The sequence below is a fragment of the Ovis canadensis genome, chromosome 2 (genome assembly GCF_042477335.2).
Source record: "Ovis canadensis isolate MfBH-ARS-UI-01 breed Bighorn chromosome 2, ARS-UI_OviCan_v2, whole genome shotgun sequence".
Classification (NCBI taxonomy): domain Eukaryota; kingdom Metazoa; phylum Chordata; class Mammalia; order Artiodactyla; family Bovidae; genus Ovis; species Ovis canadensis.
In genome coordinates this window covers 31,931,734-32,075,912 of record NC_091246.1, presented here as the reverse complement: position 1 = coordinate 32,075,912, position 144,179 = coordinate 31,931,734, and the positions used below count along the sequence as shown (strand labels likewise).

The window sequence follows — 144,179 nt, the reverse complement described above, 5'->3', positions numbered from 1 at the left end:
ATCTGCATATCTGAGGTTATTGATATTTCTCCTGATATTTCTCCACAATCTTGATTCCAGTTTGTGTTTCTTCCAGTTCAGCATTTCTCATGATGTACTCTGCATATACGTTAAATAAGCAGGGTGACAATATACAGCCTTGACGTACTCCTTTTCCTATTTGGAACTAGTCTGTTGTTCCATGTCCAGTTCTAACTATTGTTTCCTGACCTGCATACAGGTTTCTCAAGAGGCTGGTCAGGTAGTCTGGTATTCCCATCTCTCTCAGAATTTTCCACAGTTTATTGTGATCCACACAGTCAAAGGCTTTGGCATAGTCAATAAAGCAGAAATGGATGTTTTTCTGGAACTCTCTTACTTTTTCAATGATGTTGGCAATTTGATCTCTGGTTCCTCTGCCTTTTCTAAAACCAGCTTGAACATCAGGAAGTTCACGGTTGGTATACAAAATCAACGGTGGTGCCAGATGCCTCTCTAAAGTGAAGAAATAAATGTGCTTCAGGCCGGCAGAGCTTAGAAAAGGAAGCTAAGCTTTGGAGACTTTGCTTTTGTCCCGCACCCCTAGCCCCCATTAGTCACTCAGCAAACTGGACTCTGGTTGCCAGAGGGCATAAGGAAAATGAAGCATGAGCACTGAGGAAATGTGAGATAAGGAACCACAGCTCCCCAGGGCCAGGCTCTGGAATTTACCTGGTGTCATGTGAAAGGAGGAAAAGACAGGTGAGCCACACAGAAGGCATGCTGCCTGAAATGGGTTGGATCTCGTCCCACCCTCATCAGCTTCCAGGAGGGTGTTTTGCCTTGAACAGGCTAAACCTGAGAAAACTGTTATAATTTTATGTTCAAGCTACACCAAGCAAAGGACAGTGAGCACAAGGTCAGAGCTTAACTAATTCTTGTTGATTGATTTAATGAATTGGCTAACTGTTTAATCCTACAGGAAAAGCAATGTTAGAGTAGCTCAGAAAAGTAACTTATTTCATAAATGGCTTCATATGAATATCAACAGTCTATGATTATAAACAGGTTCTCATCCATAAAATTATAAGTGATAATAACTGTTGTTGTTTAGTCGCCAAGTCACGTCCAACTCTTTTGCAACCCCATGGACTGTAGCCCACCAGGCTCCTCTGTCCATGGGATTTCCTGGGCAAGAATATTGGACTGGGATGCCATTTCCTTCTCCAGGGGATCTTTCTAGCTCAGGCACTGAACCTGCGTCTCCTGTATCAGCAGGTGAATTCTTTATCACTGAGCCACCAGGGAAGCCCAAGTGATAATAAACCACTTTACAAATGGACAGTTGCCTAGATAATGTTTCTTAAGAGTAATTCTTGGCTCATTAAATTTAATCAACTTGGAGTGGGTTGTTATATTGGGGACAGCTGTTAAGTGGCCTCAGGGTTTTGAATACTACTATACAAGATTTGTTCATCCCCCTAGGATTTAAAACTTTCAGAGACAGGGTAAAGAATCATATCCTGTTCCCCAGTAAGTAAAAGAAATCTAGACAGATGCACACAAAAATATGTTCTCAGAGATACTACATTTTAAGTAGGAATCTACCAACTGCATTTTATCAAAGGCAAAGCAAAGGATTGATCACTTAGCTAAAATATGACTATTTTAATAATTGCTATTAAGTCACTTCAGTCATGTCCAACTCTGTGCTACCCCATAGACGGCAGCCCACCAGGCTCCTCTGTCCTTGGGATGCTCCAGGCAAGAATACTGGAGTGGGTTGCCATTTCCTTCTCCAGTTTTAATAATTAGCACTTATCTAAGTCCATCTAGTCAAGGTGTCATGTAGTCATGTATGGATGTGAGAGTTGGACTATAAAGAGGGCTGAGTGCAGAAGAATTGGTGCTTTTGAACTGTGGTGTTGGAGAAGACTCTTGAGAGTCCCTTGGACAGCAAGGAGATCCAACCAGTCCATCCTAAAGGAGATCAGTCCTGGGTGTTCATTGGAAGGTCTGATGTTGAAGGTGAAACTCCAGTACTTTGGCCACCTGATGCGAAGAGCTGACTCAATTTGAAAAGACCCTGATGCTGGATAAGATTGAAGGCGGGAGGAGAAGGGGATGACAGAGGATGAGATGGTTGGATGGCATCACCGACTCGATGGATATGAGTAGGCTCCGGGAGTTGGTGATGGACAGGGAGGCCTGGCATGCTGCAGCTCATGGAGTCGCAAAGAGTTGGACACGACTGAGTGACTGAACTGAACTGAAGTTATTTGGCAAATAAATGGCATAGAAGAGTAGAAATAAGAACAAATGGTTAATGCTTTTCTGTAATACATTACTTAACAGATTTTGTATAAATAGATGTTACAGTTTCTTGCTTAAATGACCTTCTCCCATATTTCTCTGGCACTTAGATATTTCTTAGCCTAATTTTAGATTTGGGGCACATTTGGAATTTTAAAAAGTCCAGGTTTCTCCAGGGCATTTATATCACATTCCAAGAAACAAAGGAGCTGCCACTCCTTGGAGGGCAGCCCCAGATATAGACAGTTATGCAGTGGTAGGGTTTTTCCACTCTGTGCCCCAAAGGCAAATGTAAAACCCATATATTAGATGATGTATTTAGATTTCTTAAATGAATGACTGTTGAACTCCATGGTATATTTTTTAAAAATTTTAACCTCCAGTCATTTCCAATACTTGATAACCACCTAAGACCTTTGGCCTCTGGCTGTGTCTGAGAGAAGAAAGCTTCTATTTCCTCAAAGATCTTAAAACTTTAAAAGAATTGATTTTTCTAAATTGTATGGGGTGTCCAGGACCATTCAATAGGGAAAGGATAGTCTTCAACAAATAATGCTAAGAAAGTCAGATATCCACATGCAAAAGAATGAAACTGGACCCTTAACTATATTATATGCAAAAGTTAACACAAAATGGATAAAGACCCAAACATAAGAACTAAAACTACAAAACTTTAGATGAAAACACAAGCAAAGAGCCTCATGATACTGGGCTTAGTAATAATTTTTTTGATATGATACCAAAAGAATATGCAACCAAAGAAAAAATAGATAAACTGGATTTCATCAAAATTTAAAACTTTGGTGTACCAAAAGACAGTACTGATTTTATGAAAAGGCAACTCACAGAATTTAAGAAAATATTTGCAAATCACAATCAGATTGGAACCTGTGCGATGCTGGTAAAATGATGTAGACACAATGGAAAACAGAGAAAAAAATTGAACATAGAATTACCATATCCGGCAAGTCCACTTGTGGGTAGATCCCCTAAAAAACTGAAAACAGAAACATGAGCATTTGTATGACAACATTGACAGTAGCGTCATTCAACATAGTCAAATCTGGAAATAACCCATATAGTCATCTGGGGATGCCTGGAGAAACAAAACATTTATCCAAGGGTATTTTAATCACCTTCAGAAAAAAGAGAAACTCTGACACACACTGCAACATGAATTTAGTACATCATGAGAAATGCTGGGCTGGAGGAAGCACAAGCTGGAATCAAGATTGCCGGGAGAAATATCAACAACCTCAGATATGCAGATGACACCACCCTTATGGCAGAACATGAAGAGGAACTAAAAAGCCTGCTGATGAAAGTGAAAGAGGAGAGTGGAAAAAGCTGGCTTAAAGCTCAACATTCAGAAAACGAAGATCATGGTATCTGGTCCCATCACTTCATGGGAAATAGATGGGGAAACAGGAGAAACAGTGTCAGATTTTATTTTGGGGGGCTCCAAAATCACTGCAGATGGTGATTACAGCCATGAAATTCAAAGACACTTACTCCTTGGAAGGAAAGTTATGACCAATCTCGATAGCATATTCAAAAGCAGAGGTATTACTTTGCCAGCAAAGGTCCATCTAGTCAAAGCTATGGTTTTTCCAGTGATCGTGTATGCATGTGATTGTTGGACTGTGAAGAAGGCTGAGCGCCGAAGAATTGATGCTTTTGAACTGCGGTATTGGAGAAGACTCGAGAGTCCCTTGGACTGCAAGGAGATTCAACCAGTCCAACCTAAAGGAGATCAGTCCTGGGTGTTCATTGGAAGGACTGATGCTGAAGCTGAAACTCCAATACTTTGGTCACCTCATGTAAAGAGTTGACTCAGTAGGAAAGACCCTAATGCTGGGAGGGATTGGGGGCAGGAGGAGAAGGGAACGACAGAGGATGAGATGGCTGGATGGCATCACCGACTCAATGGATATGAGTTTGAGTGAACTCCAGGAGATGGTGATGGACAGGGAGGCCTGGCGTGCTGCGATTCATGGAGTTGCAAACAGTCAGACACGAGTGAGTGACTGAACTGAACTGAACAACATGAATAAACCTTTAAGACATTATGTTAAGTGAAATAAGCCTAAGGTGACAAATATTACATGATTCCATAGTGGTTGCCACAGGCTTCTGGGGTGGGGGGCGGGCAGCGGGCAGGGAGAAATGCAGTATTATTTTTTCATGGTACCGTTTCTGTTTCAGAATACGAATATGTTCCAAAGATGGGTGATGGTTATGGTTGCACAACAATGTGAATGTACTTAATGCCACAGAACTGTACACTTAAATAAACATTTTTTATGTTATGTAGATATTAACGTAGTAAAATTACATGTCTGATTGTGCTTCTAAAATGCTTATCAACTTAATCTTAGGTACAAATTAGTTCAGAAATCCAGTGAATCATGGCTACATTTTAATTTAAATGATTCAAAATATGGGCAGAAGAAAAGTAATGTGGGACCAGACATGAGGTAACGATCATTTTTTTCTAAAAGGGATTTTCTAGAATGAATATGTTTTTATGTAGTAAAGGACAAACATGTACAATGTTTGACTTGTGTTTCCTAAGTTCTTAGTTATGTAAATTAGTATTTAACATATAAACCTATTTTCCTCCGTTTAAAACATTTTGCTGTCGTTTAAATCCTGACATTCAATATAAATTAAAGTAGAAATCACTGAAGTAAAAGTCACAATTCCTAAATCTCCAGAAAAGGACCTTTTCTTAAATCTTAAATTTCTTTCCTTAAATCTTTTTTTTTTTGTTCTCAAGACCTGTTTATTTTTTAATATAAATTTATTTATTTTAATTGGAGGCTAATTACTTTACAATATTGTATTGGTTTTGCCATACATCAACATGAATCCACCACGGGTGTACACCTGTTCCCCAACCTGAACCCCTTGCCACTCCCTCCCCATACCATCCCTCTAGGTCATCCCAGTGCACCAGCCCCAAGCATCCTGTATCATGCATCGAACCTGGACTGCTGATTCATTTCACATATGATATTAATGTATGTTTCAATGCCATTCTCCCATATCATCCCGCCCTTGCCCTCTCCCACAGAGTCCAAAAGACTGTTCTATACATCTGTGTCTCTTTTCCTATCTCGCATACAGGGTTATCATTACCATCTTTCTAAATTCCATATATATGCGTTAGTATACTGTATTGGTGTTTTTCTTTCTGGTTTACTTCACTCCATATAATAGGCTCCAGTTTCATCCACCTCATTAGAACTGATTCAAATGTATCCTTTTTAATGGCTGAGTAATACCCCATTGTGTATATGTACCACAGCTTTCTTATCCATTCCTCTGCCGATGGACACCTAGGTTGCTTCCACGTCCTGGCTATTATAAACAGTGCTTCGATGAACATTGGGGTACACGTGTCTCTTTCAATTCTGGTTTCCTTGGTGTGTATGCCCAGCAGTGGGATTGCTGGGTCATATGGCAGTTCTATTTCCAGTTTTTCATCTTTCCTTAAATCTTAAATTTCTAAATCTCGAGAAAAGGCCCTAGATACTAAGGAAGAAGAGCGGGAAAGTAAAAGCAGTTACTACCTGTCATTTTTCCTTTTTTCTTAATTAAACTAAAATTTTCTGTAAACAGCTCGTTTCTGTTGGTTTTGAGGGAAACTTGAGAGACAAGAAGAACCCCTAACTGGGGAAGACAGGAGAAGGGTATTACAAAATGCCACCTCTTCTCTGGAGGCCCTCCCAGCCCTTTGCCTTCCTGAGATTTTGGCAGTGACCAGAGCGCCACGTTCTCTGAGGAACTGCGATTCCGCTCCTCAAACCCAGTTTGTACCACCCTTAACCCTGGAGGTCGGCTTGAGAGCTTTGCATTCCTCCAGCCTGCCGCACCTTTGCTGTGGAATAAGCGGGAGCCCCTGGAGAAGGAAATGGCAATCCACTCCAGCACTCTTGCCTGGAAAATCCCATGGACAGAGGAGCCTGATAGGCTACAGTCCATGAGGTCGCAGAGAGTCGGACACGACTGAGAGACTTCACTTTCACTTTCCTGGACTCTGAGACAATTCTCAGTCCTCCCGAAGACTTTCACCAAGAACTCTAGGATTAGGACTTAAAATTTAAACAATACAAAACAAAACCCTAGGGAAGGAGGCATAGGGTTACGCTAAAAATCCACTTAGGACCCCTTGCAAGCCTCTTTTAGTGAACCACCGACCAAGCGCACGAATTCGATGTAATTGGTTGATCCGGGTCCCCAGGGAGGCGCCGGCCGCCCTCCTCAGTTCTGCCCAGTGGGCCCCCCCACCTCCCCCAGCTCGCCGCTGTGGGGTCCCCTGCGGCTGGCACCTGGACAATTTGGGACCAGCCTTGTCAAGCGCCGGGAGTCCCAGCACAGGGGCCCCGCCTATATGAGGCTCAGCCAATCGCGGGGCGTGCGAGCGGGGGGCGGGGCCTGCCGAGCGCAGTCCCGGAGCCTTAAATGGGAGGTCTTGGTGCCCACAACCCAACTTCAGACGCCCCGGGATCCGGAGCCGCCGGTTGCGCCTGTGCGGCAGCCCTCGCCACAGGTGAGCGCCACGGGCTGGGACATGGCGCGGCGGGGTCACTCCGGCTAGCAGCGCGACTGCACCCTTGAGGGTTGAGGGCTTGGGGAGGGGTTCCAGGAAGCGCCGGTCTGACAAGGCAGTATGACCCCCGCTAGCTGGACTGCAGAGCGTTTGTCGGCACCGCGTCTACACACTCTGTCAGCGGAGGGAGTTCGCTGGGCCCGCCCCTGAGCTGGGCCCGCCCTTGGGCTGGGCCCGCCTGCAGCGCCGGAGGGTGGCTCGTCCGGGCCGCTGTTTGAGTCCCAGAAGAGCCTCACCCTGTCCCGCGCGGAAACCACATCTATAGACTTCCCTTACTGTCCTTTTATAAATACTTGGGAATATAAATGTTTTTAGTCCACCATAATGGCTCAAAGAAAGATGGCCTTTTAGAAAGATTGGTTTAATCAGATACTCATTTCTTCTCCCTTCCTAGGTTTTTGAACATGAATCCTTCACTCCTTCTGACAGTCCTTTGCTTGGGAATAGCCTCAGCTGCTCCAAAATTTGACCACAGTTTAAATACACAATGGGAATTGTGGAAGGCAGTACACAGGAAACCATATGACTTGGTTGGTAACATCTGAAACTGAACATCTGAAACCCTGCAGAGAATGGTCCACGCTCTTGGGAGTTTATAGCAGATAGTAGTCTCTTGAGGCTGGCTCTTATGAGGGCAGTAACTTCATGGCACCCGTCACTGAGTACACTATGAGCATTTGCTCTGTCATGTGGGCGCTGGAGAACAGCTCCCAAGAGTATAGAGCCATCTCTGGCCATGGTCCCTCTTCCTCTTTATATACAAATCCACTTGGTGACGGTGTGTGCTGTCGCTTCAGTCATGTGCAACTCTGTGACCAGGCTCCTCTGTCCATGGGATTCTCCAGGCAAGAATACTGGAGTGGGTTGCCATACCCTCCTTCAGGGGATCGTCCCAACGCAGGGATTGAATCTGTGTTTCTTGCATCTCCTGCCTTGGCACAGGAGTTCTTTACCACTTAGCACCACCTAGTGAAGCCCTTGGTGAGTTGGTTTAAAATAGAAAAAAAGAATATAGGCTACCTGTTTGCTCTAGAATGAAGAAGGATGGAGAAAAGCAGTGTGGAAGAAGAATATGAAAATGATTGAGCTGCATAATCAAGAATACAGCCAAGGGAAACATAGCTTCAGCATGGCAATGAATGCCTTTGGTGACATGGTGAGTGTGGCATGAATTTTTTGTGCCTTCTCTCCTTAACACTTTAGCAAAATAACCTCTTCCTTTTCAACATTCTATTTCCTTTTCCTTGAAGACCAGTGAAGAATTCAGGCAGATGATGAATGGCTTTCAAAGGCAGGAGAACAAGAAGGGGAAAGTGTTCCATGAAACTATCTTTGCTTCGATTCCCCCATCCGTGGATTGGAGAGAGAAAGGCTATGTAACTCCTGTGAAGAATCAGGTATGATGGTATTCAGCAGATCTCTCTCCAAGAGTAAAGCCAAATAGGAGCTGCCATCCTTGCTATGATACACTGTGCAACAACATGCAATTCACTAGGTTTTAAAAGCATTTCCAAATATATGGGCTACTGTCAATGTCTTGCTATTTGTTTTGTAAATTATGCTTTTAAATTTTGTCTTCAGGGTAAATGTGGTTCTTGTTGGGCTTTTAGTACCACGGGTGCTCTTGAAGGACAGATGTTCCGAAAAACTGGCAAACTTGTTTCACTGAGTGAGCAGAACCTGGTGGACTGCTCTCAGCCTGAAGGCAATCGGGGTTGTCACGGTGGCCTCATGGATAATGCCTTCCAGTATGTTTTGGACGTTGGAGGCCTGGACTCAGAGGAATCTTATCCATACACTGGATTGGTAAGAGGAGCTCCTTGTTATCAAAGTTGAACACTTTAGGGGAAAACAGATATCATGTTTAGAATCCACATTTTAGACTGTAGAATCTTTATCTGCAGACTGTCAGAACTGTCATTAAAATAGATAGCCTTGCACAGTTCTCTGTTTAGCTACTTACCATGTGTTCATGCTGTTGCTTCAATCATATCCAACTCTGTGTGACCTTCTGGACTGTAGCCCACCAGACTCCTCTGTCCATGGAATTCTCAAGGCAAGATTACTGAAGAGGGTTGCCATGTCCTCCTCCAGAGGATCTTCCTGACCCAGGGATTGAGCCCGCATCTTTTACGTCACCTGTATTGGCAGTCAGGTTCTTTACTATTAGTGCCACTTGGGAAGCCCAGATACTTACCATAAAGCTGTTAATATTTCTATGGTATGTGGAAATATACATTTGTTGTTGTTGTTTAGTCACTCAGTCGTATCCGACTCTTTTGCAACCTTTTTTGGGCTCCAAAATCACTGCAGATGGTGACTGCAGCCATGAAATTAAAAGACGCTTACTCCTTGGAAAGAAAGTTATGACCAACCTAGATAGCATATGAAAAAGCAGAGACGTTACTTTGCCAACAAAGGTCCGTCTAGTCAAGGCTATGGTTTTTCCGGTGGTCATGTATGGATGTGAGAGTTGGACTGTGAAGAAAGCTGAGCGCCAAAGAATTGATGCTTTTGAACTGTGGTGTTGGAGAAGACTCTTGAGAGTGCCTTGGACTGAAAGGAGATCGAACCAGTCCATTCTAAAGAAGATCAGTCCTGGGTGTTCATCAGAAGGAATGATGCTAAAGCTGAAACTCCAATACTTTGGCCACCTCATGAGAAGAGTTGACTCGTTGGAAAAGACTTTGATGCTAGGAGGGATTGGGGGCAGGAGGAGAAGGGGACAACAGAGGATGAGATGGCTGGATGGCATCACCGACTCAATGGACATGAGTTTGGGTGAAATTTGAGAGTTGGTGACGGACAGGGAGGCCTAGCGTGCTGCGGTTCATGGGGTTGCAAAAAGTCGGACACGACTGAGTAACTGAACTGAACTGAACTGAACTGAGACTGTAGCCCGCCAGGCTCCTCTGTCTGTGGGATTTACTGGGCAAGATTACCACAGTGGGTTGCCATTTCCCCCTCTAGGGGATCTTCCCAACCCAGGGAGCAAACCCCTGTCTCCATGTCTCCTTCCTTGTAGGGATCAAACCCCCGTCTCCATGTCTCCTACCTTATAGGAGTAAAGGTGGATTATTTACTGCTGAGGCACCAGGGAAATATACATATCATTCTTTATAAGTACAAATTTCTCCTGAGTAAAGGTTTCTTATGGGCAGGTAGATTGAGAATGTCTGATTGAATAGACACAAGCTAATTTTTCCATTTCAAAACAGCCAATAGCATTTCATCTCCTGGGATGCTTTGTAACAAACTTGACTTGGAAATCATGAAGCTGCAGATTGTCTTGAACTTGTGTACCCCAGGAGGAGGATGGTATTAATCACGTCTCTTCCCCATGACCTTTAAAAGGTTGGCACCTGCAATTACAATCCCAAGAATTCTGCTGCTAATGAAACTGGTTTCGTGGACCTCCCTAAGCAGGAGAATGCTCTTATGAAGGCAGTGGCAACGTTGGGCCCCATCTCTGTTGCTGTAGATGCAAGCAATCCATCTTTCCAGTTCTATAAGTCAGGTAAGTATTTGTTTATGTTGAAATTTAGGCAGAAAAATTGGAAAATCACCATGACATACAGCAGAACTGACTCTGTGGTATGTAGAATTCAGTGTAAAATGTGAAGGTGTATAGATTTAATATAGTTGTTAATATTAGTATTTGTGCCTGATGTGTCCATTTGACATTACTTGAACCATGTCCCCATGATTTTAAGCACTTCATAAATATATCTGAACGGCTACTTAATTTGATTCATATAGCTTGATTTACTTTTTTCTAGTTGTATGTGCTCAGTTGTGTCCATAACTCTTTGCAACCCCATGGACTGTAGTCCACCAAGCTCCTCTGCCTGTAGAATTTTCCAGGCAAGAATGCTGGAGTGGGTTGCCATTTCCTACTCAAGGGGATCTTCACAAACCAGGGATCAAACCCACATCTCGTGAGTCTCCTGCATTGGCAGGCAGATTCTTTACCACTAGCACCACCTGGAAAGCCCTGTTTATGACTGTAGCCACCCAGAGTTTCAACTGTTAGACCTTCGAAATTTTCCAAAGAATTTTGCTACTGTAATTAAAACTAGAAAGAACGTCTTGGCTGAAGTAATTTTGTGTTGTGTGTTATTTCCCTAGGCTGAATGTCCTGGAAGTAAAATGATAAGATTTTAAGGAGTGTTCTTTTATGTCTCTTGGCATGTTGTTTACAAAAAAGAGTATGCCGTTTGCGTATCTGCTAGTGTTAGATAAGGGCCTGGATCCCTAGCCTAGAATGAAAAAAAAAAATCTTTTTTTTTCTTATTCATTTATTTTTACCTTTTTTTTTAAAATTTCACTTTATAATACTGTATTGGTTTTACCATACATTGACATGAATCTGCCACAGGGGTACATGAGTTCCCTATCCTGAACCCCCCTCCCACCTCCCTCCCATGATCTCGCTGGGTCATCCCAGTGCACCAGCCCCAAGCATCCTGTATCCTGTTTCGAACCTAGACTGGCGATTCATTTCTTACATGACGATTTGGGAGAATGGCATTAAAACATGTATAATATCATGTAAAATCTTGTTTTTAAATCTCATCTAGATTTATATCATTTAGCTGAACTTTGAGATGTCTCCTTACCCTGATTAATGGACTAGGTCACTTGGAGGTCTTCACCCCAACGTTGTATTTTATTTTCCCAGGCATTTATTATGAGCCAAAATGCAAGAGTGAATCTGTGGATCATGGTGTTCTGGTAGTTGGCTATGGCTTTGAAGGAGCAGACTCAGATGACAATAAATATTGGCTTGTCAAAAACAGGTATAAAATGCCCCAAATACTTATATTTGAGGTTGAAAAGGGGAGTCCTTTTTGGAATCAGCATTTGAATTCAGGTCCTCAAATCCTTAAGTACACTTCTGAAGTCTTATGCCACTTAGGATGATCACAGACATATTAATGTTTGATTATAACATTAAGATACTGTTTGAAGTTGCCTAAGGTATTGATGTAGTTTTGGTATCATGTCATTTCTAAATCCAAACATTTTTTAAATTCTAAAACACATCTGGCCCCAAGAGTTTCTTTTTAACACCTCTAATTTTATAGTTCTGTGAAAGGTTTGGGGATAGAAGTTATTTATACATTTAGAACTCAACCATGAACAAGAACAACTGCATTTCTTGCTTCTTTCTGAATCTGTCTTGACCTCTGATGCACTAAGTATTAATAAATATAAATGTGTTTGATTCTTTGTATAAAATGAAAACCTTCTCTTCTTTCAGCTGGGGTAAACATTGGGGCATAAATGGCTACATAAAGATGGCCAAAGACCAGAACAACCACTGTGGAATCGCCACCATGGCCAGTTATCCTACTGTCTAAACCTCAAAGGCTGGATTAAGAACAATATCCAAAGGAAGGATATTCTCTTAAAACTGAGCAGACTTTATTGTGTGGGAATGAAAGACTTGAATAATTGAAGATCCAAGTTGTGATCTGAATTCTGTGACCTTTTACACTGGTGAAAACTTACCACTTCTTTCACTACTGTTGTAAATATGTTTGTATGATCAACTTGCCCGATGAATTTTGAACTTTCATGTTTTAAAAGGATGTATACAGTTTTACCTTTTAAAATAAAACTTTATTTCAGAATAGAGGTGGCTTTTTTCTGTTTTTAATACATTTTTAGAGTAAAAAACATAATTGGGCTCTTAAGACATAACTAATTATTTTTGTTGTTGTTTAGTTGCTAAGTCATGTCTGACTCTTTTGTGACCCCATGGACTATAGCCCACAAGGCTCCTCTGTCCATGGAATTCCCCAGGCAAGAATACCAGAGTGGGTTGCCATTTCCTTTTCCAGGGGGATCTTCCAAACCCAGGGATCAAACCCACATCTTCTGCATTGCAGGTGGGTTCTTTACCTCTGAGCCACCAGGGAAGCCCCTAACTGAATGTGCCAGTGGTGTATTAGGAGAATGGCTGTGTGGCCTTCTGGTTCTTATAGTTATGAATATGCAGATCTTATGTTAGCTACCCATTGACTGTGTCTGACATCCCTTGAATAGAGCAAAATTTGACAGTCTAAAGGACAAGGGTAAGTCCTTTTGTACAAGAGTTGTTAAAAAATGAAGTCAAAACAAAGCTAGCTTGGATTCTCTTTTGAGTCTCCTAAATTACTGAATGTGCCTCGAACTCTGGCCAGTCGTGTTTCTCAACTGGCCAGAGCACTGCTGTGGCTCTCCTAGGCCTCTGCTTAGATCCCAGTCTGGAGTTTTCAGGGAGTGCTAACATGAAGTTAAAGGGTGGCTGCTTCAAAATCTGGCCCTTGTGTCCTTCCAGACTCCATACAGAGTGCAGGGCTCTGAGGGCAGAGAGGGTGGGAGGGGCAGACCCTGCGCAGGCCGTCATCACCATTGGACAGGGCATCAAACAAACAGCCTCCTGAGGGCTCAACCTCCCTTCCCCCTACCCCAACTCAGCGAGAGGGGAAGCAGCTGCCACCAGAGCCTATGTTGGTGAAGTTTTCCACTCAGCACAGAAGAAACATCAGTGGTGAACCCGAGGGCATCTGGCATCAGAATTAGGTCGAGAAGGGTGAGATTGCTGGGGTCACTGAACCAGGATTTGGTGGGGATGGCCTTGGCTAGCTTCTGTAAGCCCTGGGGAGTCATGCAGGATCATAGTGCTGGAGAAGCCACTGTGGGCCACAGAGAGTGTCCTGGAGGTAGTGGCCAGATTCCACAGTGCAGTGTTGTCTGTAGTATTTCCAGAGTGCTTCTGCTATTATCCAGTGCATCAGCCACAGTAGAGCCCCAAGTCTCCACGCTTGCTGTGGCCACCACCAGCTGGGACCACTGGCTCACCACTTCCAGGAAGGAAGCCACATGGGGCCTCTTAACTACAAAATCCCAAGGGGATGTTTGTCTATTGCCACCTCCAGAATGAAGTCAGGAGGTGTTCCAGGTGGACTGTGGGCCTCAGGACCCCATGAAAAGGGGAGTGAGTAACACCAGAATCTTCCCCTTCACCTGGCTTGACCAATTCCGGGATACATGACCGCCGGATCCCTGGTCTTGGGGGGGAACACGGTAATGGGACGGGGTAGGGGGGTTGCTGCTGAGGGGGCAGAGTCCCAAGTGGCCGAAGAGGATGCAGAGAGAGGCATGGAAGGGGTGGCTCAGAAAGCCACCCACGATGAGTCATCTTTCTTTTTCTTTTTTTGAAATTAGATTTTTATTGGCATTTTCAATATTGACTTCAACGAGTCATCTTTCTGATGATTTAGAAAGCCCAGTAGAACAGGGAGCTGGGGGACAGATGTGGGCAGCCCACTGGGGCCCACGTGGGCTGGGAGTGGTACCGACGGCTTTGCGGAGGTTGCCCACAGGGCCGAGACAAGTGGTGCTACAGTGGGGTCCTCTGAGACCAGAAGGGAAGGGATGAAGAATTGAGGAGCTAGGGAGAAGGGAGGGAAGGATAAGGAAGGGGGAGGGGCAGAGGAAGCAGGGGATGGCCTGCTGCGCAGGCGTGCTAGGGCACTGCCCTTGGGAAAGAAGGTAAATTGTTTTCATAAGGAAATAATTCACATTTTACAAAAGTGAACACACATGTATATGATTTCCAGTCGAGAAAAGGGCCTTAAAGGTCATGATCGTTTGGCCCGCGATGTTATAGGATATAACTCTGAAAATCAAAGTCCCAGAGCCTGTTTCTGGCGCAACTTGCTGGACTTCTAGTGAAGACAACATGGCTACTTTGCAAAAGACCCAAAGCATTGCCAAGAATGTTTGTCTTCACACTCATAAGCAATGAGGGACAAGCACCCACTTTTGAGAATGGGCTTCAAAAGTAGTCTGGTGGCCTCAGAGGTGGACAGTAGGTGAATATCAAAAGTGATTGAAGCCTAATTTACACCTAGGTCCCTAATTCCTGAATTTGATTTTAAAAAGAAAAACTCCCTATATTCTACAAGCTAAGGAAACACATAGTATTTACTGTCTTTGTGTTTAAAATTCTCCTATTCCTATTCAGGGAAATAAAAAGCAAATGGAAGCATTCAGTTAATAGAATGCTGTGAGGACATGAAATGGAGCACAATTAGGGTCTCAGCCCACAAAACTTCCAGCAGCCTCTGGTCAAATCCATCTGCACTTGACTGTGTGTTATGCTGGAGCCTCAATGTGGCCACATTTCCAACTTCCTGACCCAGAATGACAGATGCGTTTGGAGAAAATATTTGTGGGTTTTGAGATAGTACGACCCAGTGTAGCCACAGGAAAATTTGGGAGGCTCCCAATCTGAGCCCCTTCGACTGGTTGGGGCCAGATTGAGACACCAGAATTGTAGCATCCTCTGTGTCCTGGTGACACTGTGGATGAGACATTCCCAATCCTGAGGAGAAGATGGTGCTATTCAAGAGAGGTGGTTGAAACACCAGACGGGAGACAAACCTGACGTGGACCCAGAGGATCCAGTCAATGTTATTGTTGTTGTGTTGTTTAGAGACTAAGTCATGTCTGACTCTTTGCAACCCCCCTGGACTGTAGCCCACCAGGCTCTTCTGTTCATGGAATTCTCCAGACAAGAATACTGGAGTGGGTTGCCATTTCCTTCTCCAGGGGATCTTCCCAACCCCGGGGTCAAACCTGGGTCTCCTGCAATGCAGGCAGATTCTTTACCACTGAGCCACCAGGGATGCCTGAGTTGATCAATAATACAGGATAAAAGGGTGGGTGTCTGAGCATAGAATTCCCAGGTCAGAACCCTTAGAAAAGAGAAATGACATTTAGAGAAAGTGGGAAGTGATTAGATTAAGGTGCAGGAGATGGGATTTTAGGTTTTTAGGACACACACAGGTTTTTAGGACACAGGGGAACCAGTGGGGCATGCAGTGAAAAGACTATTCTGGTTATTCATTACTGTAAAAATAAACCATAAGCAAACATAGCAGTTTGGAAAAAAAAACCCTAAGTTTCCAATTTCCTGACTGAGCTTAACTACACTGTTTTCCATTGGAAGTCTTTCATGCATGTGGGAATCGCTAGCAGTTCTGACAGGCTGACATCCAAGCAGGCTCACTCATGTGGCTGTCCTAGATGCTGTTGTAGTCTGGGCATTCAGCCCTGGCTGCCAACCAGAGTACCTACATGGACCTCCCCATGACTTGAACTCCCATGGCATGAAGGCTGACTCGGAGAGGAACACCCTGAGAGAACAGGCCAGAATGCCTAACAAGAAACTGCAAGGCTGCTTTTGACCTGACCTTAGTCCCAAGTGCAACCTCTGCTGCTTCACTGTATTCAGAGCATGTTGCCCAGGTTCCAGGGGAAGGGGTTGATAGTGCACCTCCTGGTGGGGTAAGGCAAGGTCACTTAGTAGAAGAGCATGTGGGATGGAAGATGTGGTTGCAGCCATCTTTGGAAAATGCTATCTGCCACCTTCAATCTCTGAAAGTCCACTAGAAAGGACTCCTTAGTGTCTGTCACCTTGCTTCACTGTGACAGGCTAGTTCATACTGCTTTCATGTAATCTTGGAAGTACAACCCAAGACTCTAAGAAAATGCCTAGGTGCTGACATGAATGAAAATGTGAAGACCTCTCAGACATCAAAAAATTAAACAGATATTAGAATCTTCTGCAACATTCAAAGACATTTATATTTATTTAAACTCTGAAAAGTTTGAAACTATCTGTCATAAAAGGTTTTAAAAATAAGCCAATTGACATAAATCAAATAAAGCTGAAAATGAATTTTGATTTTAGACAAATGTTGCCATATCAGTGAACCAAGGATATTGCAGCCGTCAACCCCTCTAAAAGCTGCCACCAGCTGTGAACCTGAGGAGATTTGGGATGGAGAAAAACAGGATACCAGACCTAGATAATTAAGGTACAAATCAAAGAACTTGATCGCAGTGGATACAGATTCTGGCATCTCCCCAAACATAGAAAAGCACTAAAGTAATTAACTGACTTCCCTCATGGCTCAGAGGATCAAGAATCTGCCCACAATGCGGGAGACCTGGGTTCGATCCCCAGATTGGGAAGATCCCTTGAAGGCGGGGCATGGCAACACACTCTCGTATTCTTGCCTGGAGAATTCCTGTGGTCAGAGGAGCCTGGTGGGCTACAGTCGATGGGGTCTCAAAGAATGAGGTGCAACCAAGCGACTAAGCACACAAAGTAATAAACAGTTATCTTTTGATGCTGACTGTGTGTTAGTCACTCAGTCGTGTCTGACTCTTTTCAACCCCATGGATTATAGCCCCCTAGGCTCCTCTGTCCATAGAATTTTCCAGGCAAGGATACGGGAGTGGGTTGCCATTTCCTTCTCCAGGGGATCTTCCTGATCCAGGGATCAAACCTGGGTCTCCTACCTTGCAGGCAGTTGCTTTACTGTTTGAGCTACTAGGGAAGCTACCTGGGGTATTTTTTTATTTGTTTGTTTTGTTTTTTGCAAAAACTCCTATATATCCTGGCTCCTCCCTTACCTCTTCAGAACAGTTGGTCAGAGTTATCTGAGAGGCTGTCTCTCCTGCTTAAGTCTGTAAGTAAAGCATAATTCCCAACTTTTAGGTTGTGGTTTTTTTTTCTTCTTCAGTTGACACAATAATCTGGTCTGAAACATAAACTTACTATCAGAAGCTGAAAAGTCAACAGAGGATTCCTCCCTAGAGCCCTCAGCGGGGATGTAGTCCTGCAGACACTTTGGTTTGGAATTCTGGCCTCTGGGAGTGAGGGAGTGAATTCCTATGACTTTGAGCCATAGTGTGTCGGGTATGTCAGCCCCAGTGCAGCCCTGGCCTGCACAGCTCACCTGCGCTCTCCTCCGCAGCCCAGACAGCCCAAGAAGACTCACTGGCTCAGTGAGTCACTGACTCACCCATGATGAGTCAGACCTGCTGAACACAGAGGGATAACATCAAGAATCCCTCAGCTCATATCCCTCTCAGCCTTTCCTTGCAATTCTTCAAATGGTACCATCCACAAGGCAATAGTCGGCTAAGGAGAAGCTGAAGAAATCCTACATGACTTAGCAGTGGATTTAAAGATCAGCAAGTGGAAAAAAAAGCACAAGAAGTTTGGGTATCTTTTCCCTTCCTCACAAGTCCTCTCTCATCTAAACCAAACACTGGTCAGTGTTTCAAACCAGAGATAGTTGATACCTCATAGAAAGACATTCTCACACATTAAAATGCACTGAAAACTTTGGAAGCTTTGCTTCCTTCTCTTTGTATTTAACGTGAGAATTAAAGTTATTAACTTGAAAATTAATGTCTTCTTTACTCACTGGCACCACTTTTACTTGATGACATCAAATGTTTCCTTTTTTTCTCTGTGGGGGAGGAAAGATCATAAGAAAGATATAAAGGAAAAATGAGAGTTGATGCAATAAGACTTAATATTAACAATATAAATGCTGCTGAAAAAAGTAGTCATGACACAAAATGGCCTAACTCATGCTGGGGAATACTTTTATGGTCTTTTTTGACACTGAATTCCCTGTCTCTAGCAACAGGAGTTTTTCTCTGACTCCTGGGTTGACTTTTGTTTTCCTTTGGTAAGGGGTAGTCCTGGCCTGCGCTTAACTGGCCCACCACCCTCATTCTCCCTGGATGTCTTAGGAGCCTTTTGTCACATGACTTTTATCACAGTCTGTCATACTGTCCTGAGTATCATTCTAACTTCCAAGAAGAAGATAGCTTCCTGGAGATAAGCTGCATTTCCAACAAAAAACCCTTGTGTTTCTGAGAAACTCTTTTATTAAGGAACAGGCCAGAGAACATGGTCTCAGGTGGAGTTAACTATTCACCTGGTAAGAACCAGAACTTACCTTTTATCTACTCACTTTTCCATCTATCAAATGTGCACCAGTAAATCAAAACTACAGTGAGGTATCACCTCACACCGGTCAGAATGGTCATCATTAAAAGTCTACAAATAACAATTGCTAGAGAGGGTGTGGAAAAAAGGGAACCCTACTACACTGTTGGTGGGAATGAAATTTGGTACAACTACTATGAGAACAGTATGGAGGTTCCTCAAAAAACTAAAACTAGAGTTACCATATGATCCAAAATTCCCATTCCTAGGCATATATACAGACAAAAGTATAAGTGACTTGCTGTTGCTAAGTCACTTCAGTCATGTCCGACTCTGTGCAACCCCTTAGACGGCAGCCTACCACGCTCACCTGTCCCTAGGATTCTCCAGGCAAGAACACTAGAGTGTGTTGCCAGTTCCTTCTCCAATGCATGAAAGTGAAAAGTGGAAGTGAAGTCACTCAGTCGTGTCCGACCCTCGGCGACCCCATGGACTGCAGCCTTCCAAGCTCCTCCATCCATGTGATTTTCCAGGCAAGAGTACTGGATTGGGGTGTCATTGCCTTCTCTGAATTATGTCCTTACCCAGAACTAAAATTAAAATACCCCTGGTAGTACTGTTCTCCCCTCCCCTGATTTACTTTTCCCATAGCGTTTACCGCCATCACGCTATTACATTTTGTTAGTTTTGTTTACTGTGTCTCTTCCACACATCAGCATTTAGTCTATACAGAGATCCACACAGAGACAAGGGGTTCTGTTTTGTTCACCTCTCTGTCCTCAGCACTTGAAGACAAGACCTGGCACAGAGTAGGCACACAATATGATCTGCTATCTGGAAAAATGAATAACCAATGTACCCACATTATACGAATACATTCTCAGAGTTTCGAAAGTCTAGCAGCAAAGATAATGCAAAGGCCCCTTTTGAAACTATATCCCCTTAAATATTCCCCTTCCTCAGGGGAACAACCACAATTATTAATTCAGGGATATGAATAGTCCTTTTTCTTCGTCTTTACCCAAACACACATGGAATTTTGTTTTTCACTGTTTTTCTTTTTTCTTTTTTTTTTTTAAGATGTAAGTGTGTCTTGTCCATCATAAAATAAGCAAGCAAACCTCCTCTTAGCCCCAGGTTACTACTGCAGTTACTACATTATATTCTTCTTCCTGTTTCCAGCTAAAATCTCTTGAACAGCTTGTTTAAACTTGCTATACCCCACTTCCTCACCTTCTATTAACTTAGGTCTGTCCCTAAAGTCCTGACCCTCCAAAATGACCTCATTTACTCTAGTTACTACAGGTACCACCTGAAATTTCTGATGACTTTCAGTCCCTCTCCTGAGCTCGAAAACCCCCATGTACCCAACTGCCTATAAGATGTCCTAACCCAGCTGACCCACAGAAACTTCAAACTCCAATGTACAGAGCTGAATTTTCCCCAAAATAGGTCATCCGCAAGTGCTCCCTGGCTTTACAAATGGTACAAACATACATTTCATTCATTCCCTCCCTCTCCTTTTCTCTGACATACATAATCAACCTCTGATACCTCAACCTTCGTGCTGCTGCTGCTAAGTTGCTTCAGTCGTGTCTGACTCTGTGTGACCCCAGAGATGGCAGCCCACCAGGCTCCCCCATACCTGGGATTCTCCAGGCAAGAACACTGGATAGTCCTCAAACACCTATGCTTTCTCCATACTTACGGCTTTTTTGCTTATCACCATCAATTTTCGTGGAGATGATGACATTAACCTTCTTATGGTGGTGAACTAACAAAACTCTAGTTTGACTACTCTGAATCCATTTTCTATCGTATAAGTTGTTGTTGTTAGTTTGTGCAGTCATGTCTGATTCTTTACTACCAAATGGGCTGTAGCATGCCAGTCCTCCCTGTGCCTCACCATCTCTCAAAGTTTGCCCAAGTTCATGTCTATTGCATCAGTGATGCCATCCAGTCATCCCATCTCGTGATGCCCTCTTCTCCTTCTGCCCTCAATCTTTCCGAACATCAGGGAATTTTCCAATGAGTCAGCTGTTCACATCAGATGACCAAAATACTGGAGCTCCAGCTTCAGCATCAGTCCTTCCAATGAATATTCAGGGTTGATTTCCCTTAATATTGACTAGTTTGATCTCCTTGCTGTTCAAGCAACTCTCAGGAGTCTTCACCCCCACCACAGTTCAAAGGCATCAATTCTCTGGTGCTTTGCCTTCTTTACGATCCAGCTCTCAGAACCGTATGTGGCCACTGAGAAGACTATAGCCTTGACTATATGGACCTTTGTTAACAGAGTAATGTCTCTGCTTTTCAACACACTACCTAGGTTTGCCATTGCTTTCCTTCCAGGAAGCAATCATCTTCTGATTTCATGGCTACAGTCACTGTGCACAGTGATTTTAGAGCCCAAGAAGAGGAAATCTGTTGCTAATTCCACCTTCTCCTCCTCTATTTGCCATGAAATAATGGGACTGGATGACATGGTCTTAGTTTTTTTAATATTTAGTTTTAAGTCGGCTCTTTCACTCTCCTCCTTCACCCTCATCAAGAGGCTCTTTAATTCCTCTTCACTTTCTGTCGTTAGAGTGGTATAATCCACATATCTGAGGTTGTTGATGTTTTTCCCGCCTATCTTGATAGTATAAGTAATATTTACTAAAATGCATATTGATTATGTTCCTCCATTGCTGAAAACACATCAGCGGCTCCCCACTGCCCTCAGGACGAATTTCGAACTCCTTAACCAACTCAAAACACCCTGTATGAGTTAGGCCTTGCTTACCCCTGCAGCCTCACCTCTCACTCCCCTTCCTCACATTTTACTCCCAACTGAATTGCCAGCTGTGCCCCCAGGAAACCATACTCTACCAATTCTCAAATCTTTGTTCTCTCACCTGCTAATGCATATCCCTCTTACCTGCCTTCTCCATCCTTCCTAACTTTCCAGTTTCTGGCCTCACTTTCAAGCCTCAGTTTAAATGACATTTCCACTGGAAAACCTGCCTGAATCCTCACCTTTAGAATGGCAGCTCCTTTAAATGGCTCCAGAGCAAACATATGGTACTTTATCCCTAGAGCCCTCATCACAGTGAGTAGCAATTAAACACATGTCTCACCCACCAGGCCTGAGCTCTTTGAGGGCAGGGACTTTGTCTACTTCACAGTTAAATCGCTAGCATGGGTTCATGGTGTGCGTGTGTGTCTGTTTCCCCAATCAGTTGTGTTTCTCTGGAGAACCCTGACTGAAATACAGACCCACTTTATAAACCCACCCTCCCTCTCCCACTTTCCCTCCATATCTTTCTCATTTGTATTCACTTCCTTACCAAAAAAAAAAAAGTGATTAGCTTTCATTTCATGAAAGTGAAGCCAGAGAATAAGTTCAGTTCAGTTCAGTCACTCAGTCGTGTCTGACTCTTTGCGACCCCATGAATCGCAGCACGCCAGGCCTCCTTGTCCATCACCAAATCCTGGAGTTCACTCAGACTCACGACCATCCAGTCAGTGATACCACCCAGCCATCTCATCCTCTGTCGTCCCCTTCTCCTCCTGCCCCCAATCCCTCCCAGCATCAGAGTCTTTTCCAATGAGTCAACTCTTCACATGAGGTGGCCAAAGTACTGGAGTTTCAGCTTTAGCATCATTCCTTCCAAAGAAATCCCAGGGCTGATCTCCTTCAGAATGGACTGGTTGGATCTCCTTGCAGTCCAAAGGACTCTCAAGAGTCTTCTCCAACACCACAGTTCAAAAGCATCAATTCTTCGACACTCAGCCTTCTTCACAGTCCAACTCTCACATCCATACACAACCACTGGAAAACCATAGCCTTGACTAGATGGACTTAGTCGGCAAAGTAATGTCTCTGCTTTTGAATATACTGCCTATGTTGGTCATAACTTTTCTTCCAAGGAGTAAGCGTCTTTTAATTTCATGGCTGCAGTCACCATCTGTGGATTTTGGAGCCCAAAAAAATAAAGTCTGACACTGCTTCCACTATTTCCCCATCTATTTCCCATGAAGTGATAGGACCAGATGCCATGACCTTCGTTTTCTGAATGTTGAGCTTTAGGCCAACTTTGTCACTCTCCACTTTCACTTTCATCAAGAGGCTTTTTAGTTCCTCTTCACTTTCTGCCATAAGGGTGGTGTCATCTGCATATCTGAGGTGATTGTTATTTCTCCTGGCAATCTTGATTCCAGCTTGTGTTTCTTCCAGTCCAGCGTTTCTCATGATGTACTCTGCATAGAAGTTAAATAAGAAGAGTGACAATATACAGCCTTGATGTACTCCTTTTCCTATTTGGAACCAGTCTGTTGTTCCATGTCCAGTTCTAACTGGTGCTTCCTGACCTGCATACAGCTTTCTCAAGAGGCAAGTCAGGTGGTCTGGTATTCCCATCTCCTGAAGAATTTTCCACAGTTTCTTGTGATCCACACAGTCAAAGGCTTTGGCATAGTCAATAAAGCAGAAACAGATGTTTTTCTGGAACTCTCTTGCTTTTTCCATGATCCAGCGGATGTTGGCAATTTGATCTCTGGTTCCTCTGCCTTTTCTAAAACCAGCTTGAACATCTGGAAGTTCACGGTTCACATGTTGCTGAAGCCTGGCTTGGAGAATTTTGAGCATTACTTTACTAGCATGTGAGATGAGTACAACTGTGCGGTAGTTTGAGCATTCTTTGGCCTTGGCTTTCTTTGGAATTGGAATGAAAACTGACCTTTTCCAGTCCTGTGGTCACTGCTGAGTTTTCCAAATTTGCTGGTATATTGAGTGCAGCACTTTCACAGCATCATCTTTCAGGATTTGAAACAGCTCAACTGGAATTCCATCACCTCCACTAGCTTTGTTCGTAGTGATGCTTTCTAAGGCCCACTTGACTTCACATTCCAGGATGTCTGGCTCTAGGTTAGTGAAGAACATGTTAATTCTATTCTGGTTAAAAGGAAACAAAAGGCCAAAGGGTGCTAGCAGACATATTTTCGTTTTGCATTTATCTATTTTAATGTTAATAATGCCTTTGTATAAATCTATTTAATGCATTTATTTCCAGTGGGTTTGTAAGTCCCAACTTACGTAAACTACTACATAGCAAATCTGTTATCTCCCTGTAGGTGGACATTTAAATTGTTCTCATCCTGGGTATTTTGTTTATTTTATTGTTTGTTCATTTTTTCTGATCAACTAGGTATATGATCAACAAAGGCTAAGTATACTAGCAACTATAGTTTGGATTAAATCTACAAGAATCAAAATTCAACACATAGCTCAGATTTGCTAAATGGCGGAAGCAATTGTAATTCATTATTCCATATTAACCTAGAAAAAATAGAGCATGGATTTCTGTGAATAAGGTAAAAAAAAATTTATTCTCCTCCTTTTGCTATCACAAATAATACTTAATTTTTAAAAGACTAATATAGGCTTTTGTAAATATCAAAATGGGACAATTGGGACAGAGGGGCTTTCCAATTAAAAAGAAATTTCAGGGCTTTCTTGGTGGCTCAGTGTTAAAGAATCTGCCTTGCAATGCAGGAGACACGGATTTGATTCCTGATTTGGGAAGATTCCACCTGCTGCGGGGCCACTAAGCCTGTGCACTACAACTATTGAGCCTGTTGCTCTAGAGCCCAGGAACTGCAACTGTTGAGCCCATGAGCTACAACTACTGAAGCCTGAGTGCCCTAGCCTCTGTGTTCCACAACACAAGAAGCTACTGCAGTGAGAAGCCAGTGCACTGCAACGAAGAGTTGTGCCACCCCCAACCTCCGCTCACAACTAGAGACAGCCTGCACAACAACAAATACCCAGAACGGTCAAAAATAAAGTCAATAAACAAACATTAAAAAAAGAACTGTCAAATTGCCCTTCCAGAAGAATGTGCCCACTATCTGTTTCACCAGTGGGGTTAAGGGGATCATTTCCCAGCCTTGTTAGCAATAAATGTTTGCAGTCTTCATTGTTCCTTGTTAATCAAAATCACTGTAGATGGTGATTACAGCCATGAAATTAAAAGACGCTTGCTCCTTGGAAGGAAAGTTATGACCAACCTAGATAGCATATTAAAAAGCAGAGACATTACTTTGCCAACAAAGGTCCGTCTAGTCAAGGCTATGGTTTTTCCAGTAATCATGTATGGATGTGAGGTTGGACTACAAAGAAAGCTGAGTTCAGAAGAACTGATGCTTTTGAACTGTGGTGTTGGAAAAGACACTTTTTAAAAAATATAAATTTATTTATTTTAATTGGAGGCTAATTTCTGCTTTATTGACTATGCCAAAGCCTTTGACTGTGTGGATCACAATAAACTGAGGAAAATTCTGAGAGAGATGGAATACCAGACCACCTGACCTGCCTCTTGAGAAACCTGTATGCAGGTCAGGAAGCAACAGTTAGAACTGGACATGGAACAACAGACTGGTTCCAAATAGGAAAAAGAGTGTGTCAAGGCTGTATATTATCACCCTGCTTATTTAACTTCTATGCAGAGTACATCATGAGAAACGCTGGACTGGAAGAAACACAAGCTGGAATCAAGATCGCCGGGAGAAATATCAATAACTTGAGATATGCAGATGACACCACCCTTATGGCAGAAAGTGAAGAGGAACTAAAAGCCTCATGATGAAAGTGAAATTGGAGAGTGAAAAAGTTGGCTTAAAGCGCAACATTCAGAAAATGAAGATCACGGCATCCGGTCCCATCACTTCATGGCAAAGAGATGGGGAAACATTGGAAACAGGGTCGGACTTTATTTTTTGGGCTCCAAAATCACTGCAGATGGTGACTTCAGCCATGAAATTAAAAGACGTTTACTCTTGGAAGAAGAGTTATGACCAACCTAGATAGCATATTCAAAAGCAGAGACATTACTTTGCCGACTAAGGTCCATCTAGTCAAGGCTATGGTTTTTCCAGTTGTCATGTATGGATGCGAGAGTTGGACTGTGAATAAGGCTGAGGGCCGAAGAATTGATGCTTTTGAACTGTGGTGTTGGAGAAGACTTTTGAGAGTCCCTTGGACTGCAAGGAGATCCAACCAGTCTATTCTGAAGATCAGCCCTGGGATTTCTTTGGGAGGATGATGCTAAAGCTGAAACTCCAGTACTTTGGCCACCTCATGCAAAGAGTTGACTCATTGGAAAAGACTCTGATGCTGGGAGGGATTGAGGGCAGGAGGAGAAGGGGATGACAGAGGATGAGATGGCTGGATGGCATCACTGACTGGATGGTCGTGAGTCTGAGTGAACTCCGGAATTTGGTGATGGACAGGGAGGCCTGGCGTGCTGCGATTCATGGGGTCACAAAGAGTCAGACACGACTGAGCGACTGATCTGAACTGAGTGACTTTACAGTATTGTATTGGTTTTGCCATACATCAACATGAATCCACCACAGGTGTACACGTGTTCTCCATCCAGAATCCCCCTTTCACCTCCCTCCCCATACCATCGCTCTGGGTCATCCCAGTACACCAGCCCCGAGCACTCTGTATCATGCATTGAACCTGGACCAGCGATTCATTTGATATTTTACATATTTCAGTGCCATTCTCCCAAATCATCCCACCTTTGTCCTCTCCCACAGAGTCCAAAAGACTGTTCTATACATCTGGGTCTCTTTTGATGTCTCGCATACAGGGTTATCATTACCGTCTTTCTAAATTCCATATATATGCATTAGTATACTGTATTGGTGTTTTTCTTTCTGGTTTACTTCATTCTGTATAATAGGCTCCAGTTTCATCCACCTCATTAGAACTGATTCAAAAGTATTATTTTTAATGGCTGAGTAATACTCCATTGTGTATACGTACCACAGCTTTCTTATCCATTCATCTGCTGATGGATATCTACGTTGCTTCCATGTCCTGGATATTATAAACAGTGCTGCAATGAACATTGGGGTACACATGTCTCTTTCAATTCTGGTTTCCTCAGTGTGTATGCCCAGAAGTGGGATTGCTGGGTCATATGGCAGTTCTATTTCCAGTTTTCAAGGAATCTCCTCATTGTTCTTCATAGTGGCTGTACTAGTTTGCATTCCCCACAACAGTGTAAGAGTGTTCCCTTTTCTCCACGCTCTCTCCATCATTTATTGCTTGTAGACTTTTGGATAGCAGCCATTCTGACTAACGCGAAATGGTACCTCATTGTGGTTTTGATTTGCATTTCTCTGATAATGAGTGATGTTGAGCATCTTTTCATCTGTTTGTTAGCCATCTGTATGTCTTCTTTGGAGAAATGTCTGTTTAGTTCTTTGGCCCATTTTTGAATTGGGTCATTTATTTTTCTGGAGTTGAGCTGCAAGAGTTGTATATTTTTGAGATTAATTCTTTGTCAGCTGCTTCATTTGCTATTATTTTCTCCCATTCTGAAGGCTGTCTTTTCATCTTGCTTATAATTTCCTTTGTTGTGCAGAAGCTTTTAATTTTAATTAGGTCACATTTGTTTATTTTTGCTTTTATTTCCAATATTCTGGGAAGTGGGTCATAGAGGATCCTACTGTGATTTATGTTGGAGAGTGTTTTGCCTATGTTCTTCTCTAGGAGTTTAATAGTTTCTGGTCTTACATTTAGATCTTTAATCCATTTTGAGTTTATTTTTGTGTATGGTGTTAGAAGGTGTTCTAGTTTCATTCTTTTACAAGTGGTTGACCAGTTTTCCCAGCACCACTTGTTAAAGAGATTGTCTTTTCTCCATTGTATATTCTTGCCTCCTTTGTCAAAGAAAAGGTGTCCATAGGTGATTGGATTTATCTCTGGGCTTTCTATTTTGTTCCATTGATCTAAATTTCTGTGTTCATGCCAGTACCATACTATCTTGATGACTGTGGCTTTGTAGTATAGTCTGAAGTCAAGCAAGTTGATTCCTCCAGTTCCATTCTTCTTTCTCAGGATAGCTTTAACTATTCGAGGTTTTTTGTATTTCCATACATATTGTGAACTTATTTGTTCTAGCTCTGTGAAAAATACCATTGGTAACTTGATAGTGATTGCATTGAATCTATAGATTGCTTTGGGTAGTACACTCATTTTTACTATATTGATTCTTCTGATCCATGAACACGGTATATTTCTCCAACTATTAGTGTCCTGTTTCTTTCACTAGTGTTTTATAGTTTTCTAAATATAGGTCTTTTGTTTCTTTAGGTAGATATATTCCTAAGTATTTTAGTCTTTTTGTTGAAATTGTGAATGGAATTGTTTCCTTCTCTTTCTATTTTCTCATTATTAGTGTATAGGAATGCATGGTATTTCTGCGTGTTGATTTTATATCCTGCAACTTTACTATATTCATTGATTAGCTCTAGTAATTTTCTGGTGGAGTCTTTAGGGTTTTCTATGTAGAGGATCATATCATCTGCAAACAGTGAGAGTTTTACTTCTTCTTTCCAATTTGGATTCCTTTTATTTCTTTTTCTGCTCTGATTGCTGTGGCCAAAACTTCCAAAGCTATGTTGAATAGTAGTGGTGAGAGTGGGCACCCTTGTCTTGTTCCTGACTTTAGGGAAAATGCTTTCAATTTTTCACTGTTGAGGATAATGTTTGCTGTGGGTTTGTCATATATAGCTTTTATTATGTTGAGGTATGTTCCTTCTATTCCTGCTTTCTGGAGAGTTTTTATCATAAATGGATATTGAATTTTGTCAAAGGCTTTCTCTGCATCTATTGAGATAATCATATGCCTTTTATTTTTCAATTTGTTAATGTGATGTATTTCATTGATTGATTTGTGGATATTGAAGAATCCTTGCATCCCTGGGATAAAGCCCACTTGGTCATGATGTATGATCTTTTTAATGTTGTTGGATTCTGATTGCTAGAATTTTGTTAAAGATTTTTGCATCTATGTTCATCAGTGATATTGGCCTGTAGTTTTCTTTTTTTGTGGCATCTTTGTCAGGTTTTAGTATTAGAGTGATGGTGGCCTCATAGAATGAGTTTAGAAGTTTACCTTCCTCTGCAATTTTCTGGAAGTGTTTGAGTAGGATAGGTGTTAGCTCTTCTCTAAATTTTTGGTAGAATTCAGCTGTGAAGCCGTCTGGACCTGGGCTTTTGTTTGCTGGAAGATTTCTGATCACAGTTTCAATTTCTGTGCTTGTGATGAGTCTGTTAAGATTTTCTATTTCTTCCTGGCTCAGTTTTGGAAAGTTGTACTTTTCAAAGAATTTGTCCATTTCTTCCAAGTTCTCCATTTTATTGGCATATAATTGCTGACAGTTGTCTCTTATGATCCTTTGTAGTTCTGTGTTGTCTGTTGTGATTTCTTCATTTTCATTTCTGATTTTATTGACTTGATTTTTCTCCTTTTGTTTCTTGATGAGTCTGGCTAATGGTTTGTCAATTTTATTTATCTTCTCAAAGAACCAGCTTTTGACTTTGTTTTTTTTTTTTTTTTGCTATGATCTCTTTTGTTTCTTTTGCATTTATTTCTGCCGTAATTTTTAAGATTTCTTTCCTTCTACTAACCCTAAGGTTCTTCATTTCTTCCTTTTCTAGTTGCTTTCAGTGTAGAGTTAAGTTATTTATTTGACTTTTTTTCTTGTTTCTTGAGGTATGCCTGTATTGCTATAAACCTTCTCCTTAGCACTGCTTTTACAGTGTCCCACAGGTTTGGGTTGTTGTGTTTTCATTTTCATTCGTTTCTATGCATATTTTGATTTCTCTTTTGATTTCTTCTGTGATTTGTTGGTTATTCAGCAGCGTGTTGTTCAGCCTCCATATGTTGGGATTTTTAATAGTTTTTCTCCTGTAATTGACATCTAATCTTACTGCATTGTGGTCAGAAAAGATGCTTGGAATGATTTCAATTTTTTTGAATTTACCAAGCCTAGATTTATGGCCCAGGATGTGATCTATCCTGGAGAAGGTTCCATGTGCACTTGAGAAAAAGGTGAAATCCATTGTTTTGGGGTGAAATGTCCAATAGATATCAATTAGGTCTAACTGCTCTATTGTATCATTTAAAGTTTGTGTTTCTTTGTTAATTTTCTGTTTTGTTGATCTTTCCATTGGTGTGAGTGGGGTATTAAAGTCTCCCACTATTGTTGTGTTATTGTTAATTTCCCCTTTCATACTTGTTTTCATTTGTCTTACATATTGCGGTGCTCCTCTGTTGGGTGCATATATATTTATAATTGTTATATCTTCTTCTTGGGTTGATCCTTTGATCATTATGTAGTGTCCTTCTTTGTCTCTTTTCACAGCCTTTGTTTTAAAGTCTATTTTATGTGATATGAGTATTGCTACTCCTTCTTTCTTTGGGTGTCTATTTGCGTGGAATATCTTTTTCCAGACCTTCACTTTCAGTCTGTATGTGTCCCTTGTTTCAAGGTGGGTCTCTTGTAGACAACATATATAGGAGTCTTGTTTTCGTATCCATTCAGCCAGTCTTTGCCTTTTGGTTGGGGCATTCAACCCATTTACATTTAAGGTAATTGTTGATAAGTATGATCCCGTTGTTATTTACTTTATTGTTTTGGGTTCGAGTTTATACACCCTTTCTGTGTTTCCTGTCTGAAGAAGATCCTTTAGCATTTGTTGGAGAGCTGGTTTGGTGGTGCTGAATTTTCTTAGCTTTTGCTTGTCTGTAAAGCTGTTGATTTCTCCTTCATATTTGAATGAGATCCTTGCTGGGTACAGTAATCTGGGCTGTAGGTTATTTCCTTTCATCACTTTAAATATGTTCTGCCATTCCCCCCTGGCCTGAAGAGTTTTTATTGAAAGATCAGCTGTTATCCTTATGGAAATCCCCTTGTGTGTTACTTGTTGTTTTTCCCTTGTTGCTTTTAATATTTGTTCTTTGTATTTTATCTTTGTTAATTTGATTATGTGTCTTGGGGTGTTTTGCCTTGGGTCTATCCTGTTTGGGATTCTCTGGGTTTCTTGGACTTGGGTGATTATTTCCTTCCCCATTTTAGGGAAGTTTTCAACTATTATCTCAAGTATTTTCTCGTGGTCTTTCTTTTTGTCTTCTTCTTCTGGACTCCTATGATTTGAATCTTGGGGGCATTTAACATTGTCCCAGAGGTCTCTGAGATTGTCCTCATTTCTTTTAATTCATTTTTCTTTTTTCCCCTCTGATTCATTTATTTCTACCATTGTATCTCCTACCTCACTAATCCTGTCTTCTGCCTCCTTTATTCTATTTGTTCCCTCCAGAGTGTTTTTTATCTCATTTATTGCATTATTTGTTATATATTGACTCTTTTTTATTTCTTCTAAGTCCTTGTTAAACCTTTCTTGCATCTTCTCAATCCTTGTCTCTAGGCTATTTATCTGTGATTCCATTTTGATTTCAAGATTTTGGATCATTTTCACTATCATTATTCGGAATTCTTTATCAGGTAGATTCTCTATCTCTTCCTCTTTTGTTTGGTTTGGTGGGCATTTATCCTGTTCCTTTACCTGCTGGGTATTCCTCTGTCTCTTCATCTTGTTTATATTGCTGAGTGTGGGGTGTCCTTTCTGCATTCTGGCAGTTTGTGGAGTTCTCTTTTTGTGGAGGTTCCTCACTGTGGGTGGGGTTGTACAGGTGGCTTGTTAAGCTTTCCTGGTTAGGGAAGCTTGTGTCGGTGTTCTGGTGGGTGGAGCTGGATTTCTTCTCTCTGGAGTGCAATGAATTGTCCAGTAACGAGTTATGAGATGTAATGGGTTTGGAGTGACTTTGGGCAGCCTATGTATTGAAGCTCAGGACTGTGTTCCTGTGTTGCTGGAGAATTTGCGTGGTATGTCTTGCTGTGGAACTTGTTGGCCCTTGGGTGGTGCTTGGTTTCAGTGTAGGTTTGGAGGTATTTGATAAGCTCCTGTCGATTAATGTTCCCTGGAGTCAGGAGTTCTCTGGTGTCCTCTGGATTTGGACTTAAGCCTCCTGCTTCTGGTTTTCAGTCTTATTCTTACAGTAGCCACAAGACTTCTCCATCTATACAGCACTATTGATAAAACATCTAGGTTAAAGATGAAAAGTTTATCCACAGTGAGGGACACCCAGAGAGGTTCACAGAGTTACACGAAGAAGAGAAGAGGGAGGAGGGATAGAGGTGACCCGAATGAGATGAGGTGGAATCAAAAGAGGAGAGAGCAAGCTAGCCAGTAATCACTTCCTTATGTGTGCTCCACAGTCTGGACTGCTCAGAGATGTTCACAGAGTTATACAGAGAAGAGCAGAGGGAGGAAGGAGACAGAGGTGGCCAGGAGATAAAGGAGGAAATCAAAAGGAGAGAGACAGATCCAGCCAGCAATCATTTCCCTAAGTATTCTCCACTGTCTGGAACACACAAAGAGATTCACAGAGTTGGATAGAGAAAAGAAGGGGGAGGGAGGAGATAGAGGCGACCTGGTGGAGAAAATGGAGAGTCCAAAGGGGGAGAGAGCAGTCAAGCCAGTAATCTTGCTCTCAAGAAAAAGTGGGTACTGAAGATTGGGTTCTTTAAGGCACAAAATTGATAACAAATACCAAAAAGCAAAGATTAAAAATCTAGAGTAGAGTTGGATTTTCAAAATACAATATTAAAAGGAAAAAAGTCACAAAAATTATAGAATATATATATATATATGAAGTTTGCTTTAAAAAATAGGGTTGCTCTTTTTTTTGCAAAGTAATAGTAGGCTATAAAAATGAAAATTAAAGGAGTAATAGAGGACTTAAATTTTTTTAGTTAAAAAAATAATAAAGAATGATAGTAAAAATAGTAAAAATATATCTAGGACTTTCTCTGGTGTTGTTGTGAGCAGTGTGGGGTCAGTTCATTTTCGATAGTTCCTTGATCTGGCTTATATTTCTCAAGATCTATAGGCCCCTTCCTATGTAGTTGGTACCAACTACAGGGTTTTAATCTATTACACCTGTCACTTCCAAGGAGGTTCCCTCTGTTTTAGCTTCTTCTGTTTGCTGGTCTCTTCAGTGTCGAATTTCTGTCCTGACACAAGGGGGCGGTAGTGGACACTTTTTTACGCTCACTTGTTCAGTCGTGCTGTGGAGAGGGAGGGACACTGCAAACAAATAACACTGGCATGCGCTCACAGTGTCTCAGCCACACTGGGCCTGCCCCCACTCACGGTGCGTGTGCCCTCCCTACCCACACTGCTCAGGCTCTAGGTTGCTCCGCTGGGAACCATCCGAGGCCGGCCCAGGGCTGCATGCACTTTCCAGGTCTAAGCCACTCAGGTTCAGGCACTCGGGTAGTCCTCAGAGGTACAGACAATGTTGGGCCTGTGTTTTGTGCCCTTCCCAGGTCCGAGCAGCTCAGGTGACCAGGTGTTTGGTGAGCGCCGTCACTGCGACTTATCCCCTCCCCCATCCCTGCCGCTCGGTTTTCTGGGTGTACAACAGGCGCACCTTCTCAGGAGGATGTTGACCATCCAAAATCCCAAGAAGTCTTAGTTAGCAACGAAGCCTGCTTGCAGTTTGGTAGATAATGTCTCTCTGGGGCCGCAATTGCCCCCTTCGGGCTCTGGCTGCCTGTCACTGGAGGGGGATGGTCTGCGGCCAGCTAACTGTGTTCAGTCCTTTGTTCTGTGAGCGGCCCTGATGGTGTCTTAGGTTAGGGTTTTTTGCATGGTAGCTATCCCACAGTCTGGTTTGCTAGCTCAAGTTAGTTCCTTCAGATTGCCCTTGGGGCATTCAGGCCCATCCTTACTCTAAGCAATGCAGCCCATGCCTCCCTGCCCAGCCCGCACTTGCTAGTGGCGAATGCAGGCATCTGCGCTACTTCTCCGCTGGGGGAGTTACCATTGGGCACGTAATCTATGGGTTTTAATTATTTATTTTTCCTCCCAGTTATGTTGCCCTCTGTGGTTCCAAGGCTTGCCACAGACTCAGCAGTGAGAGTGTTTCCTGGAGTTTGGAAACTTCTTTCTCTTTTAAGACTCCCTTCCCAGGACGGATCTCCATCCCTACCTCTTTTGTCTCTCTTTTTGTCTTAAATTTTTTTCCTACTTCCTTTCGAAGACAATGGGCTGCTTTTCTGGCTACCTGATGTCCTCTGCCGGCATTCAGAAGTTGTTTTGTGGAATTTCCTCAGCGTTCAAATGTTCTTTTGATGAATTTGTGAGGGAGAAAGTGATTTCCCTGTTCTATTCCTTCACCATCTTAGGACTGCCCCTGGAGAAGACTCTTGAGAGTCCCTTGGACTGCAAGGAGATCCAACCAGTCCATCCTAAAGGAAATCAGTCCTGGGTGTTCATTGGAAGGACTGATGTTGAAGCTGAAACTCCAATACTTTGGCCACCTGATGCAGAGAGCTAACTCATTTGAAAAGACCCTGATGCTGGGAAAGACTAAAGGCAGGAGGAGAAGGGGATGACAGAGGATGAGATGGTTGGATGGCATCACCAACTCAATGGACATGGGTGGACTCTGGGAGTTAGTGATGGACGGGGAGGCCTGGCGTGCTGTGGTTCATGGGGTGGCAAAGAGTCGGACACGACTGAGCGACTGAACTGAACTGAACTGAATCTGACTTTATTTTACTTATATTTCCCTTTGAACTGTGGTGTTGGAGAAGACTCTTGAGAGTCCCTTGGACTGCAAGGAGAGCCAACCAGTCCATTCTGAAGGAGATCAGCCCTGGGATTTCTTTGGAAGGAATGATGCTAAAGCTGAAGCTCCAGTACTTTGGACACCTCATGCGAAGAGTTGACTCATTGGAAAAGACTCTGATGCTGGGAGGGATTGGGGGCAGGAGGAGAAGGGGACGACAGAGGACGAGATGGCTGGATGGCATCACTGACTCGATGGACATGAGTTTGGGTGAAATCCGAGAGTTGGTGATGGACAGGGAGGCCTGGCGTGCTGCAATTCATGGGGTCGCAAAGAGTCGGACAAGGCTGAGCGACTGAACTGAACTGAACTGAATCATCAGGGAGTCTAACCATCTTTTCACATGTGAATTGACTATTTGTGTTTTCTCTTCTGAAAATTGCAGTTTTTATTGTTAGTTTATTTCTCTCGGATAGCTTCTTTTTTCTCTCAATATGTATGATTCTTGGTGTTCATTTTTTGTTATATATTACAAGTATTTTCTCCTAAGCTATCAATTGTCTTTTTAAATTTGTGGTGTATTTTGATGTAATCACATCGGTCTTTCCTTTGTATCTTGGGCTTTGTGTCTTTTGGTCCTGTTTAAGGTCATAAATATATATGCTTTATCTTTTTGCAATGCCTTTACAGCTTTACTTTTTATGTTTAATTTTTGAATCCAGCTGCAACATGTTTGGGGATCCAGGTTTTGGGATTTTCCCCCCTCAAATTACTAGCTAATTATTCAAACACCAGTCATTTCTTTTCCCACTGATTTGAAACAGCATGTTTTCTTTTTATTTTTAAAGAACACCTATTAAAATGTCTTTTCTCCTTTTGATGTGTTAATGGGTCTGCTCCAAGAAGCTCATCTATACAAATCACAAAGGAAACCAGTGAATGGTCCCACTTTCCTCAAGTGAGGCCACACCTGGAGAGTGTATTTTGGAGGCTGCTGGAAAATGGAAAGAGCAACTGGACTTCTCCTGAATTGGATACAAGCATCTAAACTGTGAAGGTATTCAGGAGGGAATGAAAAACCAAGAGAAAAGCAATTCTCAGATCACTTAGGCCAGAAGGCACAACCTCTTTCTGATGGTCTTTCCAGACCCTGCTTATGAAAGCACTGGCCACCCAGGCACCATTGCACTGATACCCTCAAATCTTTGATATGTAGCCACCAAGAATTGAATGACAGTCCCATGCTCTTCACTAGATTCCTGTTTTTAGATTTGATGTGCAGCGACCAAGAGTCTCAGCTTAAAGAAGGATAGTGAATGGATCTTTCCCTGAGCACCTACCATATTCATCAGAGCAATACAAATCATGATTGAAGGTGCTATCACTCAGCTTTGCTTCCTAAAAAACTTTCCTCCTGTCTGTGAGGTCTTGAAACCATGTGTTATAAATGCACCATATCAATTTATTCCTAAGAAGTGAAGACTTCAGTTTGAATCTTGCAGATATAAATTTCAGATGAACTGTCTAATAAAGCATTAATAGCCCATTGCTTAGCATCAGATTTTTTCCTAGAGAAAGAAAATCTTTGTGTTTTGTAGGGAGAGATGAAAACTTTTTGATTATGCTTAAATTTTACTGCTTCTCTTACTGCTGCCAAGCAAAGGTGGACTGAGGAACATTGTTGAGTCCTGAATTATATCCAAATTGAAATCCACCTCTGTGTTATATGAACCACCTTGTCCAAAGCTAAAGTGAAGGAATGTTTCTTCCCATGGTTTCTCCAAGCCCCCACTTCCCCACCATTGCCTTTTGCCTTAATCTAATGCCTCACAGAGTCAGACACGACGGAAGCGACTTAGCAGCAGCAGCAATGCATTATTTAATGGGTTTTCTGATATTGAATCATTCTTGAAATTTGGAGTTAAGCCTGATTTTGTCCTGATGTATATCTTTGTTTTATATTTCTGGATATGTTCATGAATATTTCACTAGGCATTTTTGGCCTCCAGGTCTATATGCATATATAGCAACTCTTGGAAAAGTAAACAGATTTCTGATGCATATGCCACCCATCCCTATCATAACACAATTTGGACAAATGAAGTCATTAACCAGTGTACTAGGGTTAGGATCTAGAATAGATTAAAGTATTTCCCCAAAAAATTAAAAAGGAAAAGTCATAAGGCTGAGAAAACTAGGTATTAATTTTTAAATATTAACTCCACTTAGTATGTGACTTTGTCAACAGGTGACCACATTTTTCCATTCAAGTAGTTATTGGTCATCCAAATCATTGCTCCTAAAAATGGCTTGACTTTGACCTGATGTATCTTTGTTTGCTTGATCCAAAATTTTACAATTTAATAGCCATGAAATTTATAACTCAAAGCCTATCCACAATAAGACAAAAGCTTTTAAGAAATTAAGTCACCATTTAAATATCTATAATGGATATATTTATATGCATTAAATATATATATTTATAAGTATATATGAAATAACTATATAGTAAATATATGCATCTATTTTATAAGAAAGGAAATTAATCACTATAGGATTAAGACATTAGGTTCAAATTCTCAGCCAAGACAAATTCTTAACTGACCTCTGTACTTTTTGCCCACAAGGGATAGCTGCTGATAACTTGGGCTGATAAATAACAACACTATTTACCACTGTTCATGACAGAAGACAAATCACAGTTGTTCTTTTCATGTGCGGGTTTTATTTTCAGCCCTTTACACTGAGCACAAACTTGCCTCTGGTTTCTAGACCTGTCGTGAGCAGTGGGCTGCTGCTCTTCTGCACATGATTCAGTGGGTTTACCTTTTGTTTCTCATCACCAGCATTCACTCACTTATTCATCTAGGGTCCCTAACAAAGCACATACAAAGAGAAGAGGGCTTGTGGGTCAGACTCACTACCTGCCTGCCTGATTTTTCTGCACACAGGTGAGATATTCCTGTACATCTTCCGGGGACCCTAGAATGAGGGGGACTCGTTGGTGAATGGCTTCAGGCTTCACGTCCAGCACGGGTTGGGTGCCTGTGGTCGCCAGGCCTCCCGCCTGCTCGATGATGTAGGCCACAGGATTGCACTCATACAGGAGCCGGAGCTGAGGAGAAACAGAGTCAGGTGGACAAGTGTTCCAAGTTGCCAAGATCCTCAAACCATGCACCTGAAGCTCCAGGAGGAATTCCAACTGCTGAGCCTCTGTCTCATTAGTGCGAGTACATTTGCCCATCTCAGGGGAGCCGGCTGCCAGAGACCAACACTCTCCAGAAGGCTGGGTGCCCCAGCTGATGCTGATCACATATGTCTTTGGGGACACCTCCGGTCAATAGCTACCTGACCTTGGTGCTTATGAGAGACTTGGGAGTATCAGATCTTAGTGTTCATTCCTCACTAGTTCGTCAATGAGGTGAAGTGATTCTGGGTCCAGGTTAGCAGTCTCTACATGCCAGACCTTAAGGCCAATAGAGTCAAGCTTGGATGGGATCGGAGGGTCACCTAGAGAGTGCTGGGTGGTCTCTTCAGATAACCACAATGTCCAGGATGGGAGGGAGGAACAGCTCAAGTGTCAACTTGGCTGAAGAGTTTTCTGGTGTTTAGATGATCTTTTCTTTTGACCCCTTAGACTGAGTTGCCTAGTCTCTTGTTGCTTGCTCTCCCACAGCATCCTGTACTTCCCCTTTCATGATAATCCTGACTCTGAGGTTTGTTTAACATCTGCCTTCCTCCTTGGACGCCCTCCCTTGAGGGCAGGGGAGGCATCTCTTAAGGTTGGTGTTTGTGGCATCTTCATTCCTAGTACTGCCTGACATGTAGGACGTGTCCAAACAAGGCTACGGTGTATGCTGCACAAGGGCTCCCAGTGGAGGGCAGAAATGGGGGGAAATCAGTTGTACCATTTTTTGCCAAGCCGGGTACATGGATCCAATGCCTGTTCTGAGAAAGAAATGCCCTGCTAAAGGGCACTATGAGATGACTAGGTGTCAATCCTGTGTCCAGTTAGTATATGGTGAGTTGAATTGAAATGGGCTGATTGAATATCCTTTCTGGGTCTTTTTCTGTCATTATGTTTTGCCTTCTTCCTCATCCCCTGACCCACAGCAGACACACACACACACATCACATAGATTCAGGTGACGTTCTTGCTGCATGCTCTGACTCTATATCACACTATCCTCTCCTTCCTTCCCTCATAGGTATGAAATCTGTAACTTAAATGTCCTTTTCTGTAATCAGCTTTCAAAGTGATTGATCCAGCTCTACACAACCTCTTTCCATTCTTTTCTTCATAGTTACATCTTGTGATGATTTTTAAATTATTGTTATTTCAAAGAGAGGAACAAACTATTTCCAATCTGAATTGGAGAGCCAGGCACTGAGCAGAAAGTAAGTTAAAACTGTAGGGGGCATTTATTTCCATTTTGGGGAAACAGAATAGGATGCTTTTATTTGTACCATGTTAATTCAGATGCTATAAAAAAAATAGATAGATAGATAAGGACATGGATACTTACATCAAACTTACCTGGAACCAAGTTTTGTTCTGACCTTAAGATATTGTTGTAGTAAACTCATTTTAGAACAGTGTCCAGATCTTCATGGTGTCTTTACCTGCAGGCTATGTAATCTATTTTTTCCCCCACAATTAAAATCTATGTTGCTCTACAGAGACAATAGGAGGAGAAGCAGTCACACCCCACTACCCACCCACTCACGCAAACATGGTCACAGAGACCGTGAGAGCTAAAACATGGAGATCAGAACTCAGTGGTACCTAGAGCCTGTTATATAGACTGAAATAAATCAGAAAGAGAAAAACAAGTATCATATATTAGCACATATATATGGAACCTAGAAAACTGGTACTGATGACCCTATTTGCAGGGCAGGAATAGAGACGCAGACACAGAGGACAGACTTGTGGACACAGCAGGGGCAGGAGAGGGTGGGACGAATTGAGAGAGTAGCATTGAAACATATGTATTACCATATGTAAAATAGATAATGGTAAGTCTCTGTGTAACACAGAGAGCTCAAACCAGTGCTATGTTGGGATGGGATGGGGTGGAGAGTGGGAGGGAGGTTCAAGAGGGAAGGGATATATGTATACTTATGGCTGATTCACATTGTCATATGGCAGAAACCAACACAACACTGTAAAGCAATTATCCTCCAAATAAAATTTTAAAAAAGAAACCAATGGTACTTTGAATATGGTACTATGAATGTAGATCTATATATGCAGTTATATATTTTATGGAAATATTTTTGTAATTATATGTAGATATTTTCTGACTAATTTTAAATATCGTAATAATAGCTAGTAGTCTTAATGTTCTCCTTGTTAGAACTGAGTAGATGGCAAATGTGGTTCTACCTGAGAATTTCCACATCTTCTACTTGATCTCATGTAATACTCCTTAGCACTGTTCTGCTAAGATTTATCTGTCCAACAAGCTGATATACAAGAGCTAAACCATCACAGGAAGAGAAATGCCTGATACACCAACCTGCATGTTAAAATCTCTCTGGTTTCACGTGCTGTGTTAGACTTCTTATCATGGCTTTGAATCTGGCATTCCAATAATTCAGATCGGATCACCCACACTGAGAGATGCATATATGTGTGGCTAGTTGTTAGTGTGTCAGAGAATATGCAGACATTTATTTGAATTTGTCTCCTATACCTATGATTCTGTGACTGGCTAAAAATCAGACACCTTTCCATGGCAGGGTCTATTCAAGACAGACGCATTAGGATCATAGGATTCCCACTTGATAACACAGGTATTTTAGGTTTTGCTTCATAAAGTTGCAATGAGATCTTCCCAAAGCTACCTTTACAGGTAGTTCAAAAGTTCTTAGCCTGAACTTCTGGGAACTCTCTAGGAAATTCTTGGGTCATCCTCAGGTTATTGTGAACCCCCTGACAACATATGTAATGTGTATGTTCACATGTAATGAGTTTCATGTAAGTTTCAAAAGTTTCATTAAGTTCTCAAAAGGATCTATGATCCAAATCAGCTGGTAATGAAGCAAAAAGACACAGCATGTGGAAAGTGGGGGATGAACACAGCTGATTCACCGTGAATTGAGGAGTGTGAGAGCCGCAGAAGTGATGGCCAGTGACAATCACCAACAACTTCAGCCTCCTCCTCCTCCAGACCTTCTACCACAACCTTAGAACTCTATTAATGGGATATATACTTCGTTTCTCTTCCATCTGCCCACTCACAGACAGATGGTAGCCAAAAACAGGCATGATGAGAAAGAGAATTGTGACCGCCTTCCTGAGCAGATTCAGCCAGCGGACAGAGGAGAGTTACCTTGCCCTTCGGACTTTTCTGGTTCGCTGGGTACAGGAAGATTCCTCCATAGACAAGGGTGCGGTGCACATCAGCCACCATGGAGCCCACGTACCTGGCCCCATAGGGAGCACTGCCGTCCTGGAGGATGGAGAGGGGAGAGGCAAGATGCAGTGGGTTTAGCAAGCAGTCAGTATCTACTTCAGGTGACACATCCAGTGGATGTAAGCTCTACATTCCAGGTCCTCTTTCCTCTACCCACCAGCTTAGGAATTGAAATTATTATGTAGCTGACCATTAGGAGTTCCCAAACCTCAACTAGTAATTGGACTCATTAAATGTTGGACTACTTAAAGTGAGAGACAATATGTGTTCTAAGACAGAAGCTAATGAGGGGGGAAAAAAAAACACTGGAAAAAGAAGTATAGACAAACACTAACTGTTGGGCTCCTCTTTGAATCTCCTTGGCCCTCACAGTTCAGAGCACTTTTTAGCTTCTTGAAAACGAGATCCCCTTGAACCACGACAACTTTTGCACTTAGTGTAAGCAGCGTTTATCCACTGGTAAAATTATTTTAAATACCTTTAGAAATCATTCAAAGAAATAAAACAGCTTCTGTGTAAACGTCAATTTCATTAGTCTTATAACAAAAAGAAGATTTGCTCTGAAAGAAATAAGTCAAAGTTCATGATTTCCCTTACGTAGGGCATATCAGTAAGGCATGACTATCTCATGGAAGGCTCCTTCGGGCAGGTTTGCTTTTTCCTCATTCAGTGACCCATGCGAGATTTCTGTGTCTAATCTAATAATTTTCTGACAGTACAAGGAAACGCCAAAAATTTTTAGAGCAAATATCCAATGCTTTGTGTGGCATCAGCCACTATAAAGTGTATTGATTTTATAGGCATTTATAAGCCAGATATCTCCATCAGTGTGTGACATCCTTGTGGAAAAGACTGTCTGCTTGATCTTGGCATCATACCCTGAGTTCAGCCTGGTGTGGGGCAAAAAGTAGCTGCTGGGGAAATACTTTCTGAAGTGCATACACATGCAATATCTTGAAAGCACTATTCAAGTTGTATGTTAAAAATTACATGGGAGATTTTGCCTCCTCCATTTTATTTACATAATGATATTAAGCATACAAAACACCTTCAGATGCCAATTAAGAGATTTCTCAATAGGTAAAAGAATGCAGGTCTGAATTTGGGATGAAGAAAATGAGTATCTTGAGCTACTTGAGTAGCTCAGAGGGTAAATGAGTAGCTTGAGCTAACTTGAGTAGGTCAGAGGGTAAAGAGTCTGCCTGCAATTCAGGAGACCCAGATTCGATCCCTGGGTTGGAAAGATCCCCTGGAGAAGGAAATGGAAACTCACTTCAGTATTCTCGCCTGGAGAATCCCCATAGACAGCAGAACCTGGTTGGCTACAGTCCACGGGGTCGCAAAGAGTTGGACACAACTGAGTGACTTCACTTTCACTTTTTGAGGAATATTTAGAAAATAGAGTTGGTAACATCCAGTAAATGATTAGTCATGAGCATAAGAAAGAGGTAATCCTCTGGATTCCCCAAACTTTGTTGGGAATGAATATGATGGTAGAGGCAGTATAGGTCCAGAGAAGAAAATCAGAAAGTAGTAAACTTGGAAAATGGTGTGTGTGTGTCGGGGGGAGGTGTGTGTGTTTGTTTGTGTATGTGTAGAGTGGTGGGGGGTGGGGAATAGGAGGGTCAGAGTTGGATATGTGGAGTTCTAGGTGTCTGGAGGAGCAGGCAGATCTGAATCTTATGAGAAGAGACTAGATGAGATCACCCTGGGGGGACAAGTGTGAGCCGAAAGGTTTTTTGGGAATAGAGTACTATATGTACCAGGACAGAAGTGTAGGCAGAGCTATGGGAACTAATAAAAGAAGAAGATGGTTAGGCAGATGGATGGAAAACCAGACACAAGGCTAAAGAAGACAAGTTTCACGAAGGACAGGGTTGCTGTTGTTGTTTAGCCACCAAATTGTGTCCGACTCTTTTGCAATCCCATGGACTGTAGTCCGCCAGGCTCCTCTGTCCATGGGATTTCCCAGGCAAGAATACTGGAGTGGGTTGCCATTTCTTTCTCTTAGGGATCTTCCAGACTCAGGGATTGAATCTGTTTCTCCCACATTAACAGATGAATTCTTTACCACTGAGCCACCAGAGAAGCTGGAAAGGAAGAGTAAACAACCCTAAATGCCATGAGAGGTCAAGTAACATAAGGTGGAAACATGATGCTGGATTATGTAAAAGAGGATTACAAAGGGTTGATATTAGAACCAAGAGGGTTAAAGAGGGAATGAAAGGAAAGAAAAACTTTCAAAAAATGAAAACTTTCTTCCCACTTCTGGGTATTTATCCAAAAGAATTGGAAACAGAATCTCAAAGAGATATCTGCATATCCATGTTCATCGAGGCATTATTCACAATAGCCAAGAAGTGGAAGCAACCTAAGTGTCCATTGACAGATGGATGGATAAGGAAAATGTGGTATATACACACAGTAGGATATTATTTGGACTTTGAAAAAAAAAATCTTGTCACTTGCTCAACTGATATCAAGCAGGGCCCTTTAGGGCTCCTGGGCACAAAGACTTTCTGTGTCCCCCATTTCTTTGATTATAGAAAGCAGCCTTCGTTCAGCCTTCATGACCGTCCCTGAGTTACAAAGGGCAGATTCAAGCAGTTGTTAATCAGAAAAGGGAGGGGATGGACGATCAAGGAGAAACAGTCAAGAGCAGCCTTGGGACAAGGTCCTGTTTTCCCCATTAAAGGATATGCACAACAATATCTTTGAACTATTTTGCAGATTCTGAAACCCCCACAGGTGAAAGAAGATAACAATTAACGATGGTATGCCACCCACAAGCACGTAGACCCCAGACCAGCTGGACCTGAAGGTTGATGATGCTGACTCCAACTTAGCCCACTACCAACCCCTCAGAAGAATGTCCACAAGCTGATCACGTCCTCTTTGGACAATTACTACAAAACTTCTCACTATCTTTTCCAAGAGGGGACACATGATTTTGACGGTATGAGCCTGCTGTGTCCCCCTTTGCTGGAAAGGCAATAACACTATTCTTTTCTACTTCATGCCAAATTCTGTCTCCAAGGTTCAATTCAGCACCAGTGTACAGAGAAGCTGAGCTTTCAGCATCACAACATGGATGAAATTTGAGGACATTGTGCCAAGTGAAATAAGCCAGTCAAAAAAATGACATATACAACATTATTTAACTTATATGAGGTATCTAAAGTAGTCAAATATATAGAAACACAAAGTGGGGGGGTGGGGAGCGGTGGGGCAGCTATAGCTCATGAGGTTGCAAAGAGTCAGACATAACTGAGCAACTAACACACAGAGAGAGAAATAAAAAGTTGCAGAACAGAGAATAACATTTGTCTTGTTGGAGTTTTATAGGAACATCACATCCTGACCTACCTGGGCAACTGCAAGAACAAAGGATCCTGACACCAAAAGTTTGCAACAAACAACCACATCCTCTCCCTTTTTAGTATAAAAGAGGCCTGAATTCTAACTCAGGCAAGATGGTGAAGAACCTAAGCCACCCCATTTTGTTAAAAAAGACTCCATTTTAGAGTTCTGAGGAAAGAGTCTTTGGAAATCCCCCTGACCTCACCCCACCACCTGCGAGCCAATCAGATCCCAGATCAGGATCTCCTGACTTTACGTTCAGGACTTATGACCTGCCCGGGAAATTCAAATTAAGCCTGGGAAATGGGAATCAATCAGAACCCGTTGCCAGCCCAGGAAATGAAAACCAATCAGAACCCAACACCTAACCCTTCCACAGAAGGTAACCAATTAGACGTCTCCCAAACCGGAAACTCCCGTTTTTTAAATTTTTTGTGCGAGAATACCCTATATAAGCAATGTAACCCAGAGTTCGGGGCTCCTCTCCTTAGCCGCTGTATCGGTGACAATGGGAGCCCCAGCTTGAGCTTGGTAATAAAAACTCTCTTGCTTTTGCATCGGATACTGGCTCCCTGGTGGTCATTGGGAGATTTCGTGACTTGGGCATAACATTCGGGGACTCGTCCGGGATCTCCCATCGGCCCCGCAGGGAAACTGATCCGGAGAGTTATCTGCAGCCGGTAAGCTCTTCTCTATCTCTTTGTTTCTGATAAGGCCTATTTTCTGAAGCCGGTATATGACTCAGGCGGACACGCTGGCAGGTCACCGGTGCAGGTCGTTGGGAGACGTCCCCGGCCCCTTCAGAGGGGACGGAGTACCCCTGTTCTCCATAGACGATAGCGGGTCGCTCCCGCTGAACGGCCAGAGGCTGTCGTCTTACTTTCAGTTTTGCCTCCAGAATCCCAGAGGTCTGTATCTTCTGTCTCTCTGTCTGTCTGTGTGGCTATCTGTACTGTCTGTGTTAATTTACCAATATCTGACTGATCTAGGAACAACGGGGCAAAGTCAATCTAGCCCTACCCCTCTATCCCTGATCACTGACCGTTTTAAGGAGGTCAAGATGCGTGCACATGACCTTAGTGTGGAAATTAAGAAAGATAAATTAATCACGTTTTGCAGTGCGGAATGGCCAACCTTCCACGTGGGATGGCCCCCAGAGGGCACCTTTGACTTGGAAACCGTGCACCGAGTCCGAGACATCATCTTTCGACCGCGGAGCGGACACCCTGACCAAGTTCCCTATGTCATAGTGTGGGAAGATCTCATATTGCGCCCCCCTCCATGGGTACAACATTTCTTGCCTCAACAGGGATTCTCCACTGCACAGGTGCTGGTGACACTTATAGGAAAGAATCTGAAAGATCCCAAGGAACCTGAACCAATGGCGCCGCTGTACCCCATTTTACAAGGGGGAACAGAGAAAGAACTTCTCTTGCCACCCCCTTACCAACCCCTCGAGCCACCGCAGGCCCCTGCTATCCCTCCACCTAAGGCTGATGCAGCAGAAGGGGGGCTCACACAAAATACTCACCATAGGCGAGCCATGTCTCCAGCAGGGCCGGTAGACTCAACTGTTGCCCTCCCTTTACGAGTGGCCAGTCCCCCTGACGAGGAAGGGAACCAACCTCATCAATACTGGCCCTTCTCTACCAGTGACTTATATAACTGGAGATCATAGAATGCTAAGTTCTCAGATAACCCTAGAGATCTAACTAATCTAGAAACTGTGCTTTTTACTCATCAACCCACCTGGAACTGTCAACAGCTGCTCCAGATTCTCTTCACTACGGAAGAGAGAGAGAGTATACAGAATGAGGCCCGTAAATGGGTCCCAGGGGCAAATGGAGAACCCACCACTAATATAGATGAAATTAACACCTCTTTTCCTTTATCGCGACCTGACTGGGATTACGATACGGCACAAGGTAAGGAGAGGCTCTGGGTCTACCGCCAGACTCTACTGGGGGGCTCAAGGCAGCTGCACAGAAACCCACTAACCTAGCTAGAGTAGGAGATGTTCAACAAGGCCCCACTGAGAGTCCAGCTGCTTATCTGGAAAGGCTGATGGAGGCCTTTAGACAATACACCCCCATGGACCCAGAAGCAGAAGGCACTCAGGCTGCTTTGATAATGCATTTTGTCAACCAGGCGGCTCCAGATATCAGCAAAAAGTTACAAAAACTAGAACGCCTGGGTAAAAAGAGTATCTAGGATTTAATAACAGTGGCAGAAAGGGTCTACAATACTCGAGAGACCCCCGAGGAAAAACAAGCTAAGGCAGCAGACAGCCAGACCTGCAATATGGCGCGCATCCTGCTAGCGGCAACAGTTCCTGATTCAGGAGAAAGGGAACGCCAGCTTCACCACCTAGTGGCTGAAGGTAAGAGCCGCCCCCGTACGCGACCAGCATTAGGAAAGAACCAATGCGACGAAAAACAAGGAGTAGCAAAAGGGGTGCTGATGCAACATTTGGGACCTTGGAAACGGCCAGTGGCCTACTTGTCTAAACTCCTAGACCCTGTAGCATCCAGACCCTGTAGGCTGGCCCCCATGCCTCCGCATGACTGCGGCAGTGGCCCTAATGGTCAAAGATGCAGACAAACTGACACTAGGGCAGGAGTTACGTATTACCGCCCCCCATGCCATTGAGGGCATACTGAAACAACCCCCAGATAGATGGATCAGCAACGCTCGGCTGACCCACTACCAGGGACTGCTGCTAAACCCCTCCAGGATCATCTTTCTACCGCCTACTGCTCTCAATCCAGCTACGTTGTTTCCTAACCCAGACTTGGAAGCCCTGATCCATGACTGCAGCGACATACTAGCCCGGGTGCATGGGACGCGAGAGGACTTGCAAGATCGCCCTCTGGCGGATGCTGAGGTCACCTGGTATACGGGTGGGAACAGTTTCACTGGAGATGGACTCAGGTACGCAGGGGCAGCCATAATCATGGAAACCCAAATCGTGTGGGTGGAAGCACTACCTCCGGGTACTTCGGCGCAAAGGGCTGAACTAATCGCTCTAACCAAAGCCCTTCAGTTGGGAAAGGACAAAAAACTTAACATCATTACTGATAGCCGATATGCCTTTGCTATTGCCCATATACACGGGGCCATCTACAGAGAAAGGGGACTCCTCACAGCCGAGAGTAAGACGATTAAAAACAAAGAAGAAATAAAAGCTCTCCTCTCAGTTTTATGGCTTCCTAAAAAACTAGCCATAATACACTGCCCGGGGCACCAGAAGCCAGGCACCCTGATCTCAAGGGGAAACAACTTGGCGGACAGGGCAGCCAGGGATGCAGCCCAGAATATCATGATAGAGGCCACGCTTCAGCTGCCTGACCCTGGGAGCCCTATTCTGCCAGCTTTGCCCAATTACTCAACAAGAGACTTAGACTGGATAAAAAGCCTGCCTATGGCCCAACAGCTGGCCGGGTGGTGGAGAGCAGCAGACAGCTCTCTAATCCTCCCAGAAGAACTAGGAAAACAAGTATTACTAAAAATGCATCGTGCCACTCACCTGGGAACCCACAAGATGCAAGACCTGATTAGACATGCCAAAATTACCATGAAAGATGTCAGGACGACAATATAAGACATGGTATCAAACTGCAAAGCTCATGAACGCTGCCCCTCATCCGGCCAACCAAGGAATTAGAGAACGGGGACAAGACCGGAGCTTACTGGGAGGTGGACTTCACTGAGGTAAAACCGGGTAAATATGGATAAAAATACCTGTTGGTGTTCATAGATACCTTCTCAGGGTGGGTAGAAGTGTTCCCCAGCAAGAGAGAAATAGCACAGGTGGTGGCCAAAAAGCTGATTGAAGACATCTTGCCACGGTTCGGGTTTCTGGCACAGGTGGGGTCAGATAATGGGCCAGCCTTCTTGTCTCAGGTAAGCCAGGGGGTAGCCCAGGCTTTAGGGACTAGATGGAAGCGGCACTGTGCCTATAGGCCCCAGAGCTCAGGACAAGTAGAAAGGATGAATAGGACGCTTAAAGAGACATTAACAAAACTAGTTGCTGAGACTGGCAGGAACTGGGTGGCTCTCCTCCCTTTTGCCCTGTACCGGGTGCAGAACTCACCCTACCGACTGGGACTCACCCCTTTTGAAATCATGTATGGGATACCTCCCCCAATAATCCCTAACCTAAAGGCAGAAGTGTTAAAAGAAATAGATGATCAGAAGTTGCTTTTTTGTCTCCGGTCCTTACAATATAACCTGGAAACTATGAAATGGAGAGACATACGACGTGCTGAACCAGTCGACTGCCACGCACCCCATAAATACATGGTGGCCCGACTTATACTTCCACCTAAAAGAATTGATGGAGACCTCCTGGGCACGTGCTTATCTGTGAAAAGTGGGTTTCTATGCATGTCCGGGGCACAAAAAGGACCAGATAAAGACTTGTGGCGGCATGCAGAGTCGTCACTGTAAGGCATGGGAATGTGTGACTTCAAATGATGGCTGTTGGAAATGGAGTGTGGCCAGGCCATCGGACCTGGTCACAATGACTTTTGTAAATCCTATCACCTCATACATGTGGAACAAGCGATTTACTGATAGTTGCCCTGACTGTGACCTCGTCAAGGTCTCCTTCACTTCTGAAGGACAGAGGGACATAAGATGGACATCAGGACTCGTCTGGGGTATACAGGGCCTCTGATTATCTTACTTTTGCCACTCACCTTCGGGCCGTGTTTATTGAACAAGTTAATGACCTTCATCAAGAGCCGCATCAATACGGCTCAGCTTATGGTGCTCAGGTCCCAATATACGGCCGTACCAACGGCCCCTTTAGTGGAAGAAAACATAGAGCTGGTCACAGACCCATGATTGGGTCTGTCCTGGGACCTTGAGAAGGGGGGAATGAAGAACCTAAGAAATGGGAATCAATGAGAACCCGTCGCCAGCCCAGGAAATGAAAACCAATCAGAACCCAACACCTAACCCTTCCACAGAAGGTAACCAATTAGACGTCTCCCAACCCGGAAACTCCCGTTTTTCAAATTTTTCACGCGAGAATACCCTATATAAGCAATTTAACCCAGAGTTCGGGGCTCCTCTCCTTAGCTGCTGCATCGGTAACGGTGGGAGCCCCAACTTGAGCTTGGTAATAAAAACTCTCTTGCTTTTGCATCAGATACCGGCTCCCTGGTGGTCATTGGGAGATTTCACGACTTGGGCATAACAATGGCTCTTTGGGACACTAGTCCACCATCTTCTTGGTCTGCTGACTTTCCTAATAAAGTCCTTATTCCTTGCCCTAACAACTAGTCTCTTGATTTATTGGCTTGTCATGTGGCAAGCAGTAAGAGCTTGCACTCCTTAACATTACTTGGCTGTTCTGGGCCTCAGTTCCTTTATTTGTAAAATGAGGGTTGTGGTATTCATACTTATCTTGTAATCTGTTGGAGAATTAAATGAGTTAGTACATGATAAGCACTTGGAACAGACACAGGACACACAGCTAGAAGAGTGCAGTCAGGGATAGGAGAAACTGCCACTGGCAAGAGACAGAAATAGCAAAGGAGGACTGCTCTTTCCACAATGGTGGATGGTATGGAAAAGTGCTGGTCCGCTTCCCATCTCCTTGGGGTGCAGCATGTGGAAGCAGAGCAGCCAGAACATAAAGACCCTGCCAGAAAGCAATGGCCTCCGGAAGAATGAGGAGTGGGAGGGACGCTGCCTGCACACCCTGGAAATGGGCTTCCCGGGGCAAAACTATAGGACAGCAAGGACACTTCTTTTCAAAACAGAATAGTCTATTTTCTCCCCTTTTTTTAAGTGTAAGAGCAAACACTTCTTATTTAAACACTTATTATTTAAAATAAGGGAGAAGGAATCACAACATATTACGCATTTTTAAAAGCTGACTCTTACTATACTAAACATAAAATCCAGAAAAAGAATATAGCATTTTTATTAATTAACTACTTGATATGCTTTTTCCCTTTCAATTTTCTTGGTTGCATACTCTTTGATTGCCTCTGCAAATGACAATGGTTTTTGTAATAATTTCTAGAAAGAGTTACAATGATCTCTTTTCAATGACATATTGCACATATTCATACATCAGAGAAAGTCAAGAACTCTATAATATCAACTTCTAGAAACCACTATTAACAAGACGGCACATTATGAAGACATTTTATGCATACATACATCTTATATATACATATGTGTGTGCGGAAATACATTCACATGTATTTAATGGTGTCATCCATTTCGTTGACTGCCTATCTTGTGGACATGTCTCACTACCAATATATAAAGAAGGACTTAAAATTCTAATGGATGAATAGCTGTGTGGCACAACACTTCACCTGAATATTGTGAATGGCCCAACCAACCCTTCCTGTTGGATACTTCAGTTGTTCCTTCGTTGTTGTTATAAAACAATGCTGCAGTGACATATCCTTGTTGATTTATCTCTGTTTCTATTTGATCAGTTGATTTTTTAGGATCAGTTTCTGGGGGAAATTAAGGATTAACTGAGTCAAAAGATATGAATATTTAATATTGGAAATCATACTGTCAGATTGCCCCACTCAGAAAGGTTGGGGGGTGAGGGAGGACATTTAAGTTTCCTTTAACATTTTATAAGAGTACTTATTTTCCCACACCACTGAGCACTATTCATCTGTTGAATCTGTGCGAATCTCAACTGTGGAAATGATGTTGTATTTTAATTTGCCTTTCTTTTTTATTAGCATCTCCCATGCCTTGCATGATCGTGCCCTTTGTCTGGTTTTCTGCTTGGGTGTTCATCCTTGTATTTGGGTCCTCATGCAGTCAGACTCTTCACCTGTTGTTGGTTATACATGGGATGACTCCTTTGTTTCTCAGTTTGAAACTTCTCCTTCGAAGGGATTTATGGCTTTGTGTGTGTGTGTGTGCCTAAGAGTTTGGTTTTCCAGTGGTGAAATAAGTATCTTCCTTTATCGGTTTTGGAAGAGGTACCTTTTACCTTAGAATAGGAACCACTGTGAAATTATCGCCAAGACTGGGAACTTGTAAATAAATAATTTTGACTTTATCAACCTCACAATCCATATCCTATCACTTCTGCCCTTAAGATACCTGATGGGTTTGTGTGTGATGACAAAGGAGAGATACCAGAAACTGCGCTTCAAAGATTTTTGCTTCAAGAACAAACAAGACAGAAAGAAGAAAACTTTCTAAAGCTTCAGTCTGAGGCAGCAGAGGTAGGTCCAGCACCCTGCTAACCAAGTGCTCTGGACTCCATGGAATTCTGAGCACTTTTCTGCCTAGAGTTTGTGAAGGGCTTCCAGGGACAGCCAGGCTGGCACCTCACACCACTGTCCTTCCAGTCACTTCCAGTGTGGGTCAGACTTCACACTCTTGACCTGGAAACACTGTGACTCCCTCCCACACTTGTCTTAATAGGGCTTTTTGTATGGCAGACATACTTATTGGCTTGTTTGGGCTGTCTTAATAGCCACATGAAGTCCAGGACTCAGAGTTCACCCTTAGAGCTGAAGACCTTTCTAAAACTTGGAGTAAACACCAGGTCCTGATTTTAAACCATGTGAAAGGGACCTTCACTTAAATATAACCGAGTGACCAGAATCTACACACATGGTAGCTCGGCAAAAAATGAGATGCTCTGGCCTGAAACTCTGGATTTTGAAAAATTGGTCTCTGCCTTCTTCATAGATAATTTCTCCTGGATAAACTAACCTAGAGAGTAATACCTTTAGTAGGTAAATCTTAGCTATGAAAGAAAGATATTGATTGCTAATGAAGAAAGTCAGAGTCTGCCATGCTCACATTGGTCAAAGCCACAAACAGGGGCAACAACCTCTTTCAGCCAGCCCCCCACAGCCATTTCCCAAACAGGAACCCGCTGAGACAGTATTCTCCCTGCTTCTGTTTCAGGCTTTCTTCACTCACCTCAGGAAACTTCTTTTTCTGCACATATTCTGTGGTGGCAGCATCAAAATACTTGGCATAGCCCTCGTTGAGGCTGTAAATCTTTCCTTTCTTTTTAATCTTGACATCTTTTTCCACCAAGACAAATTCACCAAGAGCCTAGAAAGATGAAGGGAAATTCCAGGAAGAAGAGAGATATCAAGAAACAGAAGTCAGTAGCACACACTCCAATAACCAGAGAATAACTGAGGCGGGCCTGCTGAAAGGACCCAGGGGATAGCAAGGTCCTCCTGCAGCCTGTCCAGTGATGTTTTTATGAGACTTACAAATAACAGGGACAATGCGGAGCCTGCACAGGTAGAACAAGCTGTAATATAACAAAAAATAAAATAATTCAAAGGAATAAGAAGGAAAGTTTCCCTTGTAACTCTCATTTGTAAAGAACCTAGCGTGTTTATCCCCTCAAGTTCTCATCCCCAGTTAATCCCTAATGTTTTCAGGAAGATTTGGGCCATCAACAATGAGAGGAAGAAGTTACACAGATGGGATTTGTCATGAAAGTGGGGATGTAATTAGACCACTAATTTGTGGTCCAGTTATTTTATCTTAATGACTCAATCTTGGAAGCCATTCAAATTTCCTTGCATCCCTAGAGACTTCCCTGGTGGTCCAGTGGTTAAGACTCCATGTTTACAATTCAGGGGGCGTTGGTTTGATCCCTGGTGGGGATCCTGAAAGCTGCAGGTCACAGCGAAAAAAAAAAAAGGAACAAAAAAGAGCAGAGTTCCTTGTACCCCAAGTATTCTTATACAGGGTAAAGAGGAAATCCCTTTAATCAGAAACTGTATTCACTTGGCATGAAGAATCATTGATAAAATTTATTTTAATCCTCAGAATTACTTATAAAAGTGCCCAGTCTCCCTATAGCCACCTCATCCCTTTCTTCAGGGCATCCCTCAAGAATCTCTTTACCTGAGTGCTGGTGGTCTCATCTCTAGGGCTGCAATTAGCTAGCTGCAAATTCACTTTGAAAGGCTCAACGTCTCACTAAGTCATTAGGAAGGAAATCAAGACCTGGAAATCTAATCAGTTCTGATTAAACTTTGAAGGCTGAGAAAGGAAAAATCCCCCAAGATGACAGCTCACAGCTAGATGATTCTTAATGAACATTGACAACACTCCAACAAAGAGACAAGGCTATGCTGACCATGTCTGAAATAAAACAATGACAAGGATATTAAACTGTAAAAATAACCAAACATGCTTCTTTTCTGTGAAATGTGAGTACTGACTGCTTTTTTACCAATGAATCATCACCCTCACTTTAACTTTCCCGCCTCCCAGATAAAAACTGAGATACAAAATCATTCATTGTACCCACATCTAGACAATACCCAATCCAGAATTGACCCTCTCTTTCTCAAACCTTCCTTAGAATCATCAAGCAAAAACCCATGTTCTATATATAATAAGACCATGCCAACTTCCTCTCTCATCTGAATGAGACAGTTGAATGGCATCACCAACTTGATGGACATGAATTTGAGCAAGCTCTCGGAGTTGGTGATGGACAGGGGGCTTGGCATGCTACAGTCCATGGGATTGCAGAGTTGGACAAGACTGAGCAACTGAACTGAACTGAACCCCCTCTCAGCATGAGGCCTCAGGGTTCTTCTAGAATGCCTTCTCCCAAGCTTAGTAAACCCAGCTTCTTAGGGAAGTTCTCAACAGTCTCTGGATCATGAACTTTAATAACCTGCTCTAGACATTTGTTGCTTTAGAGTAGCCCAGTGTGGAGTTCCACTTTTTAAAAGCACCTGAACTTCCTTTGAATAATTAACTCTTCCTATTGGATGCCAGTCTAGAAAGACTCTAAGCTGGACCTCCCCTAGCCCAAGGTCAAATACTTGACTTAGCTTGGCAACATAATTACTCCTTCCTGGCATTTGAAACCTGAGAGAGAGACACAGCATCATGGGTGGTGTCCAGACCAGGGGCTGTGCTGTGGGACTGGTCCTGTGAATCCTCTCTCCTAGACCTGCCCATTGCTAACCTGGGGCCTCAGCTTTTCTGTTAATGCAATAACACCCTTTACTTAGTTATCCAAGATCCTTGACTCTTTCAGTTCAGTCACTCAGTCGTGTCTGATGCTTTGAAACCCCATGGACTGCAGCATGCCAGGTTTCCCTGTCCATCACCATCTCCTGGAGCCTGCTTAAACTCATGTCCATTGAGTCAGTGATGTCATCCAACCATCTCATCCTTTATCATCCCTTTTTCATCCTGCCATCAGTCTTTCTCAGCATCAGGGTCTTTTCTAATGAGTTGGCTCTTTGCATTAGACGGCCAAAGTATTGGAGCTTCAGCTTCATCATCAGTCCTTCTAATGAATATTCAGGGTTGATTTCCTTCAGGATTGACTATTTGATCTCCTTGCTGTCCAAGGGACTCTCAAGGGTATTCTCCAGCACCATGAAGATCAAGACAGATACACAACTGTTGTCTAAATAATGTCTTCACTTGTTTATCCACCCCAGGGCTGGGAATGTGGACACTCAGGCCCCTGGCGAGGTGTTCTCTATTGTGGGGTAAAGATGGTTGTGGAGCCTTACTCCAACCTGGAAAATACATACCTTTGTTCTGACTGGGATCACTAGCACCCACTGTGTATACAAATGTCCTTCCACAACTTGGACAAGAGGGCACCTGATGATCAGGCACCATATCCCTGCCATTTCGAAATTATATCTGTCATATGTAAACAAATACCTCTCATTGTGGCTTAGACCACAGTTGAGTGTTTGGTTAAGTGAGGTAGTCCCTCTGTACCTGAACAAAATCTGTGCTCTGACAAAATCAAATTACCAGCCCTGTACACTCGCAGATTAGGGAGGCCCTGGTTGCCCCACCAAGGAACTTTGTCCTGTGAGGCTCTGCCTGAGTAATGTGCAGGCCACCCTCCATGGTTTTCTACCTGTAACAAGTGCCATATGCTGCTTCAACCTCTCAGGTCCTAAGCTTCATACATAGGGTCCTTGTTCAAGTGTCCTTTGTGGGTTTTCAGGCTAATAAAGAAAGCTCAGCAGAGAGCATGTGACAATTGATATAGGAGGGAAGTGGACAGAGTACAGTCTTTAAAAGAATGACATAATACAAGGACACAAAATAAACTGACTAGACTCAAACAGGTCCAAGATGGCAGACAGAGTCAACTTTCACTAGACTTTGAGCCTCAGTGCACATTAGCAAACTAAATGATACACCCGCAGGCACCATGACCAGAGCTGCATGCATTCGTATGCATCAGCATGTAAACTCCTGACAGATAATTTCTGTTTGACCAGTGCATTATCTCCCTCCACTGCCTAGAATGGTATCTGAGGGCTCACTGGATGCTCAATCAGTTCAGTTGCTCAGTCGTGTCTGACTCATTGCCACCCCATGGACTGCAGCACACCAGGCCTCCCTGTCTATAGACAACTCCCGGAGTCCACTCAAACTCATGTCCATTGATTCGGTGATGCCATCCAACCATCTCACCCTCTGTCGTCCCCTTCTCCTCTTGCTTTCAATCTTTCCCAGCATCAGGGTCTTTTCAAATGAGTCAGCTCTTCGCATCAGGTGGCCAGAGTATTGGAGTTTCAGCTTCAACATCAGTCCTTCCAATGAACACTCAGGACTGATCTCCTTTAGGATGGACTGGTTGGATCTCCTTGCAGTCCAAGGGACTCTCAAGAGTCTTCTCCAACACCACAGTTCAAAAGCATCAATTCTTCAGCACTCAGCTTTCTTTATAGTCCAACTCTCACATCCATACGTGACTACTGGAAAAACCATAGCCTTGACTAGACAGACATTTGTTGGCAAAGTACTGTCTCTGCTTTTTAATACACTGTCTAGGTTGATCATAACTTTTCTTCCAAGGAGTAAGCATCTTTTCATTTAATGGCTGCAGTTAGCATCTGCAATGATTTTGGAGCCCCCCAAAATAAAGTCAGCCACTGCTTCCACTGTTTCCCCATCTGTTTGCCATGAAGTGATGGGACCAGATGCCAAAATCTTCGTTTTCTGAATGTTGAGTTTTAAGCCAACTTTTTCACTCTCCTCTTTCACTTTCATCAAGAGGCTCTTTAGTTCTTCTTCGCTTTCTGCCATAAGGGTGATGTCATCTTCATATCTGAAGTTCTATTGATATTTCTCCTGGCAATCTTGATTCTGGCTTGTGCTTCATCAAGCCGAGCATTTCTCATGCTTTATTCTGCATAAAAGTTAAATAAGCAGGGCAAACTAAGCAGCCTTTTGATAAAAGCAAAAGAGGAGAGTGAAAAAGTTGGCTTAAAACTCCACATTCATAAAACTAAGATCATGGCATCCAGTCCCATCACTTTATGGCAAATAGATGGGGAAACAATGGAAACAGTGGGAGATTTTATTTTGGGGGCTCCAAAATCACTGCAGATGGTGACTGCAGCCATGAAATTAAAAGATGCTTGCTCACTGGAAGAAAAGCTATGACCAACCTAGACAGCATATTTAAAACAGAGACATTACTTTGCCACCAAAGGTCGATCTAAAGCTATAGTTTTTCCAGTAGTCACAAATGGATGTGAGAGTTGGAATATAAAGAAAGCTGAGCACAGAAGAATTGATGCTTTTGAACTGTGGTGTTGGAGAAGACTCTTGAGAGTCCCTTGGACTGCAAAGAGATCCAACCAGCCCATCCTAAAGGAGATCAGTCCTGAATATTCATTGGAAGGACTGATGCTGAAGCCGTACTCCAATACTCTGGCCACCTGCTGTGAAGAACTGACTCACTGGAAAACACCCTGACGCTGGGAAAGATTGAAGGCAAGAGGAGAAGGGGACGACAGAGGATGAGATGGTTGGATGGCATCACCAACTTGATGGACATGAGTTTGAGAAAGTTCCAGGAGTTGTTGATGGACAGGGAAGCCTGACGTGCTGCAGTCCATGGGGTCGCAAAGTCAGACACGACTGAGCGACTGAACTGAACTGTACTGAATTGTTCATTCTAGAGGCCCCCCCAAATCACTAATTCTCAGAATAGATACCTTGCTTCTATGAAATGATGGATTAGCTTGATCATAGTATTACAAAAAAGTTTCATAGTTAGCAAGTAAAAGTATGTGTAGTAAATTTATTGTTTATTGTTTTTAATATTTTCCATTGACATGAAAAATTTTAAGAACAGTTGATCCCCTGAACATTTTTAATGTATATTTGCCATGAAGGCTCAATCTTTGTTTTTGAACTCTGTGTCTGTATCCAATTATTTCTTCCAATCAGCACTGTTACATTTTTCATCTACCCAGAGGTGGTGCTTCTTCTTCTTCTGCTACTGCTATTTTATCATTGTGGAAAGTGTGGAGAATAACACAGTATTTGATAAAACAGCTTTCTACCAGTGACTCATCCTTTTGGGAAAAACATGTATATTAGGGGACATCGTCCAAACTGGTGTCCAATAGGGTACCAGTAGTCCAATAGTCACGTGTAGTTATTTAAATTAATTAAAATGAAATAAAATGTAAAAACCCAGTTTCTCAGTCACACTAACTCACTGCAAATGTTCAATGGTCACAGAAGGCTAGTGGCCACCATACCAGACAGCATAGATTACAGAACATAACCATTATCACAGAAAATTCTATTGGATGGTGCTACTGTAAAGAATCCATGTTTGGGACTTCCTTGGTGGTTCAGAGGTTAAGATTCTACACTTCCGATGCAGGGTCACCAACTGGATCCCTGGTCAGGGAACTAAGACCTTGCATGTTGCACAAAGTGGCCAAAAAACAAACAAACAAAAAGAATCTGTTTCTGTCTGTAAATTGGCAGCATTGGGATTCTTAAGTCATTGTATTTCCACAAACCACAGAAGCTGAATATATTTTTTTGATAATAAATTCCTTACAAACAGGGCCTGAGTGATACATTTGACCATGTAGAACCCCTCAAATACCCTCCCATGAACAGAGATCTTAATGTTTTTAGATGATGCTGTTGGTCCCCCAAACTAGACTCCCTGACCCCCAAAGCAAGTATTAGGAATAACCAGTAAATTATCCCAGGGGACAGAATTAAAGCACAAAGGCTCATACTTCATCACTAGGTACCTACTGGGTCAAGCATGAAGAGGTCCACTCCTTGCCCTGTGGAAAGAGCCACCAGGGTTGCACTTCCATAGAGTGCATAGCCAGCAGCCACAATGTTGCGACCTGGCTGCAGGGCGTCCTTTTCAGAAGGCTCATCCTCTGAGGTCTGCAAAAGAAAAAGAGAAACATTACTGTCTCTGGATAGAGCCCTTTGCCAGAGGCAGCATCACCAGCTCAATGGACATGAGTTTGAGCAAGCTCTGGGGATTGGTGACGGACAGGGGCGCTTGGTGTGCTGCAGTCCATGGGACTGCAAAGTCAGACACTACTGAGCACCTGAACTGAACTGAACTGCACTTCAGATCTACTTGAATCATGGAAGAAAGTGCAGTTATCAGGTTTTCAAGCTGCAGTAAAGGTAGCTGGAGGAAACAAGTTGCCATGTTAATGACTAGGTCTAGCTGAGCCATTGCAAAGGACATTCTTGGACTTCTCCATTTCCTGAACATAGTTGTCTCCATCCTGCCAAGAACAGCATGCCAAGGTGTTAAAATCACAACCTCTCTTAAAAATCATAAGCCATGCTCTATAATGATTAAAATGACCAAGGTCATTGAGCTCTGATTTTGTGCAATATCTCATTCTACATACACAACAGCACTCTGAGATAGGTATCTTTATGGTCTCCATCATCCAGATGAAAAACTCAGGGCCTGCGTGATTGGATAATTCACCCAACATCAAGCGGAGCGGGAATCAACCCAGGCTGTTGCCTCTTCAAGGCCCTGCCCCTGCCTGTTCCCACCCCCAGGGCCCAAGTCTACCAATCTGGACATTTTCTTGATGAAGCCTCTTGTGTTAGCTAACAGTGTGCATGGAAGTGGGAATTCAGTGAGACAGGATGAGGCAGGCATCCAAGGAAGAAGCAGTAAAGGTTCTTGATGGAAGGGGAGAGCCGCGTGGATTTCACAACCTGCTTTTCCAAGGATCTCTTGAAGGGCTTGTCCTTCCCTATCTTTTTATGCTCAAAAAAACAAGGAATCAAATCTTATGAATTTGGAAAAAAGGAGAGTGAACTTCTTGCCCCCACTGTAAGGAGCTGATTGGATGGGGGAAGGAGAGGCAGGAACATGGCCACTGGGGTTGCTCAGTTCTTTTTCCACCATTGTCTAAGATTCTGACTACACTGCACACACTTTGGAAGCAGTGGGGGAGAGGGGAATGTTTGCAGGAACACTGGGGCTCTGGTTCTACACCTTAACATCATTATGGATGGCAAATGTGAGAGGAGCTTTGAAGGAAAAGTGAATGGGCACATCTGAATGAACTGTTTTCAGAGCAACAGATCCAACTAGCTTCAGCTTCACACACTGAGCAAATAAGTATGACATATGTGACAAATTGAAGCTCCAATCTTGCTTCCCAAAGATCACCATACCCAAAGACCGCGGTGCTTCCTATGCAAGGATCAAATCAAAAATTGTTGGCCTTACTCTTTTTGTCATTCGATTTTCTCCCATCTGTTTACTAGAGTAACTACCACAGATATTCAGCTAGAGGCTGTGTTCTCTCTAGACACCAGTGAGTTTTGGCTAAAATGTTAGGGGAAACACTGACTGAAACCACCCACACTGGTCAGGCACAATAGTAACCACTTGCATGAGTTATTTAAGCCAGGAAGTCCTAAAGGAACACGGAACTAACCAGCCACCACCAACTGGAAGAGTTGGGAAAAGGTCAAAAGGAGATACCACATGTCCTATCAACCTCTCAAAATCTTCCTTGCTGGAATCCCTCTTGGCTGAGCAATGTGTGCACCAGTAGGCCAAAGTCAGAATGATTGGCCAGAGATGACCAGGAAATTAATCCCATCCCCATAAAACCCAAGACTGAGGCTGGGAGCCATGTGGCAGAGCAGCCCTGGGTTCCTTCTCCCTCTTGCTCATAACCGGGGCATCCCTTCCCAATAAAGTCTCTTGCTCTGTCAGCATGTGTGTCTCCTTGGACAATTCACTTCTGAGTGTTAGACAAGAACCCACTCTTGAGCCCCAAAGGGATCTCCCTTCCTGCAACAAAAAGACAGGTCCAGAAATACTACATAGAGATTTCTTCAGGAGCAGAAAATTCCAGAGAACTGGAAACTGATGGAGGTGAAAGATAACACATTTAAAGTTAGAAAGACAGACTTGGTGATTATGTTCATAGGAAAGAGAATGACAGTGAGCTTGAATATTACACACACATTGGAAATATGTCCATTATGATAATTAACTCCTGAAAAAAAAAAAAATTGGTGGTGGGGGTGGTGGGGGAGGGGCCATGCCATGTGGCTTGTAGGATCTTAGTTCCCCAACCAGGGATTTTAACCTGGGCCCCCAGGAGTGAAATCATGGAGCCCTAACTACTGAACCATCAGGAAGTTTCTTAAAAAAAAATTTAAGGTAAAAAAATAGGTTGTAATTATATGAGATTTTATATCTTTCAAAGTACTGTCAGGGAGAAAGAAATTTTCCTCTACCCTTTTAAGTTCTTCAGGCTTTTCTAAGCATTATATTGATATGAGAAAAATTAACAGGGAAAAAAAAGGTTTAGTAATATGTAGACATGGGAGAGACCCAGGAAAACTGTAACTCGCCAAAATGTCTAAAGCCCTCATCATCAGTTAAAGACCAAAGAGGATGTTGGAGGTAGTGGCTTGGGACTTCAGAGGTGAGGAAGGCACACGGAGATGGAATAGCAAATGTTTGGTAAACAAATGTTCCCTGGACCCTGCGGAGACAATCGGATACAGAGTGCAATTCTAACAAACAGATTCTGCTAAGTTCCTCCCAGTCTACAAGCCTAGTTTCAAACTATAATATTGATGGTAATAGCTCCCTTCCAGAAACAAGATCTTACTATCCACATTGTTTTAGGCAACTGGGGTGTAGATTAAAGGTTCTTCCTGAGTCTTTCAGGCCTTAAAAATAATCAGTCTAAATGAATTTTCATGCCATGGAGACAATTTCTGGGGTGGAAAATTTTGCTTCCCTACGACACAGCACTTTCTCATTATGTTTTATGAAACAATGAAGAGGTTCTATAAAATTTTTTTGAAAGAGAATTTTTGTTTTTCAGGGAGAATTTTTCTCTTCTTCTGAAAGAGAAGAGATGGAGGTCAGAAAGATACACAGCATCTTGAAACCAGACAGTGATAAAGCTGGGGCTTGACCTAAGTCTCTTGTTGGGAAGCCAGTGTTCTTTTCAACAGCACTTGGAATATGGGACCAAGTTTGCTGTCTGCTAATATAATCACAATGACTTTTCTTTTTTTGGCCATGCTGTGCAGCTTCTGAGATCTTAGTTCCCCTCTCAGGGATTGAACCCCCACACTTAGCAGTGAAAGCACAGAGTCCTAACCACTGGATGATCAGGGATTCCCTTAAGGCCTTTATTTTTACACCAAATTTTATCCTTCTTTTTAAAGATGCCACATTCCTTTTAATATTTTTATTATTTTCATATTTTCTCAGGACTACAAGAACTACTAATTTAAAAATTAAAACAGTATATTCCCTTTAATATTTTTCCTTACTTTCACAATCTTGCATTCTTTCTAACCCTTTTTTTTCTTGCAGCTAGATACATTTTCATCCAACTTGCACATGTACTCTATAAATTCGCTTTATTTCCAGATTCCCAGGCCACATACAGATTCTGAGAACCAGGATCTAGAGAAATGATTCTCAATGTGGCCAAGCAGCAGCATTATCACCTGGGATCTTGGAAATGCAAATTCTTGAACTTCACCTCAGGCCTACAGAAACAGAAACCCTGGGCCGCCAGAATCAACCTGTGACACTAAAGTGTGGGAGCTACTGCTGTACAGCATGATCTCTTAAGAACTTTCAGCAAAGTGGAAGTCAAAGGCAGAACTGGATTTTTTATTAAAATCTTTAGTTTTCCCCATTGAAGTTTATGAAATATCTACATTTTAGTCATCAGAAGGATTACATTTTCTGTGTATGAAACCAGAGTTCTGTTTTCTGATTTCTCCCAAACTAGAGCCTATTCTTTCTCAGAGCTGTGATCCTGCAGCCTCTGCTTGGCATCACACCTTGTCCTTGGTTCTCTAGACTCTGCACTGGGGCTTGAAAAGAACCACCCCTCCCCCTTTGGCTTCTCTGGCTTTGAATTACAAATAGACCTCACTGGCCTTCAGTTCAGTTCAGTCTCTTAGTCGTGTCCAACTCTTTGTGACACCATGGACTGCAGCATACCAGGCCTCCCTGTCCATCAACAACTCCCAGAGCTTGCTTAAACTCATGTCCCTGGGTCGGTGGTGCCATCCAACCATCTCATCCTCTGTCGTCCCCTTCTCCTTCTGCCCTCAATCTTTCCCAGCTTCAGGGTCTTTTCAAATGAGTCAGTTCTTCACATCAGGTGGCCAAAGTATTAGAGTACAGCTTCAGCATCAGTCCTTCCAATGAATATTCAGAACTGATCTCCTTTGGGATGGAGTGGTTGGATCTCCCTGCAGTCCAAGGGACTCTCAAGAGTGTTCTCCAACACCACAGTTCAAAAGCATCAATTCTTCTGTGCTCAGCTTTCTTTATATTCCAACTCTCACATCCATACATGACTACTGGAAAAACCATAGCTTTGACTAGATGGACATTTATTGGCAAAGTAATGTCTCTGCTTTTTAATATGCTGTCTAGGTTGCTCATAGTTTTTCTTGCAATGAACAAGCATCTTTTAATTTCATGGCTGTAGTCAGCATCTGCAATGATTTTGGAGCCCCCCCAAATAAAATCTCTCACTGTTTCCATTGTTTCCCCATCTATTTGCCCTAAAGTGATGGGACTGGATGCCATGATCTTAGTTTTCTGAATGTGGAGTTTTAAGCCAACTTTTTCACTCTCCTCTTTCATTTTCATCAAGAGGCTCTTTAGTTCACTGGCCTTAGAAAAATTTAAACAATACTTTCTAGACCCAAGGCTTCCCTCCAGCTATTGCCCCATCTCTGTTTTCATCTAGGTTCTGGAATGGAAAACATCTGTCTACACTGGTTATCTCCCGTCTCCTGTCCTCACTGCAGGCTGCCACTAAATTGGGCATACATTTTCCAGTCTTCCTCTTACTCTGCCTCTTGGCAGCATTGGATCCGGTGACTGCTATCTCATTCATGAGATGTGTCTTTCCTGAGCTTCTGCCCACTTCCCTCTTTTCTGAATTTCTTTCTAAGACTCTCCATATGCCTCTCATTTGCTTTTGCCAACTCCCATTCTTTTGACCTTTTAAATGTCAGTGCTCCTCCTGGTTCTTCCCCGCACTCAGAATATCCAGCCAGAACATCTAAAGAACTTTCTTCATTGCCACCTTGTGGAATGTGGTGACTCCAACTGGCCCACTCTATGCTCCATAAATCTGTTTGGGGCTACAGCATTCTGGTGAATATCCACATAGAAGTTATTGGGTGACCATCTTTCCTCCATCACTGGCTAGAGAACAAGAGGAAACTGGGAAGGTGAGATGAGAGACTTCAAGGGAAAAAACTCTCCTGGCCTGACCTTCTCTGGTCCAGTCCCTCTCTGAAGCTTTGGGGTTTCCTGACTCATCCCTGACATTTATAACAGAATCCTAACTAATAAAGCTCTTTTCTCTTTATATTCTACACACTTCTTGGCCATTTCACCTGCAGCCAAAATTCTAAGCCCCACACAGATGCTGCCTCCCAGACCTACAGCTCCATCTCCTCTGAGAGCCCAGCCTTGGGCTCTGCCATCCAGACATTCCTGCCCAGGTATTCCATAGATGCTTCAATCTTAACATGTCTGAGATGGACTTCTCTGCCCCTTCTCACCCACTCCTCCCCAAATTCCTGATCTTCTCCTACTGCTGCCCATCTTGACAAATGGTTCCTGGAGCAACTTGAGTGTCACCCTCCCCACCATCTCCTGACCATCCTCCTCGCCCTCATCTATGGCCTTTCAATCATTCAGTCCAGTCAGTCCTGCTAGCTGTCTCCGCAGGACCATGCCTTCCTCTCTATCCACCCCCACCACTACTTGGTCTGAACAAACCATTACCTTCTGCCTGGTCTCCTGACTTCATCCTCACCCTGCCCTCACCTATGGCCCTTCTCTTCTAGAAACATTTCACTGACTTCCCACTGCCTTGGTGTCCCATATTCCTAACTCCTTTTACCAGGTCTTCCAAGACCTGGCCCCTGCTGGCTGACCAGCTTTGTCAAACACCATCCTCTGCCCCTCTAAACCCAGGCCCTGTGCTACAGCAACACCAAGCTTATTTTCTCTTCTTGGACACTCCATCCTGCATGTGAACTCCGGGACTCTGCCTGTGCATTCGTTTCTAGTCAGAATGGCTCTCTCCTTTCTCCCATACCCTTTGCCTGAGGAACTCATAGTCAGCCTTCAAGTTTCAGGTAAAGCATCAGCTTCCCCATGGAAGGCTTCCCGGACTTCAACATTTGGTCTTCTGGGTACTCAACGCTTCTCCTCTGACACTCCCAACATAACTCATTAGCATGATTGTTGTCTGGCTTCCTAAATAGACTGTTAGCTCCATGCTGGCAGCTTGACTGTCTTGTTTACGTCTGCTTTCCTACCTCCTAGTGCAATCTGGCCCATGGTAGTTGCATTCAGTTCATACACACATGCTGCTGCTAAGTCGCTTCAGTCGTGTCTGACTCTTCGTGACCCCATGGACTGCAGCCTACCAGGCTCCTCTGCCCATGGGATTTTCCAGGCAAGAGTACTGGAGTGGGATGCCATTGCCTTCTCCATCATACACACATATACACACACATACATATGCAAATTTATTCACACTCATATATACTTTTTCACCAGTATTCTGAATAGTCTATTGTATGGACACCCCAAATTTAATCAATCTCTGTCACTTAAAGTTTAGGTTTTTCCTAAATTTAAAAAACATTTTTGGACTCCCTGGTGATCCAGTGGTTAAGAGTCTGCCTGCCAATCCTGGGGACACAGGTTGCACAGGAAGATTCCACATGTCACCAGGCAAATAAAACCATACATCACAACTACTGAGCCCACATTTTAGAGCCGGCAAGCCACAGCTACTGAAGCCTGCGTACCCTAAACCCCGTGCGCTGCAATGCGAGAAGCCACAACAACAAGAAGCCTGCACACTGCAACTAGAGAGTAGCTCCCTCTTGCAGCAAATAGACAAAGCCTTCACACAACAATAAAGACCCAGCTCAACCAAACATAAAATAAAATTTTTAAAAATTTCTTTTAAGTTTTTACTTAAAAATAATTATATATCCACAGGAAGTTGCACAGGTAATACAGAGAGATCTTGTGTACCTTTCACCCAATTTCCCCAAATAGTTACATTTTATATATTTTATGATAGTACAATACTAAAACCAGGACCTGACATTGGTATTAAGTGCATGTATAGCTCTACAGCATTTTAACATGAGTAGATTATGTACACACCACCACATAAAGATACAGCACTTAATTTGCATTTTCCTAATGACTTGTGATGTTGGATGTTTTTCATGTGCTTATTTGCCAAAAAACTTATCTTACCTGTTCTGTGACATGTCTCTTCATATTCCATGTTCTAAGTGAATCAGAACACAAAAAATGTTTGGCATTTTTACAGTTGAGTTTTGAAAGTTCTTTTATATTCTAGGTATGAGTCCTTTGTCAGGTATGTGGTTTACAAATATTCTCTATAGTTTTTGTACTCATCCCCTTAACAGAGCTCTTTGCAGAGCAAAAGTTTTTAATTTTAATGAAATCCAACTATTATTTTTTAAAATTTTACGGATCATAATTTTGGAATTAGGTCTAAGAACTTAAGCCCTAATTCCTAGAGATTTTTATCTTATGTTTTACTATAATTTTTTTTAAATTTTACATTTAGGGAGTTCCCTGGTGGCTCAGTGGTTAGGATTCCAGGCTTTCACTGTAACAGCCCAGGTTCAATCTCTGGTCAGGAAACTAAGATTACACAAGTTGTGTGGTGGGGCAAAAAAAAAAAACAATTAAAGATAAAATTTTAGGACTTCCCTGGTGGTGTAAATGCAAATCTGCCTGTCAATGCAGAGGACACCAGTTCGATCCCTGTTCCAAAAAGATCCCACATGCCTTGGAAGAACTAAGCCCATGTGCCACAACCACTGGGCCCGTGTTCCACAGCTCAGTGCTGCAACTACTGAGCCTACTCATCTAGACACCCACTCTGCACAACAAGAGAAGCCACTACTTCGTAAATAAATTCATTTGTACTCTTTTTTTTTTAATGTGTGTGTTAGTCACTCAGTCATGTCTGAATCATTGCGACCCAACAGGTGGTAGCCTGCCAGGCTCCTCTGTCCATGGGATTTCCCAGGCAAGAATACTGGAGTGGATAGCCATTTCCTTCTCCAAGGCAAATTCCTGACCCAGCGATTGAACCCAGGTCTCCTGAATTGCAGGCAGATTCTTTACCATCTGAGCCACCAGGGAAGCCCACTCTTTTTTTTTTTTTTTTTGTAAATTCCACATATAAGCAGAAATAGAGTTACAGACATGAAAAATAAACTTATGGTTTGTTGTTAGTGGTGGTCAGTCACTAAGTAGTATCCCACTCTTTGAGACTCTATGGCCTGCAGCATGCCAGGCCCCTCCATCCTGCTCTATCTCCCTGAGTTTGCTTATATTCATGTCCATTGAGTCTGTGATGTTTTCTAACCATCTCATCCCTTGCCACCCTCTTCTCCTTTTGCCTTCAATCTTTCTCAATCATCAGGGTCTTTTCTAATGAGTCTGCTCTTACTATCAGGTGGCCAAAGTATTGGAGCTTCAGCTTCAACATTAGTCCTCCCAATGAATATTCAGGGTTGATTTCCTTTAGAATTGACTGATTTGATCTCCTTGTAGTCCAAGGAACTCTCAAGAGTCTCTTTCAGCACCTCGATGCAAAAGCATCAATTATTCAGCACTCAACATCTTCAGGGGCCAACTCTCACATCCATACATGACTACTGGAAAAATCATAGCCTTGACTATATGGACCTTTGTTGGCAAAGTGATGTCTGTGCTTTTTAATACACTGTGTAGGTTTGTCATAGCTTTCCTTCCAAGGAGCAAGTGTCTTTTAATTTCATGGCTGTAGTCATCATCCTCAATGATTTTGGAGCCCAAGAAAATAACATCTGCCACTGCTTCCACTTTTCCCCCTTCTACTTGCATGAAGTGATGGTATTGAATGCCAAGATCTTAGTTTTTTGAATGTTGATTTTCAAGCCAGCTTTTTCATTCTCTTCTTTCACCTTTATCAAGAGGCTCTTTATTTTCTCTTCACTTTCTTCAATGAATGATATCATCTGAATATCTGAGGTTGTTGCTGTTTCTCCTGGCAATCTTGATTCCAGCTTGTGATTCATCCAGCCTGGCATTTTGCATGATGTACTCTGCATATAAGTTAAATAAGCAGGGTGACAATATACAGCCTTGTCATACTCCTTTCCCGATTTGGAAACAGTCAGTTGTTTCACTTCCAGTTCTAACTGTTACTTTTTTTACCCACATACAGGTTTTTCAGGAGACAGATAAGTTGGTCTGGTACTTCTATCTCTTAAAGAATTTCCCACAGTTTATTGTGATTCATACAGTCAAAAGCTTCAGCATAGTCAATGAAGCAGAAGTAACATTTTTCTAGTACTCCATTGCTTTCTCCATGATCCAAAAAGTGTTGGCAATTTCACCTCTAATTACTCTGCCTTTTCTAAATCCAACTTGTACATGTGGAAGTTCTTGGTTCACATACTGTTGAAGCCTAGCTTGAAGGATTTTGAGTGTTATCTTGCTAGCATGTCAAATGAGTGTGATTGTATGGTAGTTTGAACATTTTTTGCCATTATCCTTCTTTGGAATTGAAATGAAAACTGACCAGCAGTCCTGTGGCAACTGCTGAGTCTTCCAAATTTGCTGATATATTGAGTGCAGTAGTTTAATAGCATCATCATTTAGGGTTTTAAATAGCTCAGCTGGAATTCTATCACCTCTACTAGGTTTGTTCATAGTAATGCTTCCTTAGGCCCACTTGACTTCACGCTCCAGGATGTCTGGCTCTAGGTGGGTGACCACACTACTGTGGTTATCTGAGTCATTAAGGCCTTTTTTATATAGTTCTATGTACTCTGGCCAACTCTTCTTAATCTCTTCTGCTTCTGTTAGCTCCTTATCTTTTCTGTGCTTTATCATGCCTATCCTTGCATGAAATGTTTTCTTGATATCTCCAGGTTTTTTTTAAGAAATTTCTAGTTTTTCCCATTCTATCAATTTCCTCCTTCTCTTTGTATTGTTCATTTAAGAAGGCCTTTTTATCTCTCTTGCTTTCTATGAACTTCGAATTCAGTTGGGTATATCTTTCTCTTTCTCCCTTGCCTTTTGCTTCTCTCCTTTCCTCAGTTACAGCTGCCTCAGACAACCACTTCACCTTGTTGCTTTTTTTTTTTCCTTTGGGATGGTTTTGGTCACAGCCTCGTATACAGTGTTACGAATCTCCATCCATAGTTCTTCAGGCACTCTGTCTACCAGATCTAATACCTTTAATCTGTTGGTCACCTCCACTGTATAATCATAAGGGATCAGATTTAGGTCATACCTGAATGGCAGACAGGTTCCAAATCAGAAAAGTAGTGCATCAATGCTGTATATTGTCACCCTGCTTATTTAAATTATATGCAGAGTACATCATGAGAAATGCTGGACTGGATGAAGCACAAGCTGGAATCAAGATTGCCAGGAGAAATATCAATAACCTCAGATATGCAGATGACACCACCCTTATGGCAGAAAGTAAAGAAGGACTAAAGAGTCTCTTGATGACAGTGAAAGAAGAGAGTGAACAAGTTGGCTTAAAGCTCAACATTCAGAAAACTAAGATCATGGCATCCAGTCCCATCATTTCATGGGAAATAGATGGGGAAACAGTGGAAACAGTGGCAGAGTTTATTGATTGGGGCTCCAAAATCACTGCAGATGGTGACTGCAGCCATGAAATTAAAAGATGCTTGCTCATTGCAAGAAAAACTATGACCAACCTAGACAGCATATCAAAAAGCAGAGACATTACTTTGCCAATAAATGTCCATCTAGTCAAAGCTATGGTTTTTCCAGTAGTCATGTATGGATGTGAGAGTTGGAATATAAAGAAAGCTGAGCACAGAAGAATTGATGCTTTTGAACTATGGTGTTGTAGAAGACTCTTGAGAGTCCCTTGAACTGCAAGAGGATTCAACCAGTCCATCCTAAAGGAGATCAGTTCAATTCAGTTCATTTCAACCACTTGTCGTGTCCGACTCCCTGCGACCCCATGAAACACAGAACGCCAGGCCTCTGTGTCCATCTCCAACTCCCAGAGTTTACTCAGACTCATGTACATTAAGTCGGTGATGCCATCTAACCACCTTATCCTCTGTCGTCCTCTTCTCCTCCTGCCTTCCATCTTTCCCAACATCAGAGTGTTTTCCAATGAATCAGCTCTTCGCATCAGGTGGCCAAAATATTGGAGTTTCAGGTTGAACATCAGTCCTTCCAATGAACACCCAGGACTGATTTCCTTTAGGAGGAATCTCCTTAGAGTCCAAGGGACTCTCAAGAGTCTTCTCCAAAAGCACAGTTCAAAAGTATCAATTCTTCAGCACTCAGCTGTCTTTATAGTCCAACTCTCACATCCATACATGAGTAATGGAAAAATCATAGCCTTGATTAGATGGACTTTTGTTGACAAAGTAATGTCTTTGCTTTTTAATATGCTGTCTAGGTTGGTCAAAACTTTCCTTCCAAAGGGCAAGCATCTTTTAATTTCATGGCTACATTCATCATCTGCAGTGATTTTGTAGCCTCCAAAAATAAAGTCTGACAGTGTTTCCACTGTTTCCCCATCTATTTCCCATGAAGTGGTGGGACCGGATGCCATGATCTTCATTTTCTGAATGTTGAGTTTTAGCCAACTTGTTCACTCTCCACTTTCACAGTCATCAAGAGGCTTTTTAGTTCTTCTTCACTTTCTGCCATAAGGGTGGTGTCATCTGCATATCTGAGGTGATTGATATTTCTCCCGGCAATCTTGATTCCAGCTTGTGCTTCCTCCAGCCCAGAGTTTCTCATGATGTACTCTGCATATAAGTTAAATAAGCAGGGTGACAATATACAGCCTTGACGTACTCCTTTTCCTATTTGGAAGCAGTCTGTTGTTCCATGTCCAGTTCTAACTGGTGCTTCCTGACCTGCATACAGCTTTCTCAAGAGGCAGGTCAGGTGGTCTAGTATTCCCATCTCTTTCAGAATTTTCCACAGTTTATTGTGACCCACACAAAGACTTTGGCATAGTCAATATAGCAGAAATGGATGTTTTTCTGGAACTCTCTTGCTTATTCCATGATCCAGCAGATTTTGACAATTTGATCTCTGGTTCCTCTGCCTTTTCTAAAACCAGCTTGAACATCTGGAAGTACACGCTTCATGTATTGCTGAAGCCTGGCTTGGAGAATTTTGAGCATTACTTTATGAGCATGTAAGATGAGTGCAATTGTGTGGTAGTTTGAGCATTCTTTGGCCTTGGCTTTCTTTGGGATTGGAATGAAAACTGACCTTTTCCAGTCCTGTGGCCATTGCTGAGTTTTCCAAATTTGCTGGCATATTGAGTGCAGCACTTTCACAGCATCATCTTTTAGCATGTGAAATAGCTCAACTGGAATTCCATCACCTCAACTAGCTTTGTTTGTGGTGATACTTCCTAAGGCCCACTTGACTTCATTTTTTTAATCTGTTTTATTTATTCATTTATTTATTTTACTTTACAATATTGTATTGGTTTTGCCATACACTGACATGGATCCACCATGGGTGTACATGTGTTCCCCATCCTGAACCCCTCTCCCACCTCCATCCCCATCTCATCCCTCTGGGTCATCCAGTGCACCAGCCCCGAGCACCCTGTATCATGCATTGAACATGGACTGACGATTTGTTTCACATGTTATAATTTACATGTTTCAATGCCATTCTCCCAAATCATCCCACTCTCTCCCTCTCCCACAGAGTCCAAAAGACTGTTCTATACATCTGTGTCTCTTTTCCTGTCTCACATACAGGGTTATCGTTACCATCTTCCTAAATTCCATATATATGCATTAATATACTGTATTGGTGTTTTTATTTCTGGCTTACTTCACTATGTATAATAAGCTCCAGTTTCATCCACCTCATTAGAACTGATCCAAATGTATCCTTTTTAATGGCTGAGTAATACTCCATTGTGTATATGTACCACAGCTTTCTTATCCATTCATCTGCTGATGGACATCTAGGTTGCCTCCATGTCCTGGCTATTATAAACAGTGCTGTGATGAACATTCTCTTTCAATGTGTGTCTCTTTCAATTCTGGTTTCCTTGGTGTGTATGCCCAGCAGGGCGATTGCTGGGTCATATGGCAGTTCTATTTCCAGTTTTTAAAGGAATCTCCACACTGTTCTTCATAGTGGCTGTACTAGTTTGCATTCCCCACAACAGTGAAAGAGGGTTCTCTTTTCTCCACACCCTCTCCAGCATTTATTGCTTGTAGACTTTTGGATACCAGTCATTCTGACTGGTGTGAAATGGTACCTCACTGTGGTTTTGATTTGCATTTCTCTGATAATGAGTGATGCTGAGCATCTTTTCATGTGTTTGTTAGCCATCTGTATGTCTTCTTTGGAGAAATGTCTGTTTAGTTCTTTGGCCCATTATTTGATTGGGTTGTTTATATTTCTGGAAATGAGCCACAAGAGTTGCTTGCATATTTTTGAGGTTAACTCTTTGTCCATTGCTTCATTTGCTATTATTTTTTCCAATTCTGAAAGCTGTCTTTTCACCTTGCTTATAATTTCCTTTGTTGTGCAGAAGATTTTAATTTTAATTAGGTCGCATTTGTTTATTTTTGCTTTTATTTCCAATATTCTAGGAGATAGGTCATAGAGGTTCCTGCCGTGATTTATGTCAGAGAGTGTTTTGCCTATATTTTCCTCTAGGAGTTTTATAGTTTCTGGTCTTAAGTTTAGATCTTTAATCCATTTTGAGTTTATTTTTGTGTATGGTGTTAAAAGTGTTCTAGTTTTATTCTTTTACAAGTGGTTGACCAGTTTTCCCAGCACCACTTGTTAAAGAGATTGTCTTTTCTCCATTGTATATTCTTGCCTCCTTTGTCAAAGATAAGGTGTCCATAGGTGTGTGGATTTATCTCTGGGCTTTCTATTTTGTTCCATTGATCTATATTTCTGTCTTTGTGCCAGTACCATACTGTCTTGATGACAGTGGCTTTGTAGTATAGTCTGAAGTCAAGCAGGTTGATTCCTCCAGTTCCATTCTTTTTCAAGATTGCTTTGGCTATTCGAGGTTTTTGTATTTCCATACAAATTGTGAAATTATTTGTTCTAGCTCTGTGAAAAATACCATTGGTAGCTTAATGGGGATTGCATTGAATCTATAGATTGCTTTGGGTAGTACACTCATTTTCACTATATTGATTCTTCTGATCGATGAACACGGTATATTTCTCCAACTATTAGCGTCCTCTTTGATTTCTTTTACCAGTGTTTTATAGTTTTCTATACATAGGTCTTTTGTTTCTTTAGGTAGATATATATCTATGTATTTTATTCTTTTCATTGCAATGGTGAATGGAATTGTTTCCGTAATTTCTCTTTCTGTTTCCTCATTGTTAGTGTATAGGAATGCAAGGGATTTCTGCATGTTGATTTTATATCCTGCAACTTTACTATATTCATTGATTAGCTCTAGTAATTTTCTGGTGGAGTCTTTAGCGTTTCCTATGTAGAGGATCACGTCATCTGCAAACAGTGAGAGTTTTACTTCTTCTTTTCCAATCTGGATTCCTTTTATTTCTTTTCCTTCTCTGATTGTTGTGGCCAAAACTTCCAAAACTATGTTGAATAGTAGTGGTGAGAGTGGGCACCCTTATCTTGTTCCTGACTTTAGGGGAATTGTTTTCAATTTTTCACCATTAATGATAATGTTTCCTGTGGGTTTGTCATATATAGCTTTTATTATGTTGAGGAATGTTCCTTCTATTCCTGCTTTCTGGAGAGTTTTTATCACAAATGGATGTTGAATTTTGTCAAAGGCTTTCTCTGCATCTATTGAGATAATCATATGGTTTTTATCTTTCCATTTGTTAATGTGATGTATTACATTGATTGATTTGCAGATATTGAAGAATCCTTGCATCCCTGGGATAAAGCCCACTTGGTCATGATGTATGATCTTTTTAATATGATGTTGGATTCTGTTTGCTAGAATTTTGTTAAGGATTTTTGCATCTATGTTCATCAGTGATATTGGCCTGATCAGTTTTCTTTTTTTGTGGCATCTTTGTCAGGTTTTGGTATTAGGGTGATGGTGGCCTCATAGAATGAGTTTGGAAGTTTACCTTCCTCCACAATTTTCTGGAAGAGTTTGAGTAGGATAGGTGTTAGGTCTTCTATAAATTTTTGGTAGAATTCAGCTGTGAAGCTGTCTGGTCCTGGGCTTTTGTTTGTTGGAAGATTTCTGATTATAGTTTCAATTTCCATACTTGTGATGGGTCTGTTAAGATTTTCTATTTCTTCCTAGTTCAGTTTTGGAAAGTTGTACTTTTCTAAGAATTTTTCCATTTCTTCCTGCCCATTTTATTTGCATATAGTTGCTGATAATAATCTCTTATGATCCTTTGTATTTCTGTGTTGTCTGTTGTGATATCTCCATTTTCATTTCTAATTTTGTTGATTTGATTTTTCTCCCTTTGTTTCTTGATGAATCTGGCTAATGGTTTGTCAATTTTATTTGTCTTCTCAAAGAACCAGCTTTTGGCTTTGTTGATTTTTGCTATGGTCTCTTTTGTTTCTTTTGCATTTATTTCTGCCCCAATTTTTAAGATTTCTTTTCTTCTACTAACCCTGGGGTTCTTCATTTCTTCCTTTTCTAGTTGCTTTAGGTGTAGATTTAGGTTATTTATTTGACTTTTTTCTTGTTTCTTGAGGTAAGCCTGTGTTGCTATGAACCTTCCCCTTAGCACTGCTTTTACAGTGTCCCACAGGTTTTGGGTTGCTGTGTTTTTATTTGTCATTCATTTCTATGCATATTTTAATTGTTTTAAATTTCTTCTGTGATTTGTTGGTTATTCAGAAGCATGTTTTCACCCTCCACATGTTGTAATTTTAAATAATTTTTCTCCTGTAATTGACATCTAATCTTACTGTATTGTGGTCAGAAAAGATGCTTGGAATGATTTCAATTTTTTTTTTTTTTGGAAATTTACTAAGCCTAGATTTATGGCCCAGGATGTGATCTATCCTGGAGAAGGTTCTGTGTGCACTTGAGAAAAAGGTGAAATTCATTGTTTTGGGGTGAAATGTCCTATAGATATCAATTAGGTCTAACTGCTCTATTGTATCATTTAAAGTTTGTGTTTCCTTGTTAATTTCCTGTTTAGTTGATCTATCCATAGGTGTGAGTGGGATATTAAAGTCTCCCACTATTATTGTTAATTTCCCCTTTCATACTTGTTAGCATTTGTCTTACATATTGCGGTGCTCCTATGTTGGGTGCATATATATTTATAATTGTTAAATCTTTTTCTTGGGTTGGTCCTTTGATCATTATCTAGTGTCCTTCTTTGTCTCTTTTCACAGCCTTTGTTTTAAAGTCTGTTTTATCTGATATGAGTATTGCTACTCCTGCTTTCTTTTGGTCTCTATTTGTGTGGAATATATTTTTCCAGCCCCTCACTTTCAGTCTGTATGTGTCCCTTGTTTCAAGCTGGGTCTCTTGTAAACAACATATATAGGGGTCTTGTTTTTGTATCCATTCAGCCAGTCTTTGTCTTTTGGTTGGGGCATTCAACCCATTTACATTTAAGGTAACTATTAATAAGTATGATCCCATTGCTATTTACTTTATTGTTTTGGGTTTGAGCTTATACACCCTTTCTGTGTTTCCTGTCTGAAGAAGATCCTTTAGCATTTGTTGGAGAGCTGGTTTGGTGGTGATGAATTCTCTCAGCTTTTGCTTGTCTGTAAAGCTTTTGATTACTCCTTCATATTTGAATGAGATCCTTGCTGGGTACAGTAATCTGGGCTGTAGGTTATTTTCTTTCATCACTTTAAATATGTCCTGCCATTCCCTCCTGGCCTGAACAGTTTCTATTGAAAGATCAGCTGTTATCCTTATGGAAATCCCCTTGTGTGTTATTTGTTGTTTTTCCCTTGCTGCTTTTAATGTTTGTTCTTTGTGTTTGATCTTTGTTAATTTGATTAATATGTGTCCTGGGGTGTTTCACCTTGGGTTTATCCTGTTTGGGATTCTCTGGGTTTCTTGAACTTGGATGATTATTTCCTTCCCCATTTTAGGGACGTTTTCAACTATTATCTCCTCAAGTATTATCTCATAGTCTTTCTGTCTTCTTCTTCTGGGACTCCTATGATTCCAATGTTGGGACATTTAACATTGTCCCAGAGGTCTCTGAGATTTTCCTCATTTCTTTTAATTCTTTTTTCTTTTTTCCTCTCTGTTTCATTTATTTCTACCATTCTATCTTCTACCTCACTTATCCTATCTTCTGCCTGTTATTCTACTGTTGGTTCCCTCCTGAGTATTTTTTATCTCATTATTGCATTATTCATTATATATTGACTCTTTTTTATTTCTTCTAAGTCCTTGTTAAACCTTCCTTGCATCTTCTCAATCCTTGTCTCCAGGCTATTTATCTGTAACTCCAATTTGTTTTCAAGGCTTTGGGTCATTTTCAGTATCATTATTCAGAATTCTTTATCAGGTAGGTTCTTTATCTCTTCCTCTTTTGTTTGGTTTGGTGGGCATTTATCCTGTTCCTTTACCCGACTTGACTTCACATTCCAGGATGTCTGACTCTAGATGAGTGATCACACCATTATCTAGGTTGTGAAGATCTTTTTTGTATAGTTCTTCTGTGTATTCTTGCCACGTCTTCTTAATATCTTCTGCTTCTGTTAGGTCCATACCATTTCTGTCCTTTATTGAGCCCATCTTTGCATGAAATGTTCCCTTGGTATCTCTAATTTTCTTGAAGAGATCTCTAGTTTTTCTCATTCTACTTCCTCCATTTCTTTGCATTGATCACTGAGGAAGCCTTTCTTATCTCTCCTTGCTATTCTTTGGAAATCAGTCAGTCCTGAATATTCATTGGAAGGACTGATGCTGATGCTGAAGCTGAAATTCCAAAACTTTGGCCACCTGATGTGAAGAACTGAGTAATTTGAAAGATGAGAAAGATGGAGGTGGGAGGAGAAGGGGATGACAGAGGATGAGATGGACATGAGTTTGAGTAAGCTCTGGGAGTTGGTGATAGACAGGGAGGCCTGGCGTGCTGCAGTCCCTGAGGTTGCAAAGAGTTGGACTTGACTGAGTGACTGAACTGAACTGAACTGAACTGAATGGCCTAGGGGTTTCCGCTACTTTTTTCAATTTAAGCCTGAATTTTGCAATAAGGAGCTCATGGTCTGAGCTACAGTCAGCTCCAGGTCTTGTCTTCACTGACTGTATAGAGCTTCTCCATCTTTGGCTGCAAAGAACATAATCTGATTTCAATATTGACCATCTGGTGATCTCCATGTGTAGAGTCCTCTCTTATTTTGTTGTAAGAGGGTATGTGCTCTGACCATTGCTTTCTCTTGACAACACCCTGTTAGCCTTTGCCTTGTTTCATTTTGTACTCCAAGACCAAACCTGCCTGTTATTCCAGGCATTTCTTGACTTCCTACTTTTGCATTCCTTATTTTTACAATCCCCTATGATGAAAAGGACATCTTTTTTTGGTGCTAGTTCTCAAATGTGTTGTAGGTCTTCATAGAACTGGTCAACTTCAGCTTCTTCACCATCAGTGGTTGGGGCATAGACTTAGATTACTGTCATGCTGAATGGTTCACCTTGAAAATGAACTAAGATCATTCTGCCATTTTTGAGGTTGCTCCAAAGTATTGCATTTCAGACACTTTTGTTGACTATGAGGGCTACTCCATTTCTTCTAATGGATTCTTACTCACAGTAGTAAATACAATGATTACCTGAATTAAATTCACCCATTCCCATCCATTTTAGTTCACTAATTCCTAACATGTAATGTTCACTAACATCTACTAAGAAGCAGATGTTCAGTCTTGCCATCTCCTCCTTGATCAGCGGCTTCATTCTTTCTGAACCTGTTAGTAATTGCCCTTCATTCTTCCCCAGTATCATATTAGACATCTTCCAACCTGAGGGGGAGGCTCATCTTTTAGTGTCATATGTTTTTATCTTTTTGTACTGTTCACAGAGTTCTCCTGGCAAAAATACTGGAGAGTGTTGCCATTGCCTCCTCCAGTGGACCACATTTTGTCACAACTCTTCACTATGACTCATCTGTCCTGAGTGGCCCTGCACAGTATGGCTCATAACTTCACAGAGTTATGCAAGCCCATTCGCCATGACAAGGCTGGTACCAGTGACAAGAGCATTCACTTCAATTTAATCTGATAAAAATAAGATAGTGCTGTTTTTTCAACTTGGTCAACTTGATGGGTGAAAAAAAAAGATACTTGCTTAAGTTTCCATTTTGTATAATTAATAAAGTAAAATTTTATATATTAATTGACCATTTTGTTTCTTATTTTGTAAGTTGCCTGTTTCACATCATTGGTTACTTTTCTATCTAGATAGTCATCTTCTTATTGTTGATTTTGGGCTTCCCAGGTGGCGCTAGTGGTAAAGAACCTGCCTGCCAATGCTGGAGACATAAGAGACTTGGGTTCAATCCCTGGGTCAAGAAGATCCCTGAAGGAGGGCTTAGCAACCTCCAATATTCTTGCCTGGAGAATCCCACGGACAGAGGAGCCTAGTGGGCTACAGTCCATAGGGTAGCACAGTCGGACATGACTGAAGCAACTTAGCATGCAGGCAATGTTGATTTATTTTTTACATATGAAACATATAAATGCCTTATATGTTGCAAACATTTTCCTCAATTGTCACCTGCCTGTTGATTTTATTTACAGTGTCTTTTCTTTTGCAGTTTTTTTTTTTTTTTTTGGTAATTAGATCTCTGAAGAGACCGGCTCTCTCACTAGAGCATTAAGCAACACTGTCCCCCTTCTTTAGCAATACAATCAGAGAAAACCTGTGGTTATTTGGACTAGTCTTCAGAGTCTGTGTTTTACTTAAATTTTAAGACAAAATCTCTGTGTTCAAAAATCACCAAAACCCATATGTGAATAGCCCATATTATATATAATAATATTCTTCTCTTTTTCATTTCAGACTTCATTTTTTTAGAACAGTTTTAGAATCACAGAAAAATTGTGGGAAAGAAATAGAGATTTCCAACATATCTGCTGCCTGCACACATGCACAGCCTCCTTCATTATTCCTTTTCATTTTTAAATCAGTTGGTCTTAAGACATTATTAAGACCATCATAAAAAAAGGAAAAGGCAAAAAACGTTTGCAGATTATACCTAGAATAAGGGATGAATATCCAGAATTTATAAAGAATTCACACAACTTAATGGCAAAAAATACAAACAATCTGACCAAATAGACATTTTTCCAAAGAACACATACAAAGGGCCAACAGGTACATGAAAAGGTGTCCAACACCACTAACCATCAGGAAAAGGCAGATCAAAACCACAATGAGAGATCACCTCACACCTGCCAGAAGGACTAAATAAGAGAGATGAGAGAAGACACATGTTGGTGAGGATGTGGAGAAAACGGAACCCTTGTGAACTGCCCGTGGGAATGTAAACTGGTACAACCACTATGGAAACCAGTGTGGTGGTTCTTCAGAAAATTAAAAATAGAACTATATATAATTTCCAGGAATTATACTTTTGGGTATATACATGAAGGAAATGAAACCACTATTTCAAGTATACATACATACATATATAAAATTCAGCCATGAAAAAGAAGGAAATCCTGCAATTTGAATGAACTTTGACAGTGTTATGCTAAATGAAATAAGTCAGAGAAAGATAAGTACTGTATGATCTCATTTACATGTGGACTCAAAAAAAAAAAAAGCCAACTCATAGAACAGATTGGTGGTTGCCAGAATCAGGGGATGGAGGTAGGTGAAGAGAGTGAAGGTGGTCAAAGGTACAAACATCCAGTTATAAAACAAATAAGTCCTTGGGATGTAATAGATGGCATGGTGACTACAGTTAATACCACACTGTGTATTTGAAAGCTGCTATGGGGTTTCAAAGCATCTGCCTGCAATACGGGAGACCCAGGTTCAATCCCTGGGTTGGGAAGATCTCCTGGAGAAGGAAAAGGCAACCCACTCCAGTATTCCTGCCTGGAGAATCCCAATGACTGAGGAGCCTGGTAGGCTACAGTCCATGGGGTCGCAAAGAGTCAGACACAACTGAGCAACTTCACTTCACTTCTTCACTTCACTTCATGGGGTTTCCCTGGTGACTCAGATGATAAAGAATCTGCCTGCAATGCGGTTCGATTCCTGGGTCGGGAAGATCTCCTGGAGAAGGGGATAGCAACCCTCTCCAGTATTCTTGCCTGGAGAACTCCATGGACAGAGGAGCCTGGTGGGCTATGGTCTATGGGGTGGCAAAGAGTCAGACATGACTGAGCAACTAACGTGAGAGTAGATCTTAAAAGTTCTCATCACAAGAACAAAAACTGTAACTATTGAGAGGATGGATATTAACTATTTCATTGAATTTTGCAAACAACTTCAATGAGCCTGGAAGCGAGCTCTTCTCAATAGGAGACCAAGCCAGCTAACACCCAGATTTTGACCTTATCAGATAGAGCTCAGCCATGCTGTCAGACTTCTGACCCAAGAACTGGGACACAATAAATGGGTGTTGTTTTAAACTTCTAAATGCATGTGAATTGTTACAGCAGCAACAGAAAATGAATGCAATAAGATTTGAGATACATAAAGAAGGAACACAGGCGCCTTCAGATGTCACTTGGAACCTAACTCCATGTCTGACATTTGTATCGCATCCAGATTTTCAAAACAAGTTCCCATGTATCCTCTCACCCTACCTTCCCATGAACACTGAGAAGAAGGCTGAGGGAAAATACCAACTCGGGTCTTCAATGAGGATCCTGAGGCAGAGGGAGGTTCATAGCTTGCCTGCCGTGGTATATCTGGTTAGTGGGAAGACAAAGGCTAGAACTCCAGACTCGTGGCTCTGAGTCCAGGAACCTTCCTGAAACCATCAGAGGAAGGAGGTGTTAAAGAGCAGACTGTTTGCTTACCTTTCTGTAGATGGCAAATATGGTTCCAATGGAAGCCAGGCAGTCGATGTTGGAAGATCCATCCAGCGGGTCAAAGCAGACCACGTATTTCCCCTACGTGCACAGAAGGCAGAACACCTGATCAACGCAGGTCAATACTGTAAGTCAACACTCTGTACCAGTCAACACACTCTGTGTAAGTGGCTGAGTCTGGCAGGTAACACCCCATCAGAAGCAACTTAGAGCAAAGGGATATCCTTATCAAAATTTACAATTACTTAAGGAATGCAGAGCATATCCACATATATTAATTGTGCAGTTCAGAACTCACTTGCCCATAAACAGATTACCTGATGCCCACACAGGGTGAAGGAGGTCCCACCTATCCCCAAATATCTTTGCTCCCACCTACTCTGGCTTCATCCTCCCCTCCTACCTGGGAACTTGGAATTGCTGAAGGTGTGAGAGGAACTGGTCTGAACTGGGCACCATGCTGGAAGGAGTTGGAGAAGCTGAAGATAAACTTGGGCAAGTTCTACCTAAGTCCATAGTAACGTTGTTATTGAATTATTGATACATCGTGCTTCTCCCCAGACAGGCTTTCTTCATTTGGGCACATTTTTATCAAAAGAAAACTTCAGAACAAGGTCCCAGGGCCTCTGGGCCTCTCTTATTAAGATAGCAGCTGTATGTAAGTAAATCAAGAGAATAAAATTATTCCTTTGGGTTTTGCCGCATTTGCCTTTCCTTTCTGACTTGAAGATCAGAAGACCAGGTGGGGTCCTGAGATACCAAGCCCCTCATGTCCACCCACGCTGCTGTCACAGACAAGTCAGTGGAAAGAAGTCACCAGATACATTTTACTGACCTCCTAGGTACAAGGTTCTATGAGAGCCTTAATGATGGGGACTGGGGTCTCCTGGCTCATTAAATACTGCTAGTACAACATCAAGTAAAATGGGAGTCATTTCTCCCACTGCTTAGCTACTTTTCCCCTGACTTTCCAATGAGTAGTGCCCTAGATTAATTTGGCTTTTCTTTCTTTCCTTCCTTCTTTCTCAATAGGAGATGGGGGTAGGGGAGTGGAATCCATAAACTTGGAAATCTCTCATTCTCCCTGTAGATAATCCAAATCAGCTCATTCATGCATGCATGCATTCAGCAGTTATTTGTTCAACATCAAGCACACACTGGAGAATGTTCAGGAGCTGGTGTGACAGTTGAGAATAATAGATGTGACTTAGCCTGAATTACGTGAGACAACAAGTACAAAGGACTTTTGCACAATCCCCAGTATACAGTAAGTGTTTAACAAATTTGGCTTTACTTTTTCCATCCTTTCAGCTAATCATAAAGTAATGGCACCTTGTCCCCAAGATCCAGTGTATAAAACAAGAGCCAACAGTGCTGGCATTTATGTGGTATTACTGTATCGCAACTGAACATGGGTTGAATTTTTGGCCGCGAATTTTTTAAAAAATAAACTGTGGAACCATCCTGAATATAGACCCTCCCCAGGCATGCCATGAGCTAAACAAGTTTACCATTGTATTAAGGCAAAAGCAACAATCTTTACAATTTCATTTCTGTTTTAGTCTAACAGGTTGTCAGGCATGAGGAAATCTCTGCTAAAACCAAACCCCCTTGGGGAAGGGGCGAGGATTGTGGGGATGAGAAGAGTAAAAGACCAAAAATATCTTTCTTCCCAGAAACTCTACTTTTTATTGGACCTGATTTTCAAGCTCCAAAACATTGGGACTTGTTACGAGTACATTAGGTGAAAACCCAAGATGAACCCTGTCCACTGATAAGTTTGGGTAAAGCACTCTGATTTATTTCCTGAATGAATCACTTCCTTATTATGGAGTCTCTTTGACTAAACAGCATAAAACTTCAAAGTAAAGAAATATGCAAACCGTGGTTTCTGGAAAACAAAAATTAAGCAATAGAGGAAAATCCCAGAAACTAAAATAAAGCAAGGCAATCAAAGATTCTTCCCAGTTCAGCTGCGACCTCCACTGGTGAATAGAAGAACCTCAGCCCGGCTGCCACACGTACCCTCTTCTCCTTGGCGGTGATAATGGCTTCTTTATTCTCTTCCGACACCAGGACACAGGTGCTGTAGGAAGACTGGAGCATGTTGATCACCAGGGCATTGGATAACACGTCCAGCTTCTTCACCTCATCCCCCGTCACGTTCACGCTTCCCGCGATTCCGTACCTAAGATGGCAAAAAGCTGGAGGAAATCAGGAAGGGAGCCCAGACTCCAGCGAAGATGCCAGGACGCCAAGGCACCTCCCCTGCATCCCTTTTCCCTTCAGGGCTCCAGGGTCTCCAGAGTATAAATACGACCGAGTGCGTCCTGTCTCACAGCGCTGGTTCTTACCCTGGCTTGGGGCCACTGTTGCAAGTTCCTAGTCATCCCAGTAACACTACAGAATTCAGTCTTGCTAATGTACAACTCTGCCCCACCTCCGCCTCCCCTGGGGCCCTGAAAGACGGAGGGGGAGTTCATAAAGTCAGACACATCGCCATAATTAAAAACTTTAGAAAGTAAAGGACTGTGGATTTCCAGCCTTGGAATTTCTAGTATTTGTTGATTATCCTCAAATAGTGGCCTGTTGGGCTGAATTAAAAACTGTTCTGCTGTAGCCTGGCATTACTTGAATAAAGAAGGAAATTAGGGATAAAATTTAATTTGGTTCTTTATTACCATTACCAAGCAATATAAGAAAGAATACCAGTGTAAAAATTGTATTTGGGTGCTTTAGGTTATAGAGGATTGCTATCTAAAGTCTCCGGCTCCCGTCCTCGTGGGTAGGAACCTTCTAAAAAGCCAGTCAGACCACCCCCATCTCTCTCAGAGTCCCCAGGTCCCCCATACTTGGCTTCAGACCCCATCAAGGAAGCCCTGGCCCCACACTTGGCCTCGCCACTTAGCCTTTCACCCTCAGCCTCTGGAACCCTGTGTGGGCACACACCTGCCTCCCATGGACTCCTGGTTCACTGTCCCCTGGCTTCATGCTCGTCTCTCCATGAGCCACATGGCTATCACTCCCCTCCAGACTTCCACATTCCAACAGCCGCAAAGGTCCTGAGGCCACCAGCACCCTGCAAGCTGCTTCCCTCCTTCCCACCTTCAGTCATGGGGTGTCCCCCCACCCCATGGGAGTGCTTTCTGCCCACCAACAGCTTAGCCCTCCTAACATCTTCCAGAAGCTTCCCTGGTCCCACCACATACCAGACACAGCTCTGTCAGCCCTTCCACAGCAACTCACAGTCTGTTCATGGGAATGTCCTCCCTGCTGGACTGTCTGCTCACTGAAGGCAAGAGCTGTGCCTCACTGTGCCTGTTTCCACAGTGCTCAGAGGCTCAGAATACCTTCACTGAATTACAAAGAATGGATGGCAGGAAAGTAATTCCTTCCTCTCCTTTTTGTTAACATCATTTATTTATTGAAGGATTCTTCAAGTGTTTCTGACAAGTAGCCAGGGTTGAGAGTCACTGATTTACCCTAAACTGGGAGACAACTCATTTCCCATCCCTTCCCCTGACTGACAACATCTCCCCTCACCCCAACAGGTGTCCCGCATCACTTGATGTCTGATGTGATGAGATCTGCCTTGGAAAATGATGCTGGTAGACTGACCTCAAAGACTGTACCTTCTACTTCAAAATAAAAGCAAACAAGCACACAGCAATGACAAAACTAGATTGTTCTGCATCAGCGTTTACAGAGTTCACAAACCCTGTGAACTCAGTTTTCTTGTTTAATGCAGGGGAGCCGGGGGCCTGTGGGTGGTGGGGAAGAGAAACAGGCTCTCTGTTCAGTGTTTTGCAAACACCTCTCCCCAACACCACACTAACCCTGCCCTTACCCTACCTCTCAGCCCACCCTGTGCACCCTTCTTACAGGAACTGGGCATGTTGCTCTGTCTCCCTCTCTCTCCACAATCCCTCCATCAACACCTCTACTTTCAGAAAGAATGGAAGCTCATTTACAAGAGATCTAATTGCCTGACAACTGCTCCAAGTTAGATCATGGACAGGAAAATGCTTTATAACCCATAGACAGTATCTTCTTACAGCTTTTACTAACATTAAGATTTTACTGACAAATTTTAAATGAATTGTTCTGCATTTTGACATTAGGAAGCTGTGGAAAGGATTCTGGGGACAGCATTCCCAGAATGCTAGTGTTCCCTTCTTCCTACAGCAGGAAGCAGAGAAAAAAGAAGAAAAATATGAGCCTCTGATCAGTTTTGCATTTATGGAGCATGTGCCTAGAAATATCTTCCCAAAAAGAGGAACCCCCCTAAATGAGAAAGAGACAGAAATATCTGAACTAGCAGAACACATGGTCTCTGTCAAACTGAAGAATCCTGCCTCTGCCCTCTGATGAAGTGTGAAATTCTGACATTTTGTTTCCACAGGCTGCGCCTGCCACCTAGTGGTCAGTTTTCAACATCAACCTGTCAGCCCGCAAATTTCCCCAGGTTTGGACCTGAGTTTGAGCAATCTCTGGGAGTTGGTGATGGACAGGGAAGTCTGGTGTGCTGCAGTCCATGGGGTCACAAAGAGCCGGATATGACTGAGCGACTGAACTGACCTGGACATGGAACCCAACGACCTCAGATATGCAGGTGATAACACTCTAATGGCAGAAAGGGAAACGGAACTAAAGAGCCTCTTGGTGAGGATGAAAGAGGAGAATGAAAAAGCTGGCTTGAAGCTCAACATTCAAAAAACTAAGATCATGGCATCCTGTCCCATCACTTCATGGCAAATAGTTGAGGAAAAAAGTGGAAACCGTGGCAGATTTTATTTTCCAGAATCACTGCAGACAGTGACTGCAGCCACAAAATCAAAAGACACTTGCTCCCTGGAAGAAAAGCTATGACAAATCTAGACAGCATATTCAAAAGCAGAGACATCACTTTGCCAACCAAGGTGCATATATTCAAAGCTATGGTTTTTCCAGTAGCTATGTATGGATGTGAGAGTTGGACTATAAAGAAAGCTGAGTGCTGAAGAATTGATGCTTGTGAACTGTGGTGTTGGAGAAGACTCTTGAGAGTCCCTTGGACAGAAGGGAGATCAAACCAGTCAATTCTTAAGGAAATCAACACTGAATATTCATTGGAAGGGCCAATGCTGAAGCTGAAGCCTCAATACTTTGGCCATCTGATGTGAAAAGCCAACTTGTTGGAAAAGACCTTGATGCTGGGAAAGATTGAGGGTAGGGGGAGAAGGGGATGACAGAGGATAAGATGGTCAGATGGCATCATCAGCTCAAGGGACAAGACTTTGCACAAACTTCAGGAGATGCTGAAGGACAGGGAAGCCTCACATGCTGCAGTCCATGGAGTCTAAGAGTCGGACACGACAGCAACTGAACAACAAATAATGAACATTTACTGAGCATTTATTATGGGGCTGGCAACATCAAAATCATCATCACATGGGCTTACTAAGCCTTACAACAGCCCCACAATTTAGTTAGAGGCTATTAGTATCCAAGTCATTTTACATTTTTACAGTCCCTAGCGAGAGTGGGTCATTGACTATAATCAGATGGCATGAAAAACCAAGTCAGAGGAATACCTGAATCATCCAGTCCCTAAGTCCATTTCCTCTGGACACTGCATGACCACGAAGTCAGAGTTCTGCAGCAATTAGCCACAAACTCTGCCCTGCCCAGCCCCCTGCACAGGGGAGCCCATTCAGGTGAGTAACACTCAGCAGCCAGCCTGGGGAACTGCTCTACACACAGCCCCGCTCACCATCAGGCTGGAGCAGAACAGAGGCAAGTGGCTGTGACTCGCATTCACGAAGGTCCTTAAAGGTGGAGTTGGCCATTAGTGCCAAGTGAGGTGCTAAGACAGTTAAAGCAATACACAGAGAGAAGGGAAGCCAGTCACAATCTCCTCTGACTTGGAGCTCATCACTGGGTTACTGGGTCACGAAACCTTACACTAATAAAAATAAATTCTGTGATTATCACATTGTTTTTGGTGTTAAAAGTGCTAAGTTGTTCAGAATAAACATTTTTTACTTTTTTTTTTGGTCCCTTGGCTGTCAGGATCTTAGTTCCCTGACCAGGGATCAAACCCATGCACCCTGCAATGGAACCACAGAGTCTTAATCACTGAGCCAGCAGGGAATGCCCAAGAATAAATATTTTAAATTATTGGATTTGGTTATTTCTTCATTTTGGAATAATAATAATAATGAATGATGGGGTCTCTTCATCTGAGAGGACCTCCATTGGAATTGCTACCTGGAAAGTGGAAACCCAAAGACTGATCCTTTTCACCACAGACTGGAACCGGACCCTTGGCTGTGAGGATCAGCAGCACAGCCTGAACTTGGCCTCCTGGGCTTGGGTGAAGCACCAAGAGAGCAAAGTGGAAGAAGGCCCTTCATTCCCAGCTCCCAGGCCAGCACCTCCCAGCGTCCTACATACCAAGTAGACAGAAGCTTGAGTCACAGGGAAGAAATAACAACTGGTTTTAAAAGCAAAACACTTCTTTCAACAATGAACATGAAATGGACGACGGGCTTCAAGATTTGGTAAATGAGAGAAAAAAAGATTCAGTAAATGATTTCTAGCTCCTGACAACTAGGGGCAAAGGTCGTGACAATAAAACCACTCCTATCTGCCCAGGGCGTCAGGAGTCGTCTCAAGTCTCCCGCCGGTCGCTTTGTGCCAGTGAGAATGCAAATAAGAGTCCCTTTGTCAGAGGTGGGCTTCTTTGTTGGCTCAGAGGGTGAAGAACCTGCCTGCAGTGCAGCATACCCAGGTTCAATCCCTGGGTCGGGAAGATCTCCTGGTGCAGAAAATGGCAACCCACTCCAGTATTCTTGCCTAGAAAATTCTGTGGTGGGCTGGTGGGCTACAGTCCATGGAGTTGCAAAGAGTCAGACACAACCAAGCAACTAACAGATTTCAGATTTAACTCAGGATATGTTTTCATGGAACAAGCCCCTGAGCTTGTCATTAGAATACACAGCGACTAGAAAAATGATGCTTTTTTTCTCCATAGCATGTCTCCAAGAATTTTGTGCCTTTCCTGAGACAAGTCAAAAGCCTCCTTATCAAAGCACACCTGGCAGAAACTTGAAAGGCCATTTCCCTGCAGGGTTGTGTGCGGGTTAATACTTTTGACCCAGTTTCCGGCCCAGACTCCTGCAGCTCTGCCCACCCCCACCAGACCGGGGTCGCAACATGTCGTCGGGGATATCACTCACAGGTTGGCCAGGCCCGCCTTACGCACAGCTGAGGAGATAGCTTTGATGGCCGTCAGCATGGAGTTGAGCAGCTGCGTGAGCTCCCCGGTGCCTTTGGCCTGACGTCCCTTTTCCATAACATAGCGGGTCAGGGTGAGCATGTCCGTTTCGAAGGGACTTCTGTCCCCCATGGCGGCAGGTAATTTTTCAGATTCTTTTCTCACTACAGAAGAAAGCCTTATCTCTAAGGGCTGATCAGTGGCTCCGCAGTATCAGAGCTGATTAGAAATCTGTACCTTGGTGCCAGGACCTTTAAGGGAAAGTGCCTCAGACCACGTGGTTGAGATAACTGGGCGAGCCCTCAAGGAAACCTTTCTGGCTGGCTGACCTGAAGGCTGCCAAGGCACCAGAAGTCAGCTGTAAATAGAACTTGGAACACAGACCTGCTTTTTCTTGATGAACTTTTTTACTTTAAAGACCCTAAGAAGCAATCATTTGGTAACAGGTAGAGACAAGAAATCCAGCCACTAGAAAAATGATTCATAAAACTCTTATTCAAAGACTCAAAAGTATTCTTCACATGTACTTCCTGCAGGGTTTCATTCCTTAATGGGGCAGGAGTCAGACTGGCAGATAACTTATCTGGGGTATAGGTCACATAACAAAATATTGGCAACCCAGTTAGCCAGGCTTCTTTCATATGTTTGAAAAGGATGCTTTTTAATTCCAAAAAGGTCTATATGACTGAATGGATATTTATAGTTGATATTCAAATCTGGAAGAAAAAAAAAATCCCAGCACAGTGCCTAACACCAGAGTCACTTTATTAATTTTTTAGTTTTTCAGTTTCTCTACATTTGTATTTTCAAAACAAAATTCATACTTGCTTATTGAAAAGGAAACACTATCGAAATGGCCCATCCTCTAAACCACCCCATAGAAATAAATAGCTGCGTTAGAGCTGGTGGGGTCTGTATTGGTAATGGGCTTCCTTGTGGCTCAGACAGTAAAAAAAATCTGCCTGCAATGCAGGAGACCTGGGTTCAACCCTGGACTGGGAAGATCCCCTGGAGGAGGGCATGGTAACCCACTCCAGTATTCTGGCCTGGAGAATCCCCATGGACAGAGGAGCCCGGGCAGCTACAGCCCATGGGGTCGCAAAGAGTCAGACATGACTGAGCAACTACGCACACACAGTATTAGTAATACGCACCTCAGGCAGGGGTGTGGGTGGGGGCTGCACAGAGTGGTCCAAGCACTTTCTCCAGGAGCAGAGAAACCTGGCTCCAGGTTCCAGGCTAACCTTCTGCTAGCTGTACAGTTTGGAAAAGCTCCTGAAGCCTCAGTTTCCTCACTTATAAGTGGTGAAAACAATAAAACATCAACGTTTACGGAGTGATTGTGAGGGTTAAAGTGATAAGGTATGCTTGTCACACAGTAGGTGCTCAATACTGGTTAATTACTATTACCTTTCCAATTTTTTGAATTCTGTATAACTATTAGGTATACATATACAATTTCATTTTACAAAATAGGACAATATGCACATTGCTGGGCAATTTGATTTTTTCCTTTGACAGTTACTTCAATTGGAATGTGTTTAGCTGCAAGTAATAGTAAATATAGAGTGATTTAAATATGTGGGAAGTCTCACATATTTTTCCCATATTTTCTCTGAGGCAGCAGCTGGCATTCATATAGCTGGTCAAAAGTTCCATTAGGAACCTCTCTGTCTCCTCTCTAATCCTTGGCCAGCGGGCTTTTGCCTCCATGCCACATCTCATCAGCACAAAACAGCAACTGCAGCTCCAAACATCTAGCTCACGCTGAAGATTCAGAGAGGAGTAGGCAGCTTCAACCACATTAGTTCTCTTTTATTAGGAAATAAATAAGTAATTCCCCGGAAACATCCATTACCACCCCTCATCACTGTCCCAAGTAACGTTCCACTTATGTAGCATTGGCCAGATGGGTGATGCTTTGCTGCAAGAGTTGGACACTGGTATTGAATCAACCAGTCTCAAGTGTCTACCACAGCAAAACCTCTTTGTGTCAATACATAGAGACATACTGCATTCCCATGTGTGGACAGTTAGATTTTTTTTTAATGTTTGTTCTTCCAACAGTGCTGTACCAAGCTGCCTAACCTTTGTGCCAGGGCTTGTTTGAGGGCTTCAGTAGGATACAGCTGTAGAAGATGAACTGCTGTGTCACAGCATTTTAATTTTGACATCACCAGGATCTAAATGTCTTTAAGAACATAAGAAAACTATCTTTTTCTTCCCCAAGAGTTTCTGGGAATTGTGAGGACTGTAGAATGGAACTTTCTTTGGTCCTCATGTATCATGTTACCATCAATAAGTAATTCAGTTTTGTCCTTCGCACGGGAGATCAATCATAATTCTTCAGACATAATTATAGAAAGGGCAGTGGCTGGATATTAGGCTATCTGGGTCAGTAACTGGCTGTAACTGAAGAGACTGGCCTGGTTCCTTGGTTTCCAGGTTTTCTTTGAAGTTGAACGTGGTCATCTGATTAGGAGGGATTCCCCCACGGTGGTACAAAACAATGCCACTCAGAGTGGACTGTCACATCTCTTCTAGAGAAATGAATGTGTACGTTCACGCCAAAACCCATTCATAAATAGTTATGACAGCTCTATTTATAATTGTCAGAAACTGCTAACACCCAAATGCTCCTCAGTGGTGGTAAAGAAACTGTGGTATTAATAGATGCACAAAATAGAACAATATTCAGCAATGAAAAGGAATAAACTATTGGTACAAACTGCACGTGGCACTGGGATGAATCACAGAGACCTTATGCGGGTGAAGGAAGCTAAGCTTAAATGACTATATGCTGTATGATTCCATTTATATGATATTTTCAAAAAAAAAAACTATATTCAGAGACCAACTTCATTGTTGCCAGGGTAGTTGGTGTGGGCAAGGAGGATGGAACAGGGAATTCTTTGCTGATGGAACTGTTTTGTATCCTGATTGATTATGGTGATGGCAACTTGAAACTATACATGTGTCGAAATTCATAAAACTATTCATTTAAAAAACATCATTTTATTGTAAAGTGAAACTCTGTGCCAATTAAACAATAATTCTCTCTTCCCCCTCAATCCCTAGCCCCTGGCAGCCAGCATTCTACTTTCGGTCTCTACAGATTTGATTATTCTAGGTACGTCATATAAGTGGAGTCATATAATATTTCTCATTTTGTGGCTGAGTCATATAATATTTCTCATTTTGTGGCTGGGTTATTTCACTCAGCATCATATTTTCAAGGTTCATCCATGTTGTAGCATGTGTCTGAAACTTCTTTTTTAAGGCTGAATGATATTCCACTGGTGGATATATCACATTTTGTTTACCCATTAATCCATTGAGAGCGGGTTTGATTGTTTCCACCTTTTCCTATGAATAATGCTATCATGACCATAGTAGGACAAATACATGTTCAAGTCCCTGCTTTCAGTTTTTTGAGGGTACATACTCAGAAGTAGAATTGCTGGGTCATATGGTAACTCTCTGTTTAACTTCTTGAAGAATCGCTGTACTATTTTCCGTAGAAGCTGCACCATTTTACTTTCCCGCCAGCAGTGCACAAGAGTTCCAGTGTGTAGACATCTTTGCCAAGAATTTTTTTCAAAAATTTATTTATTTGTTTTTATTTTTGGCTGTGCTGGGTCTTTGTTGCTGCAAGCAGGCTTCCTCTGGTTGTGGTGAGTGGGGACTACTCTCCAATTGCAATGTGCAGGCTTCTTATTGCAACGGCTTCTCTTGTTGCAGAGCATGGGCTCTACAGCACGTGGGCTTTAGTAGTCTTGGTGCACAGGCTTTGTTGCCCTATGGCATGTGAAATCTTCCCAGACCAGGGATTGAACCTGTGTCTCCTGCATTAGCAGATGGATTCTTAACCACTGGACCACCAGGGATGTCCATTGTGTTTGTTTATTTTTAATAGCCATCCTCATGGGTATGAAATGGTATCTTATTGTGTCTTTGTCTGGCATTTCCCTGATGATTGGTGATGCTCAGCATCTTTTCATGTACTTATTAGCCTTTGTAGTTTCCTTTTATTGTGTTTTCTGAAAGTATTTGTTCACAAGAGATTAGAAATGAAAGTAACAGACTAGTGCTTTATCACAGGCACCCAGGGTTGATAATTTGAGGATAGGAGGGAGAGTATTGGTTGGTGTCACCTCTAAGCAGTCAACCACTCCTTTATAAAAGGATTCAAGGCAGGGGCTGCCAACTTCCAGCCTGAGCTAGGCTGCAGCAGCAGTCCCACCCCCTTTGCAGCTGCATTTAAATGTCAGAAGTTTGAGTTACCCAGTGGTCTAAGATTGCAGCTGATGACCTTTCAGCAAATGCCAAAGTTCTTTCAGGGCACATGACAGGGTGGAAACATATTAGGAGCTATGGTGAAAGCCCGGAGGAAGGGAGAAGAGCATGCAGATCACATGTATTTCAGTGCTAAGGATACACTGGTGACCACAAAGCTATCTCTGGCCTTGCTCTGCTTAGTGAAAAATGCTCACAGACCTAAGTCTAATAAAGACAAGCAGATCCTTCTAATAGAAGGGAGGATCTCATTTCTGGCTCAGGGCCCTCCACCCAAAAGCAGGGATCCAGAATGTGACTTTAGACTATCAACTGAGGGACTATTCTTTGTTAGCAAAACTCTGCTAAGATGCTCTAAGTATACACTCTCATGTAATCCCAACATAGTTTCTTATCTTACTTTGTTTTTGAAGTTTTCAATCAGAGAAGATCTTATTATATCAAAACAGGTGCTTAATTGCTCAGTCCTGTCTGACTCTTTGCAACCTCATGGACTATACCAGGATCCTTCATCCATGGAATTTTTCAGGCAATAATATGAGAGTGGATTGCCATTTCCTGCTGGAGGGAATCTTCCTGACCCAGGGATTGAACCCCTATCCCATGCATCTCTTGCATTTGCAGGTGGATTCTTTACCACTATGTGGCCTGGGAAGGCCTATCACAATGCCATCAGGTAAACTGGAAAAAAAAATGTAATGCAAAAAATTATGCAATTATGGCAAAATATGTCAGAATATCTACACACTTGTCCCCATAGGACTATCAGTTCAGTTCAGTTCAGTTGCTCAGTCATGTCCAGCTCTTTGCGACCCCATGAATCGCAGCACGCCAGGCCTCCCTGTCCATCACCAGCTCCCGGAGTTCACTCAGACTTATGTCCATCGAGTCAGTGATGCCATCCAGCCATCTCATCCTCTGTTGTCCCCTTCTCCTCCTGCCCCAAATCCCTCCCAGCATCAAAGTCTTTTCCAATGAGTCAACTCTTCCCATGAGTTGGCCAAAGTACTGGAGTTTCAGCTTTAGCATCATTCCTTCCAAAGAACACCCAGGGCTGATCTCCTTCAGAATGGACTGGTTGGATCTCCTTGCAGTCCAAGGGACTCTCAAGAGTCTTCTCCAATACCACAGTTCAAAAGCATCAATTCTTCAGTGCTCAGCCTTCTTCACAGTCCAAGTCTCACATCCATACATGACTACTGGAAAAACCATAGCCTTGACTAGATGGACCTTAGTCGGCAAAGTAATGTCTCTGCTTTTGAATATGCTATCTAGGTAGGTCATAACTTTTCTTCCAAGGAGTAAGCATCTTTGAATTTCACGGCTGCAGTCATCATATGCAGTGATTTTGGAGCCCAAAAAAGTAAAGCCTGACACTGTTTCCACTGTTTCCCCATCTGTTTGCCACAAAGTGATGAGACTGGATGCCATGATCTTCATTTTCTGAATGTTGAGCTTTAAGCCAACGTTTTCACTCTCCTCTTTTACTTTCATCAAGAGGCTTTTTAGTTCCTCTTCACTTTCTGCCATAAGGGTGGTGTCATCTGCATATCTGAGGTTATTGATATTTCTCCCGGCAATCTTGATTCCAGCTTCTGTTTCTTCCAGCCCAGCGTTTCTCATGATGTACTCTGCATAGAAGTTAAATAAGCACAGTGACAATATACAACCTTGACGTACTTCTTTTCCTATTTGGAACCAGTTTGTTGTTCCATGTCCAGTTCTAACTGTTGCTTCCTGACATGCATACAGATTTCTCAGGAGGCAGGTCAGGTGGTCTGGTATGCCCATCTCTCTCAGAATCTTCCACAGTTTATTGTGACCCACACAATCAAAGGCTTTGGACTAGTCAATGAAGCAGAAATAGATGTTTTTCTGGAACTCTTTCACTTTTTCCATGATCCAGGGGATGTTGGCAATTTGATCTCTGGTTCCTCTGTCTTTTCTAAAACCAGCTTGAACATCTGGAAATTCACAGTTCATGTATTGCTGAAGTCTGGCTTGGAGAATTTTGAGGATTACTTTACTAGCGTGTGAGATGAGTGCAATTGTGCAGTAGTTTCAGCATTCTTTGGCATTGCCTTTCTTTGGGACTGGAATGAAAACTGACCTTTTCCAGTCCTGTGGCCACTGCTGAGTTTTCCAAATTTGCTGGCATATTGAGTGCAGCACTTTCACAGCATCATCTTTCAGGATTTGAAATAGCTCAACTGGAATGCCATCACCTCCACTAGCTTTGTTCATAGTGATGCTTTCTAAGGCCCACTTGACTTCACATTCCATGATGTCTGACTCTAGATGAGTGATCACACCATCATGATTATCCGGGTCGTGGAGATCTTTTTTGCACAGTTCTTCTGTGTATTCTTGCCACCTCTTCTTAATATCTTCTGCTTCTGTTAGGTCCATACCATTTCTGTCCTTTATCGAGCCCATCTTTGCATGAAATGTTCCCTTGGTGTCTCTAATTTTCTTGAAGAGATCTCTAGTCTTTCCCATTCTGTTATCTTCCTCTATTTCTTTGCATTAATTGCTGAAGAAGACGTTCTTATCTCTTCTTGCTATTCTTTGGAACTCTGCATTCAGATGCTTATATCTTTCCTTTTCTCCTTTGGTTTTCACTTCTCTACTTTTTCAGCTATTTGTAAGGCCTCCCCAGACAGCCATTTTGCTTTTTTGCATTTCTTTTCCCTGGGGTGGTCTTGATCCCTGTCTCCTGTACAATGTCACGAACCTCATTCCATAGTTCATCAGGCACTCTATCTATCAGATCTAGGCCCCTAAATCTATTTCTCACTTCCACTGTATAATCATAAAGGATTTGCTTTAGGTCAAACAAGAGATGGCAATAGTGAATGTCAACATTCTAGGAATTAGCGAACTAAAATGGACTGGAATGGGTGTATTTAACTCAGATGACCATTATATCTACTACTGTGGGACGGAATCCCTCAGAAGAAATGGAGTAGCCATCATGGTCAACAAAAGAGTCCAAAATGCAGTACTTGGATGCAATCTCAAAAATGACAGAATGATCTCTGTTCGTTTCCAAGGCAAACCATTCAGTATCATGGTAATCCAAGTCTATGCCCCAACCAGTAACGCTGAGGAACCTGAAGTTGAACAGTTCTATGAAGACATACAAGACCTTTTAGAACGAACACCCAAAAAAGATGTCCTTTTCATTATAGGGGACTGGATTGCAAAAGTAGGAAGTCAAGAAACACCTGGAGTAACAGGCAAATTTGGCCTTGGAATGCGGAATGAAGCAGGGCAAAGACTAGCAGAGTTTTGTTAAGAAAATGCACTGGTCATAGCAAACACCCTCTTCCAACAACACAAGAGAAGGCTCTACACATGGACATCACCAGATGGTCAATGGTGAAATCAGATTGATTATATTCTTTGCAGCCAAAGATGGAGAAGCTCTATACAGTCAACAAAAACAAGACCAGGAGCTGACTGTGGCTCAGATCATGAACTCCTTATTACCAAATTCAGACTCAAATTGAAGAAAGTAGGGAAAACTGCTAGACCATTCAGGTATGACCTAAATCAAATCCATAGGACCATAGTACTTACTATATACCTGCTGCTGCTTCTGCTAAGTCACTTCAGTCATGTCTGGCTCTATGCAACCCCATAGACAACAGCCCACCAGGCTCCTCCGTCCCTGGGATTCTCCAGGCAAGAACACTGGAGCGGGTTGCCATTTCTCTCTCCAATGCATGAAAGTGAAAAGTGAAAGTGAAGTTGCTCAGTCGTGTCCGACTCTTAGCGACCCCAGGGACTGCAGCCTACCAAGCTCCTCCATCCATGGGATTTTCCAGGCAAGAGTACTGGAGTGGATGGCCATTGCCTTCTCCAACTATATACCTGAGCACTGACCATTGGACACTGTGCTAAACCTCTTCACATAGGGATTGTTTCTTTGTGAGACCACATCTTCCTTTTTTCATGCCTCGATTGGCTTGATGCTTAAGCATCAGCTTTGTAGGTTAACAGAAAACAAAGATAAAAAGTAAAGAAAACAATTTCTACTTTACTATAACATAGTAATACCAAGTCTAGCTTTCAATGTATAAAAATATGAAGCAAGTGCTGTATACATTCTTCAAATGCAAAAATGAAGTTAAAGTGGGACTGGCATATATTGGACCCATATTTTCTTTTCTTTTTAAAAATTTTTACTTATATATCTGCATCAGGTCTCAGTTGCAGTTTGCAGATTTTTCTAGTTGCAGCACACCGGCTTTACAGCGTGTGTGAATTCCCTGGCCAGGGATCCAACCAGAGTCCCCTGCATTGGAAGGCAGATTCTTAACCACTGACATGCATGTATGCTAAGTCGCTTCAGTCATTTCCAACTCTTTGTGACCCTGTAGACTGTAGCCCTCTGTCCATGGGATTCTTCAGGCCAGAATACGGAGTGGCTTGCCATGCCCTTCTCCAGGGGATCCTCCCAACACAGGGATGGAATCCCCATCTCTTGCATCTCCTGCACTGGCAAGTGGATTCTTTGCCTCTGGCACCACCTGGGAAGCCCCCTTAACCACTGGAACACCAGAGAAATCCCTGAACTTATATGTTAATTATTTGGTACCCACTACACCATTTACCTATATTCTCATGATACTATGCTTTTTAAAAAAAATTTTTAAGGCTTTACATTTTAGGGTAGTTTAGGTTGACAGCAAAATTGAGAGGAGGTACTGAGATTCCTCATTTCCCAATGTAACCACACATGCACAGTCTCCCCTGTTATCAACATCACTCACCAGAATGGTATGGTACTTTGTTCACTTTTTTTTTTTTTTACAAAGAATGAACCTACATTAGCACAGCATTATCACTCAAAGACCATAATCTACCTTAAGGTTGTTGTTGTTGTTGTATATTCTGTGAGTCTGAACAAATGTATAATGACATACATCTATTATTATAATATATGTGGTATAATATGTGATATATATCACACAGAATAGTTTCACTGCCCTAAAAACCCTATGTGCTCTGCCTTTCATCTCTCCTTGCCACCTTATCCCTGGCAACCACCGATATTCTTATTGCCTCCATAGTTTTGCTTTCTCCAGAATGTCAAATAATTAGAAGCATACAGAAGATAGCCTTTTCAGATTGGCTGCTTTCATTTGGAAATAGATATTTAAGATTCCTTCATGTCTTTTCATTGCTTGATAGCTCATTTCTTTTAACAATGAATAATATCCTATTGTCTAGATATACCACAGTTTAGTTATTCACTCACCTACCAAAGGACATCCTGGTTGCTATTGCCTGCTCATCTTTATCAAAGATCAGTTGACTGTATTTATGGGGGTCTATTTCTGGTCTCTCTGTTCTATTCCATGGTCTATTCTTTTGCTAATACCACATTGTCTTAATTACTATAGTTTTACCTTAAGTCTTCAAGTCAGGTAGCATCAGTCCTCCAGCTTTTTCTTCTCATTCAATATTGTGTCTCTCCATATAAATTTTAGAATCAATTTGACAATATTTATAAAATAACTTGACTGGAATTGCATTGAATGTATAGAACAAGTTGGAAACACGTGACATCTTGATAATGTTGAGGCTTTCTATCCATTGATTTAGTTCTTTGATATTATTCATCAGAGTTTTAAGATTTTGTTTGTTAGACTTACACCATTTCATTTTTCAAGGTGTCAATGTCAATAGAAATATTTCTAATTTAAAATTCTACCTGTTCATTATTGGTATGTAGGAAAATGATTTACCTTTGTATAATATCCTTGAAGCCTGCAACCTTGCTATAATTGTTTAATAGTCCCAAGAGGGTTTTCTGTGTGTGTGTGTGTGTGTGTATCAATTCTTTTGGATTTTCTACATAGACTACAATGCCATCTGTGAACAAAAGCACTTTTCTATCTTCCTTCCCAATCTGTGTATCTTTTAGTTTATTTTCTTGCCATATTGCATTAGCAAGAAATTCCAGTATGACATTGAATAAGAGAGATGAGAGGGAACATCCTTGCCTTGTACCTGATCTTAACAGGAATGCTTTGAGCTTCTCATCATTAAATATAATATTATCTGTAGGGTTTCTGTAGATAATCTCTATCAATTGAGAAAATTCCCTTCTATCCCTGGTTTACTGAGAATTTCTATCTTAAATGGGTTTTGTCAAATGCTTTTTGTGCATCTATTGATATGATTATGTGATTTTTCTTTCTTAGTCTGTTATGTGATTTTCATTACTTAATTTTCAAATGTTGAGCCAGTCCGCTGTACCTGTGTAAGTCCCACTTGGTCATGGTATATAATTGTTTTTACAATTTTTTTTTAATTTTTACAATTTTTTTAATTTGATTTGCCAATATTCTGTTAAGAATTTTTGCATCAGGGAGGTCCTAAGATGGCAGAGGAATAGGACAAGGAGACCACTTTCTCCCCCACAAATTCATTGAAAGATCATTTGAACACTGAGCAAATTCCACAAAACAACTTCTGAATTCTGGCAGAGGAAATCAGGCACCCAGAAAGGCAGCTCATTGTCTTTGAAAGGAGTTAGGACAAAATATAAAAGATAAAAAGAGAGACAAAAGAGTTAGGGATGGAGACCCATCCCAGGAAGGGAGTCTTACAAGAGGAGAAGTTTCCAAACAACAGGAAACCCTCTCACTGGCAGGTCTGTGGGGAGTTTTGAAATCTCAGAGGGCAACATAACTGGGAGGAAAAATAAATAAATAAATAAAACCCACCAATTATGTGCCTAATGGCAACTCCCAGCACAGAAGTAGCCCAGACGCTCGCATCCACCACCAGCAAGCAGGAGCTGAACAGGGAGGCATGGGCTGCATTGCTTAGGGTAAGGACCAGGCCTGAATGTCCTGAGGGCAATCTGAGGGAGCTAAAGTGACATAGCAACCCAAACTATGGGATAGCCAGAGAGGGAGAGAGAAAAAAGAGAGAGAGAGAGAGAGAGAACTATTCCCGCAAAAAGCCCTAACCTAAGACACTGCCAGCCACTCACAGAACAAAGGACTGAGCGAATACCAGAGGAGAGCTAGCCAGCTGCGGACCCGCCCATCCCCCCGCAGGAGGCAGGGAGGCAGGCGGGCGGCAGCCAGAGCTGGAAAGGGGCAATCTCAGCCCCAGAAATGGCATCCTCTACCAAACTGCGAGCAGGCTCCTAGCTGCTAACCAAGACTTCGTGGGATTCTGGACAGTTGACGTCTGCCAGGAGGGTTGCAGCCAGAGATCAGCTGCCCACAAGAGACACACAGCACACCTGAGGCAGCGCGACTGCTGCGCACCCAGGAAGTCAAGCGGCTGGGACTGGGGAGGAAATAAGACGCACTGTACCTGGGAAGAGTGCGCTCACCAAGTACCTGGTTGCCTGGGCTGCTCAGACCTGGGAAGGGCACAAAACGCAGGCCCAACCGAGTCTGCGCCTTTGTGGAATACCCGAGAACCTGAACCTGAGTGGCTTAGACCTGGAAAGTGCACACAACCCAGGGCCTGTTTTAGACAGTTCCCCTGCAGAGCAACCTGGAGCCTGAGCAGTGTAGACTAGGAAAGCACACATGCCATGAGCAGGGGTAAACCCAGTGTGGCCGAGACACTGTGAGCACTCCCCACATACGCCAATGATACTTGTTTGCAATGTTCCTCCCTCCCCACAACACGACTGAACAAGTGAGCCTAAACAAGTGACCACCTTCGTCCACTTGTGTCAGGGCAGAAATCAGACACTGAAGAGACCTGCAAACAGAAGAAGCCAAAATAAACAGAGGGAACCGCTTTGGAAGTGACAGGTGCAACAGATTAAACTCCTGTAGTTAGCACCAACTACACTGGAAGGGGCCTACAGATCTTGAGAAGTATAAGCTGGAACAAGGAACTATCTGAAACTGAACTGACCCCATACTGCCCACAACAGCTCCAGAGAAATTCCTAGATATATTTTTACTATTATTATTTTTTTAATTTAAAAATTTTTAATTCCTCTATTACTCCTTTAATTTTCATTTTTATAACCTACTATTACCTTGCAAAAAAAATCCTATTTTTAAAGCAAACTTCATATATATTTTTTATAATTTTTGTGATTTTGTTTTGTTTTTTTAATATTGTATTTTTGAGAGTCTACCCTCTACTCTAGATTTTTAATCTTTGCTTTTTTGTATTTGTTATCACTTTTGTACCTTTAAGATCCAATCTTCAGTACCCATTTTTACATAGGAGTGTGATTACTCTTTCCCCCTTTTGACTCTCCTTTTTCTCCCCCAGGTAACCTCTATCTCCGCCCTCTCCCTTCTCTTCTCTACCCAACTCTGAATCTCTTAGTGTGTCCTGGGCTGTGGAGAACACTTAGGGAATTGATTACTGTCTAGATCTGTCTCTCCTTTTGACTCCCCCTTTTCTCCTCCTGATCACCTCTATCTCCTCCCTCCCTCTTCTCTTCCCTATATAACTCTGTGAATGTCTCTGAGTGTTTCAGATTGTGGAGAGCACATAGGGAGTTGATTACTGGCTAGACTGCTCTCTCCCCTTTTGATTCCCCCTCTTCTCCTTCTGGTCACATCTATCTCCCTCCTCTCTCTTCTCTTTTCCATGTAACTCTGTGAACCTCTCTGGCTGTCCCTCACTGTGGAGAATCTTTTCACCATTAACCTAGATGTTTTATCATCAGTCCTGTACGGATGGAGAAGTCTTGAGGCTACTGTAAGAGTAAGACTGAAAACCAGAGGCAGGAGGCTTAAGTCCAAAACCTGAGAACACCAGAGAACTCCTGACTGCAGGGAACATTTATTGATAAGAGCTCATCCAAAAGCCTCCTTACCTACACTGAAACCAAGCACCACCCAAGAGCCAACAAGTTCCAGAGCAAGACATACCATGCAAATTCTCTAGCAACACAGGAAAATAGCTCTGAGCTTCAATATACAGGCTGCCCAAAGTCACACCAAACCCATAGACATCTCAAAACTCACTACTGGACACTTCATTGCACTCCAGAGAGAAGATATCCAGCTCCACCCACCAGAACACTGATATAAGCTTCCCTAACCAGGAAACCTTGACAAGCCACTCATCCAGCTCCACTTACAGGGAGGAACCTCCACAAAGAAGAGGAAACACAAACTTCCAGAATACAGAAAGGCCATCCCAAACACAGCAATTTAAACAAGATGAAAAGGCAAAGAAATACTCAGCAGGTAAAGGAACATGATAAATGCCCACCAAACCAAACAAAAGAGGAGGAGATAGGGAATCTACCTGGAAAATAAAAGGGAGTTACAGATAAATAGCCTGGAGAAAAGATTGGGAACATGCAAGAAATGTTTAACAAGGACCTAGAAGAAATTTTAAAAGACTTAATCAATAATGAATAATGCAATAAATGAGATCAAAAACACTCTGGGGGGAAACAACAGTAGAATAAAGGAGACAGAAGATATGATAACTGAAGTAGAAGATAGAATGGTAGAAATAAATGAAGCAGAGAGGAAAAAAGAATTAAAAGAAATGAGGACAACCTCAGAGACCTCTGGGACAATGTTAAATGCCCCAAGATTCGAATCATAGGAGTCCCAGAAGAAGACAAAAAGAAAGGCCATGAGAAAATACAAGAGGAGATAATAGTTGAAAACGTCCCTAAAATGGGGAAGGAAATAGTCACCCAACGCCAAAACTCAAAGAATCCCAAACAGGATAAGCCCAAGGTGAAACACCCAGAGACACATATTAATCAAATTAACAAAGATCAAACACAAAGAACAAATATTAAAAGCAGCAATAGAAAAACAACAAATAACACACCAGGGGATTCCCATAAGGATAACAGCTGATCTTTCAATAGAAACTCTTCAGGCCAGAAGGGAATAGCAGGACATACTTAAAGTGATGAAAGAGAAAAATCTACAACCCAGATTACTGTACCCAGCAAGGATCTCATTCAAATATGAAGGAGAAATCAAAAGTTTTACAGATAAGAAAAAGCTGAGAGAATTCAGCACCACCAAAGCACCTATTCAACAAATGCTAAAGGATCTTCTCTAGAAAGAAAAAACAGAAAGGGTGTATAAACTTGAACCCCAAACAACAAAATAAATGGCAATGGGATCATACTTATCAATAATAACCTTAAATGTAAATGGGTTGAATGCCCCGACCAAAAGACAAAGACTGGCTGAATGGATACAAAAACAAGACCACTATATATGCTGTCTACAAAAGACCTGCCTCAAAACAAAGGACACATACAGACTGAAAGTGAAGGGCTGGAAAAAGATATTTCATGCAAATGGAGACCAAAAGAAAGCAGGAGTAGCAATACTCATATCAGATAAAATAGACTTTAAAATAAAGGCTGTGAAAAGAGACAAAGAAGGACACTACATAATGATCAAAGGATCAATCCAAGAAGAAGACATAACAATGGTAAATATATATGCACCCATCATAGGAGCACCGCAATATATAAGGCAAATGAAAACAAGTATGAAAGGGGAAATTAACAATAACACAATAATAGTGGGAGACTTTAATACCCCACTCACACCAATGGATAGAACTAAACAGAAAATTAACAAGGAAACACAAACTATAAATGATACAATAGAGCAGTTAGACCTAATTGATATCTATAGGACATTTCACCCCAAAACAATAAATTTCACTTTTTTCTCAAGTGCACACAGAACCTTCTCCAGGATAGATCACATCCTGGGCCATAAATCTAGCCTTGGTAAATTCAAAAATATTTGAAATCATTCCAAGCATCTTTTCTGACCACAATGCAGTAAGATTAGGTGTCAATTACAGGAAAAAAAACTATTAAAAATTCCAGCATATGGAGGGTAAACAACACGCTGCTGAATAACCAACAAATCACAGAAGAAATCCAAAAAGAAATCAAAATATGCATAGAAATGAATGAAAATGAAAACACAATAACCCAAAACCTATGGGACACTGTAAAAGCAGTGCTAAGGGGAAGGTTCATAGCAATACAGGCTTACTTCAAGAAACAAGAAAAAGGTCAAATAAATAACCTAACTCTACCCATGAAGCAACTAGAAAAGGAAGAAATGAAGAACCCCAGGGGTCAGTAGAAGGAAAAAAATCTTAAAAATTGGGGCAGAAATAAATGTAAAAGAAACAAAAGAGACCATAGTAAAAATCAACAATTCTAAAGGCTGGTTCTTTAAGATGATAAATAAAATTGACAAACCATTAGCCAGACTCATCAAGAAACAAAGGGAGAAAATTCAAATCAACAAAACTAGAAATGAAAATGGAGAAATCACAACAGACAACACAGAAATACAAGGGATCATAAGAGGCTACTATCAGCAACTATATGCCAATAAAATGGACAACTTGGAAGAAATGGATAAATTCTTAGAAAAATACAACTTTCCAAAACTGAACCAGGAAGAAATAGAAAATCTTAACAGAACCATCACAAGCACAGAAATCAAAACTGTAATCAGAAATCTTCCAGCAAACAAAAGCCCAGGCCCAGACAGCTTCACAGCTGAATTCAACCAAAAATTTAGAGAAGAGCTAACACCTATCCTACTGAAATTCTTCCAGAAAATTGCAGAGGAAGGTAAACTTCCAAACTCATTCTATGAGGCCACCATCACCCTAATACCAAAACCAGACAAAGATTCCACAAAAAAAGAAAACTACAGGCCAATATCACTGATGAACATAGATGCAAAAATCCTTAACAAATTCTAGCAAACAGAATCGAACAATATTAAAAAGATCATACATCCAGTGGGCTTTATCCCAGGGATGCAAGGATTCTTTAATATCTGCAAATCAATCAATGTAATAGACCACATTAACAAATTGAAAGATAGAAACCATATGATTATCTCAATAGATGCAGAGAAAGCCTTTGACAAAATTCAACATCCATTTACGATTAAAAAAAAAAAAACCCACCAGAAAGCAGGAATAAATGGAACATACCTCAACAAAATAAAAGCTATATATGACAAACCCACAGCAAACATTATCCTCGATGGTGAAAAATTGAAAGCATTTCCCTTAAAGTCAGGAGCAAGAAAAGGGTGCCCACTTTCACCACTACTATTCAACATAGTTTTGGAAGTTTTAGTCACAACAATCAGAAAAGAAAAATAAATAAAAGGAATCCAACTTGGAAAAGAAGTAAAACTCTCACTGTTTTCAGATGACATGATCCTCTACATAGAAAATGCTAAAGACCCCACCAGAAAATTACTAGAGCTAATCAATTAATATAGGAAAGTTGCAGGATACAAAATTAACACAGAGAAATCCTTTGCATTCCTATACACTAACAATGAGAAAATAGAAAGAGAAATAAAGGAAACAATTCTATTCACCATTGCAATGAAAAAAATAAAATACTTAGGAATATATCTACCTATATATAGAAAACCTAGACCTATATATAGAAAACTATAAATCACTGTTGAAAGAAATCAAAGAGGACACAAATAGATGGAGAAATATACCATGTTCATGGATCAGAAGAATCAATATAATGAAAATGAGTATAATACTCAAAGCAATCTATAGATTCAATGCAATCCCTATCAAGTTACCAATGGTATTTTTCACAAAACTAGAACAAATAATTTCATAATTTGTATGGAAATACAAAAACCTAGAGTAGCCAAAGCAATCTTGAGAAAGAAGAATGGAACTGGAGGAATCAACCTGCCTGATTTCAGGCTATACTACAAAGCTACAGTCATCAAGACAGTATGGTACTGGCATAAAGACAGAAATATAGATCAGTGGAACAAAATAGAAAGCCCAGAGATATATCCACACACCTATGGAGGATACCTTATCTTTGACAAAGGAGGCAAGAATATACAATGGAGAAAAGACAATCTCTTTAACAAGTGGTGCTAGGAAAACTGGTCAACCACTTCTAAAAGAATGAAACTAGAACACTTTCTAACACCATACACAAAAATAAACTCAAAATGGTTTAAAGATCTAAATGTAAGACAGAAACTATAAAACTCCTAGAGGAAAACATAGGCAAAACACTCTCCAACATAAATCATAGCAGGATCCTCTATGACTCACCTCCCAGAATATTGGAAATAAAAGCAAAAATAAACAACTGGGACCTAATTAAACTTAAAAGCTTTGGCACAAAGAAGGAAAATATAAGCAAGGTGAAAAGACAGCCTTCAGAATGGGAGAAAATAATAGCAAATGAAGCAACAGACAAAGAATTAAACTCAAAAATATACAAGCAACACATGCAGCTCAATTCCAGAAAAATAAATGACCTAATCAAAAAATGGGCCAAAGAACTAAACAAACTAAAGAACTAAAGAAAGACTAAAGAACTAAACAGACTAAACATTTCTCCAAAGAAGACATACAGATGGCTAACAAACACATGAAAGGATGATCAACATCACTCATTATCAGAGAAATGCAAATCAGGAACACAATGAGATACCATCTCTCACCAGCCAGAATGGCTGCTATCCAAATATCTCAGATCAGTTCAGTTCAGTCACTCAGTCGTGTCTGACTCTATGCGACCCCATAAACTGCAGCATACCAGGCCTTCCTGTCCATGACCAACTCCCAGAGTTCACTCAAACTCACGTCCATTGAGTCGGTGATGGCATCCAGCCATCTCATCCTCTGTCGTCTCCTTTTCCTCCTGCCCCCAATCCCTCCCAGCATCAGAATTTTTTTCCAATGAGTCAACTCTTCGCATGAGGTGGTCAAAGTACTGGAGTTTCAGCTTTAGTATCATTCCTTCCAAAGAACACCCAGGACTGATCTCCTTCAGGATAGACTGGTTGGATCTCCTTGCAGTCCAAGGGACTCTCAACAGTCTTCTAAAACACCACAGTTCAACAGCATCAATTCTTCAGCACTCAGCTTTCTTCACAGTCCAACTCTAACATCCATACATGACCACTGGAAAAACCATAGCCTTGACTAGATGGACCTTTGTTGGCAAAGTAATGTCTTTGTTTTTCAATATGCTATCTAGGTTGGTCATACCTTTCTTTTCAAGGAGTAGGCATCTTTTAATTTCATGGCAGCAGTCACCATCTGCAGTGATTTTGGAGCCCAGAAAAATATAGTCTGACACTGTTTCCCCATCTATTTCCCATGAAGTGATGGGACCAGATGTCATGATCTTCGTTTTCTGAATGTTGAGCTTTAAGCCAACTTTTTCACTCTCCTCTTTCACTTTCATCAAGAGGCTTTTCAGTTCCTCTTCACTTTCTGCCATAAGGCTGGTGTCATCTGCATATCTGAGGTGATTGATATTTTTCCCAGCAATCTTGATTCCAGCTTGTGCTTCTTCCAGCCCAGCATTTCTCATGATGGACTTTACATAGAAGTTAAATAAGCAGGGTGACAATATACAGCCTTGACATACTCCTTTTCCCATTTGGAGCCAGTCTGTTGTTCCATGTCCAGTTCTAACTGTTGCTTCCTGACATGCATATAGGTTTCTCAAGAGACAGGTCAGGTGGTCTGGTATTTCCATCTCCTGAAGAATTTTCCACAGTTTATTGTGATCCACACAGTCAAAGGCTTTGGCATAGTCAATAAAGCAGAAATAGATGTTTTTCTGGAACTCTATTGCTTTTTCCATGATCCAGGGGATGTTGGCAATTTGACCTCTGGTTCCTCTGCCTTTTCTAAAACCAGCTTGAACATCTGGAAGTTCACAGTTCATGTGTTGCTGAAGCCTGGCTTGGAGAATTTTGAGCATTACTTTACTAGCATGTGAGATGAGTGCAGTTGTGTGGCAGTTTGAGCATTCTTTGGCATTGCCTTTCTTTGGGATTGGAATGAAAACTGACCTTTTCCAGTCCTGTGGCCACTGCTGAGTTTTCCAAATTTGCTGGTATATTGAGTGCAGCACTTTCACAGCATCAGCTTTCAGGATTTGAAACAGCTCCACTGGAATTCCATCACCTCCACTAGCTTTATTCGTAGTGGTGCTTTCTAAAGCCCACTTGACTTCACATTCCAGCATGTCTGGCTCTAGATGAGTGATCACACCATCATGATTATCCGGGTCATGAAGATCTTTTTTGTACAGTTTTTCTGTGTATTCTTGCCACCTCTTCTTAATATCTTCTGCTTCTGTTAGGTCCATAACATTTCTGTCCTTTATGTAGGAATCAGCAAACTAAAATGGACTGGAATGGGTGAATTTAACTCAGATGACCATTATATCTACTACTGTGGGACGGAATCCCTCAGAAGAAATGGAGTAGTCATCATGGTCAACAAAAGAGTCCAAAATGCAGTACTTGGATGCAATCTCAAAAATGACAGAATGATCTCTGTTCGCCTCCAAGGCAAACCATTCAATATCACAGTTATCCAAGTCTATGCCCCAACCAGTAACGCTGAAAAAGCTGAAGTTGAACGGTTTTATGAAGACATACAAGATCTTTTAGAACTAACACACAAAAAAGATGTCCCTTTTCATTATAGGGGACTGGAATGCAAAAGTAGAAAGTCAAGAAACACCTGGAGTAACAGGCAAATTTGGCCTTGGAATACAGGATGAAGCAGGGCAAAGGCTAATAGAGCTTTGCAAGAGAATGCACTGGTCAAAGCAAACACCCTCTTCTAACAACATAAGAGAAGACTCTACACATGGACATCACCAGGTGGTCAACACTGAAATCAGATTGATTATATTCTTTGCAGCCAAAAATGGAGAATCTCTATACAGTCAGCGAAAACAAGACTGGGAGCTGACTGTGGCTCAGATCATGAGTTCCTCATTGCCAAATTCAGACTTAAATTGAAGAAAGTAGGGAAAAACATTAGACCATTCATGTATGACCTAAATCAAATCCCTTATGATTATACAGTGAAGGGAGAAGTAGATTTAAGGGACTAGATCTGATAGATAGTGTGCCTGATGAACTATGGAATGAGGTTCATAACATTGTACAGAGGACAGGGATCAAGACCATCCCCATGGAAAAGAAATGCAAAAAAGCAAAATGTCTGTCTGGGGAGGCCTTACAAATAGCTGTGAAAAGAAGAGAAGTGAAAAGCAAAGGAGAAAAGAAAAGATATAAGCATCTGAATGCAGAGTTCCAAAGAATAGCAAGAAGAGATAAGAAAGCCTTCCTCGGTGATCAATGCAAAGAAATAGAGGAAAACAACAGAACGGGAAAGACTAGAGATCTCTTCAACTAGTACAGCCACTATAGAGAACACTGTGGAGATTCCTTAAAAAACTGGAAATAGAACTGCCTTATGACCCAGCAATCCCACTGCTGGGCATACACATCGAGGAAACCAGAATTGAAAGAAACACGTGTACCCCAATGTTCATCACAGCACTGTTTATAGTAGCCAGGACATGGAAGCAACCTAGATGTCCATCAGCAGATGAATGGATAAGAAAGCTGTGGTACATATACACAATGGAGTATTACTCAGCCATTAAAAAGAATACATTTGAATCAGTTCTAATGGAGTGGATGAAACTGGAGCCTATTATACAGAGTGAAGTAAGCCAGAAAGAAAAACACCAATACAGTATACTAACACATATATATGGAATTTAGAAAGATGGTAACAATAACCCTGTATGTGAGACAGCAAAAGAGACACAGATGTATAGAACAGTCTTTTGGACTCTGTGGGAGAGGGAGAGAGTGGGATGATTTGGGAGAATGGCATCGAAACATGTATACTATCCTATAAGAAACGAATCGCCAGTCTAGGTTCGATGCAGGATACAGGATGCTTGGGGCTGGTGCACTGGGATGACCCAGAGAGATGGTATGGAGAGGGAGGTGGGAGGAGGGTTCAGGATTGGGAACACATGTACACCTGTGGTGGATTCATGTTGATGTTTGGCAAAACCAATACAGTATTGTAAAGTAAAATTAAAAAAATATAAAATAAAAATAAATAAATAAACAGAAACATATCAATATGCTTTAAACTAAAAAAAGAAAAAAGAAAATTAGATACCAAGGGGACATTTCATGCAAAGATGGGCTCAATAAAGGACAGAAATTCAAAAGTCTACAAACTATAAATGCTGGAGAGAGTATGGAGAAAAGGGAACCCTCTTACACTGTTTGTGGGAATGCAAACTAGTACAGCCACTATGGAGAACAGTGTGGAGATCCCTTAAAAAACTGGAAATAGAATTGCCACGTGATCTAGCAATCCCACTGTTGGGCATATACACTGAGGAAACCAGAATTGAAAGAGACACGTGTACCCCAATGTTCATCATGGCACTGTTTATAATAGCCAGGATGTGCAAGCAACCTAGATGTCCATTGGCAGACAGATGGCTAAGAAAGCTGTGGTACATATACACAATGGAATAATACTCGGCCATTAAAAAGAATACATTTGAATCAGTTCTAATTTGGTGGATTAAATCGGAGCCTATTATACAGAGTGAAGTCAGAAAGAGAGACACCAATACAGTATACTAACACATATATATGGAATTTAGAAAGATGGTAATGATAACCCTATATGCAGGACAACAAAAAAGACACAGATGTATAGAAGAGTCTTTTGGACTCTGTGGGAGAAGGCGAGGGTGGGATGATTTGAGAGAATAGCATTGAAACATGTATATTATATTTGAAACAGATCGCCAGTCCAGGTTTGATGCACGAGACAGGGTGCTCAATGCTGGCACACTGGGATGACCTGGAGGAATGGAATGGGGAGGGAGGTGGGAGGGGGGTTCATTATGGGGAACACATGTACACCAATGGCTGATTCATGTCAATGTATGGCAAAAACCACTACAGCATTGTAATTAGCCTCCAATTAAAATAAATTTTTAAAAATTAAAAATTAAAAAAAATTAAAAATGAGAATGCTGCAAATATAAAAATAAAAAGAATTTTTGCATCTTTGTTTACAGGAGGTATGGGTATATAGTTTTCTTTTCTTGTAATGTTTTTGCCTGATTTTAGTACTAGAGGAATGTTGTCCTCATTGAATGAGTTAGGAAGCATTTCCTCATCTTCTATTCTCTGAAAGAGATTGCAAAGACTTGGTATTATTTTTTCCTTAAATTTTTGGTAGAATTCACTAGTAAACTTTACATGCCTCCTGAGAAATCTGTATGTAGGTCAAGAAGCAACAGTTAGAACTGGACATGGAACAACAGACTTGTTTCAAATTGGGAAAAGGGTATGTCAAAACTGTATATTGTCATCTTGCTTATTTAACTTCTATGCGGAGTACATCATGCGAAATGCTGGACTGGATGAAGCACCAGATGGAATTAGGATTGCAGAGAGAAATATCAATAACCTCTGGTACGCAGATGACACCATCCTTATGGCAGAAAGCGAAGAAGAACTAAAGAGCCTTTTGATGAAAGTGAAAGAGGACAGTGAAAAAGCTGGCTTAAAATTCAACATTCAAAAAACTAAGATGATGGCATCTGGTCCCATCACTCATGGCAAATAGATATGGAAACAGTGGCAGACTTTTTTTCTTGGGCTCCAAAATCACTGCAGATGGTGACCACAGCCATGAAATGAAAAGACGTTTGCTCTTGGAAGAAAAGTTATGACCAACCTAGGCAGCATATTAAAAAGCAGAGACGTTATTTTGCCAACAAAGGTCAATCTAGTCAAAGCTATGGTTTTTTGAGTAATCATGTACGGATGTGAGAGTTGGACTATAAAGAAAGCTGAGCACCAAAGAATTGCTTTTAAACTGTGGTGTTGGAGAAGACTCTTGAGAGTCCCTTGGACTACAAGGAGATCCAACCAGTCAATCCTAAAGGAAATCAGTCCTGAATATCCATTGGAAGGACTGATGCTGAAGCTGAAACTCCAATACTTTGGCCACCTGATGCGAAGAACTGACTCATGGGAAAAGACACTGTTCTGACAGAACAGTGGCTCAGGCACTCAGACTTTTGTCCTGTCGTTGTCATACTGTCATTGAAACACATGACGTTTAATGCATGGAAGTAAAAGAGTGGATGAAAAATTATTCATTGGGTTTTCAAAATAGAATTAATATGCATTATTTCCACCTACATTCCATTGGCAAAATCTTAATAAATGTGGAGCTTAAGAAAGTCCAGATATTTCTTAACATGTGGTATAACATGCTATAATCTTGGAATTCTAGTCCAAAAAGAACCAAAGTCTGCTAAGGGAGAAACTATTTTTATGGAAAGCCTAACAGAAACATAATTGTTTGCAACAAATTGTATTTCTTTAAATCTTTTTATGATGAATCCTTTTGTTTATGGAATTAAACCTTATGAATTATTACATATGTTAATTCAATGAAGTGTTACATTTTTATAGAAAACTTATCACTGAGTAATAACATAAACCTTCATTTGTGACTTGGATGGTTACACCCAGATTCAGGAGGCCAAGAGGTCCTAGATCTCATTAGGTACCACCACTAACTTATCAATTCTCCAGTTCCAAGGAGGGCTTAAACAACCTTACTTGGGTTTGTTCTGCACACCCAGAAAAGAACACATAGGAGAACTGATGTGGTAACTCCGAGTTCAATGTCCAGATTGCTTGGGTTCATAACCCAGCTCAGTTGCTTGTTGGCTAGAGACCTTGAGCAGAGACCTCATCTATCGATCCTCTGGGCTTCCCTGATAGCTCAGTTGGTAAAGAATCCACCTGCAATGTAAGAGACACCAGTTTGATTCCTGGGTCAGGAAGATCTGCTGGAGAAGGGATAAGTTACCCACTCCATTTTTCTTGGGCTTCCCTTGTGGCTCAGCTGGTAAAGAATCTACCTGTAATGCAGGAGACCTGGGTCAATCCCTGGATTGGGAAGATCCCCTGGAGATGGGAAAGGCTACCCACTCCAGTATTCTGACCTGGAGATTTCCATGGACTGTATAGTCCATGGGGTCACAGAGTCGGACATGACTGAGCAAACTTCACTTTACTTTACTCAGTCCTCTATCTCATAATCTGTGAAATGGGTTATTCACAGTACCTAATTCATAAAGTCATTGTGAAGATTAAATGAATTATCTAATGTTATAGGCATTAGCTAATATTATTACTATTATTTGGCACAAAACAATGAAGAATTTTTTTAAGAAAAAGGACTAATATGTTTATTTCTTCTCTATCCATTCAGAATATATTTTGACCCTGTAGCATTACCGATTTAGCATTTTGGTTAAGTAGTGCATTACACAGCATTTGATGGTGAAAGGCGCCATACTTTTTATTTCTATGACTAGGAATGTATGGTGAACAGTCAGAATGTGGTAACACTATGTGAGATAAAAGGTCCAGATAAAAGGCAATTCCATTTGGTGTGGGCAAGGCCCACACTTCATTTAGCAGTGTACTTCTTATATATCTCCAGGAACTCAGTCACATCTTCAGGAGATCCCAAGATGATGGGCACCTTCTGATGGATGTCAGTGGGAACAATGTCCAGCACGGCTTCCTTCCCAGTGGTAGCCATTCCTCCTGCCTTCTCTATGACATAGGCCATGGGGTTACACTCATACAGTAGTCTCAGCTGGAAAACAAGAGCAGCATCCTCACACCAGAACATATTACACAGAAAAGAGACTTGTTCCATAGCAAAGTAGTGCAGAGCCGATCCAAGGTAACTGATACTTTCCCTTACCTTCCGTGAGGTTGTAAAAGATCCCCCATGAGGTTGTGTGTTAAGACTGAATGGTTAATTTAATCATTTGGTTAAGTTAAGCCATCCATCAAGGGCCAGCAATAGATTGCCAGATGCATGTGAGGCAGACCACCTGGACTCAGGACTGAATGACATTTTGGCAGAACCGATGGTTCCCTTCTCTTTATAGCCCAGAGACTGGACCTAATGAGTGATTCTGTGTGTTTTGGATGGACCTTTGCCTATTCTAAAAGCATTTAAAGTCCATGGCAGTGTCTGGCTGCAGACATCTGGAAAGCAGACAGGCTCCTCCGAACAGTATAATATTGTTTGCAACTCTGTACACATTCCTCTTACAATTCTCCTAAGGCTTGGGGGTTGGGATTTAGTATGCTATACATCTCGGCATTTACTTTTAAATATTAACTTTTTTATTGTATGCATTTTCATGCAGTCTGCCTACTGAGTAGACAGCTTTTTGCAGGTGTTTCCTGACTCTATTTCCATACAGGTGTCAGGGTCAGATCTCCAAAGCTGAAAATAAAAAGGGGGGAGGAACCCCAATATTTACATAAAGGAACAATTTTTTGAGGCATTAGAGAAAAGTGCTATAAAGCAGGCTAATCACATAGGTTGGGATGTCACAGGGGGCTATGATAAGAGTGGTGTTTTAAGTAAATAAGAACATCCTTGGTGAACTGGACACCACATGCCATAAACAGAGATCTGGTCATATCCGAAATACATCAATTTATAACTATCTGATGGGGATCGTTGTTCCTTCTCATATTAAAAAAGGGGGGGGGCACAAAAGGACTCTACTTGAGAAGCAAACACACTGACCCTCTGTGTAGGAGAAAAATGGCACATCCTTTCATTAGCATGAGCAAGCACAGCCCATCCCATGGCTTCCAGGAAGCCTGTAGGCAAGAGACCAATGCATCAGTAACAGCTCACCTGAAAGCTCTAGGTGTCCCCAGAGATTCTTTCCTTCCATAGAAAGGTATCATTTTCTAAGCAGCAAATGTCAGCTCACTAAGTTATTTCAATTTTTTGCCTTTTGAAAAAGCAATCAAAGAAAACCTCTGTGTGGGATACATATGTGATTTGCTGCCTTGGTAATGAGGTTGGACTGTTTCATTTCACTTTATGAATGGAATTCATTTTGTCCAAGCCAAACCACATACCCACTGGAAGCATTAAGCACTTTCAGTCCCCTCCGACCATAACATCTTTACTTATCTTTAGCAACAGAAGGGCTCTCAAGAGATCATTTTTACCTGATACCACCTGACATTAACCAGGACAGCCTTTAATCTAGAAAAGAATATGCCATATACATCCTTTGCAATCTACTGCAGAGCATAACAGCTTCCATGATCCTTCTTTCTTCCTCAGTCAAATCCCCTGGGCTGCAAATGAAATCTACTGCTGCTCCACCACTCTTTGGGGATTTATTTACCTTTCCACTGGGGCTTTTCTTGTTAGCTGGATACATAAAGATCCCTCCATAGACTAGGGTGCGGTGTACATCAGCTACCATGGAGCCCACATACCTGGAGCCATAGGGGGCTGAGTTGTCCTATAAGGTGAAGACCAGCAATAATTAGGGTTATAGAAAAGAGAGTTTTCTTTCTGTCCTCTATGCTTATTCGATTCAGCAATCAAACAGAGCACCTTTTTTGAGGTGTGTATTTAGTGATGAAAATCTGTTCCCAAGAAGCAGAAAATGGGAATAATGGAGACAGCCTCTTACATCTCATAGTAGCTCAGCTTACCCAAGGAGGCCCCGAGGAGAATGGGGCAGATTCGGGCTCTGGGGTGGGGCAGGCATTTAGCAGGATCTGGCAGGAAGAAGGATTCTGTGGAGCTGAGCAGCAGGGACAAGGGTGAGGTTTGCATCTCACAGGAGCAGGAACTGCTCAGGCAAAGGAGAAGCTGTCTGCCTTGGGCCCAGGGAGAAGCCTGGTGCCGCTGGGGCAGAAGGCATCTCTAGGGAGAGGTGGAAGGAGAGATGATAAAGCTGGAGAGAGAGCCTGGGAGTCAGCTCCAAGGGCCCCAAGTGGGATACTAATAGCATTTGGGCTTCGTCCACAGAACACAGCAGCCTCTAGTGGTGTCAAGCTAGAATAGGACAAAATTGGATTTTCCCACATAGGACCAGCCATTTCTTCTCTTCGTTTTCAGTGATTTGTAACCTCTTTAGAGAGCTACTACAATAGAGGCTTAATCTAGAGATGACACAGAAATCCATCCAGTGCTGTGGGGCTGGGGCCTGGGGTGCAAGAATCACGTTTGTACCAACTGAGATCACGGACCCCAGAAGTGAATGTGTTTTATTGCCACAACGTCATTCACCTGGCTGACATGATCATCCTGATTTTCTTCGGTCAAGAGAAAGTGACAGAGGGGTGATGTCCCAGGACGGGGTTTCCAGTCCCCAGTACCTGAGTGGGAACTTAACCATAGGAGTCAGTGCACAGTGGAGTCCACTTACTTCCACCCCATCCCCCACCTTTCCTCTCCAGGGTAAATCATGAATCAACACATTTCTGAAAGCTCAGGGACCATCTCCTCACTTACTGGGGGGAACTTCTTCCTCTGGACATATTCGGTGAGGGCAGGATCAAAGTCCTTCGCATAGCCCTCATTGAGGCTGTAGATGCTCCCTTTCTTTTTGATCTTCACATCCCTGTCCACCAAAATGAACTCTCCAATGGCCTGTGAAACAGAAAGGAAAGTGAAGAGGTGAAGATGTCTCCTCCAGGCCTACAGGAGAGGGTCGCAGATCAGGTTGGGGGAATGGGGGGCTCAAGGCCTGAGGTCACGCCTGTGCTTCAATACATGCTTCAGTACAAAGAGCTTGGATTTTGTTTTTTCAACTGAAGTGTAATTGACATAAGATTATGTTAGTCTCAGGTATACAACATAACACTTCCATATTTGTGTATGTATGTTGTGAAATGATTTACCAGCAAGAGAAATCCTTGGCCTGGGAAAGGTGTGCCTTTGGGAAAAAAAGAAAAAGATGAGACTAGAGCTAGGATATCAGGAGAAGAGATGGGCACCCAGTGTTCATGGCTGCTCTTATCTTCGCTTTCCGGTTTTTGTTTCTGTCTTGAGGTCATTTTCCCCAAGTACCCTGAGTTTACCGCATGTATAACTTCCAATGCCTTTGCTCACTGATCTGAAGACTGTTTCTCAGAACTCAAGCTTCCGCAAAGTCCCAGCACTAAGACGATGCCTTGAGGGCTTAGATTCTTCAATGTTAATGTTAAGTTGCTTCAGTCAACTGACTCTGAGATTCTGTGGACTGTATAGCCTGCCAGGCTCCTCTGTCCATAGGGTTCTCCAAGCAAGAATACTGGAGTGGGTTGCCATTTGGGAGATTTGAATTTGGGAAAACAGTCTCACATCACTACTGGAGCTCTGGACTGTTTGGGGCTTCTCCATGTCCCTGATAAGAGAGTGATTGAGGCTCTACCCATCTGAGAAGGAAGTTGCTCCAGAGACAGGCAAATTAAGAAGGGAGGCCCTCCCATGGACACATCTCTCCCTAGCCACTTATTCCCATAGCAAAGCTTGGTTCCTGCCAATATGGAGCACATTGGAACTAGAGAGGAAGGGAGGGGGGAGAGAGGAGTGTAGGGAGAGAAAAGAGATGAGAATTAACAGTGGTCACTGAAAGGTACCATTGTGGGTGATTTCTTTTTTTTTTTTTTTCTCCTTTATGAGTTTTTTGGTGAAAGTCTAGAAAATGAAGCCACTGCACAAGTGCTCATGACGCCATGCTTCACAGTCACCTCACCCTGGTACCTGGCCAAAGCATCCTACCCATGGAGGGGTGAGTCTCTTGTACATGAAGAAAAGAGACTGAAAAGCCTTTCTTACTTTAAAGCTTGCTAGAGAGGCACATAAAGCTGTTGCAGTCTTTTTAGCAGAAACTGTCAGCCAAAATGAAATGATTAGAGGCTCGCCCCCCCCCACCCCCCACTCCGCAGGCATGGGGAGCAGAGGCTTTGTCAGCAATGGGGAGGGCACCCAGCAGGAAGGAGGGCAGCCAGCCTGCACCGTTCTTTCAAACACTGAGTGCCCACTAGGCATGAGGACAGCAAGAGACTATGAAACACACAGAAACTTACTCCCAGACAGAACATCTGCAATCTTGAAACAAGAAGAGATTTAATGTTTCCATCAGTCAAAGGTAATAGAGAAGTCACCAGAAGAATGTCTGGGGAAGAGGTAAATGCCCAGCAAGAGGATAAATTCACAAACATCAGTGATTTCGGAAACCAATCCCTGGGGTCAGTGTGAACTTTGCTCTGGGTCTGCCACTGTTTTCCACTGAAATAACGTCCTTTGGAGGCTTGAACTAGTGCCATTTCCCTACCTTTGTTTATTTGTTAAGTACCAGTATGCCAAGGAGCCAAAGTCCAGTTGTGCAACAGTACATAGGACAAAGGCAGCCTGCGTTCCAATTTCTACGACCTGCCACCCACACACCCTGAGGCCCCCCCACCAGCAGCCTGCTCCTCACAGGATTCCAGTAGGTAATGGTACCTAGTGTTCAGTTTGTTAGCAAAATGCACCAAATAAATAAAGTGCTTCATTAAATGTTATCTGAGGACATTTCTAAAACTGAAAGGTTATTTACAAACGCAATTCTTTTTCCCTTGGGACACTTGACCAAAGGCATACCTATTGAAGATGATTCTATGGAGTCCATATCAAAGGTGGGTTTAATTGGGCAAAGTATTTAAAGAGAGTTCTTTGCCTGGTTTATCTGCTCTGTTAAAACTGTCATCTAACAGAGTAAATAAACAACCCTAATTAATAGACATATGGAAGAAATTATCCTCAAATTAAAATTGCTAATGAATATTTTTCATGACACCTTGGGCTCCTCTTCATGAGGGAGTTTCCTCTATAAGGTAGACTAAGAAATTATCTTCATTTCCTTATTTCCACTACCTCAAGCTCATCAAAGTCTTTCAAAACCACAAGGGTTCACTGAAGGTTTGCATGCACTGAAGCTTGCATTTCATTTGATGTTGCAATGCACATCAAATGAATCTGGGAGCTAATTTTGAAGAAATGAGGCAGTCTACTGCTTCAGCTGGGACACCCATTCACCTCAGGAAAATAAACGGGTAATGGAGAGAGTGGGTGGCAAACAGACCATCTATGGGCCCCATCTGGTCTATAAACATGCTTTAGTTGGCTAGCACAGTGTTTTACACATCCAGAAGCCTAACATTTTCTAAAAATCCAGTGTTTCTTGAAACACTGGAAGCCGTGGAAGAGTGAGCCGCTATTCCCAAGGAGTAACCACCACTGTACTTCCCCAGTTCCCTGCCACCCCCCACTGCCCATCACAGCACCCGCCATCCTGCCCCAGCACACTCCACTCATTTGTGTGGCCTGCCCAGCCCAGCAGGCATCTGAGTCAGCTCAGTAATGTCCACCCTAAAGAATTCATTGTGGAACCGAGACTCCCTCTTGTGCTCTGGACAGACACCATTTGTCACCTCAGATGTACACATATGGTCCATCCATCTCTCTACCCTGCTTCCCCACCTCATCATCTCTGTCCCTCCATGGGCCTCATCTTCCACCTTTAGGAACTGACTCCCACTGCCACACACACAACAGACACTCACAGCCACCAGCCAAGCACCTAACTTCGCCCCCCACTCCGGGATCTCTCACCGGGTCCAGCATGAAGCAGTTGACTCCATTCACCATGGCCAGGACCAACATGGTGGCACTGCCATAGAGCGCATAGCCAGCAGCCACCAGGTTCCGGCCTGGCTGCAGAGCGTCCTTCTCAGAAGGGTCATCTTTCGAAATCTAGGACAAGAAAGAAAACAAAACACATTCTTGTTTTGTTCTGTTTTGTGGTTCTTTTTGCAGTTCCTCCCTTAGCAAGATGCATTATCAAGGTGCTCTCCTAATGAAATAGGGCATCTTCCTGGATGGGGGGTGCGCAGGGGCACGGAGGAGCACTTCCTCCACACACCAGTCATATCCTGATTATATTACCACAGCGACCTTCCCACCAAAACCCAAATTTCCTGCATCTGGATCCATCGTTCCAATCTGAGTCCTCCTTCAATCTTTCTAATTTGATATTCCTCATTTCTCCATTATCACTCTCAAAAAAAGAGCATGCCTCCATGCCAGCGCCCACTAATTTAATCTTATTACAGGCATCAATGTCTTTCCCTTGCCTACTCTATCTTTATTTAAACAAATTAAAACTGGGCTCCACGGCTACCAGTCTGGCGAGGAAATCAATTTCCTGAGCTCCTGCCAGTTGTGGCACATACTCCAGTGAGCAACATGCTCCATAGTCACACAAAGAAATTCTCAGAAATACAGACACTATCTCTCCAGGGCCATTACCATGCAGAACAATGCTCTCCATGTTTTTAACCATGACCCACAGTAAAAAATACATTTTATATCACAAACCAGTACCAATACAACTACAAAAATTTAATAAAACAATACTTACACTTAGAACATCACATCTACTCTAATCTTCTTTGTTTTTCATTAAAAACACAGCCCACTGGGTCAGTGCCTCCATTTGTTCCCTAATATTAAGGAAGGGAACAACTTAAGGGCATGGCTCCTAAGCAGTAGTCACTAATAATTATCTTCTTAACAACTGGCCTTTATGGTCCTCAAAAAAGCCTCAAACAAATCTTTCTGCTTGAAAACCCTCTACTTGAATTCAAACAGAAATGAAAATGAGCAGTTTCTGCAAATTTCATTTATTCCTTCCCCAACCACAGATTCTAGGGCCTGAGAATAAATAAGGGAACTCACATCATGATACTGGAGATGGAGGTCACCTCAGTAAACACATTCCTGGTAATTTTTCCTATAACTTTTGAATGTGTGGCCCAGAGTCCATGTACCTCAGAATCACTTGAGATGTTTATTTAAAATGCAATTCTGGGCCTGTGACCTTTACTAAGTCAGATTTTCTAAAGTGGGCCCTGGGAATCCGCATTTTACCATGCACCATAGGTGACTCTCACACTGAAGCTTAAGAACTACTTATGTAAAAGGAAGAGTCACAAAAAATCACCTCTTTCCTTTTTTTTTCTCGTATCTCCAAGCTTTGTGTTTAATAGTTTTCATCTAGATGGTTGGTTGGTTTCTTGGCTGGTTGGCTTGGGCCAAGTTATTTGATTTAGTTTGGTCTGTATTCACAGGGTAGTACAGTGCAGCTAAACACAGTATTAAATATTTGAGTTGTTTCCTCAAACTCCAAATTTTACAAGTGCACAACCTTGAAAGAGGAATTGACTTCCTTCAAAACCAGGGATATAATGGGAAGAACACAGGTGGGCTCTAAACATCTCCTCTATCATAACTACTTAACCCTGCAGGTGCAGCACAAAATAGAACAAAGTCAATATGTAAACAGATAAGCTGACTGGAAGCCCCTGGAGGCTTGGAGTAGTCACATTCTACCAAGTCCCTCAGAAAGTCACCTCATTCAGAATCATCCATGACTGCCTGTGGCACAAGAAAGAACAAGCTTGTATTTCCCAGATGGTCCATGGGTTAAGAATCTGTCTGCCAATGAAGGGGCTATGGGTTCAATTCGGGAAGAGTCCATATGCCTCAGAGCAACTAAGCCCATGTGCAACAATAAGAGAAATCACAGCAATGAGAAGAAACAGCACCACAACCAGAGAGTAGCCTCTACTTGCTGCAAATAGACAGAGCCCTCTTGCAAAAATGAAGACCCAGCACAGTCAAAAACTTTAAAAAAAAAATTTTTTTTTTAAGAATTAACTACTTTTCCCTGAAATACTGTCACCAAATAATCTCAACCCTTCAACTTCCTTGCGTGGAATAAGAAATGGTAACATTATCTAGTGATGTTTTAAGGGCCACTTGATTTCACATTCCAGGATGTCTGGCTCTAGGTGAGTGATCACACCATCATGATTATTTGGGTCGTGAAGATCTTTCTTGTACAGTTCTTCTGTGTATTCTTGCCACCTCTTCTTAATATCTTCTTTGTCTGTTAGGTCCATACAATTTCTGTCCTTTATTGAGCCCATCTTTGCATGAAATGTTTCCTTGGTATAGTGGAGGTGAAGGAATTCCAGTTGAGCTATTTAAAATCCTGAAAGATGATGCAATTAAAGTGCTGTACTCAATATGCCAGCAAATTTGGAAAACTCACCAGTGGCCACAGGACTGGAAAAGGTCAGTTTTCATCCCAATGCCAAAGAAAAGCAATGCCAAAGAATGCTGAAACTACCACACAATTGCACTCATCTCGCATGCTAGTAAAGTAATGCTCAAAATTCTCCAAACCAGGCTTCAGCAATACGTGAACCGTGAACTTCCAGATGTTCAAGCTGGATTTAGAAAAGGCAGAGGAACCAGAGATCAAATTGCCAACATCCGCTGGATCATGGAAAAAGCAAGAGAGTTCCAGAAAAACATCTATTTCTGCTTTATTGACTATGCCAAAGCCTTTGACTGTGTGGATCACAATAAACTGTGGAAAATTCTGAAAGAGATGGGCATACCAGACCACCTGACCTGCCTCTTGAGAAATCTGTATGCAGGTCAGGAAGCAACAGTTAGAACTGGACATGGAACAACAGACTGGTTCCAAATAAGAAAAGGAGTATGTCAAGGCTGTATATTGTCACCCTGCTTATTTAACTTACGTGCAGAGTACATCATGAGAAACGGTGGGCTGGAAGAAGCACAAGCTGGAATCAAGATTGCCAGGAGAAATAACAATCACCTCAGATATGCAGATGACACCATCCTTATGGCAGAAAGTGAAGAGGAACTCAAAAGCCTCTTGATGAAAGTGAAAGAGGAGAGTGAAAACGTTGGCTTAAAGCTCAACATTCAGAAAACTAAGATCATGGCATCTGGTCCCATCACTTCATGGCAAATAGATGGGGAAACAGTGGAAACAGTGGCTGACTTTATTTTTCTGGGCTCCAAAATTACTGCAGATGGTGATTGCAGCCGTGAAATTAAAAGACATTTACTCCTTGGAAGGAAAGTTATGACCAACCTAGACAGTATATTAAAAAGTGAGACATTACTTTGCCAACAAAGTCTGTCAAGTCAAGGCTATGGTTTTTCCAGTGGTCATGTCTGGATGTGAGAGTTGGACTGTGAAGAAAGCTGAGCGCCAAAGAATGGATGCTTTTGAACTGTGGTGTTGGAGAAGACTCTTGAGAGTCCCTTGAACTGCAAGGAGATCCAACCAGTCCATCCTAAAGGAGATCAGTCCTGGGTGTTCTTTGGAAGGACTGATGCTAAAGCTGAAACTCCAATACTTTGGCCACCTCATGTGAAGAGTTGACTCATTGGAAAAGACTCTGATGCTAGGAAGGATTAGGGGCAGGAGGAGAAGGGGACGACAGAGGATGAGATGGCTGGATGGCATCACTGACTCGATGGACATGAATTTGAGTGAACTCCAGGAGTTGGTGATGGACAGGGAGGCCTGGTGTGCTGTGATTCATGGGATTGCAGAGTCAGACACAATTGAGCAACTGAACTGAACTGAACATTTTCTATGATCCATATGCTCAAAAGAAATACAAAGTAATTCTATCTAGTCATGGAGGTGGAGGAACTTTTTTCTAGCCCAAACCCCTTTCTAATGCCCAACCTCCTCCAAACCCCCAGCAATGAATGCCTTGGTTCAAAAAGAACCTATTACAGTCTCATGTGGATGCTCACAGACCAATGTGCATAAAGCTTGGCAAAAATTAGAAAGCCTTGGACCCTACATTTTTCTACTTATCATAGGCCACCACCCACTGCAGGTATTGCTTTGTTTTAACCCATGCTACTCCATATAGAGCATAAAAGACACCATGGATTCTGGAGACTTGAGGTGGTGGAGGAGAATGTCAGGCACAAGTGGTGTGGGGCTGTCATGTCAACAGTCTTCCCACAGAGAGACAACCCAACCCTCCCTAGAAGTTCTCACAGGGCATTTGGCAGCATCTCCAGTAACTCAGCCAATATTACTCACTACCGTACCAACCTAGTGCACAAAAAATATATATAAAATGAGGTCCCTGCTCTCAGGGGGTGTATAATCTGGAGTGAACATCAGCTGATTTTGCCTGGCCAGCATGCTTCACTCTTCTGCTGACAACTGAACTTTAATCTTCCTTAAGATACCATCCCCCTCACTCTTAGCTCCAATGGTGGGCACATGACCCTGACTTGACCAGTCAGATCATTGCATGCGTAAGGCCACAGTGACTGCTTGAGAGATGGACTCATGACTTAAGTCAAGCCAAGCAGGGCTGATGAGGTGAAATCCCTGTTGAAACTGTTGGACAAGAGTTTTCCATCTTCTTTTACTTATCTATTTATCTTTCGGCTGGGATGGGTCTTCATTGCCACATGCGGGCTTTCTCTAGTTGCAACAAGTGGAGGCTGTTCTCCCTTTGTGGTGCATGGGCTTCTCATTGCAGTGGCTTCTCTTGTTGAGGAGCACAGGCTCTAGGTGCACGGGCTTCAGTAGCTGCAGCATGTAGGTTCAGTGCAGCGGGCTCTAGGGCATCCGGGCTCTAGAGTGCAGGCTTAGTAGTTGTGGCACGTGGGCTTAGTTGCCCTGTACATGTGAAATCTTCCGGGTCCAGGGATAGAACCCACGTCCCCTGCACTGGCAGGTGAATTCTTAACCACTGGACCATCAGGGAAGTCTAAGTTTTGCATCTTCTGTTTGAGTCACTGAAAGGATTGAATGTAAGCCCAGACCTACTGGGAGCCATTCTTCCACCAGAAAGGAGGGAGCTATAGAGATAGAGAGAAAGTGTCCTGTTATGTGAGTGTCTGAGTCCTTGAAAACAGCTGTACTACCCAGTGGACTTTCTAGTCACATACACCAATCATTTTCCATTCTCTTCCCTTTTTCCTTTCTTTCCTTAAGTTGGTTTGAATTGTGAAACTGTGTGTTGAGTATTAATAGAAAAAACAAGTAATATTAATGGCTACTATTTATTGAGCACTTTTTATGGGCCAGGCACTATTTTCATTGCTGTTATGCTTAATTTTCAATATATTCTCCTTATGGATAAGGAAACAAGAGGTTATATTGCCCAAGGTCCCACAAACCTAGTAAGTGTCAATGTCAGGAAGCCATATTCCATATGGCTATTAAGTCTCTCTGTGTCCAGCTAAGGGAAGTGAATTGGATTCTGGAGCTGGTAGAGCACTTCTGAAACTCTGCTTTTAGTTTTGGGGACTGGATATTTTTAATGGATATTAAAAATTAGGATGTATCCAATAGAGGGTAACACACTAGAGAGAGGTCGAAAAATCATCTCACATGAAAGATATTTAACTTAAGATTTAAAAGAAAGGGCTTTCCACGTGGTGCTAGTGGTAAAAAAAAAAAACAAAAAACAAAACCCTCCTGCCAATACAGGAGACTTAAAAGAAATAGACTTGGGTTTGATCCCTGGGTCAGGAAGATCCCCTGGAGAAGGAAATGGCAACCCACCCCAGTATTCTTGCCTGGAGAATTCCATGGACAGAGGACCCTGATGGGCTTCAGTCTATAGGGTCACAAAGAGTTGAAAACGACTGAAGTGACTTCGCATGCTTCAAAAGAGAGAGAGAGGAGGGCAAAAAAGCCATTTTCAAGCATGTAAAAGAATCTTATTTTCTAATGATACAAAAGGCCATTATGAGCAACAAGGAGACAGATTTTGATTCAATATTTGGACACACACTCATTCAACACCTCAGGAAAATTCTACCCCTTCTGAATATCTCCAGCCAGAGGCAGGGTGACACTTCTGGAGGTGCCATGGCAGGAACTTCATAGAAACACTGGACCACAGGCCCTAAGAGATCCCTTTGGAGCCTGTTTCCAGGCATCTTGTGGGCAAGAGCAGCTCACTGTTGCTGGATTCCAGTTACCATCTGATGTTATGCCACTGAGTGGGTGCACCAGGAAGCTGAATTCCAGCCCAGAACCAGCTCTGCAGAAAGCAGGAGAAAGTGAAAGTGAAGTCGCTCAGTCGTGGCCAACTCTTTGCAACCCCATGGACTGTAGCCTACCAGGCTCCTCCCTCCATGGGATTCTCCAGGAAACAGTACTGGAGTGGGTTGCCATTTCCTTCACCAGGGGATCTTCCTGACCCAGGGATCGGACCCAGGGATCAGACCCGGGTCTCCCGCATTCCAGGCAGATGCTTTAACCTCTGAGCCAGGAGAGATCTCCTTTAAAACATCAGACATTTCCGTATTTATGCCCTGTAAGCTCTCAAATGGCTTCAAACAATCAACAAGGCTTTTGAAAACTGAAATGACTTAAAGGCAATGTGACACTCATCACCTCTCTCAGTCTTTAAGAGAGTCACTTCAGGTTTATTGAGAAGAGTGTGGAGATGCACTGTTGAGTTCTTCCAGTATTTGTAATTCAAGCTGCTGTTGCAAGCTGTTTTTATTTTTTTCAGTTGATAGTGTCAGTTTCCCAATATTTTTTTTCCCTTAAAAGAGTCTTTATTAGGGGAGGGGGCTTGAGGCAGAAACTGGGGCTGGCAAACGTTAACGCTGCTTTAGCTTTGGTTGAGTCATTAACCAAAAGTCTGCCTCTATATGAAGAATTTTGCTACAAAGCTCCCTTGTATACTATAATATTTAGGTCTGCTACCTTGCAGGTAAAATTACATGCCTGCATACCTATACCAAGAATGGAATATTTCATGGTATGACTTGAAAGATTAATTCCCGCCTTTGTCTTTCTGGTATAAGTATTAGAACCTTCAATTACTTAAACTGCCTCCCAACCAAGACAAATGCAAAATTTATTTCAGTAACAAAAGAAAACTGTCCCATGGTGGTCCTACTTTCCATGTTTGAAAGGAGATTATGTGCAATGCTAGACAGCAAGTCACTTTGAAAAGTAAAGCACTATTGCAGTCTCACTTCTTAAGTTATGGCCTCTATATCCCAGAATGGGGGAGTTGGAGGAACCTTGGAGGTCAGCTGAATTAGCCACCTCATCCATTAAGATGAAGGAAAGGGCTCAGCCTCAAAGGCATCTGTAAAGTTTTATTTCTAAAATAAACAAGAGGGCTGAAGACAAGATGACACATTTTAGATTTCATCGTGTTTTATGATGGACTCACAGGTATTTATCTATTTTTCACTTGTCTGTATATTTGAACTCTCTTCCACCAACATCCACCCCCCAGCCCTCCATGCACAGACTTAAAGAGAAGCTTTAGAGGTAGAGTTCCTGCACAGGTCATGCGGGTAGAAGAGACACAGGGCAGAAATCTGGATCCCCATGCTGTACCAGTGTGCTTTCTGTAATTTATAGCAAAGGAGTTTAGGGTCAGCAAACTCCTCCCATAAACCAACAAGGAGTAAATATTCTAGGCTTTACTGTCACAGTCCTTATCACAACCACTTAACCCTGCCTGTGTAGTGCAAAATCAGCCAAAGGCAACATGTAAACAAGCGAGCTGACCATATGCCATTAAAACTTTATTTATGGAGACTGAAAATTAAGCTTCATATAAATGTCACGGGTCATGAAATATTACTCTTTCTTTTTAGCCATTCAAAAATGCCAAAGAGTCATTTTTTGTTCACAGGCCATAGTAATCAGGCAATGGGCTAGATTTGGCAGGGGGAGACCATAGTTTGCAGACTTGATTTAGAAAATTTAAAGGATAGTTTTGATATAATCCCTACTGTTTCACACTCTCACAATTCTCAGTTCACATGGTTATCAGTACTACAGCTATGCACCATCTCTTCCCACCTACCTCTTACTACATTTTCTTTTAACAACTTAATAGATTTTTACTATGCAGTTAATGCTGGAAAAAGTCATAACTTGAGAAATAAAGGTTTTTTCTTTTCTGGTGGCTCAGATGGTAAAGAATCTGTCTGTGATGTGGGAGACTTGTGTTTGATCCCTGGGTTGGGAAGATCCCCTAGAGAAGGGAAAGGCTACTTACTCCAGTATCCTTGCCTGGAGAATTCCATGGACAGAGGAGTCTGGCAGGCTACAGTCCATGGGGTCACAAAGAGTTGGACACAGCTGAGTGACTAACACTTTCACTTTGGGGCTTCCCTGGTTACTCAGCTGATAAAGAATCTGCCTGCAATGCAGGAAACCTCGGTTCAATTCCTGGGTCGGAAAGATCCACTGAAGAAGGGATAGGCTACCCCCTACATCAAGCCTCATGGGGTTTCATGATGTACAATCTGGCTGTGCCATCAACAGTGAAACAGTACTGGATGTTCAACCTTAACTCTACTTTTGATCCCAAACCAGCTGCTTGATCCATTACATTTTACCTTTTTGTAGATGCCAAAGATGGTTCCAATGGACACAAGGCAGTCGATGTTGGATGATCCATCAAGGGGATCAAAACAGACCACATATTTACCCTGAACAAAAAAGAAAGAAAATATTAATACAACTTTGCTTTAAAAATGAATACACTGTAACAAAACAGAGAATATACACTAAGAGGTTAAAAGAAGAAATCTAAGGGGAAATTCAAGAAATCTGTGTATTTATACTTTGTCAGGGAAGGTATGAGATGATACACAGAGTGAAAACAATAACAAATATATATCAAAAGATCATTAGGAAGAGAAACACAGAATAGGAGGCATAGATGAAGGTGAGAAATACAAATATTAAATAATAATTTATTATATCATTGATTTGAATGAATCATCATTCTGGTTTGAGTTTCGTGTCAGTCAAGGAAGAAGAAAAACAAGATTAGTCACTTCATTCTCTTTATTCATAAGGGAAATGTTAGTTGCTCAGTCGTGTCTGACTCTTTGTGACCCCATGGACCGTAGCTTGCCAGTCTCCTCTATTCATCCATGGAATTCTCCAAGCAAGAATACTGGAGTGGGTACCCATTCCTTTCTCCAGGGCATCTTCCCAACTCAGGGATCAAAACCATGTCTCCCACACTGCAGACAGATTCTTTACTGTTTGAGCCACAGATGTTACAATTTAGGTGAAATAAAGTCAACATTAAGGTCTATAAGAAAATTTTCATGTAGTTCCTACAGATGACACTTGGGGTTACAATGCAGAGTTCTCACCCATATTCTTATTATAATTCCCAAAGGAAACAACCCTCAACTGTAGTGGAACTACCAAAGATTCATTCTATGGACAGGATTTTCAGTGGTACTCTGGAGCTGACTGGTATTGGTTCTCAAGAGCCAATTGTGCACGTCTCTTCCCAACTCTATTTTCAGTGATGTCATGTTGATAACTTAAAATCAATTATGGGACACTATTTCACAGTTTCAAGTGACAAGTGCTACAAATGAAAGATTTTTTTTTCTAATAGAGAGACAGTTTACCAGCATATCACTGGAAATTTTCCATCTCCAAGTTAGCCACTTTAATATGTGGTTTTTAAATTTTTGCATCAAATTAAGGCAGTTCTCTGATTCCCTGGCTTCTTGCTCTTAAAAAATCCTCCTGGACAATGCAGGAGAAACTGTCATCAGGAAAACAGGAGTATTCTTATCACTACAGTACATTGTAATCAGAGAAGTTGGGCTGACAAAGAATATTAAACAGCAAATTCAGTCCTAAAATGAACATGCCCAAAACTGACAAGTACCTTTAGAAACACAGCAGAGAACAATATGAACTTCAGTAGTATTTTAGGAATGACATAAAGCTATCAAATCGGATGTGACTCTCCATTCCTCTTATAAAAGTCAGATTGGATATCAGGCAGTATCTTTAAATTGACCTTCTGTTGCTTTTTTCTCATCATACTCCTTCATGTCCTCAATTCATCTCAAACAGGGAAAGATAGTAAGCTATATAACTGCATTTTTCTACTCAAAAGGTATTATTAGTATTATGTGATTGTTGTTCAATAAAACCTGGATATACCCTTTCATTCACTTTTTCAACAATAATCTGTTGTAGATCCCCTACAATGTATCAGGTATTGTGCCAGATGCTGGGATACAGCAAAGAACAGAAATTATTCTCTGCCCTCAAGAAGCAATCAGATTGGAGTGGAGCAGGACCCTATAGGGTTTCTTAGGAGAGATCCTCTCCCCCACCCCTATGTCCTCTGCCTGCCTTTTGTCTGTAGAAAAACACTTTGGCCAAAGAATAAATTCAATCATAGAAGTGACAAAATTCAAAAACAAAAGAAAACAATCAAGGAAGACCAAATAACAGTTTAGTCATTAAACAAAGTCAAGAACCTTCATTTCTTTCTTCTGAGCCATATCCCTTGAGCTGTTTTGCAGATGCTGAATCCCCCACCAGGTAGAAGAAGTTACCTACATGAAAATCAGGCTAACCATTAAGCTTACAAAATTATTTTTAAGAACTAGCTTCAAGGAGATGGGAACAAACTGACCCTGGAGTTGAAGATGAGCTGTATTTAAAACAATCAAGATGACACTGATCAGACCACTACACGGCCAATTTCAAGACTGTCAGAGCCAACTGTGCTGTTCTGCATACAGCTCCTTCCCTCTGCCTATAACCCCCTGAAACTCCCCTCTAAAAACTCTTGCCCCTAGATCAGCAGCAGGGAGTTTGTTCTTTGAGACATGAGTCCACCTTCTCCCCAACATTACTGGTTTCTTCAATCAAGCTATCTATCCTATTACCCAACACTTGTCTCTCAGTGGGCTTCCCTTGTGGCTCAGCTGAGAAAGAATCTGCCTGCAATGCAGGAGACCTGGGTTCTATCCCTGGGTTGGGAAGATCTCCTGGAGAAGGGAAAGGCTACCCACTCCAGTATTCTGGCCTAGAGAATTCAGGCCTAGTTCTCTGGCCCAGAGAACTATACAATCCATGGGTTGCAAAGAGTCGGACACAACTGAGCAACTTTCACTTTCACTTTTTTTCTCTCAGTATGTGATTCTTGAGCAACGTAAGTTTGATAACAAGATTAATAAGATCCCAATGGATTCCAATGCATGAATCACTGATAGGAACTGCCAGCAGTTTAGATTGGCAGGAAGGTTGGTTGTGAAGATTGGAAACTAGGTGAATGGAGATGAAGCAAAGGATGTAGTTAACAGAAGACAGACTTTGTAGAGCTTTGAACGTGACAATTAAAAGACGTGGAGATAAATATGAGTATATTTGAGTCTCTCCCATGAATGAGCACATAGGAGAGATGATAACAGAATGGACTGTGGTGAAAGCGCAGACAGGAGAGGACAGTCTGAGATATGGCAGTGAGGAGGAATCTGTGAAATGATGACTGGTGGTTCAGGAGGGATCTAGGGTGAGTCTTAAGAATCCAGCTTGTTTGAACAAGTGGAGTCATTGATGAAGCCAGAAAGAAAAATGATTACATTAAAACCCTCAGCAGCATGGGAGCAGACCCACCCTTTTCTCAGGTTCGACTATGATGGCATGTTTGTCTTCTTCTGACACAAGAACACAGGTGGCAAAAGATGACTTTAACACATTAACAACCAGATCATTGGAGAGGACATCCAGCTTCTTCACTTGATCTCCCGTCACATTCGTAGTGCCAGCTATTCCATAGCTAGAGGGGAAAAAAAAGCCACAAAAAGATAAGCCATGAACACCAGAATGTTAATGCATCTATAAAGTCACTAAAAGAGAGCATTTGGCATGGTTTAGAAGAAATGAAAGGAGATGCATGGTTTGGGAGAAACAGAATGAGAAGGATGGCCATCTATCTGGAATGGCTTCTGGAAGGAAGGCAATATTGTCACTCACTCACCTGTCCAATGCCTAGCATGATAACCAGCACAGCTTTGTGGTTAAATCCATGTTTCTCAGCCTTTTTTTCATTATGGCCTAAGGAGGCTTTTTTTTTTTTTCTCTAACACACTCCCCCAGGAAAATTTAATATTACAGATGCAGTGTGTCTATTTACACACTATATGTCCATATGTTTCATACCTAAAATGACTGTTTTGTTCACCACCACCAATAACCAATTTTTACCCCTGAATGCATGAGTTTATGCACAATGAGTTAGGTGAGAGACAAAGCAAGTAAAGAAACCTTCTGTGTGGGAAGGAGCCTGAGATGGGAACTAAGCCAAGGGATCTACGGATTTATAGCTGACAAGATCCTAAAAGAAAATAAATATTGACAGATCTCACCACCTCCTTTTATAGAGGGAGCTCACTCTAAGACACCTTCTCTAAACTGGAGCAGCAGAGCAGAGGTGAGAAGCTCACTTTGATTTCCAGGCCAGGCCCCTCCTGGTGGAACCTCACAACCTCCAGCAGGAGTCCTAGGGGCTGGAGGGAGTGGGAAGTCCGAAGTCCTTACTTTATTTGCAAGGTACCTGCAAATCAGTAATTGTGGAATTCCCAGAAACCAAATAGTTGGTCCAAAGTAGAGCCTACTTTGTTAGAGTAAGGGAAGAAAAGGGTTGTCATAGCCTGGGGTTGAATAGGAACACTGAAAGGAGGGGAAATGTTTTTGAGGAAGAAAGCACAGAACATGAGAAGAGGCTGGATGTGGAGAGGGAACGCGTAAGAGCGTTGAAGATAATGCCAAACAGCTCAGAGTGGGTGTTACGGGGCACCCTGGCTGAGACTGCTGGGAGCACTTATCTGGGGACTGACTTTCATGGTATTCACTGCTTCAACTCTTGAAGATGCATTTTCTCTACACATAACTTGGAAGACTCTGGCTGGCCAAAACTGAGCCAGCACCCAAATGGCTCATCTGGCCTGACTCTCTCCAGGAAGTAACTCCAGTTATCACCGAGCCCATTCTCCAGTGTCGTCTCTTTCAGCATCATTCTCCCGCCCACCTGGAAACATCATCTCATCCCTCCAGCCCTCCTCTGAGCCCTTTTCTTTTCATTATGTCACTCCTATTTCATGAATGAAAGACCAAGGGGTCTATCAGACTTGCAGCTGAGGTTTTGCTTCTCCTCCCACACAATCTCTTTTTCACTTCAATTGTGAGGCTGATGCTGATGAAGAAGGAAGGCAGCCAAATTCTGGGTTGAACTAGGGCCTGGCTGGACCCAGCCACTCATTGGCCTCCATCTCCCTCAGCAGCCCTACTGGCACCAATTGGCTGTCTTTCCTAGCCTGACATTTCCACCATTAAAGTCATCACTAATTCAAAAGGGCAAACAACATTGATGGAAAAGAATATGGGCTTCCTGACCAAGACCTGGCTCAGCCCTCAGCTCTACAAATCCTTTGCTTTCTCTGAGCTCTCCTTTTCACTCATGAACATGGAGGGCAATGATGCCTCATGGGGCTGTTAAAGGATTACACACATCACATATACACAAAGGGCTTAGCACAGCCCTTGACTCTCAATGTTAAATCCCTTGTTTGCCCACTAAAAGGAGCACTCATTAAGAATCTGCAGTACTATGGGAGGGTTCTCAAGATCCCCCTTGCTTCACCCATCATCATGTTGCCATGATTGTTTAACTTTTAATTCCATGAGGATGAGGACAGAAGGGTATGTTTTCTCCCACTGTGTCCCAGCTTCCATCACATAGTAGGCCCTCAAGCAATACTTGCTAAAAAGTATCCACTGAAGAGAATAGAAACTCAAGCCTGAAGAAATGAGTATAGTAATCAGTAGACTTCAAGGTCACTCCACACCCTGGAGTGTGGAGGAAGCCTCTGGCACAGTCCCCAGAGGGACTGGCCTATGGGGACAGCTCCAGGGAGGCCTGGGGGGCTGGGACAGGTGGATGAGCCACCAAGGCAAGCATGGGCAATATCTATTTTCCATGTTCCACCTGCTCAGGCACCTGGCTCAGTGAGATGGGTGAAGAGCAGTCAGGCCTCAGCCCTCTCACTCAAAATCTTCCCAGAGGTCTGTGCGATTATTTATTCTGCAAATATTTTTTGTCCCCACTGTACTGAGTGCTGGGGTTACAGTGCTAAACAAGATGTCATTCAGCATCTAACCTCATGGAGCTTAAGTGAGAAGTGAGTGAGGAAAACAAGAAATCAATACATACTTCTGAATGAATAAGATAATGTCAGAAAGTGACAGGTGCTCTCATTTTAATAAAAGGAAACAAGGTGCTGGGGGACGGCTGGGAAAGGGTCAAGATGGTCAAGGAAGATCTCACTGCGAGGGAGCAGTTCCAGCTGAAGGATACTTTGGATGTTTTCCAAACAAAAATGAAGCTATGACAAAGCCCTAAGAGAGTCCAAATAAACCAGCCAGTAATGATTCCAAAGAACAGCTCTGGGTTAGTAATTTATCCAAAGGACTTTGTTTTTCACAAATTTCCAAATGGGAGGGGTTGCTCTGTGCACATTTATACAAGTGACTTTTTAAACCTCGAAGTCTTTCCCATGCTGTGGGCTACAAGAGGCTGTAGTCAGCCTCAGGGCAGCTGGCTCATCCAGCCGGGACCACCAGCCAGGTTCCACACTGCTGTTCTAGGGTTATAAGGTGGCTCCTGCCCTGGGGTCACACCACCTTTCATGGGGAGTCAGGAGGGGCCATATAACAGCTGCAGGGTGAACACTGTGGGGGACACTCACCACACCAGAACCCAAATGGCCATCTTCATGGCCAAACCATGCAGACCTCTGCAATGGCCCTGCCTCCCTGCCTGGACAGGGGGTCACCTCTCCATCCTCCTCTTTACCACTGTGGAGGCTCCCTCCTCTGTTCTAACCAGAAAGATCCTTCCCCATCTTTCCTCCAGTTGCCTGTGAAGCATAAAAAAAAATGAAGAGAGATTATTCTGGGCCTCTTAAAGTCAAGATTCAGGCACTTTCTAGGGCATCTTGTGGGAGGGTTTCCCTTAGTGAGACCTTGTGTTAAGAAGGTCTTCAAGAAGGATCAGGAAAGTGGCTCTAAGGTAGAAACAGGCTTCAGAATGAAGAATTCCTGCTATCTCAGTAGTGATGATATCAGAGTCAATACCCCCATCACCTTGGTTTCTGTATGGTGCCCCTTAGCGCGTGAAGTTAGCTTTATCTCACACAACCATGCTTCATCCTGCCCAGGAATGACGAGCCAGGACTAAGCAAATGTTCAGTCATGCTTCCCCCAAGACTCCTCACGAGAGTTCCCCAGAAGGGAAGCAAGATCTGGACAGTACATATTCTATGGATCAATGAAAAGTCAGAAGCAGGAAAGGCTTCTGCAACTTTTTTTTTTCTTTTTTTACTTTTTGGCCACACTGCCCTGGCATGTGGGATCCTAGTTCCCCGACAGGGATGAAATCGTGCAGAGTCTTCCCTGGACCACCAGGGAAGTCCCAAGGCTTCTGCAACTTTGACAGAAGAAAAAGGCCCTATGAAAATCCTCAAGGAACTAATTAGCTGAAGAACAGAGTTTATTTTCTTCAAAAGTTTTCAGAAAATCCTTTAGAAGCAATGCTGCTGCTGTTTAGTTGCTAAGTCATGTCTTTGTGACCCCACGAACTATAGCCCGCCAGGCTCCTCTGTCCATGGGGATTCTCCAGGCAAGAATACTGGAGTGGGTTGTCATTTCCTTCTCCAGGGGGATCTTCCCTATCTAGGGATCAAACCCAGGTCTCCTGCTTGGTAGGTGGATTCTTTACCACTGAGCCACCTGGGAAGCTCCTTAAAAGCAATACTCTTCTGCATTTTGATCAGTCATCATTCCATCAAAGGTCCCAAAGGATAGAGCCTTCACTGTATAACCTGATGGCCACAGGCAGCAGCAGCAGGGAAAGGCAACAGCATCAAGGGCTTTCCTCCATGAGCTAGGACCCTAGACCGTGAGGGTTCAAATCCCAGCTCTGCCACATGCTGAACAATTCTGTGTCGACCTCTTAGCATCTCTGATCTTTGATAAAATCGGAATTTAGTGTATCTATGGCACAGTATGTAGAGAAGGAGTGTAAATGGGTTGACATCAGTAAAGGACTTAGAACAGAGACTGGCACCAAGGAAGTCAGCAGGAAACAGAATCCCACCCCTAACACCCCTCAGCAGGAATACAACCCTGCTGAGAAGCACCAGAAGGACCTGGGCTCAAATTCTGCCTTTTCCTCTTGCTGATTACATGATTTCCACCAAGTTGTCTCAGCTCCCTGATGGTTCATTTCTAGGCTTTGTAAGGACGAGGACTAACCCACCTGATGCACCTGGTTCATAGAAGCCAGTGGCAGCCATCACCGTTCTTAATGGAGCCCCACGTGTGGTGCTGTGTGTGCCTGTTCCACAGGAACCCACTAAGCACCGGTCGGCTGATGAGGGGGAGGGGAACTACTTCTGAACCAGTTTTTCAGGCAGCTTCTGGGAAGACAGCCAATGCAGAACAGTGTCACAGACAGCTAAGTAAAAGAAAGTGCTCAAAGTTCACATTTGACTAACTGGGAATATTATTTCATTTCAGATACTTATGACATGTCACCTCAATTTTATTCATATTAGTTGGCCCTGCAGCCCAAGTTGTTCAGGGTGGCACAGCATTCTATCAAGGTTTATGTCTCCATGACTGTTCATTTTTAAATCCCTGATGGCACAAAGGTTCTCCGAGCTTGGGAAGAAAAAACTCTCTGGAGTTTAGGAAGAAAAATCAACTTGAGAAGCTGCTGTCTGTAATCTCTCTCTCGCTTGCTCTCTTTCTCTCTCTTTTTTTTTTTTTTTTTTTGGCTACACCATGCAGCAAGTAATCTCTCTTCCTTTATGCTTACTATATAAAAAAATATGAAACAGCTATAAGTCACTTTAATTCACATGGTGGGAAACTCTTTAGAAGGATAGGTTCATTCGACAAGTGTTTTCAAATCCTTAGAAATTTGGACTAAATATTAGCATGTTTTTCCTTTTTCATATTTGCATACGGTTTCTAGAGCTGTTTTACAGCCATAAAGTCTATGATTACTGATGGTCTGGGAAAGTCTCCTTTAACATTCCTGAAGCACCTCCCTAGATACAAGGACCAGAGTCAGGGCTACACTTAAGAAAACTTTCGATGACTTCCTTGATTTGCTAACTAACTAGATCTTTTCCTTCTGAGGTCAGCATGGCCATGTAAAGTTCTTGAGTTAGCATGCACCAGAGCCAACGGGGAAGAGCTCATCTTCACAAGAAAAAGGGAGGCAGATTGTTATTTAACCCTTATTGCTAAAGCTGACGGTAACCAGACTTTTTGATTGATTCTGAAGTAAATGACCAACCATTCATCCAACCCAGAAAGTCCAAAGGTCAGATCAGAAATACAGTCTGCCCTGGGTATCCTGGGGTTTGCATCCACGAATTTTCACCTGTGGTTAATTGAACCCAAGATTACTCAGGGCAGACAGTACTCAGACATTTTATCTAAGGGACCTGAGCATCCATGGATTTTGGTAGGTGTGGAGTGTCATGGAACCAATCCCCTGTGGACATCTAGGGACAACTATACTTTGAAGAAGAGGTGCCAACCAGAGCAGCTTCAAAGGCTGCAAACCCCAATGTTGGCTTAAGTTCATGCCAGCCCAAAGTGTGTTCATAGTAAAGTAAAGCAAATGTTGCTCAGTCGTGTCCGACTCTTTGCGACCCCATGGACTATAGCCTACCACGTTCTTCCGTCCATGGGATTTTCCAGGCAAAATACTGGAGTGGGTTGCCATTTCCTTCTCCAGGAGATCCTCCCAACCCAGGGATTGAACCCGGGTCTCCCATGTTGTAGGCAGACACTTTACCGTCTGAGCCACTGGGGAAGTCAAAAGTGTGCTCATAGGATGGTATCAAATCCTCACAGAAATTAAACAGCAGAGCCGCCAATCTGAGCTCAGCTCCATCTCTCTCCAAAATATGCTCTTAAAGCCAGATGGTCAACACCGAAATCAGACTGATTATATTCTTTGCAGCCAAAAATGGAGAAGCTCTATACAGTCAGCAAAAACAAGACCAGGAGCTGACTGTGGCTTGGATCATGAACTCCTTATTGCCAAATTCAGACTGAAATTGAAGAAAGTGGAGAAAACCACTAGACCACTCAGGTATGACCTAAATCAAAGGGAGTGAGAAATAGATTTAAGGGACTAGATGTGATAGATAGAGTGCCTGATGAACTACAAATGGAGGTTTGACATTGTTCAGGAGACAGGAATCAAGACCATTCCCAAGAAAAAGAAATGCAAAAAAGCAAAATGGCTGTCTGAGGAGGCCTTACAAATAGCTGTGAAAAGACGGGAAGTGAAAAGCAAAGGAGAATAGGAAATATATAAGCATCTGAGTGCAGAGTTCCAAAGAATAGCAAGGAGAGATAAGAAAGCCTTCCTCAGTGATCAATGCAAAGAAATAGAGGAAAACAACAGAATGGGAAAGACTAGAGATCTCTTCAAGAAAATTAGAGATACCAAGGGAACATTTCATGTAAAGATGGGCTCAATAAAGGACGGAAATGGTAGGGACCTAACAGAAGCAGAAGATATTAAGAAGAGGTGGCAAGAATACACAAAAGAACTATACAAAAAAGATCTTCATGACCCAGATAATCACGATGGTGTGATCACTCATCTAGAACCAGACATCATGGAATGTGAAGTCAGGTGGGCCTTAGGAAGCATCATTAAGAACAAAGCTAGTGGAGGTAATGGAATTCCAGTGGAGCTGTTTCAAATCCTGAAAGATGATGCTGTGAAAGTGCTGCACTCAATATGCCAGCAAATTTGGAAAACTCAGCAGTGGCCACAGGACTGGAAAAGGTCAGTTTTCATTCCAATCCCAAAGAAAGGCAATGCCAACGAATGCTCAAACTGAGGCACAACTGCACTCATCTCACACGCTGGTAAATTAATGCTTAAAATTCTCCAAGCCAGGCTCCAGCAATACGTGAACCGTGAACTTCCAGATGTTCAAGCTGGTTTTAGAAAGGGCAGAGGAACCAGAGATCAAATTGCCAGTATTCGATGGATCACTGAAACAGCAAGAGAGTTCCAGAAAAACATCTATTTCTGCTTTATTGACTATGCCAAAGCCTTTGACTGTGTGGATCACAATAAACTGTGGAAAAGACCACCTGACCTGCCTTTTAAAAAACCTGTATGCATGTCAGGAAGCAACAGTTAGAACTGGACATGGAACAACAGACTGGTTCCAAGTTGGAAAAGGAGTATGTCAATGCTGTATATTGTCACCCTGCTTATTTAACTTACATGCAGAGTACATCATGAGAAACGCTGGGCTGGAGGAAGCACAAGCTGGAATCAAGATTGCTGGAAGAAATATCAATAACCTCAGATATGCAGATGACACCAGCCTTATGGCAGAAAGTGCAGAAGAACTAAAGAGCCTCTTGACAAAAGGGAAAGAGGAGAGTGAAAAATTTGGCTTAAAGCTCAACATTCAGAAAATGAAGATCATGGCATCCAGTTCCATGACTTCATGGTAGATAGATAGGGAAACGGTGGAAACAGTGGCTGACTTTATTTTTCTGGGCTCCAAAATCACTGCAGATGGTGACTGCAGCCGTGAAATTAAAAGACACTTACTCCTTGGAAGGAAAGTTATGACCAACCTAGACAGCATATTCAAAAGCAGAGACATTACTTTGCCAACAAAGGTCCGTCTAGTCAAGGCTATGGTTTTCCCAGTGGTCATGTATGGATATGAGAGTTGGACTGTGAAGAAAGCTGAGCACCAAAGAATTGATGCTTTTGAACTACGGTGTTGGAGAAGACTCTTGAGACTCAGTCCCTTGGACTGCAAGGAGATCCAACCAGTCCATCCTAAAGGAGATCAGCCCTGAGTGTTCATTGGAAGGACTGATGTTGAAGCTGAAACTCCAATACTTTGGCTACCTGATGCGAAGAGCTGACGCATTGGAAAGGACCCTGATGCTGGGAAAGATTGAGGGCAGGAGGGGAAGGGGATGACAGAGGATAAGATGGTTGGATGAAATCATCGACTCAATGGACATGGGTTTGGGTAAACTCCGGGAGTTAGTGATGGACAGGGAGGCCTGGCATGCTGTGGTTCATGGGGTCACAAAGAGTCAGACATGACTGAGCAACTGAACTGAACTGAACTGAAAGCCCCCCATGTTTCTGTTCTGCTAAATCAGGTCCTGGTTTTCCTTCTCTGCCTATCTCAGAGTGAATGTGTCAAAACCCAAAGGCCTAATCTTAAGTCACTTCTTCATACCCAAATTCCAGACTGTTGCCACTAACTGAAGGCTGGATAATATCTCCAATAGGATGCCCCTCTCACACCTCAAGTTCAGCATCTCCATAATGTTGGAATCATCTTCCTAGCCTTCTCTAGCCTCTAAAACTCAGCCCCTCCTTTGGAATTCTGGTTTTATTTTCACTGTTTTGTTTTTTAACATCACAGCCCTGATCTCAGTTGCTAGGATCTGCTCTTTGAGAACCTCCCTCACTATCCTTCTCCCCCAGTCCCCACTCAGACTTCTGCCAGGTCCCCCCATCTCCTCTAATTCCATAGTTCTGAATCCTGCTGGGTTTCCGCGTCTTCACTTTCCCTCTTCTAACTCTGTGCTTCCAGTCATAGCTACCCCAGATGAATCTCCAATAGTGGCACTGCCCCACTCAAAAACCTGTACCTCTCTCCTTTGGTCACCCCCTCAAAGACAAAGTATTCACCCTTGCCACATAATGTTCCCCCAATGCACTCACAATTTAACATCCACAAATGCTCCATCTCTACGTTACTTGAAGGGTTCCAGGTTTCAGTCAAACCAAATAAGCACCTTTTCCAGAAAGATCTTCCTAGCTTGTACCTTTCCTCAGACGGCAGCCCAGCCAACAGGCCTTATGACCAGCTTTGCCTGCCCACTACAAATGCCCATCTTGCTGGGCCACCATCTCTCACATCCACATATTTTTGCCAACTGTACAAAAGTATCTTTCAGAATCTCTATTGCTGGGACTTTCCTGGTGGTTCAGGGGTTAAGACTCCATGCTCCCAATGCAAAGGGCCCAGGTTTGATCCTAGTCAGGGACCTAGATCCCTCATTCTGAAAGGAAGACCCCCTGCAGGTAGGAACCAAGATCTCGAGTACTGCAGCTAAGCCTGGAATCATCTTCCTACCTTTCTCCAGCCTCAAAAACTCAGCTTATGTGGCCAAATTTCTTTAGAAAAAATTCTCTATTGTATTCTAACTCTATACATGTAATATTTTCCCTAAAGCATAAGCTCTATATCTTTCTTATCTCTCAGTAACTTCTAAAATTTAAGAGAGAGAGCTCCAGGCTCTGTGTTTAAACTCCTGATCTGCCTGATGAGGAGTCAGGGCTGACATCCATAAACTGGTCCCACAAGGTTCTTGCAAGTCTGCAATCATCTTGTCCCTCTGGCTAGATGCCCTACTAGGGCAAGTCGGCAGCACTAACAAGTTATTTGCAGGTACGCTAGCCTTTTCATCCAGAATATCAAAGCCGATAATAAGCATAATTTGGAGCCCAAGTTAAGATCTTGTCTTATGGCCCCCTCCCCAACTACATATGATACAGAGACAGTCAAACTTACTTTCCCACAGGAGTACTGAATGTTCAGGTTCTACCCTTTCTCCGTCAGCCATCCACAGGACCATGTGAAATGCCCATTTCATGGGTACAATGCTCTTTGAAATAGTGAAAGACCAGTGACACGCCCAAATATACGGGAAATGTCAAATAGCTCATGTACAGTGGAACACTGTGTGTGCTAAGTCACTTCAGTTGTGTCCAACTCTTTTCAGACTTATGAACTACAGTCTGCAGGGCTCCTCTGTCCATGGGATCCTTCAGGCAAAAATACTGAAGTGGGTTGCCATGCCCTCCTCCAGGGGATCTTCCTGACCCAGGGATTGAACCTGGTTCTCCAATGTCTCCTGCACTGACAGGTAAGTTCTTTACCACTAGTGCCACCTGGGAAACCCTAGTGAACAGTATGCAGCAGTTAAAAAGGAGGAGGTGAGTTTACATGCCCTGACACTGGAGGATGCTCATCATATAGAGTTGAATAGTGAAAGCAAACTGCAGAAAGGCATGTCAAGTGTGATCCCATTTTGTTTGCTGTTTACAAACAGTCACATGGAAGTGCTTATCTATGTATAAATTTATATGAATATAGAGAAGTATCTAGTAAAAAAAGAAACCCAGTAAATTATGAATAGTGGATACCCCAGGAAATGGGTAACGGTGGGTCTCACTTTTCCCCTTGTGTTCTTCTGAGTGGTTTGAATTTTTGTTGAGTAACATATAAAGGGTTTCCCTGGTGACTCAGATGGAAAGGATCTGCCTGCAATGCAAGAGACCCAAGTTCAATAACTGGGTCAGGAAGATCCCCTGGAGGAAGGCACAGCAACCCACTCCAGTATTCTTGCCTCGAGAATTCCACGGACAGTAGAGTCCATGGAGTTGCAAAGAGTTGGACACAACTGAATGACTGACACACACACACACACACACGCACAACATATAAAGGAATTTATAATTATAGCAAAAACTATTTTTTAACCTAGTGCTTACAGGTGTCTAGTTTTAAAACTATACACAATTCATACAGCCAAAATTGGCACCCTTTGTCCAGGTTCAACTAATATCCCACTACCTATGGTCCCACTATCTGAGGTTACTTATAAGGTGGGAAAAAAAGAAATGAAGTCATTTAGTCATGTCCGACTCTTTGCAACCCCATGGACTGTAGCCTGCCAGGCTCCTCCGTCCATGGGATTTTTCAGGCAGGAGTACTGGAGTGGGCTGCCATTTCCTTCTCCAGAGGATCTTCCTGACCCAGGGATCAAACCTGGGTCTCCCTCATTGCAGGCGAATGCTATACCAGCTGAGCCACCGGGGAAGCCCTAAGGTGGGAAAGATGCACCTCAAAGCAGATCTTGCGTTTCTGAGTCTCTTTGGGGTTGTGAAAGGTGCTGACACATTTTTAAATAATACAAAAATGACAAGCACTCTTTTTTAAAACAGTAGGAAATCCTATGGATAGAGGAGCCTGGTGGGCTACAGTGCATGGGGTCACAAAGAATCGGACATGACTGAGTTACTTTCACTTCCCTTCACTTTTTAAATAAGCCCCCTGGTTTTCAAAGTCAGGTAAAGCTGTGAGGACACTTTTACCTATTGTATGTTACCTTTAAAGTAAGAATTTAATTGAATGTTTCCTAAAGCAAAGTCTCCTTAGACATATATTGAGAAGGTCCATAGGTAAAATAGTAATGGAGTCACCACCTTCCTAACATACTTCCCAATCCCTCTCCCATCAGGGCCCAACTTTGCTTGACATCTGCAAATAAATGATGATAAACTCTTGCCTTAAGAGTCAGCTTGGATAGATTGGGAGTTTGGGATTGACATGTACACACTGTTATATTTAAAATAGATAACCAATAAGGACCTACTGTATAGGACAGAGGACTCTGCCAATACTCTGTAATAACCGAAATGGGAAAAAGTTTTTAAAAAGATACATATATATGTATAACCGAATCGCCTTATTGTACAACTGAAACTAGCAGAACATTGTTAATAAACTATACTCCAATATAAGATAAAAAAAAATTTTTTTAAGTTAGCTCTACCAAGCCATACCGTAAAACCAAAGGTGAAGAACTGACGCGATAAGGAATCCAGGTTTCGGGGCTGGGCTTTTTCAGCAGCTATGAGCACTGTGTACAATGCTTATGAAGTGCTCCTAAGTATGAGAAATACTAGGAAGGAGTATGAGCAATCTGAAAACCCAAGTATCCTTCAGCTAAAGTGAGGACCAGTCTAAACATAAAATACTTGTGCACACCAGAATAAACCAAAGGGTATTTGTCTTAGTAACGTAAAAGCCTCACAAGAAGGTACCTGTTGAATCTCTGTGTCCTGTCATTCTTTTACTATGCACAATGTGATCTGCAGACCAGCAGCCCTACTACCACAGAGCTTAGAAATCCAGCATCTCAAGCCCCACCCCAGACCTTCTGCAGCCCCGTGCACACCAGCACTGAAGCCCTGACGGCGCTAAATACTGCGGGCTTCCTCTCAGCCTCCTCCCAGCCTGGCTTACCCATTGCTTCTTAACAAGACTTGTTCAGGGTCAAGGAGATACTCAATTAGAAACCTGACTTGGGACCCCAATTTCAAAGGGAATGAAAGCAAAAGGATAGAAAAACGGAAAGGGAGGCACGGGGACCAGCACTTTCCCATTCGAGGCTAGGGTGGGTGTGGTGGGCAGGCCAGGTGCCCATGGGGCTAGTCAATTTCACCAGGAGGAGGCCGAGAGAGGTGCCAAGGCTGCTCAGCCCAGGGGCGCCGGTTGCAGGGTGGAGGCAGGTATGGACTGTGAGACAGTCCCCCGAGGTGGGCACCCACAAGCTTGAGGGAGGGGGGAACTAGAGCTTGAGTGTGGTTTGAGCTTCTGCAGAGGAGCTACCAGAGACAGTGTGTGGGGATCTCAGCTATCAGAGAGACAGACAGACAGCAGGGGCAGAAGACCAGACATCGTACTGCCTGGTAGATCCCCAGCCAGAGAGAAAGAGGACTCTGCCAGGGTGGGGGCTGGGGGGTACAGAAGCCTGACTCACAGGTGCGCGATGCCCGCCTTGCGCACGGCAGTGGAGATGGCTTTGACCGCGGTGCAAAGCGAGTTGAGCAGCTGGGTCATCTCGCCCGTGCCGCGGGCCTTCCTGCCCTCTTCCATGACGAAGCGGGTCACGGTGACGATATTGGTGTCGAAGGGTGCCTGGTCCGTCATGCTGGGGCCCGGTTGCGGCTCGCTGGGCGACAGGTGCGGGCGGTGGAAAGCGGTGGGACGCGGCCGCAGCACAGAGTCAGCGCAGCGGCTCCGGAGCGGACCAGGTTCCAGTCCGGGGGCCGGTAGCCTATAGGCGCGGGTCACCGGCCTCCGCCCCCTGGAACACCTCCGCGCCCCGGACCCCGCCCCTCCGACTGCGGCCCCGCCCTCTCCGGCCCTGTATGACGTCCGGGATCCTCGTCCAGTCTCAGGTCCCCCAGCCGCAGGGGGTACCCCCGCCTCGTGTCCCGCCCCCACCCCCACCTCCGCTTCCTCACTGTCGCCGCGCCACGCCTCTGCCCAGCTGCCTCCAGCGTGGTAGAGCGCTACTCTGGGCCGCGGTCCTTTTCAGTCCGCACGACGACCTGGCCACGGAGGTGCAATCCTGATTCCCGCCCTACCACGCTAAGATAGAAAACGGAAGCTGGGAAGGTTAAGCGCGGTGCTCAGTGCAGCGAGGCTAGTGAGTGAGAAGCCCGCGCTGCAGCCCAGCTGCTCCGGGTTCAGGCTCTAACCGCTGTGCTTCCCACCGCCACAGTCGTCTGCTCCCTGCCCTCTATCCACCCCTGCTTGTCCTGTCGTCTGATTCTTCTGACCACCTTCAAGAGACTGGATTCCTCTGTTCCTTACTGTCCGATGGCTTGGTTTTGGATCCTTAATTCAGATCTGTTCTCAAGATTCCTGTAGTCTGAGAGCTATTAAAGGGACCTGTTAATGCGAGCTCCTGTGCCAAACCCACAGTAAGGCCAAACAAAGTGAAACAGTCTGAGTTTGGAGCAGAGAAAGGTTTATTGCAAGGCCATGCAAGGAAACAAGGTGGCTCGTACCCTGAAAAGCTTCCAGCTCCTCAAAGCATTTTGGCAAAGCATTTTTAAGGGCAGATTTGAGGGGGGCAGGGAGCCACAGGGGGCAGTGGCAGGGGCTATGTGCTCATCGTCATCAAGCAGTTTCTTTATTTGGTGGAGGGGTGGAGGGAGGCGG

At 42.5% G+C, this 144,179-nt stretch overlaps 3 protein-coding genes and 1 pseudogene across 4 annotated transcripts; 1 reads left to right on the top strand and 3 right to left on the bottom strand.

The window, feature by feature from the left end:
- Positions 1-6,686: 6,686 nt before the first annotated feature.
- Positions 6,687-12,524, top strand: CTSL (cathepsin L). Its single transcript, XM_069573900.1, has 8 exons — positions 6,687-6,826; positions 7,281-7,416; positions 7,920-8,042; positions 8,137-8,283; positions 8,468-8,692; positions 10,241-10,403; positions 11,568-11,685; positions 12,150-12,524. The coding sequence occupies exons 2-8, from the start codon at positions 7,291-7,293 to the stop codon at positions 12,247-12,249; spliced, it is 1,002 nt and encodes a 333-aa protein (XP_069430001.1). The 5' UTR covers positions 6,687-6,826; positions 7,281-7,290; the 3' UTR covers positions 12,250-12,524.
- Positions 12,525-13,321: 797 nt separating this feature from the next.
- LOC138432323 (CTD nuclear envelope phosphatase 1 pseudogene) lies at positions 13,322-14,075 on the bottom strand (annotated as a pseudogene).
- Positions 14,076-36,882: 22,807 nt separating this feature from the next.
- Positions 36,883-87,918, bottom strand: FBP2 (fructose-bisphosphatase 2). Its single transcript, XM_069575592.1, has 7 exons — positions 87,535-87,918; positions 82,340-82,502; positions 80,303-80,395; positions 58,009-58,149; positions 51,889-52,026; positions 40,516-40,635; positions 36,883-37,292 (listed from the first exon to the last, which is right to left on the bottom strand). Exons 1-7 carry the CDS (start codon positions 87,702-87,704, stop codon positions 37,098-37,100), a joined length of 1,020 nt encoding a protein of 339 aa, XP_069431693.1. The 5' UTR covers positions 87,705-87,918; the 3' UTR covers positions 36,883-37,097.
- Positions 87,919-112,068: 24,150 nt separating this feature from the next.
- Positions 112,069-143,828, bottom strand: FBP1 (fructose-bisphosphatase 1). Of its 2 annotated transcripts, XM_069575590.1 has the most exons (8): positions 142,990-143,605; positions 129,907-130,069; positions 126,855-126,947; positions 118,218-118,358; positions 115,092-115,229; positions 113,971-114,090; positions 113,352-113,428; positions 112,069-112,397 (listed from the first exon to the last, which is right to left on the bottom strand). In XM_069575590.1, the coding sequence occupies exons 1-8, from the start codon at positions 143,157-143,159 to the stop codon at positions 112,394-112,396; spliced, it is 906 nt and encodes a 301-aa protein (XP_069431691.1). In that variant the 5' UTR covers positions 143,160-143,605; the 3' UTR covers positions 112,069-112,393. The 2 variants fall into 2 exon arrangements, with proteins under 2 accessions (XP_069431691.1, XP_069431690.1); XM_069575589.1 differs by lacking the exon at positions 113,352-113,428 and having other exon boundaries at positions 142,990-143,828.
- Positions 143,829-144,179: the final 351 nt, after the last annotated feature.

Bases quoted from the DNA above. Each gene is read 5' to 3' on its own strand.
- FBP2 (XM_069575592.1), bottom strand. From the start codon at position 87,704: ATGGGGGACAGAAGTCCCTTCGAAACGGACATGCTCACCCTGACCCGC. The intron at 58,150-80,302 runs GTAAGCAAACAG...TTTCTTTTGCAG, and splicing joins TATTTGCCATCTACAGAAAG to ACCTCAGAGGATGAGCCTTC. The intron at 52,027-58,008 runs GTAGGTACCTAG...TCATCTTTCTAG, and splicing joins ACCTCTTCATGCTTGACCCA to GCTCTTGGTGAATTTGTCTT.
- FBP1 (XM_069575589.1), bottom strand. From the start codon at position 143,159: ATGACGGACCAGGCACCCTTCGACACCAATATCGTCACCGTGACCCGC. The intron at 130,070-142,989 runs GTGAGTCAGGCT...TTTCCCCTCTAG, and splicing joins AAGGCGGGCATCGCGCACCT to CTATGGAATAGCTGGCACTA. The intron at 118,359-126,854 runs GTAAAATGTAAT...TTCTTGTCCTAG, and splicing joins TCTTTGGCATCTACAAAAAG to ATTTCGAAAGATGACCCTTC.
- CTSL (XM_069573900.1), top strand. From the start codon at position 7,291: ATGAATCCTTCACTCCTTCTGACAGTCCTTTGCTTGGGAATAGCCTCA. The intron at 7,417-7,919 runs GTTGGTAACATC...TGTTTGCTCTAG, and splicing joins ACAGGAAACCATATGACTTG to AATGAAGAAGGATGGAGAAA. The intron at 8,693-10,240 runs GTAAGAGGAGCT...GACCTTTAAAAG, and splicing joins CTTATCCATACACTGGATTG to GTTGGCACCTGCAATTACAA.